This window comes from Rhipicephalus microplus, chromosome 5 (assembly GCF_043290135.1).
Source record: "Rhipicephalus microplus isolate Deutch F79 chromosome 5, USDA_Rmic, whole genome shotgun sequence".
Taxonomy (NCBI): domain Eukaryota; kingdom Metazoa; phylum Arthropoda; class Arachnida; order Ixodida; family Ixodidae; genus Rhipicephalus; species Rhipicephalus microplus.
The window spans coordinates 157,643,370-157,787,548 of record NC_134704.1 but is presented as its reverse complement, the minus strand read 5'-3'; the positions used below and the strand labels follow the sequence as shown (position 1 = coordinate 157,787,548).

At 45.5% G+C, this 144,179-nt stretch overlaps 3 protein-coding genes across 3 annotated transcripts; 1 reads left to right on the top strand and 2 right to left on the bottom strand.

The window, feature by feature from the left end:
• Nucleotides 1-14,248: 14,248 nt before the first annotated feature.
• On the top strand, nucleotides 14,249-15,124 carry LOC119173653 (arylamine N-acetyltransferase). Its single transcript, XM_037424449.2, has one exon. The coding sequence runs from the start codon at nucleotides 14,249-14,251 to the stop codon at nucleotides 15,122-15,124; it is 876 nt and encodes a 291-aa protein (XP_037280346.2).
• A 49,219-nt stretch (nucleotides 15,125-64,343) lies between these two features.
• Nucleotides 64,344-78,771, bottom strand: LOC142817988 (uncharacterized). Its single transcript, XM_075896112.1, has 4 exons — nucleotides 78,236-78,771; nucleotides 74,271-74,374; nucleotides 64,566-64,669; nucleotides 64,344-64,507 (listed from the first exon to the last, which is right to left on the bottom strand). The coding sequence occupies exons 1-4, from the start codon at nucleotides 78,430-78,432 to the stop codon at nucleotides 64,415-64,417; spliced, it is 498 nt and encodes a 165-aa protein (XP_075752227.1). The 5' UTR covers nucleotides 78,433-78,771; the 3' UTR covers nucleotides 64,344-64,414.
• Nucleotides 78,772-79,701: 930 nt separating this feature from the next.
• Nucleotides 79,702-138,083, bottom strand: LOC119174148 (sodium-coupled monocarboxylate transporter 2-like). Its single transcript, XM_075894644.1, has 11 exons — nucleotides 137,742-138,083; nucleotides 119,191-119,256; nucleotides 114,884-114,935; nucleotides 106,567-106,634; nucleotides 100,652-100,809; nucleotides 95,627-95,767; nucleotides 92,697-92,826; nucleotides 91,511-91,599; nucleotides 89,144-89,253; nucleotides 86,250-86,317; nucleotides 79,702-79,815 (listed from the first exon to the last, which is right to left on the bottom strand). Exons 1-11 carry the CDS (start codon nucleotides 138,081-138,083, stop codon nucleotides 79,702-79,704), a joined length of 1,338 nt encoding a protein of 445 aa, XP_075750759.1.
• Between the last annotated feature and the right edge of the window lie 6,096 nt (nucleotides 138,084-144,179).

The following is a 144,179-nucleotide window of genomic DNA, read 5'->3' as shown; positions in this document are numbered from 1 at the left end:
CAAGTGTTGAGGGACCCGGCGGCTGCTGGTGCGGCGAAAAAATGGTGAGTGAGCTCTTCTTGAATTACCGGTGGTATTCTTGTCAGGTAGTCCATAGATTCGATAACGTTAGGTTGATAAACCAAGCACGTGATCAATATTTGGCTAATTTCAGAAAACGTCAATGAAAAATCTGCGGAATTCCGATAGTGCGTTGTTTGGACTCCTTTTTTTTTCTTAATATATCTTCGGTAAAGCAAAATGGAGAGGTGAGTGAGTCGGTAATGATTCATTATGGCGTAAATGCAGCGCAAAAAAAAAAGCGAGAACCACAAGCGCTTGTGGTTGTTCACCTTCTTGTACTCGTTCTGTTTTGCGCAGCATTAACCGTAAATAATACGCTTAATGCTGCGCATTAACCGTATTAATATATCTGTAAATTGAATATCTTCCGTAAATTGAATCAAGTCGCTGTAATATTTGGAGGGCTTATTAGATATGCAACAACAAAAATATCACAATTTTAAGTTGATTCTATCAAACGTTAATAGTTGGTATAGGTATACCTAACTGGTTAAAAGATATTTTTCGTCTTGACAGTAAACATACACGGTAACATTTGTCCACTTTCAATATCAATAAATGCCAGGTCGAGGTATACCACTGAGTAAAAATTATTTTTGATAGAATATGTAAGCTGAACTAATAAAGCTTGACTAACTAAAATCAGTGTTATTTCTTTATAAATGTAGAGAATTGAGGTAGAACAATCTCAGTGGTACAGACTTTTAGAATGCATACACGCACTCGTACTTGTTAAAAAGTTATTTTGATTGGATATATGGTATTTGAAATGTTAATGTATAGGTATACTAGGCTATTCGCGGGACGTGGTGCTTTCAGCAAAAAAAGGGGGTGAAACAAACTGGTGGTGGTAGTGGTTAGAAGAGAAAGAAGCACCTAATTATGCAGCCCGGTGGGGAGCACAGCTCAGTGCCTGGCGATACTGACGATTCTAGAGACAAGGAATGAAAAAAAAAAGATGAGGAGTTGCTCGGCAGATAGAGTCGTAGGGCAATCGACGTTTGGGTGAAAGAGGGGAGGGGAGGGTAAAGTTAACCTATATGACAGCCCGGCTCAACATTTTTAAGATGGAAGGGACATTGTAGTAAAAGAAAAAGAGAACGGAGAAGGCTCCCTTTCAAAAAACTAGCTGTATTTTCTGTTTTTATAATGAGAGAGAGTACTATCCTGGCTACTGCTTTTTTTTCTATTTTCATTCGTGCTGCCGTGGCTGTGGCTGCAGTTTTTTTTTTTTTTGCGCAAGACGGCAGTGTGAACAGTGAGAACATGTCTTTAAGCCAGAGACACTCGTCGTGACACTTGCGCGTGCATCATCTTCTGTGGCTCCCGAACACATGCACAGACCATTCAGTTGAGTAACGTGGTCAGCCTCTCCTTATTTCTGTGAAAATGCAGTTGGCTTAGGTGGCGTAATGTTTGTGCCTTCTATTGCTTATTGATTGTTTTAAGTTGTAGTCAACATTTCCTTTTCTTGTGCTTTCAACTGTTCGTCTTGAAGAAATACATGCTCATACAATAACTACTTTGAAAATTTTTCACAACGACAAGTACCAAAACAGAGCAGGCAGTGCAAATTAAAAAATAAGGCAATGCCAACTTATCTCAAAAATTATTTTACAAAGGAAATGAAGCTAGGCTTTCCTTAAAGACAGGCCGCAACAATGCATACTGTAAAGGCCCACTTTGCCAGAAGTTTGACGATGAGCACGCACTGAAATGCGACTGTAATAATCACAATTATTATTTTGATAAAATTAGAAAATTATCACGAAGGGCATTGCTCATGGCGTCTACAAGAGTACTAAAGTAAGACCATTTTAAACAAAAATTGCTTTTGAATGTTTGAGCAAAGGTAGAGCTGTCTATTTAGAAATAAGTAGAAAACTTTGCCCAGTTTTGAACATGTTTCACGTCAGGGACGTGTGTTTTTATCATTTTGCGGCTGTCTCAGGGGACGCTGAGGGGGCGCCGACCAGTGCGGACGCGAGAAGATCGGCTCCCGTTTCTGTTAATGTTTTCGTTAGGATTTTTGTGGTGCCTGTGCTCGAGCTGCGTTTCATTCGACGCAGTTTCTCCTGAGGATCACGTCGACACCAGACTTTTTTCGGTGAGTGGTCCTTTTGCTGAATTATTGGAACTTTTCTTGTGGAACGCGCCGTGGCTCGGCTAACCCTACCGGGCTTAGCCTAGCGTCGACGGCGAGAGGCGGGAGAAAAGGGGCAACATGCCCGAAGTAGCGATGGTGGAAGGAGAGGAAATCTCTCACGAAGAAGCCAATCGCCCGGGTTGGACGACAGCACTGGGCAAGAACAAGAAAGCTCGTGCAGAAACGCCAGTTTCCGCGGGCAACGCATCACATGTGGGCTCGAAGGGAGGCCGCCGCACGGCAGCCCCGCAAGGTGCAATGAAGCGCCTCGCAGCTGCATCGAGGCTCCCCCGGCTGCCGAGGGACCACATACGAATTATCGTCAGGCCGAGGGACGGACTTGACGTCAGAAAAGTAAGCCAAATTAGGCTCGCACAGGCTATTGCCATGGCGGCTGCTCTTGCCCCGGCAGAGACGGAAGGGGACATCGTTTGCCCAAACATCGCCCAGAACATTCTCGTAGTCTCCACACCGGAGCAGAAGAACGCAAACGCCTACGCCGCGATCCAACAGATTCGGATAAGCGAAGGAATGTACCATGTGGCGGCATATGTTGCGGCCCCCGATAACACCTGTAAAGGAGTCATACGAGGAGTGGACACTGACATCAGCGAGGCCCAGCTCCAAACTATGATCGTCAACCAGCGAAATCCGAAGGCCCTAGAAGCCAAAAGGATCAAGAACACCACCACTGTGGTAGTGCTTTTCGGCGGCATGAAGGTACCAAACTATGTCATATGCGGCGTCAGCATGCTGCGCTGCACGCTCTACAAGCGCCAAACCGACGTGTGCTACGCGTGTGGACGACTTGGTCACAGGGCCGATGTTTGCCCCAACCACAACAAGAGGGTGTGCAGGGGCTGTGGGCTCGTGTCTCCACCCGACGATCACCAGTGCTCGCCGAAATGTGCCCTTGGAAGGCCCACATCCGACGGCGGACAGAACGTGCAAAGAACGCTTTCAAGTTCCTTACGTCGTGCGACGGAGAAGACGACGGCGCCGAAAGCGCGTCAAAAAGTCTCAGCAACAGCTGGTCGAAGAGGACCGGTCAAGGGATTCCAGCGTGGCAAGCGCTCCCAGGCAGGGGCGTTCCGTCACGCCGGCTGGCCGCCGGCGCTACCGCTCCAGGGGCCGCGCTCGCACCAAAGGGCGCTCTTGCTCCCGGGCACGAATCCGGGAAGTACCTACCTGGGCGGATCGAGCCAAGCCGAAGCCAGCGGCGCCGCCACCAGAGGCAACGCGGGTACCATTGCCAGAGCATAAGGAAGACCCCAGGGTAGCTAAGTTGATCCAAGAGAATGCTTGCCTTAAGGCAGAGATTCAACAGCTGAGGGCTGACCTTGAGTCGTTCCGCAAACATTACTCCTCGCAGGGTGAGAGACAACAGATTTTCCCACCAGGGGACGTGCAGGCGCGCTCGGGAAAACATAGGGCCTCACCCCCCCAAGGGGAGTGGGATGCTATGGAGACAGAATCCAACAGCAAGGCTCTCGAAAGCATGCAGCAATCGATTAAACAACTGGCTGATAGCATGACTACCCTACTGAAAAGGGTGTCGTCTCTTGAAGGTACACAGGCAGCGCTAGCTACGGGTAGCTCGCCTCCGATAGGCCCGAACAGGGCACAGTCGCCTGCAGGCGCGGTAACAGTCAACCCGACAGGAGATTGGCTGTCTCAGAACAGTAATTATGGCGGGCAACACTAATGAACTGGTCGTGTGGCAGTGGAACTGTGCCAGTTTCAAAAGGCGCAGGGCTCCACTGCTGCACTTTATTGCTTCTCAGGCGGTCAAACCGCACGTAATTATGTTACAGGAAACTCTCGGTGATGCGCTAACTTTCCCGGGCAATCGAGTCGTCTCGGTGCGCGAGCAAGGGAAGCGCGGTTTGGCAACCTTGGTCGCAAAAAAGTGCTCCTTTCAAGAACACAAACTACAGCTTGGTAACAGCAAGGCTGAGGTCATTATTCTCGAAATAATCCCCAACAGCTGGCTCAAGAACAGCGTATTCCTCCTGAATGTGTACAGCTCGCCGTCGGACAAGCGGCAGGGGTTCGCTTCGATCATGGCAAAAGCGGCGGCTCTGGCCAGGGGGGCCCCCATCGTGGTAGCGGGAGACTTTAATGCTCCGCACGACGCTTGGGGATACGCCAGGCAGTCCCCCAAAGGCAACAACCTCCTAAAGGCCGTATCTAGCTGTTTTCTTGAATTGATTACGGACCCGCAATACCCGACCAGAATTGGCACATCGGTGGTCCGAGACACAACTCCAGACTTGGCGTTCGTCAAGAACGTCGCCGGAGCAGGGTGGCAAAATTTGCAAGAGAATCTAGGTAGTGACCACTTCATAGTGGCTATTACCCTAGCAGTCAATGCAGCTCCCTCAAGGGAATATAAAGTAACGGACTGCGATGCCTTTCGTAAATTGCGGAAGGAGGACCGGGATGAATACGACAGCTTAGACAGCCTCTTTGCAAGGCTCAGGGCGGATGCTAATGCTGCGACCAAGGTTGTCAAAACAAACCTGAAGGTTGATCGGATGGATGCACACCTCGCGCATCTCTTAGAGGCTAAGAATTCCATCCTGTCCCGGTGGAGGACGCAAAGGCTCAATCGCCGACTTCGAAAGAAAATTGCGCAACTCAATCGCGAGATCGAAGCCTATTCTATTGAACTCTCCAAACAGCAGTGGAATGAAGTATGTTCTTCGGTTGACAGACAGATGAGAGGGGGGCCAAATGGAACCTCCTCAAACAATTACTTGATGAGTCACAGTCGAAGGGAAATCAGCGATTGGCTATTGACAGATTCGTTCACAACCAAAAAGCGAAGGGAGTGTCCGAAAAGGCCCTCCTGAAGAGGTTAGCGGACAGCTATCTTCCGCTGGGCCCTTCCGGCGATGCGGACTATCCGCATTACAGGGGTGGAATGGTGGCGGAGCTGGACGCACCTTTCACTGAACCAGAAATCTGTAAGGTCCTCCACGAGCTCAACGGACGCTCTGCACCGGGCCCGGATGGAATCTCAAATAAGCTCTTACGTAACTTGGATGGCAAATCCATCGAGAAGCTTACCGAGGAAGTCAACAAGATCTGGGAGACGGGGCACGTCCCCGAATCCTGGAAGACAGCTTCGGTAGCGCTTATCCCAAAGCCAGGCAAACCTCTGCCTTTGGAGAACATGCGACCCATCTCGCTTACGTCCTGCGTAGGCAAGGTGGCCGAACATGCGATTCACCATCGGGTATCCGAGTACATAGAAAGCAGAGAGCTATTTCCACACAATATGGTAGGATTCAGATCTGCACTATCCACACAGGACGTGATGCTCCTTATCAAAAGACAAATCATTGACAACAACACCAGGGATACTAGAGGCATACTAGCTCTAGACCTAGCTAAAGCTTTTGATAATATCTTGCACAAGTTTGTGCTTGAGGCAATTTCGGTTATGGGTCTAGGGCAACGGTTCCACGCATACGTTAGGTCTTTTCTCAGGGATCGCAGGGCTACCATTAGGATCGGTCAAATCCAATCCACGGAATTTACCTTGGGAGCGAGAGGGACCCCACAGGGGGCAGTTATCTCTCCTCTACTCTTCAATATTGCCATGAAGGGCCTCTCGGAGCGACTCGCTACGGTGCGCGGGGTTAACCATGCTCTCTACGCAGACGATATCACCGTGTGGTGCATGGGAGGGTCCGACGCCGGGGTAGAGCAGGCGCTCCAAGAGGCATTAGACATCACGGAGAACTTTCTAGTCGGTTCGGGCCTGAGCCTGTCATCGGCAAAGTCTGAGTTACTACTATACAGACCCACCCGACAAAGACTGAGGAACCTCACTCCTTTAGAACAGATTCCCATAGCTTTATACACACGGGATGGGCAGAGAATACCCAGGGTGGACTCCATCAGGGTCCTCGGACTCCTGCTAGAGTCCAAGGGGGGCAACTCACGAACTATAGCCCGCATCACCTCCAAGACGGAGAACATGCTTAGGCTCATACTCAGGGTCTCGAACCGCAGGGGTGGGCTGAGCGAGAGCAATCTCCTTCGGCTCTATCATGCATTTCTCATGAGCCACATTAATTATGTCGCTTTGGCATTGCGCTGGTCCAAAAGGGAAGAGGCAAGAATTGATACACTACTGCGCAAAAGCATAAAGCGAGTTCTAGGCTTGCCTATCCACACTAGCACCGAGAAGCTCCTACAATTGGCCATGCATAACTCCCTCTCGGAGGTGATAGAGGCCCAGCAGATGGCTCAGGTCGTGCGACTATCGTCCTCGAGGGCTGGTAGGCGCATCCTGGAATCCATAGGCTGTGGTCCTACGGTGACTAACCAGCGTAATGTAACACTACCACCCTTGATCAGAGGCACGTTTTCGGTAGCTCCACTTCCAAGAAATGTCCACCCACAATACAATGTAGGGCGCCGCATAGCTCGGGCCCGTTCCTTATTAAAATCAGTTGCAAACAGACCACATCTCGCGACCTTTGTCGATGCAGCCCAGTACGGGCGTTCGGATCGCTTCGCAGTGGTCTCGGTCGATCATAGTGGCACACTCCTATGCTCTGCCTCGGTTAGAAAGGTTTCGGCAATGGTGTCTGAGCAAATCGCCATCGCCATAGCAATGAAGGACCCATCGCGTCCTAATGTCTTTACAGATTCGCGTTCCGCAGCTAGGGCTTTCGCCTCGGCCTCGATCTCGCGTGAGGCGGCGGCCATCCTCGGCTGTGAGGGGGCTGCCGGGTTTCACACCATAACATGGTTCTCGGCCCACATGGGGGCCAACGTACATCCTGATGTCCCCAACGCCAATGAGTTTGCCCATGACCTTGCGCGAGGTATCGCTCACCGCGGTGGTCCCGGCGGATTCGCAGGCGGGGACGCCGGAAGATACAGGGACTCGCTACTCACTTTCCACGAGATCATGACTCATTATCATCTATCTCGGAGAACTTTTCCACTTCCTCATCCTAAACTTACGCGACCGCAATCATCGGCCTACAGGATGCTCCGAACGGGGTTTTTCCCTTCGCGTGGCAGGTTCAGCCATTTTTCGCCCAACATCGAGCCGCATTGTCCAGACTGCGGTGAAGCGCATTGCTCATTACCTCATATGCTCTGGCAATGTCCTGCGTTACGTGACGCAGAGTTCAACAAAGAAGAGGACTGGGAGGAAGCCCTTCACAGCGGCGACCTCCTGGTTCAACTTCGGGCTGTCCAGAGGGCCTGCGAGAGGGCGGAGGGCCACGGTCTTCCGGTCCCTACGTGGGAGCGGCCCGCGACTGCTACGGATACCCCCTGAACGGGGCCGTTACAACGCAGTTCCTCAGGACCTGAATAAAGTTCTTTGTCTGTCTGTCTGTCGGCTGTCTCACACCGGATTACACCGGATGTGCTTCTTGATATTGAACTCTCATCTTGTCTTTGACTGTGTGAGGGGGGGGGGGGGGTAAGTTTTAGAAGCTGCTTCTTCTCATAGACTCACAGGCTGTATAGTATCTGTGGCTCAGTTTCCGTGCCTCTCGCATAATTGGCAGTTCTCATGTATATTTCTATTTTTGCTAAATTATGCAGGAAGCAATCAGCTCAAACCTTGCGTCATCAATGAACCTGATGTATTGTTCTTCGGGGATGGGGAAAAGTTGTTCTCGGTGGCCACGCTTTCTTCGTATATCGTGCATGGTTTCGCAGCATTAAGGGGTTCATTTTAAAGCGCTGCTCTTCAAACTTTACGGCTCTTGATTTCATCTGATCTGTCTCATTGTGTTTTGTTTTCGGTGGCTTTTTGCATGTTTTATTTATGTCTTTTTTTGCCAAATGCTGGGTAATCATCTAGAATTGGTATATTATTTACCATAAATCAAAGAATAAAAACTCACGTGTTTCCTTGAATTTCATCTGCTACAGCTCTGCGGAAAAAAATACACAGTACCTCTGCAGTGCTTGCATGAGAATAGGAACTTCCTTCATCTAATCAATGCGTGAAACGATTAGCATACAATAAATGAAGAGCGGAAAAAACACACTAGAAAAGTATTGGTCCTCCTTACTGAAATTCTGTCCATACGAATTAAGTAAGTACAATTGTAAAATACTCCGCAGGTACCACACAAAATCTCCAGATAGCCGGAGTTAAAAACTCACGAAAAATGCTCCGGAGGTGCACGTAATCAGTCCGGCCAGCCGGAGGAAAACGCCAGTAAAAAGTACTGCAGCGGCGGCACGCAATCGCTCAGGTCGGTAGGAGTGAAATATCTTTTAAAAGAACCCCGGGTGCGCTTCACGATTCCTCCGGCGAGCCGGAGCAAACATTTTTCTCCGGACGTCCGGAGCGAATATTACTCCGAATCGGGGGACGCTAGAGGACAAGCGTTTTACTCCGACCTCGGATTAATTTTTTTACAGTGTAGATTCTCGGGCGGCGCATTCGCATCAAAAGACACTCGACTATCCAGTTCTCATCGTACAACATGCCTTTCACAGATTGTCGTTGGACAGCAAGAAAGCACATCTTTACAAGTTGCTGCTTTTGAGAGGGGTTGCTACTCTTTCTTGCACTGCTGGTTTATTCAGTACCTCATTCTGGACTTTCATGCAAGCCACTTGCTGCTGCACCAGGGCAAGTTTTTTTTCGCACAAGATACATTAACTGATTGCTTAGAGCATGTTGCAGACTAACAGCGTGTTGTGCGCTTTTTCCTGCGCAGTCTGTTTTGCACGAGTCCTCGTAAATATTTGCACTGTGCGCAGCTATCAACTCTAAGCTGACACTTCTCAAAAAAATACAGTTCCCCGAATGCGCAAACTTTCCAGACTCCTGTTTATGCCACATCCGACACACAACATCTGCGATGCAGATTTCTTGATAAATTCTTAAGCTTTATTGATATCCTAAGCGCTTGCTTGCCACTTTCCTTTCCACGAAAATATGCTGTTGCCAGTACTGAACCACATAGGCATCACAGCTCCAAACGTCACCATCATTTCAATAAATAGCGCAGCAACGTTGTTTTCTGTGCGATAACGTGCGCAGGCTTGGGCTTCAGTCAACATGGTTCATGTCACAGGAATTGAAAACCAAATGTTAACTAATTGTTTCGCTTCCTATTTGGTTATACTTACGTGAAACACCATGTATACTTATTCACTTCGGTTTGTTCTTTATTACGGAATTTCCTACAGATATTTTACTGAGATCTAATAAATGCGAAGCATTTCTTAGCGAACTTCAGTGACTTTGAACATATCTATCCTCTCTATCTATCTAACTATATATATATATATATATATATATATATATATATATATATATATATATATATATATATATATATATATATATATATATACATATATATATATCTTTCTATCTATCTATCTATATATCTATCTATCTAGCCGCCTGCGCCTTTTAGCTCTGTTGGCCGTTTCGATAAAGCTATTGATACCAAACATAGTATGACGTAACACGACTGTATAAAAAACATATTTGACTAGACATAACATCAAAATCGTGACATGTATGTCATGATTTACATTATATGGTCCTGCAGCTCTTGCGGCGGTTTTGTTCACATGGCTAGTTGCAAAACTGGTATGGTATGGCATGACTGCGTCGCTAACACAATCGACAGACCTTAACATGACAATTGTGACATGCGTGTTATGTAACAACATGACTACATGCCACGTTCATGATGCACTCGCGGCCGTTTCGCTATAGCGTCACATATACCAAATTGGGTATTACAGTACGTGAATGGATTACGAAGGTATGGGACTGGTGCAAACATGATAATCATGAGATGCGTGTCATGTAACAACATGACTACACGCCATGCTCACGATGCGCTGGCAGCCGTTTCGCTAACTTCACTTATACCAAATTTGGTATTACGAGGCGTGAATGGATGACGAAGGTATGCTACTGGGGCAAACATGATAAACCTGAGATGCGTGTCATGTAACCACGTGACTACATGCTACGCTCATGATGCTCTCGCGGCCGTTTCGCTAGCTTCACATGTACAGAACTCGGTATTACGCGACGCGAACGGACGACATAGGTAAATTACACATCCAAACATGATAATCACGACATGCGCGTGTCATGTAACAACATCACTACATGCCACACTGATAATGCGCTCGGGGCCGTTTCGCTATAGCTTCACATATGCCAAAATTGGTATTACGTGACGCCAATGCATGACGAAGGTACGTGACCGGTGCGAACATGATAATCGTGAGATGCGTATCTTGTGAGAAGATGGCTGCATGCCACAGTCAAGACCCCTATACATTTCCACGTTACGCGGTGCACGTGCTCGCCAGCGTTCATTTTGTTGCGTCACGCAGGCGTTGCCACGCCAGGCGCCGGTCCTGCCATATACGTGCAGGCGCGCGCCGCGCTGCGTTGCTTTGACGCATTAGCGTTTCAGCGCCTCCAGCGTCTCTCCGTCACAAAAAAATTGCCCGCAGCTTCCCTCGGGGGAACACTGAGGAGGATGCGGAGCATATAATTGGTTAACGGGGTGTTAAAGTGCGACTTACTTGGGTCGATGGCTAAATTGGTTAACGTGGTTGTGAAATGGGGTGTTAAATTGCGACTTAATTGGGTCTCTGGCTAAATTGGTTAACGTGGTTGTAGGGGCGGTGTTAAATGAGTGAACACGTACGACACGTATGCGAAAGGGTTGGACGACGACTTGGTTGCGGTTCCGCCAACACTTTGGCCGGCGCTGGTCGAAGGGACGTCGATCATTGCGACCTCGGACGTCGACGCGCCGTACAAACCAACCGACGAGCGGCAACTGAGCGAGCGAGCACCGACCTTGAGTATATATACAGCGCGACGGCGCATGCACTGCCAGCTGTCGAATGTTCGAGAAGGGGGAGAAGCGCAACGGCGCATGCGCGCGCGTCAGCTGCCGATGTTCTCGAAGCGCGACGGTGCATGCGCGCGCGTCAGCTGCCGATGTTCTCGAAGCGTGACGGCGCATGCGCGCTACATTATACAGCTAGCGAATGTTCGTGAAGAGGAGAAGCGCACGCGGTGTGTAGAGGAGGAAGGGTGCACAGATGGTGGAGGAGGGAAGCGCGCGCGGTGTGTAGAGGAGGAAGGGATGCACAGATGGTGGAAGAAGGAGGAGGAAGCTTGCGGACGGCGCCGCACTACAAGCCTCGAGTATTAGATGCTCCGCATCTAAAAAGGCAGATGCAGTGTTGCCTGGGTCATAGAGTACAGACAGGCCTAGTATACACTAGAGGCCTCATATACACTCGAGGGGTCAACGCAGGCCTGATATACACTAGAGAAACTCTAGCGCTAGTGTCTATGAAAGTTGCAACGCATGGCGCTTCAGCGAGCATGAGAATGATGGGTAGTGTACACATTTGTCTAATCTTCGTATTTCTGGCCTGCTTTTGGCTCCGTGTGTGTTCGTGTGGCTTGGAGCTGTTTTCTCACAAAACAAAAATCAGCAAATGTTCAGCGCTTGCGCTTCACCACCTTCTCCTTTTAGACTTACCTTTCCAAATCGGGTCACGAAGTTCAAAAGGGTTTATTCTTTCTTTCAAAACTAAACCGAAACACAGAAATAAACGAAGCCGCAAGTATGATTCGCCGCCCTCAAGTACGAAGACTAGGCAAATGTGTGTGCTGCCCATTATTCCCATGGTCGCTGAACAATCGCAGCGACAGAGTCCCCTCTAGGTAATTTTGGAAACTCTGTAGTCTGGGTAACGCATCGCCAAAAAATGCAGGATTTCGCTTTGGCGCCGGTTGCCGTCAGGTCGCGTCGACGGACGCTGGTCGTGCCGGTCGAGCCTGGAGTCAGGGTGCTCGCGTTTTGCTAACGTATATAGCGTCGCTGCGCCCACCGTGCGCGTGCGTCAATGCTACATTGGAGTATATTGGGCCGTTCATGATGCACTCAAGGCCGTTTTGCTAGCTCAAAATATAGCAAACTCGGTGTTACGTGACGTCAATACATGACGAAATATAAAACTGGTGCAAACATGATAATCCTCACATGCGTGTCATGCAAGAACATGACAGTATATCACGCTCATAGCGTGATCGCGGGCGTTTCATTAGCACGACGTATACTAAAATCGATATCACGCGACGTGAGTAGATGAAGGAGGTAAATGACACATCAAAACATAATAATCATGACACGAAAGTCATGTACGGCATAATTTACCTCAACCTCGTAACGTTGTTTATCTCCACCTCGTAACCTTCCTCATTCGTGCTTCGCATATCATCTATTCCCACTGTACGTGGGATCTGCCAATTTTTCTGCTTTTTTTTTGGTAACCGTAAACTATTCCTATTGCTAGGTAAGCACAGCTAGAAGGGGCAATAGTGAATAGCAGTGACATCCTGCCAGCGCTCCATGCCACTGCACCACGTCTGAGATGTTTCTGGGAGGCTCAAGTTTTCTCGGAGAAGCAATGATAATAGATTACACGTTAGCGAACACGTTGCTGCTGACGAACGCTTTACGCCAACAGGCAAATAAAAAATAAAAAAATCGCTGTAGTTTTACATCCTCTATGAATTGTGAGCGCTCACTCTGCATAGTTATCACATTCACGTGATCTTTCAAAAACAATATCGCTACAAACATTTATGATGCTTTACACCTGCCGGGTGGTGTGGTGTTACGAAAGCAGTAGTATGATTATGGACATATTATTACGATACAGCGGTATTTGCGCAAACCTTTGGAGGCATCTTAAACTCGTTATTGCAAGTAGATGGCAGCGCATTAGCTCTTGCGCATCAAATTCACCACAGCCAGTGAGTCATAAAATTTAGTCCTGCTAGGATGAAATCTCATGATTTTCGAGCGCGTACTTGGAGGAGAAGGTTGATTTGTAGAATATTTCAGCTAGTGCTTTTTGATAAACGGCAGTGTCCCTATCTAATATATAGGTGATCGCAAAGGATTTCTCGTCAGGATACCAATGACACATCGGCACCGGCCACAATTTGACCGAAACCTGTACACCAATTCCGAAATGTAGAGCTTTTATTTAACGGTCACATCTCGATACATGATGACCGCATACAGTTTCTCTCTCGAAAAAAAGGCCGAGACCTAGTCATTTCTGCATAGCTCAGGATTGCATTTACAAGGAAGATGAAAAAAAATATACTACGAATACAGTCATGCGGGGCCCGCTGGCTAAAGGTCAGGGAGCCGCGTATTTGAGACCCTTGCATTATCTGGTTGCCAAGTAGAGAGCGGCACCCTTCAATCACGAAAGTGGAAAGCAAAAACAACTAACAGAGCATTGGTTATAAACCTGTCATGTCAAGCAGATCCCAATAAGTTGTTTCAAAACATGCAGATCTCTTGAGTTGAACGCGAATGCTTTAGTGCCTCAAGATGCTCAGAATCAACATATTGATTTGCTCTGTATTCAATTGCTTCCCAGCGTCAAGCCTATGTAAAAAAAAATACTTTGAAAGGAAAGAAAAAAGCAGTTCATCTCGCAGCAGCGCGCTTCTATACAACGCGGCGTACGCCTTCAAGTGAAAATGAGGATGCAACATAGTAAAGTGACAGGCGGGCAGTATATTATTGAACGTTTGCAAAATGAACGCTGTTTCCTCTGGTGTTTCTTCGTAAACGTAACAAGTTACCTTTACACTTCTACCGCAGCTTCAAAAGGAACCCGGAACGCGGTTCCTCACAACGCAGTCCATGTTTCCGAGCTCAGCTCTCCGTTCGTTTACTTGAATCACAGGTGATGGCGCAGCCTGTCCGGCTGGTCGGCCGCGACCGCCTTCGCTGCTTCGCAGCGAGGGCACGCGCCGCTCGGCGGGTTGTCGTGCTTTCGCCCTATTTCACGGCCGTTCAGTAGAGGTCGACGGTCGGCCTTTCCGTTTGTGCAGCTGTGTTTGTTGCGCCTCGTATCGCTTACGCTGCCTTGAGGAAGTCGCCGCCTGAGCGTCGTTCCGAGAACTGTTTGGCATGTGTGAACTGCTACGTAAAATATAGTCACCGTTCTTTGGAAATGGATCCGTTGACGGCGCAGCAAACAGACGAGTACTTGGCACGTCTCGGTGTGCCTAAGAAGGAGCCTTTCACCGCCGACCTGGATTTGCTTCGAACCCTCATAGAGGCGCACCTGCAACGCGTTACCTTCGAAAATATTGACGTTTTGCTGGGCAGACCGATTGCGCTGGACGTCAACTCGCTGTTCGCCAAGGTGGTGGAGCGCGGGCGTGGTGGCTACTGCTTCGAGCTCAACTCCCTCTTCGCTCGTCTTCTGCAAGCTCTGGGCTACCAGCTGCGTTTGCGCATGGCCCGAGTTCGCTGGGGTCTTCCTCTAGAAGCACCGATAACGCTTCAGCAGCACGTGGTGCTCATTGTGGACCTCCCCGAGGGCGAGCACCTTGTGGACGTGGGATTCGGTGCGGCCAACCCATACCTTCCGCTGCCCCTAAACGAAACGCAGGTCAGCGTGAACCACCCGTACTGGCTGCGACAGATCGGTGCTGAAGCTGACTGCGAACCTGGTACGCTGGAACTTTGTATTCGAGGCCGTGATGAGTGGATAACGCTGTACCGCATAGAACCGCGCGATCAGCGCTGGCGGGACTGTGTCCCTCTCAACTGGTACACTTGTACGAATCCTGATTCTATAATGCGACGAGTGCTCATGATGGGGCGCACGGATGGAGAGGCGTGGCTCAGTTTGTTCAATGGTCGGTACAGGCGCCGCCTGCGCGTCTGTGGTGGCAACGCCGTGCAGAAGAGGCAGATCAAGGACGTGGACGACTTGCTTTCCCTGATCCAAACTGAGTTTTGCCTTCAGCTGTGCCCCGATGATTTGGAATCACTGCGTAGTCGCTTGTTAACATTTAACCTCGAGGAACTTCGCTTTTAACGGCGTACAACCTACGGCTGATCATGCCAGCCATACCGGCGCACAAGGAGCTACTCAAATGTAGAGCATCGCAGACGGACCCGCTTTTACGTACTGTTATGAGTTTTCGTTTGAATAGGTGCAAGTGTAGTAAGCTTTTGTTTTCAAGTAATCGCCAATTGAGTGCCATTTTCAGTGATGAGGTTCATGCATATACCATTACCGCTTCTCGTGATTGAAATTGAGTATATCTTCAGCTTCGAGGACAGCTTGAAACAAGACGAAGGTGTGGGAGGAGCCTGGGGTAAGTGGCAGAGCTAAATATTCGGCAAATTACAGCTGAAAAAGAAGAACATAACAGGATAATCACATTAATGTATTTTGAAGTTTATAAAATACACTGAAGGGAAGAGAGAGAGATCCCCAATCCCGGACTCTGCTCAGAAAAAAAAAACGTATTGCACTTGCAAAAGTAGACTCCTTTCCTGCACTAGACCAAGAACGTCCGTGTTATTGGTAATCAAGAAAATGTTTCAAAAGCTTAACTCAGGTGGCAAAGTTCTTTTATACATTTTGTATCAGCTCGCCACTACTTCGGTGATATTGAGACAATGTGCGACTGCCTATATAATTGTTTGTTTTTGAAAATAAAGTACTTCTTTTTCTTAAAAGACCTGAAATTGGCGCAAATTTTCAACACTGGTTTAGCCAAATAATATATATTCAAAACAGTGTGAGAAATACACTATGGTATTCATAATTTTCAACTGACGTACATCCTTTTAAGTTTGGCGTGGAACTGTACGTACTCATCTCCTCTCATTCTCCCTATTGTACCCCACGACTTGATCTTTTTTTATATGTAAAGTATACCTTAGTGAAGTAATGACACTTAGGCAGTTTCTACTTCTCTATCTATGTAGCCGTCGGCATCTGGGGTCTGTCGCTGTAGTTTCTCAAAGCATCTAAATTAGCATAGGAAAACAAGAACGTGCGATTCACGATTCAAACGATGAGAGAGAGAGAGAATAAAATGAGGGAAAGGCAGGGAGGTTAACCAAAAAATGGAGCATCCGGTTTGCTACCCTGCACTAGGGGAAGGGGGAATGGGGAAGAAAGATTGGAAAGAAAGCGAAGAGGGAAATAGACGCGCGCGAAAAGAAAAAAAAAAGGGGGGGGGGGTGCTACAGTCTATACAATAGGCCGCTGCCACGCAAAAAGTTCAGTAAGGCTTTCACTGATTTTCTGTGAGCACACAAATCATGTCGTCTTTCCAGCACTGATTGTTCAGACAAAGGTCTGTCGTCAAGGCGAGCTAACGCAGCAGCTAGTTGCCGTCTTTGCACGCTGTAACGAGGGCAGTGACAGAGAACGTGCTCTATAGTTTCATCGCTGCCGCAATGACCGCAAGCAGCACTGTCTTCCATTCAAACGATGAACTTTGCCTATCGCGCACCTCATGACACTCTTCCCACCAACCACACGTGATACTTTGCCGCATAAAACTGCGCGTTGTTTACGGGTATGCACAGCAGCTGATTCACAGTCTATAACAACCCGGGTGCTGTAACATTATATACGATGGCAATCTTTCCGAAAAAGCGTTAAAGGGCTGTATTCACAGAATAATCTGTGCTGGCACCAACGGCGTGTCGATGAGCGAATATTGTAGATAGAAGCAAATAATACAAGTCGTGGCGCAACTCGGAATCAAACCCCGAAATGACAGTCAAGTATCCCACCGCATTACGCCATTTGTAGAAACTGATTAGAAAAAAATGAACGCTTAAAACAACATTTTGGGGCAACGCCAACTGTAGTTGCAGTGTTGGCTACCCGCTTGCATTAATATGAACGAATGCTACTTGCGATATGCATATCGCACTATGGCTTGCACATCGTTGCGATGAAACTGAGATGACTCCACTAACGTGAAGGCCGAAGTGACATCAGACCAAACACTACCCTTAACATACCAGTGTAGTCGACGTGCCTATTCATATAAGCAGAACTCCCGAATTTACACAATAACGTTGTATAGCAATAGTTGCCTTTCTTGCTCAACTTGTATTAGTTTCATTCTGAAACATTACTGCGGTTTGTTTGGTTGCTAGACATGACAGCTTTGTAACAGCTGAGCTGTTTGTGGTTCTAGCTTAACACTTATGTGATTGTTGGGCGTCGCTGCTGTACTAGACCACCAGCAAATTCAGGGGTCTCAAAAACGCGGCCGGTTGACCTTTAACCAGCGGTCCCCGCATGACTATCTCCGTCCCATAATTTTTCACCGTCCTAATAAGTGTACTCGTAGACTACACAGACATGAGTGGGCTTGGACAATTTTTTCTTTGTTTTTTTTTATTTAGTGAGGTACCCCTATGCGGTTTTTATGTGCTCAAACATGACCGCGAAAGATGAGCTCCATATTTCAATAACGGCGTCCAGGTTTTAGTCAATATGTTGTCTGCAGCGATACTCTGTTCGAATTCTGACGTTAAACCCCCTTCGATCAATTATATAATAGATAGGGGCACTGCCGCCTTTCATGGGGAAACAATAGCCAAAATCCACAAATAAACCCCACGCCCACATACCCCCACTTCGCTATGGAGAGTCTCGCTAATAAAAGTGAGGAGATAATACTACAAAAATGAAGGCAGCATGAAGTCAATGACATAGAATTGCCTCTCATGTGAAGCTCGTTATGGTATTTCTCGTAATGAGTGAATCGGTTAAATAAATCACCCAATTATGTTACATTTCTATTATTCGCTTTAGGGCCAATTGCGCTTCGACACATCGCAAAACGCATTAAGGAACAACTGATTCTTTTTTTTTTCTTTGGGTCACGTTGACGCTGCATGACGAATATTTTTCGGCTATTAAGGAAAGCCCGTGAAGAATTAAACTAAACCACCTTTCCAGGCTGTTAAAAATTACAATAAAGCACAAACATATTTTTGGAGCACGTTTATAAAGACATCGCGATGAACAGACTGGCAAACATTATGCAGAGACAGACACATTACGTGAAAATATTTCCTGTTACGTAAATGCTTGTTTTATTGCATATAACATCGGCACCGATAGTGCAATGGTTGTTATAATCTAATTCGCATGCAAGTCAAACTCATCGTGTGTAAATTATGCTTACATTTACATGATCTTTGAAAGCGCTGATGTGCAGAAGTGACGAGATGCAAACCATTATTGTTGCATTTTTGAGACTTAGCAACAAAACACCACGCGAGACAAAATTCGATTACGCCCCATTGCGGCACCAGATTTTGAGTGAAGGATCCCGCATGCATTAGAGTACGCAGCACAGTATATCGTGGCACATTATACATATACACGTCACATTAGTCCTGAAATAGGGCATATCAAAAACGTTAACACGATACTATCGTTAGGGAAAATCTCATTGCCCAATAAACACAGACACACTGATATGTTTCTTAAACAGCATCACCACTCTACATTGCCCCGCCGCGGTGGTCAAGTGGCTAAAGTACTCGGCTGCTGACCCACATGTCACGGGATCGAATCCCGGCTGCGGCGGCTGCATTTCCGATGGAGGCGGAAATGTTGTAGACCCGTGTGCTCAGATTTGGGTGCACGTGAAAAAACCCCAGGTGGTCGAAATTTCCGGAGCCCTCCACTACGCCGTCTCTCTACGTTATTATAAAAGAGCTGCATTTTTTAAACTATACAAAAATTTATGAACCAGTTTTCCTGCGAAATTTCATGCGTTGCGTTTTGAAACTCTAAATGAAATTCAGAAGACATAAATGTTGCTTAAAATAGGCGTCATTGTGTGTGTGTTTTGTTAGAGTTATTGCCTATTATAGAGAATCAATGCATGACGAGCATCCCCATCATCGTCATCAGCCTGCCTATGCCCATTGCAGGAAAAAGGCCTTTCTTACGTTCCGCCAGTCAACTCAGTCTTATGCTGGCAGCTGCCAGTTTATACCCGCAAACTTCATTATCCCATCTGTCCACCTCACTTTCTGTCTCCCCCTAACCCGCTTGCCTTCTGTGAGAATCCAGTCAGTCGTCCCTAATTACCAGCGGTTATTCTGCCTACGTGCTACATGTCCGGCCCATGTCGATTTCTTCTTCTTGATTTCAACTATGATATCCTCAACCCCGGTTTGTTCCTTGACCCACCCATCTCTCTTCTTGTCTCTTAGAGTTGCGCCTATCATATTCCTTTCCATCCTTCACTGCGTCATCCTTATCATCATCATCATCAGCCTGACTACGTCCACTGCAGGACAAAGACCTCTCCCATGTTCCGCTAGTTAACCCGGTCCTGTGCTTGCTGCTTCCAATTTATACCCGCAAACTTCTTAAATCTCATCTGCCCACCTAACCTTCTGTCTTCCCCTAACTCGCTTGCCTTCTCTGGGAATCCAGTTAGTTACCCTTAATGACCAGCGGTTATCCTGTCTACGCGCTACATGCCCGGCCCATGTCATTTTCTCTTCTTGATTTCAACTATGATATCCCTAACCCCCGTTTGTTCCCTAATCCACTCTGCTCTCTTCTTATCTCTTAAGGTTACACCTACCAATTTCCTTTCCATTGCTCGCTGCGTCATCCTCAATTTAAGCTGAACTCTCTTTGTAAGTCTCCAGGTTTCTGCTCCGTAGCTAAGTACCGGCTAGATACAGCTATTATATACCTTCCGCTTAAGGGACAGTGGCAATCTACCTGTCATAATTTGAGAGTGCTTGCCAAATTTGCTCCACCCCATTCTTATTCTTCCAGTTACTTCAATCTCGTGGTTCGGCTCCGCGGTTATTACCTGCACTAAGTACACATAGTCTTTTACAATTTGAAGTGCACTATCACCTATCTCGAAGCACTGCTCTTTTCCGAGGTTGTTGTACATTACTTTGATTTTGATCGTCCTCAATTTAAGCTTAACCATTTTTGTAAGCGTCCAAGTTTCTGCTCTCTTGGTAGATACCGGCGAGATGCAGCTGTTATATACCTTTCTCATAATGTTTAGTGGCAGAATATTATCGAACATATAGTTACAATTTAACGTGTACTTTGTTGAATTGTATTTTTGAAGGTGCTGGACAGAATGGGTCAGGGAACAACCCGTGGTTATGGTGTGACGTCCCCGCAAACACGGACCAAACCCCGCTCCTTTCGAGATGTGTGCGCTCGTTTTCAAACCCACGCATAAAAGGCATTCCGGAGTTAAGTACCAGAACGGACTTTATGCCCCTTATTTAGAGTAACATTGCGGGAAGGGAGGTGGCGAATTGAGACATTGCGCGGTTTTGTTAATTTATGACTTTATCTTTTGTGTCGGGCTGTGTTTACTTTGTATCGTCGCACCATTGTATTGGCATCGTTATTTCCCTTATGTATCCGGCGTCGCATGTCGCAAATGTCCAAATCATGTGTTATAATTTATTGTAGTGGTTGATGTACGCGGTATACGATGTTTTAAGTTAGTATTAAATTTAATGAATCCGTAAACAGAAACAAGTCGTAGCATCTCTTACTTCCCAGCCCCAGCACGAATCCCTGTATGTGAGAAATGATTGAGACGCGTAGCCAAGAGGGAACCAGATAGAGAAGGGGTTGAGTGTTCTTCCCTCTCTTTGGCGATCGGTGGCGTAGCGGGGGACGTCTCAAGTGGTGGCAGCGGTGGGATTACTGTGGGGCCAGAGGGACTTTATGCCCCTTATTTAGAGTAACTTTGCGGGAAGGGAGGTGGCGAATTGAGACATTGGGCGGTTTTGTTAATTTATGACTTTATCATTTGTGTCGGGCTGTGTTTACTTTGTATCGTCGCACCATTGTATTGGCACCGTTATTTCCCTTATGTATCCGGCGTCGCATGTGGCAAATGTCCAAATCATGTGTTATAATTTATTGTAGTGGTTGATGTACGCGGTATACGATGTTTTAAGTTAGTATTACATTTAATGAATCTGTAAACAGAAACAAGTCGTAGCGTCTCTTACTTCCCGGCCCCAGCACGAATCCCTGTATGTGAGAAATGATTGAGACACGTAGCCAAGAGGGAACCAGATAGAAAAGTGGTTGAGTGTTCTTCCCTTTCTTTGGCGATCGGTGGCGTAGCGAGGGACGTCTCAAGTGGTGGCAGCGGTGGGATTACTGCTGGGGCAAGGGTGCGAGATTTCACCCTCATACTAGGGAAGGAGAGGCGGTAAATTGGACGAGCAGGCTGATAAGATGACTGACAGAGACGACCCACTAGAAATGAGCACGCTAATGTTAACGGACATGGTTCCATCGTTTACGGGAGGTGATACGGGTCCGGATATTGGGGTTTTCTTGAAAATTTTGGAGCAGGTTGGTTGCTTGGGTGGATGGCGGGATAATGAGCTGATCTGCATAGCACGATGCAAGATGGTAGGCGCGGCGCACGATTTTGCGTGGTAGGATGATGGCGTTGCTGCGACTTCAAAATTTTCTCAGTTCAAATATTTGGCCCTCAAGAGGTTCGATACGGAACCACTTATCTTTAAAACGGAACGGTTTTTAAACGCGAGGCAGAAGGCAGATGAGGAGGTGAGGTCATTTGCGAGTCGCTTGCGCATCCTCGGGACCGCCACCCTGGCAAGCCCCGATGGTCAGGATCCGGTGAAAGCTTCACTGTGCCGCGAAATTGTAGACGAACAATTGCTCTCGCAATTTTTATTAGGCCTGAGGGATCCGGTCCGCAGATTTGTTCTCTCTCGAGACCCAAAAACGTTTGACGAGGCCATTGCCATAGCGGTCAAGGAGGAACAGAATGAGAAAATGTCGAGCAGCCATTCTTTACCCATTCGATACGTAGAAGAGGAAACGGATGTTCATGAGATGCATAGCCGCCTTGACCGCCTCGAAAAACTTGTGGAGAGCTTGGCAGTACGCAATAAGGTGAAACAAAATTCGCAGGAATTCCCTAAGAAGCTCCCTTATCCCGGCGGGTGCTATAACTGTGGCAGGTTTGGTCACATTCGGCGAGAATGCCACCGGTACCGGCGACGAAATTGGAATCCGATGGGTGACAGCCGCATTCACAAAGACAAGGAGATGGTGACAAAATTCGAATCTGGAAACCTAGACGCGACCCCTCCTCATGACGTTCACGCGCAGAGGTCAATCGCAGTCGTAAATATCCGCGAGGAAACAAGTTCCATAAAAATTAGTCATGGTTCAGCGTGTGCGGAAGTGGTTAATGTAAATTTCATGATCGAGGAGGATGTTCCGCCATTGAGCGAGTGTGTGTTTGGGGGGAACGCTCCCACGCCGGTGCCACTGGATGAAACAAAAGCTGTTGAGGTTGCTGGAGCGTGTGCAGATGGTTTAGCTGCGGTTTCTACCTCGAAGGTCCCACGAGACGATGAGGCATTACCAGTAGGAGTAGCAGGTAAGGAGCTGAATGAGAATGGGTTTTCTGAGGATGCAGTTGTCGGAGTCTGGGTCGACACGGTGATAGACCGAACGTTAAAGAGAGTAAATAAGATTGAGGAATGCCTAGATCCCAACGGGGTGAATTTTGTGGGGCCAGAGGAGAACAGCAGCACACTCGATGTACACCGCACCAAACCCGGGACGCGCAGCGGTGGTCTTATAGGAAAGCTTCGCACATGCCCCAGTCCGCGACTGAGTTGAGTAGGTTGAAGTTGGGACCATCTAATGAGGGTCCAGGACTCGGAGTCGGGGAAGAGGTCTGCCTACGGGTAGACGCTGAGCGCTCGGGGATCGGCTGAGGCCATAAGAGTCCGCAATGTTATATGCCATTCTATGTTTCATAATTTCTACTTGGTCATTGTGCATGTTACTTTAGTAAAGACCTTCTGTCGAAGTTTAAGTTTTTTATATTGTTTTGCTTTGGCTTGTACACTTGTTTTATATTGTTGATTGTGTTTTGAAATGAGGCTAGGCGGGACATGGTACACAAGGGTAATTCAGTGTTGCTGCCTGTATTACCTATGTTCTCCCGCCATCCCACTTTTCGTTTGGTTTGATATATTCGATAAGATCTTAAAATTTTGTGCACGTGTGGAAAGAAAGCGTAATGAAATGTGTGTATACTCTGTTTGGTTGTGCCGAGAGTGGACAGTGCGGGCGAAGTGTGTGTTGTGCTCGCATGGTAGTGAACCTTCCGCACTCATGACTGAACGCTGCGCGCCAAACCATCCGACGAGCAACTGCGACCAGTGTGCGGTTTGTCCACGCGTCATCCACGAGTTTCTGCAGTGATTCTGAAGGTTTCAAGTGTGTTGTGCGCGGTAGAAATACGGAATCGAACTGCTTCGTGGTGGGTGATGATTCAGCGACAACCACACCTTGGTTCCTCTCAGCGACGCGCCACCGCCACGGCTGAATCACAAGTGTATCATATTCCTAAGACTGCCGCAATGTCTCAATTTCGCTGCGCAACCCGAAGGCGTTATGCGCCCGCATTTCTCGCGTTTGAATTTCCCCCCTGGGAAAATTCTTCTGCAAGATGAAGGGATTGTGACGTCCCCGCAAACACGGACCGAACCCCGCTCCTTTCGAGATGTGTGCGCTCGTTTTCAAACCCACGCATAAAGGGCATTCCGGAGTTAAGTACCAGAAGAGACTTTATGCCCCTTATTTAGAGTAACTTTGCGGGAAGGGAGGTGGCGAATTGAGACATTGCGCGGTTTTGTTAATTTATGACTTTATCATTTGTGTCGGGCTGTGTTTACTTTGTATCGTCGCACCATTGTATTGGCACCGTTATTTCCCTTATGCATCCGGCGTCGCATGTCGCAAATGTCCAAATCATGTGTTATAATTTATTGTAGTGGTTGATGTACGTGGTATACGATGTTTTAAGTTAGTATTAAATTTAATGAATCCGTAAACAGAAACAAGTCGTAGCGTCTCTTACTTCCCAGCCCCAGCACGAATCCCTGTATGTGAGAAATGATTGAGACACGTAGCCAAGAAAGAACCAGATAGAAAAGGGGTTGAGTGTTCTTCCCTCTCTTTGGCGATCGGTGGCGTAGCGGGGGACGTCTCACCCCAGACATGGCTCAGCCACGCACGGCTGGGCGTGGGAGAGAATCGAACCCTTCCCCCCCCCCCCCCCGTTAGTTGGGGTCCGCGGTGTCACTACACACCAAACGCCTGCTTGCACAGATGCCCCTGCGGTGAGCTAAATGTCGCAGGCGGCTAGGTAGGTAGGTAGGTAGGTAGGTAGGTAGGTAGGTAGGTAGGTAGGTAGGTAGGTAGGTAGGTAGGTAGGTAGGTAGGTAGGTAGGTAGGTAGGTTGGTTGGTAGGTAGGTAGGTAGGTAGATAGATAGATAGATAGATAGATAGATAGATAGATAGATAGATAGATAGATAGATAGATAGATAGATAGATAGATAGATAGATAGATAGATAGATAGATAGATAGATAGATAGATAGATAGATAGATAGATAGATAGATAGACAGACAGACAGACAGACAGACAGACAGACAGACAGACAGACAGACAGACAGACAGACAGACAGACAGACAGACAGACAGACAGATAGATAGATAGATAGATAGATAGATAGATAGATAGATAGATAGATAGATAGATAGATAGATAGATAGATAGATAGATAGATAGATAGATAGATAGATAGATAGATAGATAGATAGATAGATAGATACGATCAATGTCGCTGAAGTTCTATAAAAAATGCTTCACATTTAAAAAGACGCCTTCACGCACACAACTTACCGAAGGCGATTTTTGAGTGTTTTCGTGAGACGCCAGGCAGTTTTTTGTAAATCAACAGGATGCTGAAACGCGCTGCTTCAATTTGCCTTGTCTCTAATGAAAACATCGTGTTTCATAGCGGAGTGAACATGCCTTGCATCAGGTCCGCTGTTGCTGTCTGCTTTGAACGCCACAGCTGTTACCATATACTCTCGTTCTGGTTTCTTCGAGATCTCGCGAGGACGTAACGTAGTAAGCGTTGAGTTACGTATAGGCAGCTTCTTGTTTCGGGCATACAAGCTCATCTCTGGAATCGATACGTTACGTACTACACATGAGCAGTCCTCTCTCGTGGCAGAGCTGCGTACGTGGGCTCGTTACGTGCGCCCAACTAAAAGTGTCTTGTGTCTATTGCTGGCGGCAGTGATTCCCTGAGGCTATGCGGTTGATAAAGAGAAAAGAGAGAACACAACTTTATTGTGATAAAGAGAAAAAGACGGCTCGTGAGTGGTGCGTGCCAGAGTGACACACCGCCAGTGTGTTCGTACCTTCAAGGCGTTGACAAAATTGCGCTTTCCTTTGGAAACGTGCCGAATCGAATGGACGCCTAGTAACTCCGCCTTGTAGGAGCTAATTGCGGTGGCCATAATTACAATTTTTTCATCATCGCTGACCAAGAACACTTTGAGAGGAAACTGTGAGATATAAGAGGCCCGTTTGCACACTCTCCAGAGCAGACCTGCATGTGCGCCGGTACTAAAATTGCCGGCGGTGGCGCGCCGGTGTTTCCACCTTTAGCAGTGGCATTTCAATGGCGTGGCGCGTGTAGAGGGCGTGGGGGTGGTTTGTACGATCACAATTTAGGAGCTGTTGAGAATAACAACTTGTTCCTTGAATTAAAAAAATTCTGTGGGCTCGAAAGGCCGAAGCACTTGAAGTGTCATGGCAACAGCTTGTCTTAATGTTATTAATTTACAAATACTGCTCTTTCAGTTTTTAAGGCATAGGAGGTGTAAATTTCAACTATGATATCCATTGAGACGTCTCCCGCTACGCCACCGATCGCCAAAGAGAGGGAAGAACACTCAACCCCTTTTCTATCTGGTTCCCTCTTGGCTACGTGTCTCAATCATTTCTCACATACAGGGATTCGTGCTGGGGCCGGGAAGTAAGAGACGCTACGACTTGTTTCTGTTTACGGATTCATTAAATTTAATACTAACTTAAAACATTGTATACCGCGTACATCAACCACTACAATAAATTATAACACATGATTTGGACATTTGCGACATGCGACGCCGGATACATAAGGGAAATAACGGTGCCAATACAATGGTGCGACAATACAAAGTAAACACAGCCCGACACAAATGATAAAGTCATAAATTACAAAAACCGCGCAATGTCTCATTTCGCCACCTCCCTTCCCGCAAAGTTACTCTAAATAAGGGGCATAAATTCCGTCTCACGAAAGGTCCATGTTGACGGGGGCCTCGGAGCTGGTTGTGCAAATCGGGGTCGAAGGTTGGTTCTTTCCGTCGCGGTCTGATCTGTCTCCTTCCGTCGCCGTCTTCATCGTCTTCGTCATCGTCGCCTACGTCGTCCCTCTTAGTGGTTTCCATCTTAGCTTCTCTACCATTTCGAGTTCATCGCATCATCTCTCTGACTCCCTTCGACTCTTCACATCGTATCTCTCCGACCCCCAAGCTCGTCTCGTAGTCCCCTTTTTGTAGGACCCGACTCCGCCCTACCGGGGCACCAAACCAGTCCGCCACTCCACGCGGCATATCTTTTCTTCTCAGTTCGAGTGTATCCTCTTCGGCGGCCGCCCCCGCGGCCTACACCAGTAGAAAACCCTCTCCCAAACAAAGCCGAGCAAGTAACAAGGTACAAACTCAAGCCTCAGGGAGAGTGATGGGCGAGCCGTCCGATGACACTTTAATTACGGGCGAACAATGGTCCCGATGTTTTCGGTACTTGGCGAGCCGATGTCCAGACCGTTTCAACGTTTCTATGCAGCTCAGTGTCTCCCACGAAATTCTCCGTAGCCGCCGCTTCTTCGTCGTTCACCGTCGCGGGCGGCCATCCGCGCAGAACGCAGTAAGAGCCCTGGCGCCACGGAGACTGACGGGAAGGCATAATGGACCCGGCACAGGCGCTTGCCGCAAAGGTCGCTTTACCCGAACCAACAAAAGGTGTTCTGCTGCTCCCCCATGCCACAGATCTGAAGGGTGCGCGCCGATTATTGTACTCTGTCACACCATATGTAGACGACAAGGCGCCGCCAGGTCCACGACTTTGCGTGGGGGAGCCCGTGAGAATAGTAGACATAATCCTTCTGGTACTTAACTCCGGAATGCCCTTTATGCGTGGGTTTGAAAACGAGCGCACACATCTCGAAAGGAGCGGGGTTTGGTCCGTGTTTGCGGGAACGTCACAGGGGAAAAAGGGATCCTGGGGGTTGAGCCGACGTCGGGTGATAGGACTTTTAAGGCCCCCTGGCAGAGGCAAGACACCCTTTTGGCCCTGGCTTCACGCAGACGGCACCCCTGGGCTGACTCACCCAAGGGAAATCTGCGGTCGCCTTTTCATATCCACCCTCTCCTACCTTTTTCTTTCCTATCTTTTTTCCTTACTGTCCAGTATTCTAATCCTTTCAGTTGCTTCCTAGTTTTCGTAGGCGGCCTGGGTTAACCTTGTGTTCTATATCGAGCCTTGGATATTTTATATTTGGTTATAGCAGCTATGTATAGCTGGCGCCTACATGTGTTACCCGAGCATTGTAGCGTCCCCATGTTGGGCTGGATGGTGGGTGGCTACCATATCTGCTGAATCTTAAAACATTTCATGGGTGCTCCCTTCCCTCCAATTTCTAATCACTCTCTCAAAAGAGTGCGCACCGAAGTGACATCGAGCTTTTTTGCATCATACAAAGACAATTTCCCCCGGTATCATGAAATCCACTGCGAGCAAACCAACAAGCCAGCGAGGGGTGTCCCACCTTTCCTTGTTGCCAAATACCTCCAAGAAAAACTAGGACCAGGATATAAGTTCAGTAAAATGCCAAGCGGAAATCTTCTTCTTGAGATCTTTTGTAAGTCTCAACACGAGAAACTTGCCAGCCTTGAGAAATTGGGAGATAACTGTGACTCAACTGTGACAGCACACAAATCACTAAATACGGTTCGTGGTGTAGTGACAGACAATGACCTGATTCCACTCACTGAGGCAGAATTATAGGACGGATGGAAAGACCAAATGTGATTGATGTTAAGAGAATAAAGGTACGCAGAGATAACAAAGAAATACCAACCAAGCACCTTATCCTTACATTCGACTCGAAAAGGCTCCCAGAACACATTGAAACAGGGTATATGAAAGTTCGTGTCAGAGCGCACATACCTAATCCGAGACGACGTTTCTGGTGCCAGCGGTATGGCCACGGATCTTTGAGTTGCCGAGAACGGCCAACGTGTGCAAAATGCGGTGAGCATGAACAGTCCTCTGAAGATTGCATCAACACACCCGAGTGTGCGAACCGCGATGTTGAACACCCTTCTTACTCCCGATCATGCCCCGCATGCAAAAACAAAGAAGACATTATAACTTTCAAATTAAAAGAAAATGTATTGTTAAGGAAGCACGAAAGCGGTTCTCAATAGTACAGCACACTACATATGCTGAAGTGACGCGCGAGGGGGCAGTGTCACAACAGCCAGTGGCATCCGCTCAGACCTCGCACGCGGAATCAGCGGCTAAGCCACCTGCCCCCCAGGCGGATGCAGCACCTGTTGTTGCTCTGCCCTCAACTAAAAACGAACAGCCTAGCGGCTCAGTGGCCTCCACAGCCTCTTCTCGCGAGTCAAGGCTGAAACAACAGTCTGCGCACACTATGCGTTCATCCAGCGTCTCAGCGAGGCGATGGATACATCACCAGTCACTTCGACTCCGGTGGTGTCGAAGGAGTGGCACCGCTCCCTTGAGCGTGCTGCTTCAAACAAACAACGTATAACAGCTCCTCCAAAGAGGGTCTGTCATGAAACAAATCCTGATATTCAGAGTACTTTCCCCTCCTAGGTAATAACGGCTGCAGAGATCGTGCAGTGGAATGTTACAGACCTTTTACATAATCTAGATGACGTGCGAGAACTAATTAGCACCTTTAATCCTAAAGTACTCTGTATACAGAAAACACATCTACAGCCATAAAGCACAAGATTCCTAAATCAATAAGTCATTTTCGTAAGAACCGTACCGAACGCCTTGCCATGTCAGGTAAGGTAGCTATCGTTGCAGTAAGGTCCATTGCAAGCAAGCAGTTACAGCTTCAAACTTCTTTGGAGGCAGTCGCCATTCGTGCCATCTTGCTTAACAGAACCATAACTATCTGCTCTCTATATATCCCCCCGGATGAAGTGCTTAGCTGAGCTGATTTTGAAGGCCTAGTTAACCAGCTCCCAGAGCCATTTATTTTAACTGGCGGCTACAATGCACACAACTCCCTCTGGGGAGACTTTCGATGTGATGCACGGGACCGCTTAATAGAGCGGTATTTCTTGAACTCTGGCACATGCCTTAATTCTCAACAAAAAATGATCAACATATTGCAGCACCACACACAACACTTATTCTGCGATAGACCTAACACTCTGCTCAGCCACTCTTTTACCCTGCATAGATTGGGAGGTGGTTCAAAACCCCTACGGCAGTGACCACTTCCCTAACGGCCTCAAGACCACAGAGGAGCATTCTATACCACATAACCCTCAGTGGAAATTAGCATGCGCAGATTGGGAAAAGTTCTCTCGTATAACCTGTATACCTAGAAATGCTTTTAATGGATTTGACGTAAACGATGCTATTGCACATTTTACCGCTTTTATAGTTGATGCTGCGCTGGAGTCTATTCCTATGACAAATGGGGCCAAAGAAAAAGCGTGTTCCATGGTGGAATGACCAGTGCAGAAAGGCACGGAAAAAGCGAAACAAGGCATGGCGTTTGCTACGCCAGCATCCGACGGCAGAAAATCTTGAAAACTTCAAACCAGTAAAATCCGAGGGCAGGCACACTTATCGTAGTGCTAAAAGAGATAACTGGGTGAACTATCTCTCGAGTATAAACTTATGCACAAAAGAAGTAAAAATGTGGAATAGGCTAAGAAAACTATCAGATAGGCAGTTCAACGCTCTACCTTTTGTTGGCAACCAAGGCAACATCCTTGAAGACCAGGCAAATGCACTTGGTGAACATTTTGAGCACGTGTCTAGCTCTTCAAGCTACTCAGCAAGTTTTCGTAAATACAAGAAAATAGCAGAAAAGAAACCACTGAACCGTAAGTCTAATAGAAATGAACAGTACAATTGTCCCTTTGGCATGGCTGAGTTTATGGTTTCCTTGAACGCTTCTCACAACTCTTCTCCAGGAGCCGATAAAATCATGTACACAATGTTAAAACATCTACATCTCGATGCGCAAGTGGTGCTTTTGAGTCTCTACAACAAGATCCGGACCGCAGGGTGCATTCCTTTTGCATGGAAAGAGGCTATTGTAATCCCTGTCCTTAAACAGAGCAAATAACTATCTTCTGCAGCAACTTGCTGGCCCATAGCGCTGACAAGCTGTCTTTGTAAGCTATTCGAGAAGATGATAAACCACTTGTACTTTCACGAAGCTAATGGACATCTTGATATGTATCAATGCGGTTTCAGACAGGGCCGCTTCACAACCGACCATCTCGTGCATATTGAGGCCTACATTCGGGAGGCCTCCATTCACAAGAATTTTTTTTCTCTGTGTGTGTTTTTTGATATGGAGAAGGCATATGACACTACTTGGTGATTTTGAATCTTGCGAGACCTCTCAGAATTCGGTATTCGAGGCAACATGATAAGCGTAATAGAAAGCTACCTATGTGATCGCACCTTCCGCGTCAAAATAGGCAATGATCTGTCTAAACCATTTATCCAAGAGAATGATGTACCGCAGGGCGGAGTACTGAGCTGTACGCTTTTCATAGTAAATATTTACCTCTATGCGGTCATTTATTCCAAGAAACATGTTTTATTGAGTCTAGGTTGATGTTGTTTTGATAGGCTTTAGATCATGTAATATTTCAGTATGTGAGCGGCAGATACAGTTATAGGTCTCAATGAGCTGTCAACCTGGGTCAATGAGAATGGGTTTAAATTAATCTCTCAGAAAAGCTCTTGGGTTCTTTTCTCAAAAAAGAGGCCTAATCCGTCCCTTTAGTGTTCGTATACAATGGCACTACATTCCCCTAAACAAAGAACAAAAATTTTCAGGTGTGATCTTAGACTGAAAGCTGACATTTATATCCCACATGAAATACCTGAAAAACAAACTTCTTAAAACCATGAATATTCTTAAAATACTATCACACACGGCATGGTGCAGTGATATCGAATACCTCATAAAACTTTACACAAGCCTAATACGCACAACTCGGACTATGGCTCTGTGATTTACCATTCTGCCGCTCCAAGTGCTTTGAGAATGCTCGATCCAGTACATAATCATGGTATCCAACTGGCTACTGAAGCATTCAGGACAAATCCAGTAGAGAGCATTTATGTGGAATGTAACGAATGGTTGCTTCACTTGCAAAGGTCATGCTTAAGCTTTATGTACTTTCTTAATATACTATCTGATCCGCAGCATCCCACTTACACCACTCTAAACAATGTGGGCTCAGCCACGCTGTGTGCACACCGACCTGCAATGCGACAGCCGTTCTCATTACGGGTGAGGAATCTGAGTGAAGAAATGAATGCCCTACCCCTTTAGCATGTTTTACTGCCTCCTGCGAGGCTTTCGCCATCATGTCAGTGGCAGGTATTAGAGTGCGACACGTCTTTTGTGGAGGTAACTAAGCATGCCCCAGAAATACACATACAAATGAACTGCTGAGAACTGGATTCTAAGTACTCATGCTCTGAATTTTTCACAGACGCATGAAAATCCAACGTGGGCGTGTCCTATGCCGCTGTGGGTCCGTCGTTCTCGGAATGCGAAAGGTTGCACCCACAGACGACTATTTCTACAGCTGTGGCATATGCAGTCCTTTCTGCTGTTAGGTATATTTATAGTATGAAGCTTCAAAAGGCGGTTATCTATACAGACTCGCTTAGTGTTGTCACAGCTTTGAAATCACTAAAGATAGACAAAAATTCAATTCTTGTCGAATTCTTTTCAGCTCTGTGAGAGCGTATCTAGCAGAATAACATGTAATAATATGCTGGGTTCCTGGCCATAGGGGCATTGAAGGCAACGTGCTTGCTGAAAAAATGGCTACTACCATAGGAACGGAATCTAGAAACCTTTCTATAGGTCTTGCTGCCTTAGATCTTAAAACATTTGTACATAGAAAGGTGAGGCACTACTGGCAGCAATTGTGGGATACTAGGGCTTCGAACAAACTTTCCCTAATCAAACCACAGATAGGAAAATGGCCTCCGTGAAGTAAAGTGCGATGCACTGTTGTCACGCTCTGTGCCGACTAAGCATAGACCATACGTACGATACGCACACCCACCTGCTTCTTGGCAATGATCCTACTGTCTGTGGTGAGTGTGGCGAGGCACTGACAGTCCTCCACACATTATTGGCATGCCGGAGACTTGACACACTAAGAAAAAACACTTTCCCCTGGCGTATAAACAGATTATACTACTACACCCAGTGCTATTCCTTGGCTCAGATCCCTTATTAGGCTTGATCTTAGGCTTGATCTTAAGCTTTTTAAATGCAGCTCAAACATTCGGTGTCATTGCCCAAACAGTTCTGTAGCTCAGCCTCTCAGGAGAGGCTGCTGCTGCAGTAAATTTAAGCGGCGCATGTCTCGAAGCCCTTGAGGCTGAGCAAGGGCCCTGTTGAGGCATTAGTGCCATTTTTACGAAACACCATAAGAATTTTTAATCTTTTGTACACTACCTTTAATCTATTTTGGAAACGTAGCTCGTCGCCCTCTCCAGTACACGCACCAAACTAACCAATTGTTGTATATATCTCTTTAGGTATCTTTACTACAGCCCCGATATCATTGACATATTATTACTTATGATTCATCAACATGCCAACATAAGTTGGCATGGCGCTCTTTGGCCGGCCTTGGCCCTTGCGCCACAAACATCATTACATCATCATCATCAGCCTACGACTTCTAGCTCTCCTGGCCATTTCGATAATGGTATCGATACCAAACTTAGTATAGCATAACATGACTGTATGAAGAAAATATTTCACTAGTCATAACATGAAAATCACGACATGCATGTCTATAATGTCATGATATACATTTCGTGGTCCTGAAGCTCTTGCGGGGTTTTGTTCCCATGACATGTTGCAAAACTGGTATGGTATGAATGATTACGCGGCGAACACATGCGACAAAGCCTAACATGAACATCACGACATGCGTGTCATGTAACAACACTGAATGCCACGCTCATAATGCACTAGCGGCCGTTTCGCTAGCGTCATACCAAATTTGGTATAACAGTACGTTAATGAATGACGAAGGTATGTGACTGGTGCAAACATCATAATCATGAGATGCGTGTCATGCGACAACATCACTACATGCCGCCGTCAAGGCGCCAATACAATTTGACGTGACACAGCGCGTGTGCACGCCAGCGTTCGTTTCGTCGCGTCACGCCGGCGTTGCCACGCCAGTCGCCGGTCCTGCCATATACTTGCAGGAGCGCGCCACGCTGCGTTGCTTTCACGCATGCGCGTTGAAGCGCATCTGGCGTCCCTCCGTCGCGAAAAAGAGGAATACGCAGTGCTGTCTGGGTAACGTAGTGGGTGTGAAATGCAGCATGTGGCATTTCGTGCCGGTTAGCGTCGGGCCGCGCTGACGGACACTAGTGACGCCGATCGACCCTGGCGTCAGACTATAGAGTTCTGACGTTTTTCGAACGCATAGCGTCGCTGTGCCCAGCGTGGGCACGCGTCGACGTTACGTTAGAGTATATTGGGCTCTTTATGATGCACTCGCGGCCGTTTCGCTAGCTCCACATATACCAAATTTGGTGTTACATGACGTCGATGGATCACGAGTGTATAAGACTGGTGCAAACATGATAATCATGACACGCGCGTTATGTAAGAACATGACAGCATACCACATTCATGGAGTACTCGCGGCCATGTCACTAAGTTCACGTATACTAAATTTGGCATCACGTGACGTGAATAGATGACGAAGGTAAATGACACATTCAAATATAATAATCATGGCAGGGAAGTCGTGTACAGCCTAATTTACTTCCACCTCGTAACGTTGTGGTGATTTTAAATTGACATACCAACCTTCCTCACACTTGCTTCGCATAGCATCGATTCCCCTTGTACGTGGGATCTGCCATTTTTTTTTCATTCGTGCTTCGCATATCATCGATTCCCAAAGTATGTGGGATCTGCGATTTTTTAATCATGGTGCAACATACCACGCCATAGACGTTGTGCGAGCTTTCACTCCTTAAATGTGCCGATAGTAATCGTAAGGCCATGAATAACCGGAACGTGACCACTTCCTGCAGGGTACGCTAGAGCTTATCTGCAGCAGCGCTAGATGACATGCTGGGGTTGATATAGTGTGGCCGTGCCCGATAAGACACCTTGCGCAGCCAAGTTCAAAACAACAAAGGTGAATCTGCACACTCAGTGCATCTAGGAACGATGCTAAAATTCTACACAGCGAATGCCATGAGCTGACTTGTACGCTGGTGGCTCTTACCCTGACCGTCAGGTTGTTTTTCGCGCAAATCACAGAGGCCACCTTATTACTTGGAACTAGCATACTTCTAGTGTGGATGGCACTAATAATGATTCCAAACCCTTGCATTTTGAATACGGCAAAACGCATCAAAGTACGTTAAAGAAAAAGTGTCGTTGCACGGTTCACTTGCAGCGTACGCAACGTAGGTTTCACAGCGTACGCATCTTCCCCGCACACACAACTAAAGGTGTCGAATATCGTGCAACTTTAGAGGCCAATTTGCTTGATTTTTCGACCTTGTCAGGATAATGGCGCTTTTATGTTCCTTAGACGCTCTTCTCACGTGCCCGATAACTGAAATGCTCAAAAAAGTTCGAACATAATTTTTAAGTACCGAAAAATTCCAATACCAAAACCGGCCAAGTGCGCTTCTACGTATGACGTAAATATTTGGCTGATGCTGCCAGAACCTGTCTGATTGCACATAATACCAGCCAGATGGCACTACCTGTCCAGGCCGTCCACAGCGATTAGCTAAAACGCTTACGCTGTTATTGTGAATATATGGTGAATAATGTGTGGCTCGCAAGGCAACACCACTTAGCACCTATCGCACGCCCACCAACACGGCAAAGTAAATCACATGCTCAACCAAGGAAGTGCCGGCGAAACCCACACAGTTCATAGCAGACAAGCAGACGCTGCAGTGGCAGATCAGTTCGTCACTTCCGCCAGGCAAAACTCAACGTCACATACACAATGTTGCCATTAATTCTGGCAAGCGAGCTGAGCACTTCGAGGCAAGATATAAAATTCATTTTAAAAGAATCTGTAAAACTTTCAAGCAAGCCATTTGCATGAATGGCGCAAATGTGCAAGTGAACATACCCAGTGAATTTCATTGAGATCCACTGACCTAGAAAAATCACCGGCGTTGGCCTTTAAGCATTTCACTTTCGTTGTGAGCAGTCGCAGAATCGAATCCCGGCTGCATTTCAGATGGAGACAGAAATGTTGTAGGCCCATGTGCTCAGATTTGAGTGCATGTTAAAGAAACACAGGTGGTCGCAGTTTCGGAAGCCCTCCACTACGGCATATCTTATAATAATCTGGCCGTTTTGGGACGTTAAACCCCACATATCAATCAATCAATCAATCGTTTTCAACAAGACTCCCATTCTGGGGGCCGGAACGTGCTAGTACGTTTTTTTTTTCTTGTGGTCAGTGTCTTCGTCTTTTTAACCAATGATTCTTCCCGACCAGATTGGAATCCGCCAAAGCTTTGATCTCAATGAAAAATACATGTTCAAACAACACTAAGCCATTATTGGCTCCAGACAAAATCCGTCAGTGGAGCATTAAACAATCATGCATTCTGGATGCAGGTGGTTGACGTGAGGTAACAACCAATAACAACTGATCGTTTGCTAAAAGTACAAAACACAAAGGTTAACAACCCAGTATGGCAGCACTGAAACCCATCTAAAACAGTGCATAGATTCCAGGCTCCGCATGTTCACGTCACTTTCCCTTCTCCTCGCTACAGGACACTATACATAGCGTTCACGTGACTACACAGACATTTCTCGGTGCTGGGTACACGGACATGTCTGTCACCATGACTTATCTCTTTAGAGAAGGTCAGTGCAGGCAAGGACACGCTGTAGTTCAGTCCTTGCGTTCTTTTGTGATCTCCCCTTTTCTTCTCGTTGCCAGCCGTGCCAAGGGTGAACACAAAGAAACGCTCTGTACACTGCCACTAATCTGATGCGAAAATTTATTTGTGCGCGCCTATGAGTAAAAAAGCACGTGGCGTCTTAGCCGACTGACAGGTGGTTAAGACGCCACGTGCATCAACGGACACTATATACGTATACAAAGCTATGCTATGCTCAGTTAGCGTGCCCTGTGAGCCGAGTGCTTAAAACGCTCGCCTCGAGATTAAGGGTACGCGTGTTAGATTCCTGCCTAGTGAAAAATTTTTTTCGGCAATAACTTTCTCTTTATATTCTTCTACTTTTATTTTTCTTCCTCTCTCTCTCTGCTCTCGTTCTCTCCTATTAGTGTTATCTACAAACCGTGCCGTAGCGGGAACTAATGCGTCTAGTTCCGTGGCACCTACCCGATTATTGTAATGATAGTATCAGGTCGACACTTCACGGCCGGCTTGAAACAGTTTCCCTCACAAAAAAAAAAAAAGACTTTCTCCTGTCTTCTATAAAAATACACGTCCCTTTATCAACCGGCATGCTTTTTGAAGAACCACAACCTTGCCAATATCTGCATGACAATGCACTTCCCAGCGCGTGGACCAACGCCATTTGCGCGACTGAATAGATTTACGGAGAGAAAGCAACAAAGCGACAGTTCCAAGAAGCGCCTCAGATTCTGACAATGAGGAAACGAGAAAGGGTTGCGGGGGAGCTTCTTGAGAATTTTTCCTATGCTTTTGGACTACACAAGTGACTTTCTCGCGAGAAGTGTGATTGGTTCTCTGCTGGGCGAGAAGTGTGATTGGTTCTCTGCTGGCCTACCAAGCCTCCCCTTTTGTTTACCATGCTGCTTAAACGGTCACATCCACCCAAGCAGGCTAGTTTACGTCGACGCCTACAGCGGTGAATTTTAGGCTGTCGCGTCGTTCTTTCAACTTCATCGTAATGCCGATCTGCCCTCATTCTGCCCATGCCAGCATATTCATGAAAACAAAGAGGAAGCATGTCATCGACGAGGTTTTGGAAAAGTCCATTCTGCCCAAAGCAAATCAGCACATCGTGCGGGCACGTATTGCATCGCCACTTCACTGTTTTTCAAAACAAAAAGCAATGCTTTGAAAAGTGAAGGAGTGCAGGGTAGGGGAAGCCGTATATATATATATATATATATATATATATATATATATATATATATATATATATATATATATATATATATATATATATATATATATATATATATATATATATATATATATATATATATATATATATATATATATATGAGATTAGTTAATTTCCTCCTCCTCGACTAGCTTCAACACAAGCTAAGGAGAGATGTTTGAGGTTCAGAATGGGTCCCCTGGATCACTCGAGTGCACGGTGGCAGCCCGAACGAAGAGCCGTAGTCCGGTGAAGAGACGCTTTATTGCAGCCTCAGGCGACTGCCCGAGTCCGAACCCGAACCTCTGCGCTCTCATTTCAAGTTCAAACATTCTCTTTTCAACCCTTGGTCGAACAAAGAGTGTTCACAAAAACCAATCACGTGTTGGGACTCGCATCATCACAACCAATCACAGAAACACTTTCATAATAGATACTGCATTGGTGAAAACAACGTTACCAAATACAACACGCAAAGGGACAGGTCCTCCGCGCGTGACACTCTCTCCCATGCCAGGCCGTGCTGCCTCTGTCGGCCGACTTCCGTCGGTGGCCATTCTCACGCTCGAGCCCCGTCGGCTCTCTCATTAAATGTTGCTTCGTCGAAGCGTCCTTAAGAGCGGTGAGTAGACTGTTGGGCTCCATGGGCCTACCAGGTGTGCATGCGACAGCGAGGCGCCCCAACATCCTAACCATGAAATTTCATTCCGCATGCTCAGATGTCCTTATCGACACAATGCTGCGATTTATTCTTCACCAAGTAGTCAACCAACCAACACGTGTCCAGGGAGAAACTTCAAATATTCTTGACCTTATATTCTTGAGTAACCACTTCCCAGCCGATGAAACAAAGATTAAAGTTATGGATGGCATATCTGATCACAAGCTCACTTTGTGCACTGTCCCCTTTAGTGATAAAATAGAACCAACGAACATAAAAATTACTTACCCGGATTTTAAATATGCCGACGACACCAGCATACAAAATTATCTAATTTTAAAGTTTCCGTCCTTCGAAGAATTGTCGAATGATAGTTCCACGACCAATGAAACATTATGGTCTCAGTTAAAAGAAATTATGCACCACTGTATTAATACCTTTGTACCTCTTAGAGTGAAAGAAATTAAGAAACCCAACCCGTGGATAACACGTGAGGTAATACATGCGAAACGCAAAGTAAAGCGAATACGAAAGAGAATGAAACGAAAACCCGGAGCAGTAACAGTAAATAATTTGACTGCTGCTGTGAGTGACCTAAAAACAAAAATCAAAACAGCGAAGAGCAACCATTTCACTAAAACGTTGCCAAACTTTCTAAAAAATTCCCCCAGCAAGTTTTGGAGCTACCTAAAGCCTGCAAAAAACAACAAAAGCAACACACCCCCGGAAAAAGATAACCCGATCACTGCAGACAAAATGAACAGCTATTTCAAGTCTGTATTCACTGTCGATGACGGAAACATTCCAGACATCGACACTAGTGCGGAAGGTACCCTGGAATCGATTATTGTCAATGAGGCCGGTGTCATAAATCTCTTGTTAAACTTGGACACAAAAAAAGGAGCAGGGCCTGACAACATTCCTAACATCTTTTTTGTAAGATATGCAGAGGTGCTAGCTAAATATCTGTGCGTCATGTTTAACAAATCACTATCAACGTGCTCTTTACCTGTGGAGTGGAAAAAGGCCAAAGTTGTTCCTGTGCATAAAGGAGGATGCGGAAATGATATATCTAACTTTAGACCTATATCCCTGACATGTACAATCTGTAAAATCTTGGAGCACATAATTCTTAAACAAATAACTGTTTTCCTAGAAGAAAAACGTATATTATCTCCCTATCAGCATGGCTTTCGCCGAGGTCTTTCAACCATAACCCAATTAGTGGAATTAACACATGAGGTATCCCAGAGTATTGACAACCAAAAACAAACTGATCTAATCTTCCTCGATTTTGCCAAAGCATTCGACAAGGTATCACACAAGAAACTACTTCAAAAACTTGAGGCCACCTTAGGAAATTCTACTGTTCTTAACTGGATCAAAAATTATCTTACTGATCGTACACAGTATGTGGAATTTAACGATGAAACCTCTGCTACCACCTCCGTCACATCTGGAGTTCCGCAGGGCTGTGTGCTGGCGCCAATTTTGTTTCTTCTCTTTATTAATGATTTGCCTACAAATATTAAGGAAAAAATCAAATTATTCGCGGATGACTGCGTGCTATATCGAGAAATAAACTCAACGGAGGACCATGTAGCTTTAAATAGTGCTTTACAAGATGTTTCCTGCTGGTGCCGTAAATGGCAGATGTCACTTAATGTAAACAAATGTACAATTTTATCAGTAAGTCGAAAAAAAACTAGGTCAAATTTTCTCTACACCATTAATGACATTCCCATAACTAGAGTACGTCAGCATAAATATCTTGGAATTATTATAACTGAAGATCTAAGATGGGATGCACACATAAGTTACGTTACTTCAGCTGCACTACGCCGCTTGTTTACACTCAGATACCGGCTTCGCCAGGCCCCGCCTTCTCTAAAACTGCTTGCATACCCTTCCCTTGTGCGATCATTACTTGAATACGGTAATATTATTTGGTCACCATTCACAAAACAGCAAATCACGAAACTGGAAGGAATACAAAGGAAAGCTATGAGGTTCATTTACAACAAGTACAGACATACAGATTCTCCGACTAAACTAATGAAAAAAGCTGGATTACTTACTCCAATGAATAGAACAAGGTTAGCACGTGCAAAATTCATACATGAATTAATACATGGTCATTTAAACATTGATGTATCCGCCTATCTTACGTTTGTTCAAACTAGAACAACACGCCAAAAACACCCAATGAGACTTAACGAATACTCCTTCAACACAAACTGCTTTAAGTACTCATTCTTTCCGTTAGCCACTAATGAATGGAATAAACTGGATCCGAGTATCTCCAGCACTTCCGAATTAGCAAAATTTCTAACCCTTGTCGAAAATGAACTTTGTATTATGCAAACGGAATCACCTGGTTGATTTAAATATGTGTGTTCGTGTGAACATTGTACGAGCGAAGTATCATGTCATCATATTTTTTTCTTTAAGCAATTTTTAGTACTGAATCCAGGTGAAGAGAAATCGCTCTGTTGATTCTTGAACATGTTTCTGTTTTTCAGTGTGTATAAATTTGCCCTTCCTTGAAATACTTCGCCATATTGTAGGGTAGTTTCTTATTGCTGTGATTTCTTGTTGTGTTTCTTGATGCATATGCCAATATGTCAACCAATGTGTCAACCAAGTCGCTGCATTTATTTTCTTCTGACAACTTTTCTTACACTAATGTTTTATGCCTTCTTTGATCTGAAATTGTTAAATGATCCGATTCTGTTAGTTTTATTCTGTACTTTATCGCGATGTATGTGTTTATTGTGTACCTATTCGAATTTTAATGTTCACGCCCTTCCTGTTAAAATCCCTGATGGGATTGGCAGTATGTCGAAATAATATAAAAATAAAATAAAATAACAACAGCGGAGGAGATTATGGTCATTTCCCTGCGGCCACTATGTCTCGGTCAGCCAAGTGGTCGCGTCCCCATGTCATTCTCAATGACACGCGTGCCTGCCAACAATGGCTTAACTCAGACGATGGCGCCTGACCTGCCTCATGCCAGACGCTTTTCCGAGTAAGCTTTCCCCTTCTAATCCCGAACGGGGGCGACCTTGACTGCTCTGCTTGTGAGCCGTGAGAGTGAAGAAGACTCTTTTCTTCCTGCGCTCGGGTCTTCCGCGTTCACCTTCGCGGAACCGATCAGCTTCCTCAGTTGACGGGTCGGGAACTGGCTACGCGCTCTACATCAGCCGCATTAATTGTGCTGCACCCCACGTGCTCGTAATTGGTGCGTCATACTAACTAGATCTAACAGACAATATTTCCAAGGAATGCAGGAATGTATTGGGGAAGTTATTAGATCCAATGTAGTGTAAATACAAAAAAAGAAAAGTGGGTGAAAAAATAACTTGTAAGCAGGATCGAACCCACGACCTCCAAATAACACGTTCGAGCATCGAACGCGTTATTGGGAGGTATTATTTGGAGGCATTATTGTCTGTTAGATCTCATTAGTATTGTGTCAAAACACGGAAAAACGAGCCCTTAGATATACACGTCTTTCCCTTATATATATATATATATATATATATATATATATATATATATATATATATATATATATATATATATATATATATATATATATATATATATTATGAAGTCTTGGTAGTCTTGGCTGCGACAGCGTTTATTTGAGGAAAGACCTCGCAAAACGAACGGGCAGAGCCAGCACACAGACGATGACGATGATGATGAACCAGAGTGGCAATGAGGGCAAAGAGACTAGCGGATGATGGTGATTGTGATTATGCAGGGATGAGGACGATGTAAGTTACAAATGCCCACACTAATTCCCCCCCACTTGAAAGCGGACACCCTGGCCGCCGTAAGTCAAAGTGATGGGAAACGTCGCGTGAAAGGTTTCATGCGACAAACGTGTACAATCTCTGTGCTGCGGTAGCGGTGGTCTGTTGGGGCGACGAGTGGTGTCACACGATAATTAACCGGCGAAGTCTGTTCTAAAACAATGTATGGCCCGATGAAGCGTGGTTGGAATTTGTCACAGATACCAGGAGTGCGAATAGGTGTCAAAAGCAGCACCTCGTCACCAGGTTGGAAAGACACAACGCGGTGGGATTCGTCATAGATGATCTTCCGCTCGTGCTGTCTCGCTTCAGTATTGATGCGAGCCTGATGGCGAGACTGGGCCAGGCGGGAAATGTATTCTTCGCTAGAAGACTGACATGAATTCCCATGGCTGCTAAAGAAGCAGACGTCGAGAAAGGTAGTCGGGGTGCGTCCGTACACGAGGTAAAACGGTGAGTAGCAAGTTGTTCGCTGAACGGCGGTGTTGTAAGCGAATGTCAGGAATGGTAAAGGAGTGTCCCAGTTTTTGTGGTCGGGTTGGACGTAAACGGCTATCATGTCTGCGAGGGTTCGGTGAAATCTTTCTGTGAGACCATTTGTCTGAGGGTGGTAGCTTGAAGCTGTCTTGTGAGTAGTTCCAGATGCGCGGAGTACTTCATTTACAACTTGTGACAGGAACACTTTGCCGCGGTCACTAAGCAGTACACGAGGAGCCCCATGACGCAATATTATTGCGTGAAGAATAAAGTCTGCAACTTCCACAGCTGAGCCTGTAATAACAGAGGAAGTCTCAGCGTAGCGTGTCAGGTGGTCCACGGCAGTCACTATCCATCGTTTGCCAGCAGATGTGACGGGGAGAGGCCCGTAAAGGTCAACACCTACAACCTCGAACGGCATTGAGGGGCACGGAAGTGGCTGTAGAGGTCCAGAAGGTGCCGACGTGGGGAGTTTACGACGCTGGCATGGGTAGCAGGAACCGACGTACCGAGCTACACTAGAAGAAAGGCCAGGCCAGTAATAACGACATCGAATGCGGTCAAGAGTTTTTTTAAAACCAAGATGACCAGCAGTCAAGTCGTCGTGGAAGGCTTCGAGCACCTGAAGTCGGAGAGAGCGTGGCAGTACAGGAACCCAGCGCTGACCGTCAGGGTGGTAGACGTGGCGGTGGAGAACCCCATTGTCCAGCCTAAAGTGCAGGAGTTGACGACGGAGTCGCGCGTTTGGTGGATGAGAAACTCCCGAAAGGTGGTCCATGATGCGTCTGCAGTATGAATCGGACCGCTGGCGGGAGATAAATGTTGGCTCGTCATCCGAAAAGGGTTGCGTTATGGATGCGAGCGTATGAACTTTGGTAGATGTGGTGGTTGAGTTCTCACCAACGCTCATATGGGTAGTTGGAAGCGGGCAACGAGATAAAGCATCGGCGTCTTGATGTTTTCTGCCTGACTTGTAAGTTATATCAAAGTCGTACTCCTGCAAGCGTAGTATCCACCGACCCAAGCGTCCGGACAAGTTCTTCAGTGTAGAAAGCCAGCATAAGGCATGGTGGTCCGTAACGATTGTGAAGTGACGCCCGTGGAGATAGGGACGGAACTTCTGAACCGACCAAACCACAGCCAAACACTCTTGCTCAGTTATAGTGTAGTTCTTTTCAGCAGCGGTGAGTACGCGACTGGCATATGCAATAACTTTCTCTAGGGAAGACTTGTCGCGTTGTAGAAGTACGGCTCCTATACCAAGGCCGCTAGCGTCGGTATGGAGGATAGTTGGTGCGGCTTCGTCAAAGTGGCAGAGCAGAGGTTCAGACGTGAGTGCCCGCTTCAACAGGTCGAATGCTGTTTGGCATTCTTGAGACCACAGAAAGGGGACGTTGGAAGCAAGTAGTTGGTGTAATGGAGCAGCAATAGAAGCGAAGTTCTGGATAAACCGGCGAAAATAGGAGGCAAGGTCAAGAAAACTGCGAAGCTCCTTTGGTTTTTCGGGGAGCGGAAAGTGAAGGACTGCAGAAATCTTGTCAGGGTCGGGCCGGATGCCATCTTTGCTAACGACGTGTCCTAAGACCTTGATAGATTTGCTAGCGAAAGAGCATTTCTTCGTGTTTATTTGAAGCCCGGCGCCGGCAAGGCACGTCAAAACTTGATCCAATCGTTCTAGGTGCTCAGGAAACGTTGACGAAAAGATAATAATGTCGTCCAGGTAGCAAAGGCAACTTTTCCATTTCAGGCCACGCAGCACGGTATCTATCATGCGCTCAAAAGTCGCGGGTGCGTTGCAGAGCCCGAAAGGCATCACGTTGAATTCATATAGCCCGTCGGGGGTTGCGAATGCCGTTTTCTCTTTATCGTCTTCATGCATGGGTATCTGCCAGTACCCAGAACGCAAGTCGACGCTTGAAAAGAATTCCGCGCCTTGTAGGGAATCAAGGGCGTCGTCAATGCGTGGCATAGGGTACACGTCCTTGCGTGTGATCTTATTGAGCGCCCGGTAGTCCACGCAAAACCGCACAGAGCCATCCTTTTTATGGACCAAAACAATAGGAGATGACCAAGGGCTAGATGAGGGACGGATGACTTCCCGTTTAAGCATGTCCGCAACGTTTTCTTCTATAATTTTTCTTTCAGTTAGAGACACGCGGTAGGGTCGGCGGTGTACAATAGATGTCCCAACAGTTTGAATTCGATGTGCTGTAGTATTAGTGCGGCCCAGCTTAGACGAGCAAATATCGAAAGAATTTGCATGTTTCTGTAACAATGCGAGCAACTGCTGCCTCTGTGAATATGTCAATTCGCTGCTGATAGTGGTGGTAAAGGCGGAGGAAGAAACATGCTCACCGAGGCAAGGTTCTTTAGATGCGATGGCCTGAAGTGGCGTGACGAGTACAGGCTCGAAGTCAGCAACACGGGCCACAGTAGTGCCCTGTGGCAGTAAGATCTTCTCCGGTGTAGAGTTGACAGCGGTGACAAGTGCCGAGCCATTGCAAAAACGAACGACACCGGACGGAAGAACTATACCTTTGCGAACGCAAAGTGGTGACGGTGAGACCAATACATCCCCGTGATAGATGCCGTTGGACGTAATGGTGACAATTTGCTCTTGTAGTAGCAGGAGTTCGATGTCTTTCGCAGCGACCAGACGAAGTGGCTTCTGATTATCGTCGTCAAGCATGTAGTCGGTGTCAGCGAGGTGAACGACGCGTTGTCCACAACAAATCGCCGCGGAAGCAGATGATAGAAAATCCCACCCTAAAATTAGTTGGTGAGAGCAGCGGGACAGGACAGCAAACTGGACATGATGGCGGATGCCGTCGATGAAAACACGCACAGTACAAAGCGCGGAAGGGCGAATGATGTTCCCCTGGGCAGCAACTAACGTGGGACCATCGTAAGGCGTCATTACTTTCCTTAAATGTTCACACAAATCAGCACGTATCACAGACAATGTCGCACCTGTGTCCACCAAAGCATCGACTCGCACTCCTTCCACTTCCACAGAAACCATGTTACACGGGCCTAATGGAGGAATTTCAGTTCTAATTCCGAATGCAGTTTTTCCTCCACAAACTGCATCACTTAGTTTTCCGAACGAATATCAGAGGCGAATGAGGCGGGCCGAAGTGGAGAAGTGGAACGGCGGAAGGGCGAAGGCGAGCGGCGTCTCGTGTTTCGGCTGTTTCGTGGTGCAGTCGATGCAGGAGGAGATGGAGACCGGTGCGGGGGAGACGAATAACGCCGACCTTGATAAGACGCCCCGTTGTACAAATCCCGTTCACGCACATCGTTCCGACGCTCATCTTGCTGGCGCTTCCGGCAGAAACGGGATATGTGGCCGCGATAACCACAGTAGAAGCATACAGGGCGAGACGAGCGCCACGGTGGAGAATAGAAGGCATTCGGGGCACTTGGAGATAGCGCGGTCAGGTGGGCCGAAGGATCAGAAGGCACGGAATGGTAGTTCACAGGGGTAGCGGCAGCAACTGACGCGTAGGATGGACGTGGCAATGTCGCGTGGGCGTCGCTGGGAGGCACGGCAGCAACTTGAGGGTACGTGGCTAAAGGGTGAGAAGCAGGTGGCTGTACGGGTGCAGAGCCAGTCAGGGATGTAAGTTCCTCCCTGATGATGTCACGTAAGGGCATTCCCGAAGGCTGAGTAGGTCGCGGTGTAGGAGGTGTGAAGCCCATGGACCGCAATTCTTCGCGTATAATGTCCCGGATGAGGTCACGCAGATGGCCATCTGACGTGGAGTGGTGGTCGCCGATGTCTGGTTGAAGGCGGACGGAGTCCAGCGCATCAAGGCGCTGGCATGTCGCAACGACATCAGCGATGGTAGCTGGGTTTTGCACAGCGAGGGCATTAAAGGCAACAGGCCCAATGCCTTTCAATATGTGGCGCACTTTGTCCGATTCCGGCATGGATTTATTGACACGCCGGCAGAGTGCGAGGACATCCTCGATGTATGAAGTGTACGATTCACCGCGATGTTGTCGGCGAGTATCGAGTGTCCTCTTCGCGACGGCGGATCGAATGTCTGGTGTCCCAAAGACGTGCCGCAGCTGCTGATGGAAGGTAGCCCAGTCGGGTAAGTCAATGACGTGGTTAAAATACCATGTCTTTGCGACTCCGGTCAGATAAAATGGGACGTAACGCAGTTTGGCGGCCTCGTCCCACCGATTAGCGACACTTACGCGGTCGTAGTCGTCGATCCAGTCTTCTACGTCTTCTCCACGACTACCAGCGAAGAGCGGGGGTTCCCGCTGATGTCCGTGTATGTAAGTAGGAGGGGCAGCTTGCGGTGGTGCGTGGTTGATGACATCAGTGCCGGCAGGCTCGGTCTGGGACATGCTGCCTGACTGTGGGAGCAAGCGGCGGCCTGAACGAAGCTCCAGGGGGTATAGCGGGCTGCGGGAGGTCAGAGGACCGAAAATCCACCTCCACCACGTATGAAGTCTTGGTAGTCTTGGCTGCGACAGCGTTTATTTGAGGAAAGACCTCGCAAAACGAACGGGCAGAGCCAGCACACAGACGATGACGATGATGATGAACCAGAGTGGCAATGAGGGCAAAGAGACAAGCGGATGATGGTGATTGTGATTATGCAGGGATGAGGACGATGTAAGTTACAAATGCCCACAATATATATATATATATATATATATATATATATATATATATATATATATATATATATATATAAGGGAAAGAAGTGTATACCTAGGGGCTCGTTTTTCCGTGTTTTAACACAATATTAATGAGATCTAACAGACAGTAATGCCAAGGAATGTACAGGGGAAGTTATTAGAACCAATGGAATGTAAATAGAAAGAAAGAAAAGTGGATGAAAAAATAACCAGCCGTGAGCATAACGCGTTCGATGCTCTAACCACTGAGCTATCACAGCGGCCTTCCCTCCATCCACTTTTTTTGGGGGGGTTTATATGTGAATTTAGAAGTAGGAGTGACAGTCAGCGCGATCTATAAGCCAAGCGACGAGCGTGAAAACACTCTTATGCGCATGCTTGGCGTCACGTAGCACGTGAACTTACTATGAGCGGGCAGCTGATTAATTGTCCCTCTTATACAACCTAAACACACCAAGTCTGCCAGTACGAGACCCTCGTTCAATGAAATAAGGGAAAGAAGTGTATACCTAAGGGTTCGTTTTTCCGTGTTTTGACACAATATAATGAGATCTAACAGACAGTAATGCCAAGGATTGTATAGGGGAAGTTATTAGAACCAATGAAATGTAAATAGGAAGAAAGAAAAGCGGGTGAAAAATAGCCAGCCGTGAGCAGGAATCGAACCTACGACCTTCGAATAACGCGTTCGATGCTCTAACCACTGAGCTACCACAGCGGCCTTCCCTCCATCCACTTTTTTTGGGGGGTTTATATGTGAATTTAGAAGTAGGAGTGACAGTCAGCGCGATCTATAAGCCGAGCGACGAGTGTGAAAACACTCTTATGCGCATGCTTGGCGTCACGTAGCACGTGAACTTATTATGAGCAGGCAGCTGATTAATTGTCCCTCTTATACAACCTAAACACACCAAGTCTGCCAGTACGAAACCCTCGTTCAATGAAATAAGGGAAAGAAGTGTATACCTAAGGGTTCGTTTTTCCGTGTTTTGACACAATATTATTGAGATCTAACAGACAGTAATGCCAAGGATTGTATAGGGGAAGTTATTAGAACCAATGGAATGTAAATAAGAAGAAAGAAAAGCGGGTGAAAAATAGCCAGCCGTGAGCAGGAATCGAACCTACGACCTTCGAATAACGCGTTCGATGCTCTAACCACTGAGCTACCACAGCGGCCTTCCCTCCATCCACTTTTTTTGGGGGGTTTATATGTGAATTTAGAAGTAGGAGTGACAGTCAGCGCCATCTATAAGCCGAGCGACGAGTGTGAAAACACTCTTAGGCGCATGCTTGGCGTCACGTAGCACGTGAACTTATTATGAGCGGGCAGCTGATTAATTGTCCCTCTCATACAACCGAGTGAGAGCCCTTGGTAATTTCCGAGAAGCTGCATTGGAGATCTCTACTGCATTCATTACTTTTTTACTGTCTTGGTGACTCGCACCAGTTGCTATTTTTTCTATTTACAAAAACGTGTATATCAATGAATTTTCAAAGATCGTTACACCTTATGTATCTGAACAAATGCAGCCTCCTGAGTGTTTTAAGCTTTCATGGGAATAATGCGCACAAAATATTTTTCTCTCGGTTCCGGATGGAAACATCTTGGCGTAGCTATCTGGAATCAACGTTAGTGATTTCAAACTTAAGCTTTTAGTTGCTATATGAACGCCAGAGCTTGAGTTGCGAATGTGACAATGAACTATATTTCACGGCTCACAAATTTATCATACTGTATATTTCTTATGAAACCACAAAATTGCAATATGTTTTCGTGTATTACATTATAGCAGAAGTACCTATCTACATTCGTCTTCGCTCAAAAACACTGACAAGTGAAAAAAATTACGGCATATTCACGGGGTGAATGATGATGAATGGGCGAAGCTCCGGAGGGATTCATCGGTAAACTGTGAATCTTCCGTGTAATTCGACCCGTCGATCATCATGTAAAGACGTGAGAAACGCTGTGTGTGTATATACACAAATCAACCTTTATTTGTTCTTAGACGATGGATGGCTTGCGATGTCCCTTCATTATGACGGCTTTATGGTCTGTGAAATGAAGGGAGAGCGCTTCCTGTATAAGATCTCGCGTCTTTCATCAACTACAAGTACCGTTTTCTAGTTTATAACATCTTGCATCTTTTCATCATCAGCTACAAGTACCACCATCTAGTAAACACTACAAGAACTAAACGAGAGGTGGCTACATGGATGGATGGATGGATGCTATGAGCGTCCCCTTTATAACGGGGTGGTGACAAGTATGCCACCAGGCTCGACAAAAAAAAACCTTTTTTCTTTTTTTTTATGTTAACCTAATGCCTCTACTTCGATAAATTCTATCTTAATGGAAAAAAAGGTAAATTTTCAGCTTAAGTTCTCTGCCATTTACGGCACACTGTCCATATTTTATTTTTCCAATATTTATTTTTGTCCTTTCTTTCTAATTTTCTGCCACCAATACTCTAACCGTCTCTTACTTATTTCAATCGTGGGTGTGTTCAGCTTTCCATTGTTGTCCCTAAAACCCAAGGCTTCCTGTAGGCTCGTGCCCAAACGTACACCTGGGTGGATATCTCCACATTCAATCAGAACATGCTCCGCCGTTTCCTTATCTTTCCCGCAGCATGTGCATTGTTCTTCTTCTTTACTGAATCTTGCTTTATAACTACGCGTTCTAAGGCAACCCGATCTCGCTTCAAACAGTAAAGCGCTTCCCCTTGAATTATCGTAAAATGCCTCCCTCCTTATTTCATTTTTGCCCTTTCGGTAGTTACTCAAAGCCGGTTTTTTCTCCATAGCTGCCATCCAGTAAATCCTCTCCGCCTCCCTGACTTTTCCCTTAACGTTCTTTGTTGACATATGGCTCACAATACCAGCCGTATATTTACTAGTGAGTCTTCTAGTTCTTTTTCTCCACTGTGTGTCCACGCTCTTCCTATACAAATAACGGAACACCTTCTCTGCCCATCTACTCTCCTTCATATTTCTTAGCCTTTCTTCGAACCTTATTTTGCTCTGCGCTTCCCTCGCCTCAAAACCTGCCCACCCCATATCGCCCTTTACAGCCTCGTTTGTCGTCTTCCCGTGAGCACCCAACGCGAGGCGTCCCACAGTCCTTTGATTTACATCCATTCCCGATTGCACCTCTGCCCTCATGCACACCACTGAGTTCCCAAAAGTAAGCCCTGGAACCATTACACCCTTCCACAGACCTCGAAGCACCTCATACCTATTGTATCCCCACAACACTCTGTGCTTCATTATTGCCGCATTCCTCTTTCCTTTTGCTGCCGAGGCTTTTTCCTGTACCTCCATGTATCTATCACTCTCATTTACCCATACTCCAAGGTACTTGCATTCACTTACCCTCGGTATTTCTTGGCCTTGTATGGACACCGTCTGATCACAGGGATCATTGAATACCATCAAACCACACTTCGTTACACTGAATCCTAGTCCAAGAGCTTCACCTTCCCTTCCGCATATATTCGCCAGCTGCTGTATATCATCTCGACTGTCCGCAAATAACACGATATCGTCCGCATAAAATAAACCTGGAAGCTTCTGCTCAATCATCATGCCGCCCTGTTTGTGTGACAGATTAAAACCAATGTTGCTACCTTCTAGCGCTTTTTCCATACTCACTATGTACAGCATGAATAACAGTGGGGACAAAGGACATCCCTGTCTCAGACCCCTGCTAACCTCAACGTTCTCTTTGCTACGCATTCCTTCCCACTCTATGCAAACTGTATTTTCTCGGTATATCTCCCTCAAAAGCTGTATACAGTCGTCGCCCATGCCCATTCCTTTCAATATATCCCACAAAATTTCCTGATTAACGTTGTCGTATGCCCCAGTGATGTCTAGAAAAGCCACGTACAAGGGCCTATTCTCTATTTTAGATATTTCTATACACTGAGTGAGAACAAATAGGTTATCGTCCAACCACCTGTCGACCCGAAATCCGTTCTGAAGTTCTCCCAAAATATCGTTATGTTCGGCCCATGTTTCTATTTTCATTTTTACTGCTTGCATCGCCAACCTGTATAGTACCGATGTAATGGTTAGTGGTCTATACGAGCGAATCTTGTCCTTTTCTCCCTTGCCTCTATAGACTAAGTTCATTCTACTTTGTCGCCAACTGTCCGGTATTTGTCCGTCCTTTAAGCTTTTTTCTACTGCTTTTAACAATGCTTCTTACATACAGGAGACGGTACCGCCATCTAGTGAACACTGCAAGAACTAAACTAGAGGTGGCTACATACAGGGGACGGTACCGCCATCTAGTGAACACTGCAAGAACTAAACTAGAGGTGGCTGCATACAGGCTACAGGGGACGCACAGTCCACGCCCTAAGGAGCTTCGCCCCTAAAAGTGTGCCATCTCATTGATTGATTTGTGGGGTTTAACGTCCCAAAACCACCATTTGATTATGAGAAACGCCGTAGTGGAGAGCTCCGGAAATTTGGACCACCTGGGGTTCTTTAAAGTGCACCCAAATCTGAGCACACAGACCGAAAACATTTCCGCCTCCATCGGAAATGCAGCCGCCATAGCCGGGATTTGATCCCGCGACGTGCGGGTCAGCAGCCGAGTACCTTAGCCACTAGACCACCGTGGCGGGGCGAAGTGTGCCATTTCACAAACAACTCTTAATGTGTACCGCACTGTTTAAACACAGATGTTTTCATTCCTTGCAATTGATAATACCTCTGACGCTTTTTATATTTCGAATGAAGGAAAAGAGGTTTTCTTATTCTTCTTCAGCTGACTTTGTCGTCGCGGAGCGCATCGAGGACGAAATCAAGGTGACCGGTGAGGTGCAGGCAGTCTTGCACTACGAACAGACATTGTACTTAAAGAATATTGCATTTAGTAAGTCCTCAGAGATCCTGTATAGATTCAACGTTGTTTACTTTTATGAATCCGGAGCATTTCTTAGTCGCACAATGTCGTGGATGCGGCGGCGGCGGCGTCATTTGCACTCCCCACTGCGTAGGCTCGCGTGTCGTGCCAACTGTCGCTTCTCTCCCTCTCTCTCGCATCGCAAGGCCGACTTAGGCAGCGTAAGAAAGAGAAGAAGCGTTTATTGGTATATTTTTATGGTTAGGGTGAGTGGCTTCCCTCTTCCAGGGCCCCACTGGCTACAGCGGGCCTAGTCAAGGTCGCCAGTTGGCTTCCCAACTCCGCAAACCGCGCTTCCCGTGACCAATTTAGGGAATCGCTATTCAACAGTGACGAGATGGCAGCTTCTGGATAGTGTGTGCACTGATACGTAATGTGCTCTAATGTCGGTGTTCTTCCGAACCACGGACATGTGTCGCTGTATCTGTGAGGGTACACTCTGTGTAACCTGTGTAAATGTGGAAGAGTGGTTGTTTGCAGGCGACGCCAGTCCCGTGCTTGTCTCCTGTTTAGGTGAGAATGAGGGGGGGGGGGGCTTTGCTTAGCCTACCTAGTCTTTGAAATCCAACGATTCCTCTTGGCGCGCCGGGTGTCGCATTTTCCTCCCGGGAGATGTGGTCCCCGACTCGGCCTGTAATGCCTCGAGCAAAACGGTCCGCCCGTTCGTTCCTCTCGATCCCTTAGTGCACCGGGCACCAGATCACACCATTATCCATTGTGAGAGCCGTCCCTAGTATGCATATTACGCAGTCCGGTAAGACCCCGCCAAGGAAAATACGGCAGGCATCCCGTGAGTCCGTCAGAATGAATGCCGATTCACCCTTCGCCCCCTCAGCTTGTATAGCCAAACCTATGGCGGCGGCTTCGGTCGTTGCAATTGATCTCGTGCAAATTTACACTGCAGTGGTTGTTCGCCGTTGGTTAGTCACAACTGCAGCGAAGGCAGGGGCCATATTTGCGTTTCGATGGTAGGGACTCGCTCTTTCACTTCACTGCGTATGAGGATAGCCCCGCCGTTGGCGTAAGGTGGCCGCCCGGTCGTGACTTCGTGTCGTGTGATGTACTGGCACGGGGGATCGTGGCCACGTGCATCCTCTCTCAGATTGCTAATGACAGTAACGTTGTCGGATCGCCGCAGAACTGTAGCCAGAGTGGGTAATGCAGTTTCTTTAAGACTGAACGAACCTGAGCAGTCCTGTTAACTCGCTCACGCTGAGTCATTAGCGTAGCCGCTGCATGTTCCTCGTACGTCATCCCAAATTCATGCAGTCGGGCCGTACTTCTGTTCTCAGACAGGTCAAGTGCTGCTTTGCAGGTGATTTTGATTAGTTTGTCTACTTAACCAATTTAGTGGCGCCTCGTAGTCTGGAAAGGCAAGGCATGTGTACTGAGGCTAATGACAAAAGCGTGCGCAAATTGTATGGCGTCTGCTTCATTCATGGCCACTCAGCTACGGGCAACTCTGCGAATGAGTCCCGTAATGCTTGTGACCGGGCATCTGAGAGAAGGAGAAAGAGAGAGAGAGAAAAGACAATTATTTAGTCCGAAAGGAAGCGGATGAGATGCGTATACATGCAACTCCTGACTACACCCGTGTCGGGTCGGGGAGGCCGAGCCTCTCCACCCTCTCACGGGCCTTCCGGACAGCCAGGAGCTGGATGTCGTAGCTGGAGTCATTGATGAAACTGGTTCACCACGCTTCTTGACAGCAGTCCTGCAACGCAGGACATTGCCAGACCATATGTTTAATGAGCTTACTTCTCCGTAGTCTGGGCATGTTCGGTCCATCCTCGCATGTACCATACTCAAGCAGCTCTCCGTGGGGTAAGGAGCATTCTCAGCGTGATAGATTTAGCTCTTTTAAGTTTATGGTGGCGGAATGGGAACACTCGTCTAAGGCCCCTGTAGTGCGAGGTAATCTCGTGAAAAGTGATGAGCGGATCGCCGAACTCGAGCTGTTCTGAGCCACTAGAGTGCTCCTGATCACCAGTGTCTATGAATCCTTGCGCACCATCATGAGCGATCTCATTGGAGTTCTGGCGGCCTAGTATTACGTCCAAACCTAAGGGAGCTGGAAACGAGAAGATGTGATGCGGTTCTTCTCGCAGGAATCTGCATTTAAGGACTCTAGCAACCTCTTTTGAGACTAAACCCGACTGAAAGGCCCGTACAGCAGCTCGGGAGTCGGTGTAAATGGTGGTGCGTTTAGGATCTAGTAGCGCCATAGCCACCGCTACCTGTTCAGCTACTTCTGCCATTGAGGCATAAAGTGAGGCTGACGAGAGGAGGTCTCCTTTGTGGTTCACAATAGCGTCTGAAAATCTGCCAGCGTTTTTGTGATGGCCTGCTTCTACGAATGCCTCTGCACCCATCAGATTTTTTTAGGAATGCTCTTGCCCTTGCGAGCCTTCGACCCTTGTTAAATTGTGGATTCATGTTTCTTAGACATGGGTCAACAATCATCGATACCCTGACGTGGTTTTCGAGCTGACTTGCCTCACCATTGTGAATGCCAGGTTGCAGGCCTGCGGCGCTTAACAGGTCTTTTCCTGCTTTGGTGCAGGATAATCTGGTAATTTGTGCCATCTTCTGTGCTTCTTCTAGCTCATCCGTGGTATAATGGACATCTAAGTTAAAAAGAATCTCTGTACTGGTTGTTATTGAAATACTGAGAACTTTCTTGATACTTTTGCGCAAAAGTGTGTCTATCTTATACGTTTTTGATTGTGTTCAAGTGAGAGCGGATACTATGTAGTTCACGTGGGTCATAAGGAAAGCATGATTAACCCTAAGCAGCGTGTCTTCCCTTATTCCGCACTTCCTACCGGAAACTCTAATGATTAGCCTAATTACGTTTTCTGTTTTTGTGGTTAGATGAGCTATGGCCCTGGCATTAGCATTACATCCTTTGGGGTCTGTCAAAGACCCATCATCTCAGTGGAATATACTCTTGGAAAGTCACGTCTGTCTCTAGTGCAAATACTGATAGGTACTTCATTAGGGAGTGTTAATCCCCTAGCCCACCGCCGTGCTTGTCTATACAGCAGGAGCTCTGATTTCTCCGGAGAGAGCGCAAGTACTCTATCCACCAGGAAAGACTCAGTTGCATCGAGAGCTTCTTAGAGAGCTTGTTCCACAGTAGCCTCTGGACCTCCTGGACCATATTGCTATATCGTCCACGTATAATGCATGACCGGTGTGTGGTACTGCACCACGCTTACTTGATAATTTGCTCATGACAATAATAAATAAAAGGGGAGAAATAACTGCCCCTTGCGGAGTACCTCTGTTTCCAAGCATGTATACTTCTGATGTCAAACGCCCCATGCGTATGACTGCCGTTCTACTTTCCAGGACTGAGCGTACAAAATAAAAAATTGTTCCGCAAGTTCCAAGCAGATATTTCTTTAGGAATCCATTCATAAGTGATCCAGCCGAAGGCTTTGGGTAAATCCAGGGAAACAATTCTCTTGACATCTTAGCTCTACGAGTCTAAAATCTGTGTTTTGAGCAAAATTATAACATCTCGGGTGAAAAGAGCCGGTCGGAATCCTATCACATTTTACGGAAAGAGCCCCTTGTGCTCAACGCATCTAGATATTCTAGTGTGCACTGCATGTTCCATAACCTTACCGATGCATGAGGTTAAGGACCTGGGCCAGAGGTTCCTCAAACTGGGAGACTTGCCTGGTTTCTAGAATGGTTTACCGTGGCCATCTTCCAGTCTGAGGGAACCAGTCCATTCTCCCAAACTTTATTAATCTCTTTAACCATGATCTGGTTAGATTTATCATCTAGGTTTCTGACGTGTTTGTTACTAACTCCATCAGGTCCCGGTGCAGAGCTACCGTTCAGGTTTTGTCGTATCTTTCTAATTTATGCTTCCACAAAAGGGGCATCCAATTCTGGGGATGGAATGCCCCCACAGTGGAGCGAAGAGCGAGAGCTCAAATTCAGGCCTTGCTGCAGATATTCGTTGGCTTCAGTCTGGAGGAAGTCTATATCTCAGGTACCCTCTGCTTTAGCTTTGTTAATTATCCGGTTGACCGCAAGTCTTTGATTTCCCTTGGTTTGTTCGTCATCTAGTAGACACCTAAGGAGTGTTCATTTACCTCCCTTTCGTATTGTACCATCGGCTGCTCAACAAAAATCCCTCCACTGTTGTTTGTTTAACTCATTACTGTGCTCTTCAATAAGTTTGTTGATATTTGCAGCTTTCTTTCATAGTCTACGGTTTAACCTCTGTATTTTCCACTTCTCGATAAAGAGTGCTTTGCCTCCAGTAGATGGGCAAGTCGGGACTCCATGCTAGGTGCATTTCGCTCCGTTGTGATCACTTTAGAAGCTTTCGCAATATGCTTCTGGACTTGAGCGAAGAGGTCACCAAGATTGTCGTATACCTTTCTAGGAACGTATCGTACATCCACATGCGCCTGAGAGTATCGAGTGCTGTGCTTACGCTGCCCGTTTCCTGTATGTGCACTCCAAGTATGCGCACTAGGGATACCCGCTTGATGGGTTCTCCCTCCAAGTCGAGCTGCAGCTTCGGAGCCCTGGCTGCGCGGGTATGTGTGGGTCTGATGTGGATGTTCGCCGATTTGTCTGGAGCGCACTTTATACCTGCTTGCTTTATGTAACTTTCAATGGGCTTGATGGCTTGTCAAAGTGTATCTTCTCGGTGGCTCTATGTCAGGCAGCTAAAAAGCCGACTGCTCGCACTGCACAACCATTTACTGACCACCCCGCATATGTAGCACTAGATCGCGGGTTTGGAATTCAGTCGAGAGCGTCTTTATTTGGCTTTCGCTTGGCTAGACGCTTTCCTTGACTGGAGTATACATGCGACGGAAACAACAGTATCTTGAACCAGTAGTGGGGCACAACCCAACATCAGCGTCCCACCACTTGTTGAGGGCAACGCTTGTCCTTCATTCAATAAACGAGAAGGTAAAAAAACGAAATAACAAAAACATTGCTACCTAATTACGCAACTCTCACGTTATACACCCCCCCTCCATCTCAGCGACGTATTCACTTGAGTTCCCCCGTGGGAAGATGCGGGCGGCTTTTTAGGTGCGAACCTCCTTAAGCCGTGGGCCGTGCATCCTCGATATACGTAGTTGTAGTACTAGGTCGCCATCTCTAGTTTAGTCCTTGTAATGTCCGCTGAATGTCGGTACTTGTATATGATGAATATATGATTAAAAGATGCGAGATGGTGGTACTTGGAGTGTCCACTAGATGAACGGTTGGACATACAGACAGCCATACGGACAGATGGACAGACAAACGGACGAACGCATGAACGGACGCACGCGTGTATGAACGCACCAATGGACAGAAGCACGAACGGATGCTTTGTCCCACTAATCTTCATTTACAGCGTCGATATGCTGTAATATTTAGCACGTGTCCTACTACAGTTTTTTACAGGAGTTTTCACTGCTTTAGTTGGACCGGGTATAAGGCAAAAGTAGATTTCCTGTTATGAAGTCTACAGCATCTGTACTTATAATAACAAGTCTTAGATGTTCCACGACAGCTCATGTTAGGTGTCAGTGATAAGCGAGAAACAACGTAGCCAATTTGGGACCGAACAATAATAGGAAATGTGGGTTGTTTTATTACAATTGTACGGCCCCGCCAAGGTTTTCTAGTGGCTAAGGTACTCGGCTGCTGACCCGCAGGTCACGGGATCAAATCCCGGTTGTGGCGGCTGCATTTCCAATGGAGGCGGAAATGTTGTAGGCCCGTGTGCTCAGATTTGGGTGCACGTTAAAGAACCCCAGGTGGTCAAAATTTCCGGAACCCTCCACTACGGCGTCTCTCATAATCAAATGGTGGTTTTCGGATGTTAAACCCCACAAATCAATCAAATCAATTATTACTATTATACGGTGCTCTGTATTATAAGCAACGTTACGAGCATTAAAATTTTCGAATTTTCAAGTTCTGTAATCCAGTTCTCTTTTTGCACAATTTCACGCAGGGCAAAGGCTTTCGACGAACGGCACGGCGCAGGCGATGTTGACAACGGCAGACCTGAAGACAGCGAGCATGACAGCGACCTCTTCGTCACTTATGACGCATACAAAGAAGACGATCCCACAACAGAAAGTTATTGCTCATACACCGATTCTGAAGATGAATAGGGCCAAATAAAGCAGTTCTGGCATCTTAACCCAGTTTTTTTTTTGTTTCATTGAATGTACCACGTCTGCAGAAGTAGACGCGGTGCCATAAAAGATCAGAATCAGGGTATCATTCTCTATGTAGCCTTATCATCAACCAGGTGCAACTTCCAAAATTTCGCCTGCAACATTTTTTTTCTGCCGCCTACGCGATGTATGGTGCTAGTACTTGTAATTGTTTTTATATAAACACGTCGCAATTTCCGTTTTTCTTTATTGAAGCAGAGCTTTATGACGCTTGCTGACAGTATAAATAAAGCTGCGTCGACTGCAAAGAGCACGTTTCTTGCGTCATCGCAATTTTTTTTCTTGAGAAAATATCACGTGGTCAGGTGTAACCTAATCATCTCCGAGTGGGCCTATACCCAGGTGACGCTGAGAGTTAATAAAGTTTTTCACTCACTCCCTCATGTATAGGAGTGTGCGATGAGACCATTCTCAATAAAGAGTATTCAAATTCCGAAAACTATACCCAAGAAGACATTTAAACAGTTAGTGTACGAAATTATGTACTGGATATACATGCAATGGCTGTGATATTTTATGAAGCGTGCCACAGGAACCTAAATGCTACCCTTATCTCGATGTTTCCTACAATACCTTTCTACTAAATATATTCGCTCACAGAAAGTCTTCCCAGTATACGTGGATTGCAAGAATGTCACTTCTGGGGACGAGAGGACCGAAAGTCGTCATGTTTAAAAACATCTGGCGTCATGCATTCGAGAGCTTTGAAGAAGCGAGGGGCATTTTTTTGACGCACCACCGGCTTCGCCTTACCTATTTGTACTATTTTCAGATGCACAACAATATGTTGAACTTTGGCTTCGAAAGGCAAGGCTCCACTACCCGTTAAAATTTTTGGCTTGGCCGTGATTATACTAAAACGGCACGCGAACAAGGATGTCAAAAAAGCACCTTGCTCTTGACTGGCGCGCACTCATAAAACACATTCGGGTCTGTAGTCTTTCCTTTATTATACCAAAGGTATGTTCAGATATTCCCAGGTTTAAGACGCTTGATTACTGACGTGATTACGTCGCTTCCCCAGAATGCTGCTCAGATGTTCACATCGATGTACAGCCGAGCTCTTCCCCTTTAATAAACGCGTCTCAAGTTGCTCAGTTTAGCTAAACGGTGCAACCTATGTGAAGACATTCTCTCTTTAAGGAAAAACCTGTAAATTCAATGAACGACGCAAACCCAGACTAGGCATTAAGCCTACTGTTGGGCGCCACCTCGTAGAAGAAAACACGCACTGCATTCGTTTGCTGGGAAAGGCAAGGTTCTTCGAAAAATTCACAGCATATCCATGGAATGAATGATGATTAATGGGCCGAAGTGTTCGTCAATCCGTCCATGTTTCCGTCCGTGAGTTTGTCCATACGTGCGCCCGTTCGTGCGTCAGTACATCCGTACGTGTGCCCGTCCATGCGTCCGTGCTTCCGTTCGTCCATACGTCCGTCCGTGTTTCTGTCTGTCCGTCTATGCGTACGTCCGTCCATCTAGTGAACACTATAAGTACCACCATTTCGCTTGTTTTAATCATATATTCGTCATATACAAGTACCGCCATCCAGCGGACAATCCAAGGACTACACGAATGTATGTACCACATTTCTACTGTCAGCGCTTTGTTAACACCTAGAGTGTGATAACGATGCCGTGCTACGTTTTTCGTAACATGTGAACATGCGGATATGTGCCCGAGGGTGGATATGTGCCATAGTATACGTGCCACAACGGGACGCACAAGCGACGCCATAAGGAGCTTCGCCCCTAAATGAGTATGCCCATGCGTCACACGCACAGGGTGGCCCGCGTTCACAACTGTGATTTCAGAATCGGCTACTATATTTTAAAATTCATTTTCTAACAATACTAAATAACTCACGCTTGTATAATTTAGCACATATCACCCTAGTACCGAGGCGAATACATTTTCAAAGTTTTACTAAAATAGGTGAATATCGAAAAAAAGCCTGTGTTCCGCTTTAAGTGTGAAACGTAAGAGCGTTCTCCTACGCTTCGTCTCATAACGAAGTACCCTTTACGTGTTGCTACGGCAACACCCGCCGACGTACGGCAAGCTTTGTTGATGCTGTGGCTTATGCTCATGAATTAACTTTGATAGACGTGAATTTCTCCAGGTGAGTGGACAAATGACCAGGGCCAGTACCTCTTCCACCATTCAAAAAGACTGATGGATCTTTTGAACGACCTTCCCTCCTTCCCCATTTACTCCTTGAAGCTGTGAATCTTTATGCATTGCCTATATGGTTTTCGAAGAATCAACAGCTCCTACTGAAAAGTCGAAATAGGCATGACGAATATATTCAGGGACGAAAAGTAAAAATAGATAGTTTTCAATGAAGCCGCCATGGCTGCCATCTTGTAGTACCAGCTGGTTGATATGTTGCGTGAACTCTTACTCGAAAGCGTGGAGGAAGAAATGGTGACATGAGATTAGTGCCAGTCCCCTTTCGTGTTCTTTTGTGTGCGGGGAGAGCACAAAAGAACGCGGGGACAGAACAACTATTTTGTCCTCCCCAGCACCGACACTCTCTAATGCGATACGTTACGGTGGATGTCATGTTGAGGTACCCAGCGCAGAGAACCTGTCGGTGATGTCACTCGAAAACTGTTTATATTAGTGACACTGTGAATTTTACAGCGAAAAGAGCTTGGGCGAGGTATTCTTATCATTGTTGCCGACGTTTTCCACATCAAGCAACAAAGTGAGCATAGTGGGTCACACCCTGTGTGTGTGCGTGTGTGTGTGTGTGTGCGTGTGTGCGTGTGTGTGTGCGTGTGTGTGTGCGTGTGCGTGTGCGTGCGTGTGCGTGTGCGTGCGTGTGCGTGCGCGTGTGCGTGTGCGTGTGTGTACGTGTGTGTGCGTGTGTGTGCGTGTGTGTGCGTGCGTGTGCGTGCGTGTGGGTGTGCGTGTGTGTGTGTGCGTGTGTGTCCATCTTCGTCGGTCATTTTTTTTTGCGGCTGGTATTGCGAATCATGCATGTGCCACGTGAGTGGCAACAGCGGGTACCATTCAAAACGCCGAAAATCGAAAGGGCGAACTATCGGAATGCTGAAATTTAAAACACCGAAAATTCAGCACACCTAGAATCATAAAAAGCCGGAAATTTAAACTGCCGAAAATCAAAATACCGAAGCATTAAAACGCCGGAACATCAAAATTTTGACATCACCCAGCTAGAGTGTAAGATAATGCATCATAGCAAGATAAAAGTTCCGCCGCCTTTGTACAAAGTACGTGCGCTTTCGCCCCCGTTTTCAATAGTTATGTTCTCATCGCATATAGTTGAACTCTTCCGTTCAACCACATGCGTTGGGTCGCAGTGCCATGAATACAGTGAACTAGTACATACTATGAACTCTAGGTGGTTAAAGGTGGGAAGTAGACACGAAGCGCAAGCCGTAAGAAAGTGTGCATGTGCCAACTCTCGTTTAGTCCTTCGAATGTCCGCTCGATGGCGGTGCTTCTATATGCGGAATATATGATGAAAAGATGCGAGATGGCGGTACTTGGAGTGTTGACTAGATGGACGAACGGACACACAGAGAGATGCATGGAAGGACGCACGTATGGCTGCACGGACGGATGAATGCATGGACGGACGCAGGAGCGGATGCAAGGACGAACGCAGGGATGGACGTACGGACGCACGAACAGACGCACGCACGAACGGGTGGATGGACGTATGGACGGTCACACCGGCGGAAACATGGAGGCACGAAAGCAAGAACGAATGGACGTATGGATTCTTGGCCCCACTCTCCATCATTCACCCCGATAATATGCTGCCATTTTTTTTCATTCTGGGAGCATGTCACAACAGCATATTTTTGATTTGGAAATGACAACTCCCTCACATTGCTGGGGCTTTTGTATTTCGAACGCTTGACAGCACTGCTATTTTTTTCTGCTTACCCATAAGAGCCATCCTGTCTACCTGGTATGCTTACAGCTTCACAACAGATGAAAACTTTACATCGCTTTGCCGATATTGCTGAACCATCACTGTAGTTGAATGGTTTGGCACTACAACTGCCAGTCTAGTAAACTAGGGAAACCGTCTGGGCTTCTGGCATGGGGAGTGGTCGTCAAGACCAGACTATTTTGCGAACGTTAAGTGGGTGACAACACCTGTAAAGTACCTAAGGGGACCACTGGAAGATTATAAATATATTGAAAACTACTGGCAAGAACAAGCGAAATAAATCCGGACGAAACCGAATAAATGCAACAGTAATCATCTGTCAGTTTTTTCGAGGGCAACTGTGTGTAATCTTTTTTTTTTTACTCAAAACTTGGGTATGTGATTCAAGTATTGCACTTTTCAAGGGCAAACATACAAAAACTCCATCGCACCTTCGCAGTGTTCGTGTAGCCCTCGAACTGGAAACGATGCAGCCAAACTAATCTGTTTCGAAGATGGAAACACGGAGGGCTGGGTTTACCACATCTTTTCATACGCCAAGTCGTAAATAGGTTCTTTTTTTTTCGTTACACAAGGCATCCTTTCTTAAGTACAGTGTGCCAACTGAGACTGATGCGGGCTTTACCTAGATATGTGGTTACCACGAATGACATGACCGGTGCTGTCCGCGGGTATCTTAAGCAGGTTATTTTAGGTGTACGGTATCTATCTGTTAGATTTTCGAATTATTATTTGCTCTCAGTGACTCACAAAAAGTTGTACAAAGATATGTGTGATGTTGTTTTACCTGAAACCCTGTACCGCGTCATGTACACGGCAGGTCAAGGACAAGGTGTGCTTAAACGAGCCAAGATAATGCAAGTGGCTCCTGCCGCGAAGTTCTTCTTTTTCAAGCTGCACACAGGTACATTATCTGTCAGGACATTTGAAGCAGACCGTGGTTTTTACTCACCTTGGGAGACATTTTGTCTTATCTGTGAAAAACCGGAGACCATATTTTCTTAATTTATTGGGAGGAAGTATATTTTTGGGGTGAACTTCAAATGACGTTAAAGAAGGAATTACCTTTAAAATATTGTGGTTATAAGATTTCTGCCAATAGTGGACGAAGAGGGAATACCTTTTGATTTGATTATGCTATGTGGCCTTCACTCTTAATGGCGGGCCCGTATAGCGGGTTTTTATTGCGATCAGGATGCACGGCCTTCGAGAATGTGTTTTCGTGAATGTATGGCCAAGTTTGTTGAACTGCAGAAAACTCAGGAGATTGTATCTGAGTGGTTGTCGAGCGTAAAGCCCTTGGCAGCACCTAAGGAATTTCAGTTTGTGTCGGACTGCTACTGCTTGTTTCTGTTGTGCTCGTGGTTTGATGTACGTGCCTATGTGTGGCAGGGGGGGGGGGGCAGAACACTTACTTTCTAGGTAAACTACCCGGGTTCAACTTCTACTAAACTGCACAATTTTTATTTTTACAATGGTTGCATATTTCTTGGTCACACACAAAATGACAATTTTTCGCCCACAAACAATGACACCGATGCCGGAATTTCTGTGAAATGAGTCATTTAGCGCTCTCGCATTAAAACAGCTCGGCGCAGACTATTGCTCGCGTTTATTGTAGTGCCGACAGCACGTGTCATATTGCACGTCATATAACGTCTACAGGTAACGTAGTCTGGCATTCATTCGGCGCCAATAGCACGTCTACTATCACACGTCTGGTTATTTCTCACAGACATCGTAGTCTTGGGATTCCATCGGCGCAGATAGAACATGTCTTATCACACGTAGTGTAATCTCAACAGGCATTGCAGTTTTGGCATTCATTCGGCGCTAATAGCACGTGTCATATCACATGTCATGTAATTTTGACAGGCATCAGGAGACGGCTCATAAACTCACTGTGCTCGCAACGTCAGCGTTTGTCGAACTCACAGCACGAGCATCGCGTCGGTTCTAGAGTGACCGTATTCTCTCAAACTAGAGTTTTATAGAGTTACATGACATTTGGTTGAAAACGCTAGCTGCTGTAGCCTTACTTCGCACGACTGTAGACCTTGTTGCTATGGTGACTCCAAGTTAACGCGCGCCTATTGCCGTGAACCAAGTAAACTTCTTTCACGCACTCTCTTGTTGCTATCGCATTCATGCTGTGCCCTCAAGAGCTACTGATTTTTTTACTTGTTTGGTTTCTATCGCATTCATTGCTTTGACCTTGCGGAGAAACAACAGTTTTATATTTATTATTTTCTTTTCAAAGTTTATTTAGTTTAACTTCAGGCATCTTCAAATGCATGTTTCATCATTGCCTGCAAGGAGGTTGTCACCTTCTATTTTACTGCCATGCATTACTTTCATAGGCGTCGTGGTCTTGTCATTCTGAAACAATCATATTTAGGTCACATAACCAGTGAACACAACTCTTTTGCGTCCTCACCTCTACTTTTTTTCCCTCACTATCCAGCAACCTTGCGTAGCGCCATAAACGAACTGCTCCATCATTGCAGAGGTGTAACGGTGTATTCATTTTCCTTGTTTCCCCTGAAGAAAAAAGAAAAAAATACAATTTTGCTTAGCATGAGACGTGGGGAGTATCGTTTCTAGTGGATTTTATTGCAGTAATTAAGATAGAAACCAAAATGGCATATTTATACAGATAAACTTCACACGAGTAGTAAAAGAGTTTGTGGCCTATACTTTTTCTTTAAGCGTCGGCAGACACGTGCTGTACAGTTAAGTTATTCCATTGACGTCAATTGACTGGAGCCAACTTTCTTTTTCATTCAATTTTATAAACTATTTAGATAGCTATTTTGCGTAGTTACAATATCTATTCAACATTACTTACTAGAAATTTCGATGTCAAAACGTGGGACAATACGCGGGACATCATTTGCTTTGAATGATTGCGTAGTATTTCATAACATGGCCTTTTAGCCTTGAGTACATAGCATGATAATTTTATAATACATGTTGAGTAATATAACAGCCGTTTAGTTTACAGAAGGAGACAGACAGATATATATATAGATATATATAAATATATATATATATATAGATAGATATATAGATAGATAGATATATAGATAGATATATAGATAGATAGATAGATAGATAGATAGATAGATAGATAGATAGATAGATAGATAGATAGATAGATAGATAGATAGATAGATAGATAGATAGATAGATAGATAGATAGATAGATAGATAGATAGATAGATAGATAGATAGATAGATAGATAGATAGATAGATAGATAGATAGATAGATAGATAGATAGATAGATAGATAGATGTCATTTATAAAATAATATGGTGCACCACCCAAATCTCTGCATCTCCGTTAACTTCATTTCAACGGTACACACACCAGCACTCATTCGTGACAAACTTTACGTGTTTTACGTGAATGGCACTGCCGAAACCGGACGGGAGAAGAGGGGTCTGTTGGCACTCCCGCTTCGATAGCGTTGTGGGCCAATGGTAGATCATTGCTTGCAATCTGTCGCTAGTGACAATAACAAGAAAAATGCACAAAAAGCAAAGTAACCGAAACACGTGCACCAGAATGCGCACCCAACACCACCTTACGTATTATACAGGCATAGCATCATGGTAGCGTAGGTCACAGCTGATCTATCAGCAGCTACATGGGTGATTCGGTGTGACTGTGCGCGCTATGCGAGTTCATATCCCTGCTGGCATCCACTAACAGGCAATAAGCCACTATTTGGCAGCAGGGAGACCTAGGTGGTGGTGGTAGTGGTTAGGATGAAGAGGAAAAAGGCACCTAATTTCTGTCTGCCTTCAGGCGACATGGCGCAGTGCCTTATAGGGGTGGGGGGAAGGAGGGATGAAAAGAATAGAAGGAAAATAGACGGAGAAGAAGACAGGCAAGCAGCGGAAAAAAGAAGGAGATAGGAAAGTGGGGATCCGGTCGAAGCAGTCCAAGGGCGGGGCGCCACAATGCGAGAGCTGCACGGCGTCAGGAGACCGCGGAGGGCAAACCAGTCGGCGGGAGCTACGCTGATGCCGGAGATCGCGAGGGCACAACCGTCCAGCTTGAAATCCTGCGAGCGAATCCAGACCTAGGTGAGAGATTCAACAAGTACAAGACGCGCACCGCCCTTTCCACTTTGCTTCCAACAACGGCCGCAGCGAATCAGCCGATGTAGGGTGCGAGGCTATTCGCCACACGCTTGCGTGTTCAAACTCATATTGCCACGTTCTTTTCCTGATGTTTTTTTGTGTAACTCCGTTACACTACAATCAGCGCAAACCACGCCTACGATGTTTGAAAAGCTTGGAGTCTTTAGTAGATCGTTTTGTTAAGCTTACGCCCCCATCGGGAACGTCACAGATCATTCGGAAACCTGCGTCGCTGCTAGCGATAATGCTAGAATATTCGATGGCGAGGGTATAAATGTCGACACGTTTTGCCGCTTGTCAGTTGACCGACGGCTGACGCTCCGTTCACCGCTATCAGTGCAACACTGCTACTGGAATCCGACTTTCCGTTCACCGGGCACAGGTTCACCCAAATAAACAGTTTCATCTCGACATACAGTCTCCGGTCTTCAGCACGTCATGACCCCGTGGCATTTGGTGGAGGTGCTGGTTTCCTCATGTACCGCACGCCCCCGTCAAGCCGTGAACCCAGCCCACGCCGTGATGAAGACACCGACGCCAGCCACGAGCGTCCAACAAGCCGCAGGCAGCAGGGTTTACCACCGAAGTACAGCCATCTACAAGACAAGGCTTGGAAGACCAAGACCATGACATCGACTGCGGCTACAATGACAACTGCGGCGCCATAGCCCGAGATCGTGATGCAGCAGCCAAGGGAACCACCGATTTTCTGGGGGTCATCGTTTGAATATCCGGAGACCTGGGTGGAGACCTACGACCAGGTGGCCGCCCTCAACCACTGGGACACAGAAGAGAAGTTACGCCGCGTCGACTTTTATTAAGAAGACGCGGCTAGGACCTGATTCGAAAATCGGGAGCATGCCCTTCAAACACGAGATCTCTTCCGCGGCGCATTCCTGACTGCGTTCAGGAGCATCGCCCGCAAGAAAAGAGCTGCGACGCTGCTGGAAGCGAGAATGTTATTCCCGAATTAAAATGTAACAATCATCGTAAAAAAATGACGCTACATTTCCATTACTCGGACCCTGGCATGCTCAAGGAGAAAAAAGTCCGTTTTCACATGCGAAGGGTCAAGCAAGAACTTTTCACTGGACTGATCCAAAACCCCCCGAGGACCGTTCAGGAATTTCTGTCAGCAAGATCAATCGAGAAGACGCTGGAAATGTGAACCCGCTGGTACAATCGGCGAACGATCGAAGACAGCCCAGCTCTTCATGTTCTCGGCTCTGACGACCTTCTCGAAGCAATACGAGCAATCGTACGGAAAGAGCTGCGTAAAATGTTGCCGACTTCACAGCATTGCGTCGACCCGATCGCCGATGTTGTACGCCAGGAATTACGGCAATTTTTCCGGACACCCGAACCAGCGCAGCCCGAGCCACAGGCCATGAGCTATGCTGTTGCAGCCCGCCTTCACGCCCCTCCTTCACGCCCACGAGAAAACGCCACCCCGTCGTGATTCCGTCGCCAGACGCCACCACCGCCACCACCACCACTAACGTCCTACCGTTCGCCAGCGGGCCAGCGCAGCGCATCGAGAAAAACTGATGTTTTGCGGGCACCTGACAACCACCCGCTCTGCTACCACTGCAGTGAGGCCGGGCACACCTACCGCCGTTGCCAGTACTGACAGATTGGTATACGAGGCATCGACATGAACGCTCCGTGCCCACAGCGGAGTGAAGAGCCGCATGACATCGCCTACTACCTCGCGGGAGCGCAGTCGACATTCCAACATTCTTATCGTTCGCTGTCACCAGGCCGCTACGCCTCACCGCACCGCTGGCAGTACACCGGCTCTGTGTGGGGCCGATCTCAGAGCCCTTACTCGGAAAACTGAAGGCAGCAACTGATGGAGGTGTGGTTGCTGTACGATGAACTACTGAAGATCCTCCGCTGCCACCGATGACGAAGCCGCCGCAAAATCGAAACCACCCGCCGCAAGAGAAAAAGGGTCCTGGCGTTGAACCTTCGCAGCCTGCCGAAGACATCACGACGCAACGTGGAAGCAGCGGAGCAAATAGACGTAGCCATGAACCGACAACATGACCTAACCGCAACGAACGAAAGCGAACCAGCGACTGGAGCCGACTGGAGCCGACTCGGTCACACACAATACTGGAGCTGACTATTCCGTCATCGGTGGGTCTTTCGTGACGAAGCTGAAAAACGTGAAGACTGCATGGCAAGGCCCCTAAATCTGGACTGCTGGAGGTCACTGAAAGAGCTGACTCTAGTCTGCACAGCAAGAATCACCATCGATAACCAGACTTATCCTACGAGCTTTGTAATCTTGCAAAGCTAATCCAGGGATGTGATACTTGGAATGCACTTTCTAAGTCAACATGGTGCTATCGTCGACCTCAGGTCTGATTCAGCCACACTAACCTCAGAAAACACGCTGCCAACCCCTACACAATGCCACGGAATTGCGCATTGCATATGCTAAAAGAGCACGTCACCGTGCCGCCTTTCTGCATCGTCGTCGTTTCCATGGCCATGGCACCGAAAAAGCCGAAAGCTTTGAAGGCGCCGTCGAAGCCAATCAGCACCTTTTTCGAAACCGTCAAATTCGCGTCGCACGAGGCATAGCTGAGCTGCATGACGACAAAGGTGGTGCTGAGAGGCTTCAGTCAGGAGTATAGGCACTTCAACCATGATACGGCGGTCGCCTACATCGACGAATTCGTGGAGGCACAAAATTCATTCGCCCTCTTCGACGCTGCCGATGCTGCTTCGACAAATTGAGGTGCCGAATCAGATTTCGATATCAACCCAAACCTATTGAAGTGCAAGCAAGACCAACTCAAGTCCCTGCTCTTGCAATTCAAGGGCTGGTTCTCATCATAAACGCGAATTTGACAAACTTTAATCGCGAAACATCGCACCATAACAGAATAAACTGTCTGACCAGTTCGACAAAGCCCGCACCAAGTCTCGACGCGTCAAGGCTAGGCCATGAAGAAACAAGTCGATGAAATGCTATGCAATGACATCATTCAGCCATCCAATAGTCCGTGGGTGTCACCCATGGTATTAGGGAAGAAGAAGGACGGGACCTTACGTTTTTGCGCCAATTACTTCCGCCTGAACAGAATCACAAAGAAGAAGGTGTACCCGTTCCCACGTGTAGACGACGCACCAGATTGTCTACACAACGCAAAGTACGTTTCTTCGATGGACCTCAAAACGGGCTATTGGCAAACTGAGGTTAACGAGACAGGTCGAGAGAAGACAGCCCTCATTCCACTAGATGGCTTCTTCAAGTTTAAGGTCATGTCATTTGGTCTTTGCTCAGCGCCTGTGACGTTCCAGCGCGGCATGGACGCCGTGCTGGCTGGATTTAAATGACAGACTTGCCTCGTGTACTTTGACGACGTTGTCGTGTTTTCTCCAGCTTCGATGAGCATCTCCGGCGTCTTGAAGCGGTACTTCAAGCTATCAAGACCTCTGAATTAACCCTGAAGAAAGACAAGTGCCGCTTCACGTACGAAGAGCTGTTGTTCCTGGGACACGTGATAAGCAAGTTTGGAGTCCGTCCCGACCTGCGGAAAACATCCGCCATCGCTAATTTTCCGCAGCCCACTGACAAGAAGGCTGTACGCCGATTTCTCGGATTGTGCGCCTCTTAGAGGCGTTTCGTCAAACGTTTTTCACAGATCACCGAGCCGCTAACTCACCTCACGAAAAGCAATGTCAAATTCAGGTAGGAAGCGGCACAAGAGAAAGCCTTTTAGGCACTTAGACACCTGCAAACACTGCCGATATTTGCGCATTTCGACGATTACGCCAAAACAGAAATGCACACCGATGCAAGCAGCATAGGACTCAGCGCCGTCCTTGTGCAAAGGACTGGCGGCGTGGAAAACGTCATCAGTCATGCTAGCCGGTTGCTATCCAAGGTTGAGGCCAACAATTCCATAACAAAAAAGGAGTGCCTTGCCATCATCTGGGCAGCATGAAGGTTTCGCCCCTACCTCTACGGCAGGCCTTTCAAAGCAGTGAGCGACCACCACGCCTTGTGTTGGCTAGCTAACTTGAAAGACCCTTCAGATCACCTCACACGCTGGAGCCTCACACATCAATCATTCGACGTGACCATCGTTTACAAGTCTGGAAGAACTCTGACGTTGACTGCTTGTCTTGCTCTCCTGTCGAACCCCCGCTACCTGATTGTCTGGATGAGGAGAGCTTCTTAGGTTCAAGTGCTGACGACTTTGCCGAGCAACAGCGAGCTGACCCGGAACTGAGAAGTCTTGTGGAATACCTCAAGGGTAGCAGCACGACTGTACCTAATGTTTTCAAGAGAAGACTTGAGTCGTTTTTCTCGTGAAACGAAGTCATCTTAAAGAACAACTTCTCGCCCCTTCGAGCCGACGACCTTCTCGTGGTTCCTTCGGAAGTGAGAACAGAGATACTCGAGGCTCTACACGACAACTCGGTGGCTGGACACCTCGGTGTTTCCCGTACGCTCGCAAGAATACAAGAAAAGTACTACTGGCCACGACTTTCCGCAGACGTCACTCGCTACGCCACGACCTGCCGTGACTGTTAACGACGAAAGACACCGCTGACTCAGCCAGCCGGACTTCTCCAGCCCAAGAGCAATCCCGCCGGCCGTTCCAGCAAGTCGGCATGGACTAAATGGGGGCCGTTTCCAACGTCGAGTTTTGGGAACAAATGGATCATCGTAGCTACTGACTACCACACACGCTATGCCGAAACAATGGCCCTTCCCAAGGGCAGTGCTTCCAAGGTAGCAAGGTTCTTCGTAGAGAATATTGTACTCCGTCACGAAGCTCAACATATCCTCATTACTGATAGAGGTACAGCCTTTACGGCAGACCTAACTCCGGCGATCCTGAGGTACAGCCAGACAAGTCACCACCGCACCACCATCCACAGAACAACGGCCTCACTGAATGTCTTAATAAGATTATCGCTGATATGCTGGCTATGTACGTCGACGTCGAGCACAAGACGCAGGATGAAATACTTTCGTACGTGCCCTTCTAGCGCAATACGGCCATCCAAGAAACGACACAGATGACACCGTACAAGTTAGTTTATAGAAGGAGCCCGGCAACGACGCTCAACGCTACGCTTCCAAACGTCGCTGACGAAGATAACCTCGATGTCACCACTTACCTTCAATGCGTGAAAGAAGCTCCTCAACTCGCCCGCCTGCGCATCACGAATCAGCAGGCGACCGACAGCTGCCGTTACAATCTTCGACAAAAAAGGGAGAAAAATAGGAGCAAAAGAACGGCAGGGAGGTTAACCAGCCTATAGGCAGCCGGTGTGCTACCCTGCGCTCGAGAGGGGGATGGGGGTTATGAAAGATAGAGAGCAGAGAGGGAAGAGAGATGAACACAGCACAGTCAGCTTCACAGGCGCGCACACTCAGTCATAATCTAGTCTTATCTTTCGCGGTGTGTCACATTGCTGTTACAGCCGCTTGTTGAAGTCTGTGTCGCGTAGGAATTTCAACAGAGCTTGTGTCGCCTTCTGTTGACATGTCTTCTCTCGAACACTTGATAGAATAGTGTCCACAGACATTTGGCTGTTGTTGATACGAGCAAGAACGAACGCCAGTGACTGTCTCTGGATGTCATACAGCGGACAGTTGCACAGGATGTGGTGTAGCGTCTCTTCGCAATGTCAGGCATCGCAGAGAGCGTTTTCGGCCATTCCTATGACAAAGGAATAAGATTTTGTAAATGCCACTCCTAGCAATAGCGATGAAGAAAGGGGGCTTCTCTTCGGTTGAACCCAGTGGGCATGCGGAGAGCCATCAAAGAGGACAGGTGGTGTTGACGATTCGTCTCGTTGCTTGGTGGGAACCCCAGTGAAAACGTGATTTCACGCGCAAGCCGTCGAAGATTACCGGCTGCATCATTCCGCGAAAGTGGTATTGCTTCTTCTTGTGTTCTTTCAAAAGCTGGCCCAGCGGCAGTATCGGCATGTTCGTTCCCTATGACGCCACAGTGAATTGGCAGCTACTGAAAAGTCACATGATGCCCTTTCTCGTGTAAAGTATGGAGAAGGCATCGAATTTAAAAAACAAGCTGTTCGTACGACCCGCGACGCAGTGCTCAGAGCACAGATTGTAGGGCAGCCCTTGCGTCGCTGAAAATCAACCATTGTTGCGGTGGTTCTCGATTGACCACACAAAGTGCAGCGCACAAAGCAGCTACTTCCGCTCCTGTAAGTGCCGGGGAGTGGTCAGTCCTAAAGCTGATGTTAACACCTCTTGCTGGGACAACTACTGCACCTGACGAACACTGGGACTTCGTGGAGCCATCGGTATATATATGTACACTGTCTGAATATTTCTCGTGCAAAAGAAGAAGAGACAGTTGTTTCAGCGCGGGCGATGAAAGCTCAGATTTCCTCCGGATCCCTGGTACACTATCCCTGGTCCCTGGCACTATCCACTATCACTAGCACTATCCATTATACACTATCCCTGGATCCCTGGTTCCTGGCACTGTGGGTCGAATAAGACGCCAATGGGGTATCGATGATTTAGATGCAGGATTGAAGCCCAAGGGAAGTTTCTCGTTGTACTTCACAATCATTTTAGCGAACGATGCTTGGCGCCTCACTGAAGGCAACAGTGCATGCCGATGACAGGGAGCACGTGTAAAGTGTCTCATGTGCGTTGTTGGGACTTCTACAACAATGCGAGTTTGTATCGAATAGTCACCAGTAATTGCAATTGTTGCATCTGTTGACTTACATCTGGACAGACCAAGGCACAATCTCAGTGCTTGGGCTTGTACTGCCTGTAGAACATGAGCATTGGTCTTGCAGGTATTGCTAAGCATGGGCAAACTATATCTCAGGAAACCGAGAAACAGAGCTCTGTAGAGTTCCATCATTGCGTCTACTGATATCCTCCACGCCTTTCCAGACGGGAACTTGGACAATTGGGAAATAGCGTTCAGGCACTTCTTCGTTTATGCCACATGCGGACTCCAATAGAGGTCCCTATCAATGATGATGCCCAGAAACCGGTGGGTTCTGGCGTAAGAAATCGTTGAGTACTAGCCCAGTGATCGTGTATGGGTATGGACGAGTGCTCAGTGAAAAACTTCTGCGACGGTACTTCGGACTGTACAGAGTAGTTCGACGTCACGTCTCACTCGACTACGATATTGTTCTTGAAGGCATTACGAACTCTCAACGGTGCCGTGCTCGACCTGAAGTCGTCCATGTGGCGCACCTCAAGACATTTCATGCGAGAGCCGAAGGACTGCATTTTGTTGTTGTTGCTGTATTTATTGTTTATTTTCTTCATTACAATACCTTCGCCTTTTGTTAAACCATCAGCACGATGCCTTTTTAGAGGGGGCAATGCCACGTTCCGTTTCTTAAGTTTTCTTTCCCCATTACACTACGTTCAGCGCAAACCGCGCCTACAATGTTCGAGAAGATTCAAGGCTTTAGTACATCTCGAGAACAGAACGACGACACAGAGACAAGAAAGACAAGAAGGACACGAAGGTCTCCGTGTAGTCGTTCTGTTCTCACGCTATAACTATCGTCAAGTCATACCAACTTGCCCAAGCTGCCACACTATTAGTAGATAGTTTTGTGAAGATTACCCTCACTTCAGGAATGTCACAATTATTCGGGAACCTACGTTGCCGCTAGCGATAACGCTAGAATATTCGATGGCAAGGGCATAAATGCCGACACGCTTCGCCGCTTATCAGTTGATCGACGGCCAATGCTCCGTTCGCCACTATCAGTACAACACTGCTACTAAATTCCGACTTTCCTATCACGGAGCACCAGTTCGCCCAAATAAACGGTTTGATCTTAACATACAGTCTGCTGTCTTTGTCCACGTCACGACGCTGTGACAATATTGTACGTGAGCGTCTACGCATGCACGCCTGATTGTGTGCATGCGCATTGGCTTTATCTCCAACTACGAAACAAGAAAGTGATGATGAAAACAAAGAAAATTGTTGGCGGTCTCACCTGTAATGAAGCTGATAAATATACCGATGATGACAGTAGCGAAAACAGCAAAAAAGCTGGTCCACATATAGGAAACACGAAATAGTATAAAAGATTCTTCTATCCTGAACAAAAGAGAAATAGCAAAGAGAATTGACCTTATGAACTGTCACACAATAATACAATATTGCTTGCGGTCACATCGTCCCATACGCTCCAGTCACTTACTTTTACTCAAAATCACATTTTAAAGCACGTTTTAGCAACCTAAATATATAAACGTAGAGGCTCAGCGTCCAAAAACCACCATATCTATATGAGAGACGCCTTATTGGAGGGCTTCGGAAATTTCGTCCACCTGGGGTTTTTTAAAGTGCACCAAATATAAGCACACGAGCCTATAGCATTTTTGCCTTCATCTGAAATGCCGCCGCTGCAGCCGGGATTCAATCCCGCAACCTGTGGGTCAGCATCCGAGTGCCTTAGCCATTAGGCCACCGAAGCGGGCCAAAAAGACAGACGCACCAAAAGATCATGAATTACTTGTTAACGTTGCCTTGAAAGGGTGTCCCGAACCACTAATCTTTAAGTCAGTTGATCTGCTAACAAACGATGTGCAGACGCTCTCACGCCTTATACAATTTTTAATTGCGACCGTTATAAAGGTCAGTGTGCACCCTGCATGCGAGACCTAGATACGTTCTTGTAGGTTTATACGCAGACGTTCAAGAATACACAACTCTCCAACGCCATCGTTCTGGCCGGCTTTGCGTAGAGAATGTGTTGAGCCCTCTCAATCAATAGGCCTTTTTTGCGTGGGTATCCTGAGAATGTACACCCGGTGTACGCAAATCATGCGCCCAAAATTTTTAAAGGCGGAAGCACCACGACAGGTGTAGACCACGCGACATAGGGAGTCACAAACTTGCAAATGCCCCCCCCCCCTAAAAAGGTACGAATGCACGCCTCAGATATTGCATATCGTAGCATGGCGGGGAAGCCAAGGACCATCAGTTTCGATTTCGGCAATCTTTACTGAAAAAGCTGTTCAAACCTGGAAAAGGCCCATTCAGAACTGCGCTGCTATCACAATTGTAGAAATAAGAACACTCCATTTATACATACAAATAAAACAACTCGTACCAGAATGTATGCGAAGGAACCAGTACAGTATCAAAAACTCCCACAACAAAACGAGCGCTACACAGACATTAGGTACGTTCGAGGGAATGATGCTCATTTTTACATCTCTCGTTCGTCTCAGTGTTGAGATGCGCGTATTTGTTAGGGTATTTTCATCGGATCAAATTTTTGTAAACATGCTTAAATAGGCATAAATGGGAAACACTTGACAGCGAAAATACAAGGCGTAGAGGAGGCGGAGATGAGCGTGTAACTTTGGCATCACTGTTATATTCTTTATAAAAATCAAATTAGAAACCATTTTTGCTGCAGGCGATGTCCGGATCGGTTTCTTTCATATCGGAATCCATTGCCTAGCCGATGATAAGTCTTTATCTATCGGTTTAGTTCGTGCGTGACCATACTTAGTGTTCGGCTGCTTGCGAGAAAGTAAACGCGAGTTGATTTTTCTACGGCATTTCTATCTGTCAGGCTGGTGCTGTAAGATATACTCGTGAAAAGGTGGAATCATCTCGTGTTCTTCTGGCAGTATACCTCAGAGGCCATAACCATTTTATAGCGCAGTACGTTTTGCTCATAGTCTCAAATTACCGTCTCTTGACGGGGCAACATATCATTAGGAGTAGCGGTCAACCCGAACGATTAACCACTAAAGTGTCAGTCTTTCCTTATATTGATCACGCGCTTGCCGCAAGTGCTCACACGCAAACATCTGTGACGTAACCTGCTTTGTGGTCCCTGTGCTGGACACCCTAATATGCCCTAAACACGTGCCCTGCAATAGATTAGTTGTGCCTGTAGTTGCTCGTGGTCATTTGTTTACTGTGTGCGTGCTCTTTGAAATTCTACGACGCGTAAATACGATAGGACTACCTATCTGTAAATACATGAAACTGTTCACGCCTAGCTTGCTTGCACCTTCTTCTACTACAATAATTTTTCGCAAGGTCATGCCTCAGGCTATCCATTGATATATAGATTATAACCACGTGTTAGCAGATGAACTCAATTGAAAATCAACGACCCTGCTGTGTTGTTGTAGTTTTTTGTCATTCTAACGCGATCGCGTTGAAGAGCTTGTTTCGCATAAATTTCGGCGTCGGCATCGGTTTCGGCATCGGCGTTGCTGGTTGTGAGTGAAAAATAGTCATTCTATGCGTGACCTAAAAATCGAGATATATGCAAAGAAAATAAAAGAAACGATAAAAATCCTGAAGCACCGAGAGGACTGAGCCAAGGTTGTTCTGGTCTAAATGGGAATCGAGCATGAGTCATTAGCGCGGCAAGCGGATGTTCTAAAACACGGACACGCCTCTGCTTGTGAGAACAGTGAAAAGAACATCCTTTGCTTTGAAATGCAGTGAAAGTAGTTTTCATGCTTCACAAACACATGTGTCCTGTATAGATGCTTCACAATGCAACATGAAATATTGCAGTATAATTCTGTGATACAAGCGTTTAGTGCCAACAAGCGTCAAAATATGAGGCGTTTTTTTTTTCTATAAGAGCCAAATGAACTCTACATGAAACTGAGAAAAAAACGCACTTTTTTCTACTGACAACATGGTTGGGCCTGCTCAAACAACTTTTTGCCAGTATGTTTTTCCTCCTTAAATACCACAAATTCATATTGTAGCTTAAATCTACATTGCCAAATATTATAGGTATTCTGGAATAAAGTTTCTATTTGACATATATAGATTGAAACACTTCATTTGGACAGGTATTGGCTCGTAAAATAAGTGTAAGACGGTTTGCATGCACGTTATAGCTATGTTTTGAGACAGAATTGACATCATACTCGTGCTTCCGTCGGTGCCGTGCTTCGACGCGTGGCCGTAATGTCGATAACTTGACTTGAAGAGCGAGTCGTCTTTTGTGGCAAAAGGTGCACCATTCTAGACTGTCATCAGGGTTTTCTCATTCCTGGCATCCATTGAAGGTCTTGAAGAGTGTTCCAGTTAGTTGTATGCTTTGATATTTCAGATCACTTTTTTAAGAAATACATAATCGCCCAACATCCTCATTTATGCCTATTTCATTTCAATTAAACCGCGCTGAATTGAATGGAGGACAAGATACTGTTGCGCTAAGGTCAAAAAGAATCACTAAGATGCCAAAAGGAGTAGGCACGTCAGCCTCTTACTCTTTACCACCGAGTTTTGTCGTTGAACATCATGCCCTTCTGCAAGTGTCAACTCGCGCTAAAAAACCTAATTGTGGAACGTAAACACGATAACAAAGCAACTAAGACACAAACGAAACGCCTTAGGGGGAACCATGTTGGTTGTTTAAATTATGTCTGTCAGTGCAGTGCTGGTTTAATCAATGCGGCTCACTTTGATTGAATAAGTTGGAGTACTTAGCTCATTTTTATTAGAAACTGCCTTTTTGAGCTCATGTTAAAATAAAACATTGCCCTGTTCTGATTATAACTGTTCTAGAAATGAAGATACTTAGGCATGGTTTTATTCCAGGAAAATTTAGCCTGGACTTGGCAATTTTAGAAAAAAAATGCCTCATATGTTATTGTGAAAATGGCTCCATGGTTGAAAGCCGGTACCCTACTACAAAAGGTACACACGCTACTGCGCCTATTCCCTTAAAGCCATGTAGTGGGGGCATAGCAAATTCGAAAGTTTCGTGAATTATATGTTTGAAGTACGCACGAGTAAAAGGGTGCCGCTATCGCGTTGAAATCCTAAGGCCAAAGCTATAGGGTTCCCTAATTTTAAAATAGTAATCTTTTTTCATTTTGTGGATTTCAACTAGGCTATAGGTTTTTGTTATTAGGTAATAAATGCAAGAAAACACTCCAACCCACAATACGAAGCTACACTTACGCTTCAGGTGTCACCTCGCTTGAATTAAGCTTGACCACAAGAGTGCTTTGATTTCCAGGGCAAAAGTCAAGACTCGCATCCATTTTTGGAGGTTTACGTCCACTTCCAATTATTCGGCTGACATGCAGATTCTGATAGATAATCGTCGCTAGTGTCGCAACACCGGCTCCCTGCATAGAAAAAATAGAAGACGCCATGTGCACGAAATGATAATTAAGGAGCTTGCTCCGCAGTTGAAATGTGATAAACCACTGTGAATCCTCCGTACATGCGCTCGATCACCATACAAAGACATGCCCTATCAGGGCAGCGATATTTTTAGGACATTATTTTCCTACATTTTTTATTATTAATATTATTTATATTAATATTATTAGTTGCTGCATCTCTCCCCTCTCCCCTCCTACTCCACGAAAATCGGTTAATTCAAACGGAAGTCACAAGTTCCTTGTGTTTTGCAACGGTACAAACTTTGGGCGCGCCAACGTACGCCGGTCACGTCGGTTGCATCTCGCGTCGGATTTCGCGCTTTGCTAGCGCAGCGTGCCCAGCGCGCCCAGCCACGGCCGGGCTAGAGGAGCGGCACGCGAGAGTGCGCACGGGCCGCTCCTCTAACCCCGCCTTCGCCCAGCCTGCTCCCTCATGCAAGAAGAGAGCCGCGCACATAAGGTTTCATTCTGACCCTGTCTTTGCTCAAGAGGGGCGTGTGTGGTTACGGCGGGATGGATGGACAAGACTCGAACATAAGGAGCGAGCTCCTAAAATGTATTTGATCTATTGGACAAACACATGGCCAGAAATTGGGGCAAGGGCAGAACGGCATGGGCCATCATCTCTGTGTGGCAGCTTGTTTTTATTTCGAGCACTCGTCTTGTTTGATATCGTATAACACCATGCATTAAAGATTTATTTCCAGATGGATGCAAATAGTGGCTGATGTCGCTAGCTCACTAGCGTCGCACAAGTATTCCTAACCATGTACGACTACACCTACGGCATCCCTGTAGCAATGGCTTTTACGATCTAATGCTCGAACACGATCAAAATGGTCGAATTTCGATGCTGGTAATTTTACATGGTATATTACGTCTCACATCTGTCCCAACTGTACTTCAAATGTTTCAGTTGTGGCCAAGCCATTTCCGTGCTTTGTCAATAGAGTCTAGAAACGTTTTTACCTGTTTTGTGTGATGTTCTTAACCACGACAATATTTACGAAGTTTCCATTTAAATTATCTGCGCGACTAGATAACAAAAATAAAATTTATTTAACGTTAGACTCTCTTTATGACTAAATATTAATTGCTATAGCATGGCTATTTAGTCATTTAGAAGGGTTTTAAAAACGCTTCAAAAGTTTCTACGCTACACGCATTCAGAAAATACTAGCCATTTCATGTAACGTTTAAAAAGAAACACTTAAAAGTGATTTGTTCAAATCTCCCACTTAGCGTGCTACATGTACTTCACAAGATATGCATATAGATACCCGCCTTGGAGTGAACAAATGGGAACAGCATGGCTAGAAGGCAAAGTCCCACAAATGCTGATGCGATGCCGTTATACACCATAATAAACACCTGCAATGTGCGAGTAAAGTGGACAAAAAATTTCATTTGTTAGCGGGTTCACACGCTTACGCATAAATGTGATTCTAACAAAGCAACGGCAGCAAAAAAATACTGAATTTATAGGCTACATCAAGCAGATAAAGACATACACTCACTTTTCAAGACCCGCATCTATAGAGAAGGTGACAAGAGGAGGATCAAAACAAGAGAGAAGGCAGGGAGGTTAACCAGGCACATGTCTGGCTTGCTGCTCTACGCTGGGAGAATGGGACTGGGGGCATAAAGATGATAGAGAGAAAAGAGAAGAGAAAGAGAGAAAAAAAAGGATCTTCAGTCAATGGGCTCACGCGTATGCAGCGATGGCACTACACAAAAGTTTAAGGTGTTCACATACAATAATACGGAAAGACGGGCTAGTTGGTACTGCTGCATAATTGAAGTTTTTGCGCACACACACAAGGACACAGAATTGTGTTCACATAGGCATGTACTCCTCAAAAAGCACAAGACTGCTTGGACTGGTTTTTAAGCCGACGAAAGACGAGTACGGTGTTCCAGTGGCATCTGCATAGAGAGTGGCCAATCGTCCAATTGTCGCAATGAGTCCGAAAGCTTCTGTCTTTCAAAGGCAAATCGAGGGCAACGGCATATCAGATGGTCGATGTCTTCTTCGGTGCAGCAGACGTCGCATTCCGCATTGTCGGTCAAACCGATGAATGTTGTATATGCTTTTGTGAAGGCACCCCCCCCCCCAACCAAAGGCGACAAAGAAGCGAAACTCCACGTCGATGAAGTCCGTATGGAGGTCGAAGTTACAGTCGAGGGTTTATTTGGTAGAGTATCGCACGTCTTATGCTTGGGGTGTTCCACTCCAGCAGACATAGACTACGTGCCAGGTGACGAAGTTTTTTTGCAGCGTCTGTCCTTGACAAATGAATCAGAAGAGTAAGCTCTTCTTGGTGCGATGTGCGAGCAGCGTTGTCTGTGGAATCATTGCCACTTATCCCACAACGGCCAGGTAGCCACTGAAAATTGGCCTCATGGCCTGTTTCTGTGACGTGGTGGAGAAGCTTGACAACCTCGTAAGTTAACTGTTCATGAAAATCTCGTCGAAGGACCGACTGCATGCTCCGTAGCGCCGGTTTCGAGTCGGAAAAACAGCCCATTTACTCAGTCTTTGGGATTTGATGTACTTTAGTGCGCCACGCAAAGCCGCAAGTTCTGCCGCCGTAGACGTAGTGACGTGTGACAGCTTGATTCGCAGATTGATTCCTCTAGCTCAATCACAACCGCACTGCCAGAACCAGACGCTGTGGTTGAACCATAGGAGTATATGTGCACGTGGTTATTGTATATTTCGTGCAGAAGGTGCAAGCTCAAATATTTTACGGCTGACGAAGGCACATTTGGTTTTTTCTGTATTCCTGGAATTGAAAGACGTACTTGCGGAAGTGTCAGGCACCACTGAGGATACACCAGTTTCTCAGCAGGCGTAAAAACCTGACGTAAACGACGCACGATGTGCACAGACAATCGCACTAAATTTCGTGCGGGGCCTCTCAGTAGCGAGGGTTGCCATGTGGTGGGAAGGATTCCTAGCATGTTGCCTGAGGTACGTACGCATCTTTTCAATGATGATGTGCGTTATGATCAAGTAGTCCTGTGCAATGGCAATCGTTTCAGCTGTCGATGCGCAGCGGGGTAAACCAAGGCATATCCTAAGCGCCTGGGCTTGAATATTTTGGATTGTGTGCAGCTTCGTTTTGCACGTGTTAGATATAACAGGTAGGCTGTACCGCAGGAATCCAATAAATAATACCTTGTACAGCTGTAACATAGACTCGACAGACACTCCCCAAATTTTCCCGGCAAGAAACCTGAACAAGAGACAAACGGCGGTAAACCACTTTTTCACGTAGTTTACGTGTGGGGTCCAAGACAGGTTTTGGTCGATTATGACTCCCAAGAACTTGTGACTCCGGCTGCATGACGCACACTGCCCGTTAATTGATATGCCGTAAGCGGACATTGGCTTTCTGGTGAAAGCCACGACTGCACGCTTTCCACTTGCGATTGTGAGCGCTTGTATGCGTAGGTGGTGCGATGTCACTGATGCCTTCTGAAATCGAGCGTGAAGTTGAAGTCGAGTCACACCTGATGTCCACACACAGATGTCATCAGCATAAATGGAAAGTCGTACATTGTTTCGTTGCTTGCCAACTAGTCCAAGGAGTGTTAGGCTGAAGAACATCGGGCTCAGCACTTCATCTTGCGGGACTCCTCAGCTACAGTAACACTCGGGTGTCGGGCCATTCTCTGTCTGCACGTGAAATGATCTTTTCTGTGGGGAGCTCTGAACCCACATTTATATCTTGCCACCGAGTCCCACTTCTTCTAATGCGCTGAGAATGGCTTCGTGGGTGACATTGTCGTAGGTCCCTTTAACGTCAGGAAAACGGGCAGCATATAACCGTTTGCAGGCATTCTAGTGCTCTACATATGTCACCAACTCGACTACATTGTTGATTTATGAGCGGTCTTGTCGGAACCCGGACATGACATCTGGATAGATTGCGTAGAACTCTACCATTCCAGACGCGTTAAAATCATTCTTTCCATAGCTTTTCCCCCACAGCTTGTGGGGGCACTCGGACCGTAAGAGGAAATGTCTAAAGGTGACTTGCCGGCTTTGAGAAGTGCAATCAGGTGACTTGACTTTCATTCCTGTGGAACCATGCCAGTTTGCCAGGAGTCGTTGTATAGCAGCAAGAGTGCCTTCCAAGCTTGATCTCCTAGGTGACATAGAGCGCGGTAAGTGATGCCGTCAGGTCCTGGCACTGAAGAACGTCAACACAAAGCAAGCGCAGCCTTTAGTTCTTCCATTCAAAACGAACACTTCATTCGGGAATCACGTGAGGAAACAGAAAAGTCAGGCGTGTTCGCCCCAGTTAAATTTACCCCGCAGGCGATCCTTCGACAGAAAGAATCTGCGACATCAATCTCTTCGCAGCGTAAATGAAGTGCCAGAGATTTAAATGGGTAGCGCTGAGAAATGGTTGTACGAAGACCCCGGACGGTTCTTCAAATTAGTGACCGAGGCTTTCTGGGATCCAAAGACTCGCAAAAAGATACCCATTGTCTCTTACCCAATTTGTCCATGTGAAGCTGTATATTCTTTTGTATGCGTCTGGCTACTCCCAGATCATCAAACGACTTCGTGTGTCTATAACGTCGTTCTTCACGACGATGAATCCTTCAGAGTTTCTCGGGATGAATGTCAATATCACTGCTGGACGAGCGTACCGGAAGCGAGCGCCTAGTGGACTGTAGGGCACTCTTTATTGCGTTCTCTATGTTGAAGGGTGAGCCGCCAACATGGTCTTCCATGATTACCTTGTATTTCTGCCAATCGGTGCACTGGATGGCTCTGGAGGACTTGGGACTTGGAAATGCGTCAATCTTCAGGTATGTTGAGGTTTGGTCACTACCCCCTTGTTTCCACATCCGAAAGCCAGTGCGCTCTGCTGGCGAACGAGCGTGAGACGAAAGTGAGGTCCAGGCAACTACTATAGGCCGATCCACGCAGTCAGGTAGGGCCACCATCATTCATGAGGATAAGTTCACATTCAGAAGCGAAATACACTGTCTACCTCTGTTGTTGACCCTGGAGCTTCCCCATAAGTAGTGGTGGGCAATGAAGTCCCCAGTTATCGCCCACGACTGGAGAGTTGATTAAAAAATTCCGCGCAAACGCTCGCGGTCTAGACGACTTGATGGAGGTAGGTAGGCCCCGATGATTGTGAATGTGGTTTTCTTGTTTTTTACTGTTAGGCAAACGTACTGGCTTTCTTCGTCAGGGGGTACAGGGGGATGAACATAAGTTAAGTCGCGCCGAATGAAGACAACAACCTTGCTGCACTCTCCGTGGGTAGAAGACATAAAGCACTCATATCCCGACAGTCTCATTTGAGCTTACAGGTTCGGTTCACCAATCACAATTATGGAGAACTGGTTCGTGAATACATATTGCCGGAATTGGGTCATACGCGCCTTGAGCTATCTGGCGTTCCACTGAAGGACAAATGCATTCTTGACCTCCTCTCGAAAGGATAACTTGTCGCGGGCCATAGTTTTACCTTAGAGCTGCAAGCACCGGACTCAAAGTGTCGAGCACCTGGAGTGCGCTGTGTGCTGACGGGGCGTTAATGTTGCTTAGGAGCATGCGTATTACGCTCATAATGATCTGCAACATGTTAATGACCTGGCGATCGTCAGTTTTCTTTGCATCAGTGGTTGGTGACGGCACCGAGGTTGGCGAGACTCGATGCACCTCTCAATCAGGCTGTGTTCATGGAAGGGATGGCCGCTCTTCACGAGGTGGGAGTGTTGACCCTGCTTTTGTTTTCGGTGTATCCGTCTTCGCAGAGCTTGATGATGGGGGGCCAAAAGTTTTTGCTTGAGATGACGTGTCTCTATCAGCAGATGTCACGTTTCGGGATAATCTTCTGTGGTGACGCCGACGTCGCCTGACAATAGCAGATGCTTCTCTGTGCTTTGAATTGTCACGCACTTTGCGTTTCAGCACAGCGCGTTCATTTCGCACTCACAGGCAATCTTTAGACGGCGCTTTATGAGCGCCATGGCAGTTGGAGCACTTGAACGCAGTTGCGTGCCAGGTGTCTTCTGAATGATGTTTGGCACACCGCGGGCACACAACATTGCTAGTACATGCTCCTTTCACATGTCCCATCTAGAAACTTCTGTAGCATTGTAGGGGCTTCGGTATGTATGGACGGACCTGGTGGCGAACGTGGCCAACTTTGACGTGAGGGGGAAGACTGTTTCCCTCAAAAACAATCTTCAGGCAACGTGACTGACCGAGCCTTGCGATGTGCTTGATGAGGATGTCGTGTGTAGTTGGCTTTATCAAGATTGGAAAGTCGTCAGCGGGAATGGAAATGTCCACGTCATAAATGACGCCAACACTGCCCTTACAGTCAGTGGGGATCACTGATTTAACTGTGACTCTGTCGATTTCCGAGATGTTCTGTAGGCTTTGCAGCACACTACGGAGTAGAATATCAACTGCCTGAACATTCTTGCGTCAGTTGATCGTCACGTCTTTAATCTCATTTGGAGCGAGTCCTTCGAGGTATGCAGAGAGTACTTGCCTGTTAAGCCGCCGTAGGTTGGCTGAAGGGTCCACAGCCACGAAGAGTATAGTGTGCGGCCAACGCAGCGCGGTAGCCTGCACGGTAAATAAACTCGCCGTCGACTTTGTTCGTAGCAGTCTCCTTTTAGCATTGCGGCTCATGACGGCTGTGTAGTCGTCATCCGATGACTCAAAGCTGTCGGAGCAGAGCTCCGTTGCCTCGCTGTCTGTGCTGCTTGAGGTGGTCTCACGTTTTCTAGCCGCTGCCAAACGTAGCGATTGTCCACCTCGAAAATTCTGAGAGGCTTCTTCAGTCATTCTCGCAAGGAGGGAGCCGCAGATCCCAATATTTGCGGAAACAAATAGAAATTTTGAAACAAGGGAACAAGCGTTCTATCGAAAAGACATTTCGTCGTCGTGGTGACAAAGGTCGAATAGGTGGGCACTCACAAGTCCTGTTCTAAACTTAGCTTCAGCTGTCTGGGTTAACCAGCTTGTATAATTTTCGCAAGCACATGCCGCACTAGTGAACTGTTACTTCAGTAGTGGCACAAAGGTGAAATAGAGACTGGTCCAAGGCTTATTGCAAGAGAAATTTATCAAAACACACTGCCTTTGTGAGGCTAACTTGCAAAGTAGCCGTACTTAACAATGATTTACGGTGGCAGTAAATGTTAGGCACGCATAACTGTCAGTGTTTTCTCACTATTCAGAAAGGCAGCAACGTTTCGCGCTGATTTGCTGCACCCATAAACTACTTATTAGCTGTACTGTTCTTAGACGGCACCAACCTCCCCTTAGGCGTGTTTCGGTAAACAGAGTTGGACGAGAAGCACACCTGTCAGGAACTGCCTTGAACTCTGTATTAGGTTTTTGTGCTGACACCGCAAAAAGTAAATAGACACCATAAAACCTGCACCCTATTGCTTTCATTCTTACTAAATACCATATAATAACGTAGGAGTGTCCAAAAAATTATAGTCTGATTCGCTGCGCCAACCACAAAATATCGCTCGAGAGCCCCCCATCTTGCTAAATATCCGACTAAGATGCAGAAAGCTCTAATTGTGGAGGAGAGGGGCTCCTAATGTATCACGGTTCTGTGGCTATAGTGCATTTAAATTCTGTTAGCAACACACTGTGATGCGAAAGCTGCACGTGAACACATATGTGTTTACGCATTACCTGGTGTCACGATTACAGTAACATCAAAACATAGCCATTCTAGAGGACTATACATCCTTAATTAAACAATAATATTCATAAATCTCTGGAAAATGTTCGCACTTACCATGGTTACAGAGCCCATATGCGCACAAAGTGTGCTGTAAATTGTCATAGAAATGCCAAGAATGAAAGCTGAAACAAAATTTTAAAACTTATTCAAATATTTGAGACAATCTTTGTTGAATAATGCAAAATTGTTAGTGGCTTCTGTTCTGCTTCAACGCACTTGTACAACAGGTATATATATATATATATATATATATATATATAGAGAGAGAGAGAGAGAGAGAGAGAGACAGAGAAAGAGAGAGAGAGGCAGGCATGGTGGTTTGGTGCCGTAGCGTTGCATTATATATATATATATATGTATATATATATATATATATATATATATATATATATATATATATATATATATATTGACGCTATGATGAATGGGAGACGTGGCCTTGCTCATACGCCATGTTTATTCTATTCTCACTTCTTCCTTCTCAGCTTCTACTACCAACCGTCGCTACCTTCTTACGTCACCTGATTCCCCCTCTCCCCGGAAGAAGTCGCGTTAGACACCTAACAAAACAACAAAAAAGCAGACTGTTAAAGCGAAAAATTGCAAAATGCAGCGTAGTTTCATTTCAGAAGGGAGTTCCTTAACTCGCACAAAAATTCCACAGCAGAGGGAAGCAGTCCGGCCATATCTAAAAGAACCCGGGTGAACGAGGCTGGCTGTTGCTTCCTGGATGGCGTAACCACACCCTGGAGATCTCCACGGGTGATGACATCGGTGGAGATCTTGTGAGGAACGGACCAAGTTGGGAGTCCCTGTAACATTTCAGGTTCGGATATCGAAGGCGTCGAATTGTGTGTCGTGGCAGGAACAGACGGTGTGCTTCCAGTTTGCGAGTGCGATGGTCGCAGCTGACGGAATGGTGTCTTGATCTCTGCGTTTTACAGATGATGCCTTTTCGTCTCTTTCGTCGTTTTCTGTGGTTTCGGAGCTATAATCCTAGGCGCAGTCTGATCTCTTGTGCAAAACGCGTTTGTGGCGCCGATACCTTATGCGTATATGCCTCACGTCTTGAGTTTGCTTTAATAGGCTTGCTTTGCGTCGTCATCCTTGTCGCTGTATCTGTTGGAGTGTCTTGAATCCCTGGACTCGTTTATGCTGGCGTTGCTGCAGTTGTACTGGAACGTGCTGAGGTGGGAGCGCTTCTTGAACGTCATGCTGATTTTCTTTACAAATTGATGTAGTGTCCAGTCGGCAGCTGGTAGTCTGTGGGCTGTTGTAACGCTTTCCAGGCAGTGAAGTTGGTAGGACAGATCTGACTGGAGGAACTTCAGAGGCGCCTGCGACAGCATTCATTACGTAGGCTTCTGGCACCTGGCAACCTGTAAGAGTTGCTTCCGAGCCTCCTGTGTTTGGACTTTCAGATGGCTGTGCTCTCAAAGGCAACACCGCAGTAGGCGTGGTTGGGTCAGATTCTAGATGGGAATAACTGTCTTTCTGTGCACCGAATGATGCGAGCTCTTCTGACGCATGAAACTGAACTGTAAGTCCCGGGCTTGTCTGAGTATGCTCGGAGCTTCTCTGATCTATTCCGACCATAGTGAACGTGTGAGACGTGAGGTGTGCGTTATGAGCGACCGAAGTTCTACGTGATGGAAAAGCAGGAGGTTGGTCAATACGTGAAGGCTGCTTTTGACTGTGATGGTCGAGTGCGGTTGTCTGTGGATGGTGGGTTATAAACGAGTCTGTTGTAGTCGTCGTTGTATTCTTTGAACCAAACGATCATTTCTTTTTTTATCTTTTCCCATGACTTGTCGTTTTGAAATATGTAGGTGAGGTAAAATTTGAAGGGCTCACCAGAGACGTAGTCGGTAAAGTAGACGATCATCTCCCGCTCCGACCCTGATGCGGTGGTAGCGTGGAGCTCGAACAGGTTGAACCAGTCCTGCACGGGTCCGTCGTCCGCTGCTCCGGTGTACTTGGGGTTGTCAGGGTCGGCCAATGATTCTGTCATGGTGCTGGTCGTTGTCCTTCTAGGCGATGGTTCGGTAGTCGATGTACGGTCAGGGTGTCTTGTGGAGAACTGCTTCGATGATGCGTGACTGATGAAGGGGCAGGCAGGTCTCCATCCTGTCGACTCGTGTGACGCTATGATGAATGGGAGACGTGGCCTGGCTCATACGCCGTGTTTATTCTATTTTATTCTCACTTCTTCCTTCTCAGCTTCTACCAACCATACCAACCATCGCTACCTTCTTACGTCACACACACACACACACACGTAGATATATATATATATATATATATATATATATATATATATATATATATATACATATATATATATATGACTAATAGAGGAGCTAAATGAATCTCATCAGTTCATACATGACCATCTACAGCTGTGTTGACATTTTGCATACATTGATCGACAGTTGTTGAAATAAGGAGTGCTGGTACTAATCGCAGCTAGAGTGTTCGTTAAATTGCCTTTCACCTCATGCTTTCAACTTATTTTTGTACTTTTCTCACTCAACTACTTCTCAGAGCACATGCGCTGTGTTGTCATGTTTACACACTCCTGATTTCAGTTCTGCCTACTATCCCGAGAATTCATGTTTTTTAACCATTTTCGAGACCAGCACTGACGCGCCTTGTGGTTTTTTTCTCTCACAACTCATTTTCTTGTATGCTATAAAAAATTTGTCTACATTTCGAAGTTTGCTTTGAAGTCAACGAGGGATTACCACGCTGATATCGTAGCGAAATATGGTATGTTTAGTTCATGCTAGATCTATATAAAACATTGCTTTCTTGGATGAAATTAGCATAACTTTGAAGCTGCGGTGTACGTTACAACTGCTTGAGCAGTATGCCTTCGTACATACCTCATCCTAAACTGCATTGATTAGGAGCTCTTTCCCTCATCTAGAATTGTCCCACCCTCTCACCTGTTCCACGTGTAATCCACAGCACATGGCGTTCAGCATTCTTGTAGTGATGGGAAATTACATCCACAAACAGGATAGCAACTTGAGAATTGATTGTAGATGATACTGTACTGACAGAGGGTGAAACCAATGGCAAGCAACGAAAATGGTAAAAAGCTCATATAATAAACTGCAAGGTTTGTCATAAGGGGAAGGAATTAATGTGATTGCAACGATTCGAAATGTTACGAAGAAGAGTTATTTCGCTAGCAAAACACGGTCACTGCAGCAACAGGAGCACAACATGTGCTAAGTTATTAGCTATCTTTTGATGCCCTTCTGAGAATAAGTCCGCTACCACGCCCTATATGCGGAAGACTTTTACACGAAGGTGCCCAGCCTTTTCTCCGACTCGTATTTCTTATCGCCCCGATGAATGTCCGGTGGAAGAACACCTCTTCACCAAGCCTTGGGGCGCTTCGAGTCATCCCACAGGTCTATAAACAAGCGTCTGCGATGCTCAAGCAGCACCGAGGAGCGTGCACTACCAACTGCAAAGGATGTCTGCAGGGTGTCCCACGTAACTTTAGCCAGACTTCAAAAATATGCCGGAACACGTAATTACGACACGACCAAACGCACGTTGCTCACCGCTGCCTAGAGTTAGACCATTTCACGTGTTCTCAAATATTGTTTAATTAGATATGTTTATTTAACTAACTTTCAAAGTAACGAAGATGAATAACAAATTTTAATGGGAAAGTTGTGGATCTGTTCGCAAAATGTCCAAATAGATAGTGTTGAACTTTATATCTGTTAAGTGTTCATGTTTTTTTTTGTTAATTACAAATGCCCGCGAAATACAAAAATTACCACGGGACAAATCTACACGCGCGTCAGTGCGCACGATGATTCTAGTGCTCCCTAACGTTTCGCATACGAACAACACGCTTCCGTCGTGCCAGTTTATGACAGCGATAAGCAGTCACAGCGGTTAAAGTTATTGTGGCTGATAGCAAAACGTGTTCATCGTAAAGCCACCACCATCGTTGCGGTCCTGCTGAGACAGCACACTGGGGCAAATCTTATGGTTGTTCATACGGAACGTTATGGAGCACTAGAGTCATTGTGCACACTGGCGCACGAGCGGGTTTGTCACGTGGTATTTTTTGTATTTCGCGGGCATTTGTGATTAGCAGAAAACAATAATACCTAACAGGTATAAAGTTCCAAACTGTCTAATCGGACGTTTTGCGAACCGATTAACAGCTTTCTTATTGGAAATTCTTATCCATCTTTATTACTTCAAAAATTAGTTAATTAAACGTATCTAAATAAAGAATATTTGAGAATGCAAAATTATTCTGACTAAATCCAGGCAGTTGTGAGCAGCTTGCGTTTGATTGCGTCGTAATTACGTGTTCTGGTGTGTTTTTAAACGCTGGCTGAAATTACGTGGGACACCCTGTGTAACTGCAGTGAAAATGGCGCAAAAACGGGAGACAGTGTTTGCATAAAACAGCACAAGCGCTTGTCTTGTTTGGCCCATAAGTTTTGTCCAATTTCCCGGCTGTGTTTATTGCAGCGACATGTACGAACTGCCGTTTCAATATACCCTTGTGCGATGTCAATATATTGCGCTTGGCTAGCATGCAACCGTATCCATGCGTGTGGCCCTGCGCTCTGACACCTCGCACCGCTAAAGAAGGGTCGCGATTTAAGAACTTCTTTCAGACCCATATTTGTTTGTGAGATTTAATTGTAATTTACACATATCGACCCATCTAAATATCTCGACGACGACAGGAAAAACGCTATGAACATGTCTGCGTGATTGCTGTCGCAATATTATTGGAAACTTGATTGTTTTATGTGCTCTGCGCAAGCAAGACAACATTGAAATTGAAGTTATATACTCCTGTGTACAACTGGTAGTAACAAATTGGGATCAGCTGCCAGGCGGGTATGATGTCCCGCTGTTATAAAAGCTGACATTGCTTCGGTTCTTGAATGAGACAGCTTGCGGACATTTTCTCTAAAGATTCTTTGTACCAATTATATTTAATGTTTTGCTTCTGTTTCAAAGTGCGCTTCCTAATTCTCAAATGTCATGACGCTCGCGTTAACAGCCATCTGCTGAGTAGTGGTCGGTATCAGTTAATTCGTGGCACTAAAAAATATCAGCTTGAACGCAGCGAGACAGTTCTACATTGCATTTGTCGTTTATTAGCAACATTTCATCAGGGTTATGAACAAAAAAGATTGTGAAGCACAGCATTATAGCTCATATAAAGTCATCGACAAAGTAGAATCACGTAAATCACTTTTCACTTCAAATGCAACTTGGATATATCTATAGAAAGCCACGACAAAAGTAGTACGTGATACCTTGTTGCCGCACTCACGATGCCGGCAAGGAATAGTCCAAGAAACCCAGGTACGTGAACTAAATACGTGTTAACGTAGTAAGGAAGAATCTGAAATAGCATGAATGCCGTTTACGCCGAGATCTTGTAGGGAAAATGCCATAAATAGATATCGCAACTCGCTACGTGAGACTCTTACATGGAGCTAATCACGATTGCCACGACAGTGTTTCATTATTGCACAGCTCACCAAAAACACTTTGCGAAGAAAGCGAAAGATATAAAAGGTGCGTTTGTACAGTCTCCAGAGAATGTCACCGTGGCGCAGTGAATAGCGTGCCCGACTGATATACTGCCGCTGACCGAGTGGTCCTGGGCTCGTATCCCGGTCACAGGACTTCTTTTCGAGTTGAAGCTCCTTCACTCTAACCTTGTCCTGCGTCAGGCTTAACCGGCAGTATCAGGCAAACAGACAAACACACGGACGCACAGATAGACGATGGATGCAGAGACAGAAAGACAGACGGATAGGCGGACAGACAGACAGACAGACAGACAGACAGACAGACAGACAGACAGACAGACAGACGAACTGACACACAGAAAGATAGACAAATGGATGTACAGATAGAAAGACAAATGCATGGGCGGGTGGGCAGACAGACGAACATACCCGCATACAGACGAACGGAAGGACGCTTCACCCCACTCGTCATCATCAACTCTGTGGATATGCTGTCATTATTTTCTTTGCTATATCATCGTGTGTGTTTCCGTGACGGAACTGCGTTACTGATGACTTGGTGAACCCCGACAAGACATTTTTGTGTTCAAACATTTGATAAAAAACGTTTCACAGCGTTTTCTACGTTATCTTTCATGCAAAACTAGACACGGTGACCAGCAGTTTTTTCGAAGCAATAAAGAAATTCGCACTCTACTGTTTTACAAAAAAAAATATGCTGCAATAGAAGTGTAAGAGCCACACTGATTAGCTCATACGAATCGTAAAGCAACGATTTTAGCTATCTAGCGCTATAGATTATGTTAGATCGTATGCACCGATTGTGTTGATGGTAAGCGAATGTGCAGGTTGCGGATGTAAGATCCACAGTTCAACAATACTCCAAACTGGGTTGTAATACGCAAAGGCAAATAAATAAAGAAAAAAGTAAATATGAAGTATTTGCGCATTTGCGACTTCTCACTTGGTCCGCGCTGGCAATTTTTCCCTGCAGTCCAGGATCACAGCCACGAAACCAAATGGTCATTGCCACCCCCAGGGCAAATCCTGTCATGTACAGCAGAAGCAGGAGCAATGCACTTAGGACGGCAGTTCTGTGGAAGGAAATCAGTCAATAAGCACAAGACAGTGCGTATAATAAAAAACTCTGTATAGATTATTCCTACGTCGTAACACTGCGTCCACTTTTGAAAAGAAAGCCGTGCAGAGTGGAAATGGGCGAGAGAGAGCACGCATCTTGCCCTTTACTAAACCCCGCCATTATTGGTGGGACACTTTCTGTACACTTTTCAACGAAACGAAACACTTTCTATATAGGGCGCCAAATTTTTGTAGCACAATCTATCCACCTTCCCCAATGAATCTGATGCTAGCTGGTCCTCGCCAGTGGGTTTGCCTTCTTTCATTCACTTCAAGATTTCCTTACTTCCTAGCTCTGTTGTAAGTGGTGGAATGTTTTGTTTTTCTAGGCTTTCAGTACTTCTGGAATTATCGTTCTCACTTACTTGGCAAGTGTCGAAATCTCTATAGAACTCCTCGGCTACTTTTTTTTCTTATCAATATTGGTTATGTTCTTGTCTGTTATCGCGTACACCTGGTTTTTGGCTGCTCCCTATACTCTTTTCACCGGATTAAGGCTTCCTCCGTGTTTAGGGCATGTTCAATTATCTCCAAAATACACTATCGTACGTCAGCTACCTTATAAATATTCATTAACTTCGTAAGCTCTAACAGTTCTATTGTGCCTGTTTGAAATCACGCCTTCATGCTTTGATGGTTTTAATGAGGTTATAGGTTGTCAGCTAGGAGAGCTTACGAATGTTCTGTCTAACAGCAGTACTCTCTATCGCACATTCAGTAATCATACGCGGCACTCTCTATTGCAAACTCAGTAATCATACTTTACAAAGTATTCTTAAATACGACAATGATACAGTCAGATTTCTCGTTTAGAACTAAGTATTACTTTTGGAACAAGATCCTAAATCTCTGAACTTTCCGTCTCATAGCTGTTTCATTATTTGGCTTTTTCAGCCCTGCCACGGTGGTTTAGTGACTAAGGTACTCGGCTGCTGACCCGCAGGTCGCGGGTTCGATTCGCGGCTGCGGCGGCTGCATTTCCGATGGAGGCGGAAATGTTGTAGGCCCGTGTGCTCAGATTTGGGCGCACGTTAAAGAACCCCAGGTGCTCGAAATTTCCGGAGCCCTCCACTACGGCGTCTCTCATAATCATATGGTGGTTTTGGGACGTTAAACCCCACAAATCAATTGGATTTTTCATATTATTTTCTATCGTTCTTTTTCTAAACTTAAGCAAATTCACGGCCATACCGTCCTAAGGTCGTCACATCGTATTTTGCCAAGCACTTTCACATTCCGCACAACGCGTCGGTGTGTGCAAAACTACACCTAAATAAACGTATCCTGTCACAGAAGTTGTGGTGAAGGCTTCCCGGTGAAATAACCGCGCCGTCGACGAGCGGTGACGACTGCAAAGGGGTATTTTCTTTAATTTTGCATTACTGCATAAATCGCTGCTCTGCGTCTTGATTACATCTACATTTTCAAAATGTAGGGGTCCAAGTAAAATTAAGATTTACACGTAGTTGTATAGTGCACCTTGTTAGCTGCACGTACAGAAAGTCCTAAAAGAGAAATCTCCGTTTGAAGAAATAAAATAGTTTTTCTGTTCTAGCCTTTCATTGCTTCACTTTCAGTGTGTATCACAACACCTGCGTAAATAAATATTCGCACTAAGTTTGCAGATGAACTTACAGTCTATTATGTCTACTACGCGCACTTTACTGCCGGTCGTTAGTAAAAACTATTCCTCGCAAGATGTTTCACCTCTGCTCTAGTCACTTGGACGGTTAGAAAAACTCTCGCGCTTAAACCAGAGTTCTTTAGATAGCTTTGGAGTCAGCAACACATGGAAGGGCTGACGTCCGCAACAAATTAGAAAATGAGCAAAGTGGCTGACTGGGCTAATATGTCAGTTTTACTGACTATAAACAGGGCGTGAATACACGGGAACACATACGATAAGGCCTTGTAGCGTGATTAAATTTTTCGTCTGCGCGTTTTTTAGCACTGTTTACTGCCAGTGGAAAATCACACTTGCAGATTTTTCCCCGGAACCCCGCTTCGCTCGCTCGATGATTGGACGATCGAGTGGACTACATAACCACGATTGCCGTTCCTAATAAAAAATCTTTATTTCGATAGCTATTGTATGGACAATCCCGGCTGGTTTTTGCCGTCGTCGTCGTCGTCGCCGCTGGAGCCGTCGCCATTCACGTATATGTATATAAGTGTATATAAATACGGGAAATGATGCGCTAGCCCCCTCTTTTTGCGGAGAGAACATCGCCTTTCCAGCCGGGGTTGTCTGCACGCTCGCTAATCTCGTGAGCAAAGATGGGGTTGGGGAGGGGGTGCTTGTGATTGCCACGCTATTGCGGCAACGATCAGCGTGCGGCTTGTGCCCCCACCACAGGCGGGAGCTTCTATGGGCTGCGTTTTCAACACGAAAAAATAACGGTATCAAAAGTTAACCTGCAGGCGTCGTGTTCTTTTAGACCACAGTTTTCTAGAGCTACGTGAGATTAGATCTAAATGAGTTGACTGACAGCCTCACTGCACATAACATTGCAATTTGCCCACTATGAGTGCGAGAGCACGAGGCTGAGGCGAGGCGAAAGCGATGATAAGACCCTTCAGTTTGGCAGCACGAGGCGGACGAACGTCATGCCAGCATCTTATCTACAATTATTATTACTCCTAAAAATGCCAGCCTTGCTTCGTAAAACATTCGAATATGTTACTATCACGCTCATTGTTTCGCCTATGTGGCGAAACTGAATTTTTTTTGCATGTAAGAAAATGTGACCTTACCTTCTTGCGCTTTTGATCGTGCGACAAGCCAGCAGCCTCTGAGTCACGACTTGGTCCATGCAGCTCCGATACGCTGCCAGGCCTAATGTGCCGAAAAGGCAGGCCCATATGGTTTCGTCACTGGTCAAGTCGATGCTATAGCTGTGGAATAAGAGTAAATCATTCGGCCTATTTCTTTGAAGCTACAAAAAAAAAGAATTGAGCCCTCAAAGTGTTGCGTTCGACAGCGCACATATTGATCGACCATAAAAGGACTTTTACTGGATGGATGCCCTGTGTTTTATGAAGCTGGTATTGTTTTGAACATGCTATTCGTTAAAATAATTAGGAAGTGGAAAATGTGAAAAGTGGTAAAGACATAGTAGACGAAACTCCGCCATCATCAATTTATACTTCAAATAATTCTATCGAGAATATTGCAACTGTGTCGAAAAATTTAATCCTGTATATTAGTCAATATTTTTTTCTTTGCACTGCGCAGAAAAATACCAACGCACATCCAGTGGCGCAAAGGAGTAAAATCGGCAGGTCCCACGTACCTTGACAATCAATGTTATGCGAAGCATGTGAATGGGAGGTAACCGCGTTATAAATTTTGCTAATGAGCGACACGGTACGAAATAGCGCTATATATATGTATAGATGTACGCACAAACATTTGTTGAACAGTCGTACTTCTTTTATACAACCAGTAGGTTACGCTTGTGCCACCATACCAACAGCAACATGAACATGAGTATTATCAACACAGAACCGGTAAGCTGATATGTAACGCTTGTGCTGGAGAGAATAGTAGTCCTAGGCACTGCTATATAAAAGAACCTCAGTCGATGGCAATTCACTGCAAGTGACGGTCTCCCGATGAGACAGCTATATCATATGTAAGTTTATAAAACTGGATAGCCAGCATCGCTACCACAATAGACGTTTCACCAACATTGTACCTGAATGGTTCATTTTTCCTAAGCAGTACCGAGACGTAGCGTGTCTCTACATGAGATAGAATACTTGATCACACGCAGAATGCTTTGGTTGTATTTTTTCTGCTACCCTGATGCTCGTCAGGACAACGCTGCCGATGTGACTTTTTCTTCATGCTCTCGCAGTTAAATTACCTACTTCTGTTGTCGCCGTTCCTGAATACATATTAACTGTCAATCTGTGGCGTATACTCGTATACCAGTGCCGCCTGCAGATATGTGCCACTGTCTAGCGGAAAGTGTTTGGCAACGTACGCAATAGGATTAGGACATTATTCATGTCACGACTATAGCGAGCCACATTCGTCAAACTATTATTTTTCATAGTAATCTTGGTTCACCCTAATGGAAGGAGTGATCACGAGAGCACCCAGACTGCAGACGTAGGTGGTTATATAGATAAATAGATAGATAGATAGATAGATAGATAGATAGATAGATAGATAGATAGATAGATAGATAGATAGATAGATAGATAGATAGATAGATAGATAGATAGATAGATAGATAGATAGATAGATAGATAGATAGATAGATAGATAGATAGATAGATAAATAAATAGATAGATAGATAGATAGATAGATAGATAGATAGATAGATAGATAGATAGATAGATAGATAGATAGATAGATAGATAGATAGATAGATAGATAGATAGATAGATAGATAGATAGATAGATAGATAGATAGATAGATAGATAGATAGATAGATAGATAGATAGATAGATAGATAGATAGATAGATAGATAGATAGATAGATAGATAGATAGATAGATAGATAGATAGATAGATAGATAGAAAAAGTAAAGTGCCTGCAGTTCGCAAAGAAATTCTTCGAATTTAAAAGGCGTTTTTGTAGATTGGTCAAAACACTTTTTTGAGATTAAAAACAGCGCACACTTGCTGGAAAGCTTGGAAGCAACGTTCTTGTGGAGATTATTGCACTGCACCTGAAACAAAGAGTCGCCAACCACGTACTGCACACCCTTTCCCATTCAAAATGAACATGGAGTGAATGCATACTATACTCACGTGTTCGTTCCTCCAGAGCATATGAAAAACCTTAATGATGGTATGACAGTGCGGCATGCGATGTTTGCGGTATCGATGAAAATATCAAACACCTGCTGTGCCACTGTTCTTGATTGCGGCGACCTTTTTCTGTGAAGGTGCTATTACAGCACCATCCACATCCTTCGACCGCCCACAAGGCAGTGAAACCCTTTTATGACTTTTGAGGACGACGGATTTGAATTAACGCACCTCTGACTTACGGTGTAGTCCTACACGCTGCGATGACTTTACTGTCTGTTTCTTCCTTCTTTTTTCCCTTTCTCATCTTTATTGTCTACTTCCCAAGTCCCCAAGTGCAAGGTAGCCAACTGGATGTCTCTATGCTTAACCTCCCTGCCTTCTCCCTTTTGTTGCTTTCTTCCTTCCTACCTTCCCAATGTTGTTACATCGTGAACTTGTTAGCGTCCAATAGTCAAGAGAGAACTTCATTAAAAACATGATCTTAATGCATTACCTGTTGTGGTGGAATAGCAGGGTGGCAAAAACTTCCTTTAGTAGGACAACGACAGAGAATCAACACGTCGTTTCAAACCGAAAAGACGTGTTGATTATCTGTCGTCGTCTGAGTGCTAAGCGAGTGCTAAGGAAATTTTTTACCATTCTTAAATTATGACACAACAGTTTGCTCACGCACTGCTACTCGCATTACTCCAGCAGGAGAGAGTGAGCAAACTAGCCTTTTTTGGTGCCGAAACATGGGAGTCGTTCATTATCAAAAATAATAATGGTCTCTTTCTAACATTGGAGCACTTGGTGTTCGCCTAATCTTCATATAGCATCCATGAAAAATATCATCATCATGCAGGCGCTATCTCTCTCTCTTCGTCATTCATTCAACACTGTCTGCTTCATTCCCCGAGGATGCCCCCGGTGCGCGCTCACTCGCGAGCCAATTTCCCGGACGTGGAATGGAATAGCTTTGACGGGCGAGAAAACGCCTACCAAAAGAGATATAGAGGGAAATAAATAGATAGCAAGACAAGAAAGAAAGATAGAAATCTGAAAGAAATATGACTGCACATATATAAAGGCATAGAAAGAAATAGTCACAAAAGATAGGAAAGAGAGAGATAGGACAGAAAGAGATTAAAGTAGAAAAAGAAAGAGAAAGAAAAATTAGAGAGAGAAATGAAGAGATAGCAAGAGGAAGAGAGAAATAAAAAGGGTGAAATGAAAATGGAAAGAGAAAGAGGAGGGGAACCTGTTGTAAAATCACGTAAGCTGGTCCTGTCACATGTTCCCGGAAAATTTTAACCCAAACCACGTGATGCGAAATCTAGTGCTTCTTGTCACGTTACACGCTCCTGTCACAATTAGACAACAAGCGTCAATACCTCAATGAGAACTTCCAGAACCAATTAAAAAAAAGTGTGAGGGATGAACTTTGTAGTACCTGCGATGAAAACATGAACAAATTAAAGTCGACAAAAATACAACTTGCCACAAGCAGGGACGACACTTGCAACCTTCGAACAACGCGTCTGACGCACTGACAATTTAGCTATGGCGCCGCTAAACCTGTCTTCCGAATTATCTCTTATAGTATGTGTACACTATAATAGGTAAAAGAGCGCTCCATCTTCGCCTTCATGGCTACGATCGGAGCTGAATAATGTTCCCAGGTTCAAATACACAGGTGTTCACGAGGAACACTCGTGAAAGCGAGCATCGCTGACGGGCAGGCGAATCACTGCACCGCACTTCCTACAGCGTTAGCATGGCACCCGTGTAGGAACGCTCGCGCTGGTGAAGAGGGGAAGGGGGTGGAAAGATGACAGGGAAATCACTGTTCCAGCCCTAGTAAAGGTTCCGCGAGTCGGTCCATTATCCTTGAGGAAACGTAACAGAGTTTCGGTATAGCCTTCTGAAACTGTGATCGGTAACTCCAGATATATTCATGACAGTGAAGGCACTCTCACTTAGTTGATCTGAAGCAGTACGGAGGTGCAGCTTCTCTTTCGAATGAATCGGGCACAAACACGTAAATGTGCTCGGTAGTTTCATCGAAAGCACAGTCGTAGCACTCAGCATTGTCAGCCAATCTCAATAGCCTGATGAACGACGGGCATAAGCTTTCCTGTTTCGACAATATTCACGAAGTGAAAGTTGGGTGAATTTGTGTGTGTGTGTGTGTGTGTGTGTGTGTGTGTGTGTGTGTGTGTGTGTGTGTGTGTGTGTGTGTGTGTGTGTGTGTGTGTGCGTGTGTTTCTTGACGGCGGCATGGCAACAATTCCAGAGCTATACAGCAACGTTGCAGTGCTCGTACTATTGTTAGAGCTTGTTTCGTTGTAAACTTGAACACGTTGGTGCTATTTTCAGGCCTGTCCGCTAAAGGGTGACTGCTACAGAAGATTCGCGAATATAGTTACGCGAACACATAGTCTTTCAAGCTTAGCGATGGTCAGTAGAAAGCGGAGGAGGTGAGGAAATTGTATAGTACTAATGCACGCATAGACAACTCGCAGAAAGTTTCAAGGGTGATGTTTATTGCTGTGTGACCATGAGACCAGATCGTTATAAGTGACTCTGCGAAGAACAGTAATCACACAAGTGTTCGTCAAGTTGGAAAGCTCGTTTCTGATTTCAAAAGAATAAGACAATATTGTTATTAATCATTATTATTATTCTCATTATGGCATTTGTATAATTTACATGAATTTTTATATACAATTTTCGCTTTTTATTTTCGAAGACTACAACCGACTTACATGGGTCAAGTCGGTCGTAGTCACATATTTTTGGGGGGCTCAAACTGTATGGGGTGAAAAATGTCATTGCGGACGGACACGCAAGTTAGAAAACACGACAGGAAAGGACCGATGTGTTTCCATAAACTGTAAGCCATTCTTAAGAGGAGCGGCTTACTGGCGGGGCCACACTGGCCTTAGCCACCTGTTCATTCTTCATTACTTGTCGGTGGGGCAGGTTCGAGCTGGATAGAAGGTATGACAGGAGTCACCATTCACTTACTTTCCTATGTATCTCTGCCAGTCCAGACTGGTGAACGGCTGGACCATTGACTCAGGCCGGAAAGAATCAATGATTATCTTCAACACAACTGTAGTTGGCGCAACTAAAATGAAGAGGAACTGCATGCAGTCCGTCCAAACGACGCCTCGAAGCCCACCCTGTTGTGGAGAAAGCAAGCATTGCCTTTAATAGAGTGCGTCAAATCTAGAAAGCAGGAGCTGTACTTAAGACAATTGATGGGGGTGTTTCGGCCACATAACAATAATCGTCTTCTGAATTCCTTGCGTTTTTTATAAAGCTGGGCGCACGTCCCTTTTCTGTAAATAGATGTTAAAATTTGACAGCTACGTTAATAGCTACTCAATGGTATAAAGTTCCCATAAACATTGGTGTGTTTCTTTTTCGGGTACGAAGGCTACGTGATGATCCAGTTTAAGTTGAACTGCACCTCTAACCATCTCACAATTGTTGTTATATTCAGAGCATGCAAATAGTTGACTACGGAACAAAATGCATTGAAGCCCAAAAAGTTTGTACGAAATTGCTACATGCCTTTTATTGCCCATTTACCTGATATGAGTTCTTTTGATGTTATTTCTTGCCGAACTCCATGTAAAGTTTATTCACGAAATTGGAGGCCGATTTAGACAAAAACAGTTATCTCTGAAGTATATTATTATTAATATTATTATTATTATTATTATTATTATTATTATTATTATTATTATTATTATTATTATTATTATTATTATTATTATTATTATTATTATTATTATTATTATTATAATTATTATTTTATTTATTATTATTATTAAGTAACCTAAACAGCATTAATATTTTCACTAATGCTCATTTCAGCTTATAAGTGCTTTGGAGCATAAAGATTGCGCATACACGAAGTCTCAATCTAAAATCTCTTCATCCAAGAGTTCAAATTATATCGAACTCTCTCAGAACGCCCATATAAGCGGGACCACAGTTCACGTATTGAATTGTTTGAAAAAAAGCGCCTCTGACAGGCCAGCTGAGCTTTAGAAGTATGTACACGATCGGCCCAACAAAAACTAGAGAGTACTTGACGCTTCTGAACTGAAAGGGTGTAGGAGAGCATGCCTTCACTAACTGTTGTGCCGCTTGTTTCTCGTCTGTTTATAAGACTTGATACTCTCGCACTGAGACTTAACAAAAGCCAAAGACAGTTATCATACCTAATATTATGTCGCTAGATCAAAATCTCTTTTTGTGCCCTTGAAACAATCCTCATCATGGTGCCCAGATCACATACGCCACCCCATATTAGATGGTAGCATGTGTGTCCGAGTACTGACTACGATAACTGACAACATTATGAACACTTTCGCACTCCCTAGCTTGTATAGAAAGACTGATCACATTTTTCCAGTATTTTAGATCGAGCACTAAAGCTTATATTTACGATTAATATTCGTTTTTATAATGTGGTACATAAAAGATATTCGAGCATTCTCTTCACACTATATTGTTTCTAGTGTGAAAAACTCTTCGATTGCTAATGAACATCGGTTTCTCGCTGGCGGATCAACTACCACAAACTTTTCTAGTGTTAGGACGCAAACATCCCCAATTGTTTCTCAAAGACACAGGTTGAGATGGTCTACTGTGACCTGAGCAAGGCTTTTGACATAGTTAGCCGATCACTTATTATGCGTAAATTTAAGCACTTTGATGTTGACAGGTCGGTTGTGAATTTCCTCATCATCTAGCTATCTGTGTAACAGATCTGTTAAGTTGCCGTGAATGGCCAAACGTATTTTTTGTACAAAATTACTAGTGAGTCTCTCAAGAGTCCTTATTAAGTCCACTCCTATTTGCAATTTACGTTATTGATTTTTTTCGTTTGTAATTCTTTTCTCTTGTATGCACATGAGATTACAATGCTTGAGGGCATTTGTTCAGACAACGGCTGCCGCTTGCTGCAGTCAGATTAGCGTTCTTTTTCCGAAGGATGCAACAGCAGCAACCTTTTTCTGAATACCTATAAATCTAAATGCGTGAGTGCCGCTCGCAAAACATCCAGATGGTCATTGCCACACCCGATCAATTCTTTCTCATTGTGAAAAGTTTATGAGATCAATGATCTTTCTTTTTTTCCTTTTGTTTTTCACAGAACGTTACAACTTTCTTTTCACACCAAGCATGCTGCTGCGCGTGGCCTCCGCTATCTCGGCTGTATTTTGAAGAATATTTCAAGAATTCAGACAGCTTCAGAGAACTCTCGAATTCTAAGGACATTCAAAACATTAGTACCCCCGCAGAACACCCGCAGTCTGCTGAGGTTACTAAGGGTTCCGGGACACTGTGGATTAAGATTAAATGGACTGGCCGATTCCTTAGCACGAACTGCACTTGATGGCCCAGTTTTATCCATACTGACAGATGTTGAAAATATTACAGCAATAAGATATCGAAAATCAGCAATCTCCACTGATATGATAGAAAAAGTAACTACATGGACAGAATATAATTACATCAAGTTTCCATAGCCACCCCACTGGAGCCAGTCCAGAAAGCTCGAAGTTTTAGTTACTAAATTTCTTTGGGACGTTAAACCCCACATATCATAATTACTAAATTTTGATGTTGTGTCCCCACCCTAAACCTGTATCTACACAGAGCTGGTCAGACAACATCACCCCTCTGCGCATTCTGCGGAAAAATGGAATCACTAGAGCATTATTTTTTGTATTGTCACCACTACGCTATACTTCGAAAAAAGTTACTAGTTACTCCATTTCTGAAAACACGCGTTAGATTGACGGCGTAAACTGCGCTAAGCTTTGGTGCCTCAGTTTTGGGACATTGCCACGGGGATGCTTTCAATGCCCTTTGCGATTATATTCAGGCAATCAAGCGTATACCTTTGTGATCTTCAATCAAATAATTATTATTTATTACTCCCCATGGCAAAGTGAACTAAACGCAGCTGAGTGGTAATCACAACACCTGAAATCTCAAAATTGCTCAACCTCACTTTTCTATTTTTTTTCTCGTTTGCACTCTTTTTATGTGGTTTACCTTACATTAGTCATATTATAATACAAATTCATTACACATAATTAAAATGATCACAGAAAAACTGCACTACATTTTCTAGGCCAATCTCCCTGAGTGGGTATGAGCCATCATCTCAGGGAAACAAACAAACAAACAAACAAACAAACAAAAAGGCTGCGTTGCCGGGTACCAAATCTAAATTTCTATAAACACAGGTCTGCTCAGACACCTTCGCCACTGTGTGCATTCTGTGATGAACTGGAAACAATAGACCATTTCGTTTTGACCTGCAGGCGGTTTAACACGTTACGAAAAACCCTATTAGAAATACCTTTGCGTGGCATTGGTATGAACTTATCTCTGTCTGTCATTTTGTCTTTTGGAGCTTCCATTTCTGGTTTCTGTAATGGCACAGTATGCGCGGCCGTCCGGGACTATATTGATGAAACTAATAGGTTGACTAATTAACCAGTTTCATTATCTTAACATGTACACATTATTATATACGTATAAAATCAGATTATTGCTCTATTCTAAGAATAAATTTGTTTATGTAAATATTTGTATGCATTACATTAAGCACCACACTTGCCTATAGGCTATCGGTAATCTTTCTGTTATACCTCCATCATTCTAAATCTGAACAGTAAATTTTAAAGCCACTCGATTCTTGGCCACTCCCCCACAGTGGGTATGCGCCACTAACAATAGGAGAACAACAACAACAACAACAACAACAACAACAACAAACACCTCTCATGTCGCCATCCAGAAAATTTTACACGCATACATGCCTTTCTCAACTTCAGTACGCCTTCTTGATTTCAAATGGAGCTGCATAATACAGCAGCAGCATTACTAAACGTGTCCAGCAAAACTTTCGAGGCGCACACATTCATCGCTTCGCAATAGAAATTAGCCAGTATGTCGTTCTAATACTCAAGCATTATTATCACTGTCATCAGTTTACTGTCGACAAAATAGTGCTCATATTCTACATATTAGTTATTTACAAGCTAAATCACGATATTATATCCTGCCCGTACTTCTCCGTCGTGTTAGTTTTCGAATTCCGCGTAAGTTACCCAGAGAGACTAGAACGTTTCATGCACCCGACCATACCTTTTTTTTATATATATCGCTGTGTCCTAACGAAGCACAAAGTCTCTATATTGCTTATTTTTTTATCTTGATATTTTTATTATTACAATGCCATTGTTTTTGTCCAAGCTTTGCATGGTCTCAATATAGTTTTGTACAATTTACCAATTCTGCCCATCTTCGTCTTATATCCAGTCTTCCACCTAGATGTATATATGCAATGTCGATTTTTTTTTCCAGTCGCCTTCACTATTTATAGTGTTGCCTCATTTCATTTTTCTTTTTCTGTGTTGATTTCCTTTTGTCTTTGAATTTGTGCTGGTTTATTTGTATTTTCTTCTGAAGACTGTTTGTATTTACTTGTTTTTTGCGTGCACCTTCACGAATATCTTACGGTTGTTCTTGGGCGCATTTATAGATTCATTGGTTCATTGATTGATGCATTAATCGATCAATCGATCGATCGATTTAATTATTTATTTATTTATTATTTATTTATTTATTCATTGACATACCCGGCTCACTCAGTGGTACCTCATTCTAGTTCAAAATATGGTTATGCTTGCATTTTTCGTAGCACAAGTCTACTGGTGCTACCCACTAAGGGTTAATTTCCTGCTATTCGACCAGCCGACCTGCCATAACTTCACTTTTTTTTCAGTAGGTCGCACAAAACAGTACATCGATCATTCATACAACACCTGCTGCTCGGCAACAGTGTCCACCGGAAGCTTCAGGAAATGATGCATTATATGCTGTGATTATGGTTCACCTGATGTATAAGGGCAGCTGTATAAAAGCTTAAAGCTCGTCAACTGTTGGCGAATGAATGAATTAATAGGTGTGGGGGTACATCCGTATGCCAATAACAATATTCTCGTCTATAGAAATAGAAGCAGAGACTAGGTGGCAAATACAATCAGCCGCTGAGCATTATCACATATCTCATGTCACCTTATGAGCGTTATCGTTCATTTAGGAAGGTAGTTAGGTTGCACAAGCTCTGTCTATCATAATGTAGTTCAAGGGGTCTAAAGTACCGAAATCGTTTCAGCTAGCGTCACCAAATTTACTCCCGCTTGGTCTGGGACAGGGAAGAAAGTTGAAACGCGAATCATAGGGGTTGGGGAAGGCATGTATGACAAAACGCCACCTAGACCTGTCACTGAGACAGCGCTTCACCACATGTTACGTACGATTCTTTCCTGAAGCATTTGTGGCGTCTAGAATAGAGAAACATGTCAATACTTCTCACCAGAATCACACAAACCTGGATGATGATTATGATATATCGAGAAGTTTTTCCCTCGGATATGTTTAAACACATGGTGTTCACTAGGGTAGCTTGTTGGGCAAGTTTGTACATATTTTTGGTGGGAATACCAGCAGTATACATCTTCCCTGTCTTTGTCTCGTTTTCTTGTCTCAATTGATTTTACTTCATTTGGTACTGTTAGCATTCCCACTAAGACATTGCGACCACAAAGGGGTGGCTCACGAAAAAAAAAAACATGCTCGAGACCAGTCCTGTTCAGCAGCTTACCCACTATTGGTATGCTGCATGGGTGCATTATTTATTACATACTTTTTAATTATATTTCGCCAATCACGATTGACGAATAAAAATTGCTTCTACAAATTAACAAAATCCCAAATATTTTATACAATCTGAAGCCACGGTCTGCTAGCAGAACATACACGGGTCGCATGTTTGAGACCCCTTACGTGGTTGCTTAGCACGGACAGCAGAGCGGCTGCTAGTTCTATTGATTCACGCTTACCAGTGCCGTGTAGAGAGTCCCTGTTATTCCAATGATGACGTTACACCAAAATAGCGGTGCGTTCAGTGCTGCAAAATAATGAGGTACTTTAGATGTTCAAAAACAAAGGTGACAAAAATCTCGAGGTGGTATGAATAGTTCCCGAGAAAGTCATTTTTCTGCAAATGCAAAGAAGGAGCTCCGTGCACATCTTGTTGGCATGTCCTAGATTCTGCTTCTGCCAAGCAAAAATGCGTGCAATAAATGCTCACGTACGCATAGTATATGCAACTCTCAAAACAGTCGCTTAAGAACAATAACGAATGTATATGTTAGTATACTTTCTTATAACGTATAGTTTCTTTCCAATGGATATAATGAATTATTCTTACCAACCTCGTAAACGCAAGAGAGATTCAATATTACCTTACATATTGTTACGGAGATATATGAATGGGTGCGCAAAGAAAGTGTGGCCGTGTTTTTTTTTTGCTATTTTGTACTCTGCCTTTATTCAATATGCCTTGCTGATTTTACATCTGTACTTTAAGCAGAGTTAGTACTTGGTTTACCTTTTAGAAGGGGGTTAGTTATTTTTCACAATCATCTTCATTTATTCAATGAACCTTACTTAGAAGTCCTACTAGATTGTGGTACGGGCAAAAGGCCCCACCTAGGTGATGGCCACGAGTTTTTCAGTCCTGGCGGCTTCGTCGGCCAGCTGGATAGCCCAAAGTTGGCCTTCCAGGGCATATAAGTGCAACACAGTATTCCAGCGCACGCGGTGGCGATCGCTAGAGGATGCGTCCCCAGTCTTGTTCGTTATCCTTCGATATTCTTGGAGCATGTGCTCTCGAGTGGCTCTGCAAACACTGCTCTTCCATTCTTATGTCTTGCGTATGTCTGAGTAAATAATGTCTAAAATCGCTAGGTTCCTATATCTTCTGGTCTGTGCCACCAGTCGAAACACTGCGTTTTATTTATACGAGCAAGTGATTTGATATGTGTGGTTTAACGTTCCAACACCGTCATATGACTATGAGAGACATCGTAGGGGAGGGCTCCGGAAATTTCGACCACCTGGGGTTCTTTAACGTGCACCCAAATCTGAGCACACGGGCCTACAACAATTTCGCATCCATCGGAAATGCAGCCATTGCAGTCGGGATTCGATCCCGCGACCTGTGGGTTAGCAGCCAAGTAGCTAAGCCACTAGACCACCACGGTGGGGTGATATATATACAAGCAAGTCTCGGTGAGGTGAAGGTAGAAGGTATGTTTGCAATTCGTAGTGTTGTATGATATTGACACAAGCATGTAGTTGGTTTCTGGCTGTTGCGTGGCAAGTATCATCATTACTTGGGCGTGTCGAATGATTTGGTCGGCAGAATTACGACGAAAAGCTCGCGCTGCTCAGCCGAAGCTGTTCTGCTGTTTCCTACACTGTTACTTGCACTGATTTCATTATCGTGACAAACTGGTGGAGGTGCTGGGCACAATTCCTATTCGCTAGTTTTAACTCAAGCCGCTTCAAGCTTCTGCCACTATTTCAACAATTCCGGAGAAATACCTGGCACTTTGCGTCAGGCGCCACTTGCTGGGACTACCTCCTGAATTCGGTTCCTTAAACTCGGCAAGGATGACCACCACAACGGCAAGTCAGACACAAGAGAGCAACGTAGACCAACTCCCATACACCCCAAGCGTCGTCTACAAAGCACGCATCATGAAGCCGTTTCACGGTGATGTGCTTGAGGACGTAGATGACTGGCTAGACCACTTCAATCGGGTCACAGCCGCCAACGAATGGAATGACACCAATAAGCTTCGCTATGCCTATTTCGCACTTGAAGACTATGCTTGCATCTGGTATGAGAACCATGAGTCATCAATCACCAACTGGCAAAAATTTCTGCGACAGCTATGCCAGACATTCAGAAATATCGAAAGGAAAGAAAAAGCCGAGCAGGCGCTGCAGAGCCCGGTTCAGAAGCGAAAAGAAAACGTGGCTATGTCTGTCTAAGACATGTCATGCTTGTTCAAGCGCGCTGACCCAGTGATAGACGAAACAAAAAAGTTCGACTCCTCCTGCGGGTTGTCAAGGAGCAACTTTTTGCTGGACTCATATGCAAGCCTTGTACCACTGTCGATGAGTACATCACGGAAGCTACTGCCACGGAACGGGCACTTCAGCAACGCTATCTACAGTACGACCGTTAAGCTTCTGTCGCCGCGGTATCACCTTTCACCTGTGGACAGGACTTATCAGCACTCCCCTAGATTGTGCGGAGCGTGGTCCGCGAGGAGATCGAAAAAGTTCGTCCCACTTCTACTCACCCAAGTGCGACTATCCTGGGAGACATTATTCGCGATGAACTGAGGAATTAGTCCCAACCATTGCTCCCAATGCGTGCGGAAGCTCCTGCTCTGTCTTACGCCGAAGAATTGAGGAGTCCTCAATCTTCTACCGGACGCCAGCCGCTCTCTACTTTCTCACTATCGCCCCGTCTTTTCGCACCTGCAAATAACTACGAGAACACTTTCCAATATGACGTTCCGCGTGAAGTCACCCGTAAATTGGACGTATGGCGCACATCTGACGACAGGCCCCCTTGCCACCACTGCGGTGAAGCAGGCCATCTGTATCGCTAATGTGCGGATCGCAGGATGGGCCTTCAGGGGTTTCACCTTAACGCGCGTAGACCCAGCAACGGGGAGCGTCCTCGCGAGATTCAGCAATACCTAGCAGCGCAGCAGCCGTTTCCTCCTGCACAAAGCCACCGGCCACGCTCACCTTCTCCTCGGCGCCTCGGCTCACCTAGTCGTTACGCCACGTTCTGTGGAGTATGAAACATGTCTCCAAGTCCTGGCCCACGCTAGGAAAACTAAGGCCAGCGGCCTATGGGGGGTGCTGTTGACCGAACTGACAAACATCCTCCTCCACGGCACGTGTACGACACCGATACCTCTGTCACAAAATTTTCTGAACGTAACGCAGCATTTTTCGGCGATATTTCTATAACCGTCGACAATCACTCGGCCACCGCACTCGTGGATACCGGAGCCGATTACTTCGTTATGAGTGGTGACTTCGCGGCTGCTCTCCGAAAAGTGGTAACGCCATGGAACGGTCCGCAGCTCCGTTCCACGGGTAGTCATCTAGTGACGCTGGTTGGGAAGTGCACTGCCCGAGTACTTATTGGCGCTTCGACCTTTATCGGGACTTTCGTAGTACTGCGGGAATGCTCCAGGCAGGTCATCTTGAGATTGGACTTCCTTCGAGAATATGGAGCTATTATAAATCTCCGAGAATCGCTGGTGACGTTTTCACGTAACGAACATTTTTCAAGATTGTGAATCGCGTATGATGGCGTTGCGTGTATCCGACGATTCAGTGACAGTACCGCCCCGTCACAGTGTTCTGGTCAACGTGCTGAGTGACATCAACCGAACGACTCTCGGAGTTGTGGAAGGCAATGTGTCCGCGCTCTTGTCTCGTCAAGTATGCATCGCCCGTGGTCTCATAGAACTAACACAAGAGCCTGCGAAAAATCTATTAACTAATTTCAGTCATCAATACCAGCACTTCATGAGGCAGTGTGCCATCACTTACTTCGAAAAAATCAGACACTCAAAAGCCAGCTTATCACTCGCGCAACTCTCTTCGGGTCCTCACGACGACAAACAGTCCCCGGTTAAGCTTGACGTGAATTGTGCACTGTCGATTTCAGAGCAAGACTATCTTCGCTCCCTCCTGCTTTCGTTCAATGATTACTTTGCCACGACGTCTAAAATCAAACACCCATCGCGAAGCACGGAATCATAACAGAGCCCAACGTAAGGCCTATTCAACAACATACTTATCGAGTTTCTCGCAGAGAACAAGACGCCATCCACGACCAAGTGCAACAAATGCTTGCTGACGACATCATTCAGCCATCTACAAGCCCATGGGCATAACCGGCTGTGTTGGTTTAAAAAAGACGGCACATTGCGTTTCTGTGTTGATTATCGCAAACTGAACACCATGACAAAGAAAGACGTTTATCCGCTTCCTCGCATCGACGACTCACTCGACCGCCTTAGAAACACCCGATAATTTTCATCCATAAATGTACGCAGTGGATATTCGCAAATTGAGGTGAATGAGCGTGACCGGGAAAAGACTGTCTTCATTACCCCTGCCATGCTCTTCGAATTCAAGGTGCTTCCTTTTGAACTGTGCTCTGCTCCCGCAACTTTTCAACGAATGATGGACACAATTTTGTCCAGTCTCAAGTGGCAATCGTGTCTTGTCTATTTAGATGACGTCGTCGTTTTTTCATTGACTTTCGAGCAGCCCATTCAGCGTCTTTGTGCAGTACTTGAGGCGCTACGAACAGCTGGCCTGTCGCTCAAGCACGAAAAATGCCACTTCTCCTACGAGGAGCTCAAGTTTCTCGGCCATGTGGTCAGCAGTGACGGAATTCGCCCAGACCCCAAGAAAACACTGGCTGTCGCTGCCTTCCCGACACCGACGAACAAACACGACGTACGCCGTTTTCTGGGTCATTGTGCGTACTATTGTCGCTTCGTTCCAAACTTTTCAAAAATAGCAGAACCCTTAAACCAACTCACGAGAGACAACATTGCTTTTGTGTGGGCCGCAAAACAACACGAAGCTTTTTGCGAGCTATGACGACACTTCGAGACTTCGCCAATCGTGGGTCTTTTCGACGAAAATGCTGACACTGAAGTGCATACAGATGCAAATAATGTCAGCCTCGGAGCCGTCCTTGTGCAATGGCAGGAAGGTATTGTATGAGTGATTGCTTACGCTAGTCGTACGTTATCATCGGCTGAAACGAACTATTCCGCCACAGAAAAGGAGTGCCTGGCTGTCGTGTGGGCCATAGGCAAGTTTCAACTATATTTGTACGGGCGACCATTCAAAGTAGTCACCGACCACCATTCGTTGTGCTGGCTTGCAGGCTTCAAAGACCCCTCAGGCCGCCTAGCTCGATGGAGTCTTCGCTTACGAGAATTTTACGTTACGGTGGTTTACAAGTCAGGACGAAAGCACACCGATGCTGACTGCCTATCACGTGCCCCAGTCGAGTCGATTCCTCCTGACCACACTGACGATGAAAATTTTCTCATGGCTGCCACAGCGTCCAACTTGGCTCAGAAACAGCGCAATACCACAGAACTTCGCCCGATCATCGACTTTCTCGAGGAAAAGCTTGAACAGCCGCCACGAACATTCAGGCGCACGATTTCATAAATTTTCCTTCGTGACAACGTCCTGTACAAGCGGTGCTTTAATTCCAACGCTCGAACCAGCCTACTGCCGTACCATCTTTAAGGCGTGCATCCTTAAGGCGTGCCATGACGAACCATCTTACGGGTATTTAGGGTTCACGCGTACTCGGGCACGTATCCGCCACACGTACTACTGGCCCAAACTGTCCCGTACGGCCAAGCACTACGTCAAAACCTGCCGAGACTGTCAGCGTCGCAAAACTCCGCCCATGAAATTTGCTGGTCTTTTACACCCTGTGGAGCCACCCCGAGAACCGTTTCAAGAAGTTGGCATGAACCTGCTAGGTCCATTTCAAAATCTTCAGCGGGCATTCGCTGGATAATAATTGCGACTGACTATTTAACCCATTACTGTGAAACACGAGCACTCCCACGCGGTACGGCAAGTGATGTCGTGTATTTCTTCATTCATGCTGTCGTCTTTCGCCATGGTGCACCGGCCGTGGTTCTAACCGACAGAGGCACGGCCTGCATTGCACAACTGCTAGAAGAAGTGATGACACTCAGCGGCACCGTACATCACCGAACGACAGCTTACCATCCACAAGCTAACAGATTAACAAAACGGCTCAATAAGACCATCACAGACATGGTTTCCATGTATGTCGACGTGGACCATAGTAACTGGGACAGTGTCCTCGCTTTCGTAACTTTCGCATATAACACCACTATGCAAGAAACTACAGGCTTTACACTTTTCGCCTGCTTCACTGCCGCGAAGTTACTACGATGTTAGACGCCATGCTTTTACCTGATGCCTTTACGATCACCTCTAAAAATGCTTACCAATATGCACAGCGCGCGAAAGAAGCTCGACAACTAGCTCACTTCCGCATTCGCTCTCAGCAACAACACGATGCTCATAGGTGCAACCTTCGCCACAGAGAATGAACCTACCATCCCGGAGATAAAGTGTGGCTTTGTAGTACCGTACGTCAACGCGGCCGCTCTGAGAAACTCTTACGTCGTTATTTTGGCCCTTACCGGGTTCTTCAGCGCCTCAGTTATGTACACTACGAAGCTATCGCAGAGCCCAGCGTGTGGTCCTCCCGTCATGGAGGGCAGCCAGACATCATCCACGTGGCTATAGGATGAAGCCATATTACTCACGCCGAAGACTTGCTCTTGCCTTCATACATCTGAAAGCGTCGAGTCGGTTCTTTTCGAGAGAGGGAGTAATGACACGAGCATATAGTGGGTTTCTGGCTGTTGCGTGGCTAGTATCATATTTCCAAGAGCGTGTCGAAGGATTTAGTCGGCAGAAAGACGACGATAAGCTCACGCTGCTCAATCGAAGCTGTTCAGCTGTTAGCTACACTGTTACTTGCACTGATTTTATTCACGTGACAATATCATGAAATCTCTTCCTGCGATCAATCTGTACGGTCCTCTCGTACGCATCTATCCTCGTTCTGGAAAGACGCTAAAATAGTACGTTTACGTCTTCTGTCTGTGATGCTGCTAAGGAAATCGCTGTATTTTCCACAGTCTTGACTTTTGCGGTGCTTGCGGCAAATCCCCTTTTGAATTCCTTTCCTCATCAATTACAACTGCTGTAAAGCGTTGGCCGTGCTTCCACCTGGTCATGTCACCAAAAACTTCACAGAGTGCTTTTGCATTCAATGATCTGCTTTATTGTCTACCTTTATGATATACGGAGCGAAACAATCATTCTATACTGAAATACTAAAAGGCTCGTGCCATCAAGGAAGAAAAATCGGGTCAGAACAGAGAAGGCGTACCAACAAGCCCAAAAAGAGTTTTTTTAGTTATTATCATTTTACACCTGATACTATTAACGTGCCAGATTACCTTCTCAAAATCCCGATTTCAATTCACAAGTATATTCACTATCTTGTGACTCACGATTTTGCACTTGACGTGGGTACCAGGTAACTCTGGTCTGTTTAAAAAGAAAAAAAAATATTTTCACATGCCGTATAAAAAAAGCACTTATTTATAGCCTCAGACTTTTTCTTCTCGAGGATCCATACTCGCTTGAATAATATTCTGTTAAATGTCAACATGCGCATCTGTACTGTTCGCATCTGTATAATAAGAATGGGATATTTGCTGAAGTAATAAGTAATTTTTCAATTTACAAACCTTACATACTGTTTTAGCCATAGTATAGTAGCCGGTAGAATTAGTATTTACCATACAACAAAGTAAGTTAGTTAGCCCTCTCTTGCCTTTCAAAAGAGAAAGCGCATACTATCTTTGGAGGGCTACATGTTAGACAGCAGAGTAGCACCCTGTCCGATCTCACGCACAAGTAAAACACCTCCGAATTACACAGTTAGCTCTGAAACTATCGAAAGCTATAACGACGCGCTAAGTTCGAAAATTTCAACTGTGTCATCAGATGCCACTGCTTGTGTGAGCAAGAAGGCATGCTACTCAAGCCACGTTTACTTCACATCGTAGTAAGGTTTTACACTAGAGACAGGCAAAAGCCCGTCGGCTTGTGCAGGAGCAAACACAATCACTGTACGATACTACACATTTCGGTGTCGAAGAAACTGATTTTATAGCCACATCGCTTATGATGTCATTCCGCTTCAACACCAAGTGTTGAATTTGCACAGAGCTTCTCTATGCGAGCGACCATATTGTGCTAACTACTCAGCACAAGCAAGCCTAAGCCGTAAACTCGAGAAGTTTTATTGCGAAAGCCTCAGATGACTCATCACGCATACGGGTTTATAATAAAAACAGGAAATAAAATACTCTTATTACAGGTTTTCTTCGTCATTTGCTTTCTGTTAATCCAAGTGAACCTCTTCAATTACTGTGCGCCATGTGCTGCTAACAGCACCAACGACAAAACCCGGCTATTTTGAAAGGCTGTCATTTTAAAGATGTCTGTCAGGCCTTCGTAATCTATCCTTCAAATAGTTTAAAATTATTTACTTACTAATATGAACGACAAAAATCTTGCCTATATATGCCCCTAACACGCAGTTTCGCAGAAAAATACCAGTTTGATAAGGCACGGGCGTCTTTAAAAAAAAATCATCTTTTGGAACAGATTTACCTGTGACCAGAGTGAGCGAGGCTGCGAAAATTGAGACAGCGCCCACAGTTTGCTGCAAAAGAAGCATATCCAAGAGTTAGCTACAAAGAAACTAAATGTCTAAGCCATTATAAACGCTTATTTGCACTCGTTCAGAAAAAAAATGTGAGCTACACAGTCATAAAAGAGAAGTTCACTGTACAGTTCTTGTTGTTTTTGTTTGTTTTTTTTTAATTGTGCACAAAGTATTGATTTGGGGAAGCTTAGCTGTTCGAAGATCTTACACATAAAAAAAACATATACGGGAGCATGCGAAAACTGAGCAACGCTAACCAGGCTGTTTCAAACATGAAAAAAAACGCAGTAAGACCTATTCCTATGAACGTCATTCATTCCAGTCTGCTTGGTTAATGACTATTGAAGTGCTGCCAGATAACTAAACTAGCAGTTCACTTTCATGTGAATGCTATTGAATTACGTGTGCTACAGAAACAGTTGTAAGCAATGATTTCCTACTATGTTGAAAAAAAATGGCATAATATCCACTGGTTCAATGATGGAGAGTGGGACGAAACATCCGTCCGTCTATTTGTTCTTGCTTCCGTCCGTCCATGCGTCTGTCTGTGTGACCGTCCGCACGTCCATCCGTGTGTTCGTCCCTGCGTGCGTCCATGCGTCCATCCGTTCGTGCTGCCATACGTGCGTCTGTCCATGCATCTGTCTGTGAGTCCGTTCGTTCATCTAGTCAACACCAAGTACCACCATCTCGCATCTTTTCATCATATATTACGCATATAGAAGCACCACCATCGAGCGGACATTCCAAGGACTAAACGAAAGGTGGCACACGCACACTTTCTTACGGCTTGAGCTTCGTGTCTACTTCCCAACTTTAACCACCTCAATTTCATGGCATATACTCATTCACAGTATTCATGGCACTGTGGTCCAACGCTCGCTAAACATTTCTAAAACAAAGGAGGTTATACCCAGCGAGTATAACCTAGAAGCCCTTTCTTGTCAGATAATGCTCAATGTGCATGCCAATGACTGCTAATTGGGAATGAGAGACAGGAGAAGTCGGCTTTTAGTTCACGCGCACGCAAATTTTTTATTGTTCAGCAACGCACAGGAGAAATCTCCCACCGGCACCACCTTGCAGGTCAAAGCGTAAGACAAGTTACGTACTACGATGAGGGACGAACGGGTGTCGCTCTAAAGAGCTTCGCGTCTAATATAGCAGTGGTTTATCCCGACCTTACCAGGATATAGGTTGGCTACGGATGGACAGACAGACGGCCAGATGAATGGATGGGCAGACGGGCTGACAGATGTACGGACGAACCAACGGACTAGCGAGCGAGCTCACGTGACCACTTTAAAAGCTTCTAGGCCTTATGCGGCACGCCAGCTGTGCACTGAATGACGTCACTGCTCCTCCGGCATGAGTACCATCATATGGCTTCATAAAATTAAATAGAGGTGACTCTGGCGCAGCGACCATTCAGCGACCATGAGAATGATGGGTAGTACGTGGATTTGCCTAGTCTTTGTACTTGTGGATGGCGAATTGCACTTGTGGCTTAGTTTATCGCTGTGTTTCGGTTTTGTTTCGAAAGAAAGAGTGAGCCTTTTTGAACTTCGTGACCCGATTTCAAATGGTAAGTCAAAAATTATAATGTGGTGATATGCAACCACTGAACATTTGCTCAATTTTGTTTCGTGGGATAACAGTTTCAAGCCTAAAGAACACACATGGAACCAGAAGTACGAAGATTAGACGAATCCATGTACATCATTCCCATGTTCACTGTAGCGCCGTGCGTAGCAGCTCCCATAGACACTAGCGCCAGGGTCCTCTCGAGTGTATATTTAGGAAACTATGAGTACCACAGCTCTCAATAAGCATCGCGAATCTTCTAAACTTCGGACAGTGTACATTGATCTACAATTTTTTTTTTAAATCAGTTTGATTTCGCTCCGTCGTCCAGCCTACACACCGTCACCACAATGCGCCTCGCTGGTCAACTATCCATTTCAGTTCTACATTTTAATTCATAGGCTTGGGGAATTAACCTTAACTGCATAACCAATTGAAGTCACCTGTCATAACGAAAGTCTTCGCAATAAAATGTCAGCGTTTGTACCTCCAAGAAAAAAAGAAATCACAGTTTTTTCACTAATTGATGATTTATATGTGGAGCTTAACATCCCAAAACCGCAATATGATTATGAGAGACGCCGCAGTGGAGGGCTCCGGAAATTTTGACCACCTGTGGTTCTTTAACCTGCACCCAAATCTGAGAACACGGGCGCTTTAAACTGCGGCAGGTGGAATGACCGCTGTTCTTAACGTCATCATTATTGAAGTTCTTTCGGCGTTTGTGAGCTGGATGATAATATTTTGACACAGTTCAAGCAAGGATGTGTAGTCAAGAAGGGCTTATTCCTTCTCAGCAAAACGTGAACAAGGGTCCCTGGACCGATTCGACGCTTATATAACGCACGAGCTAGGAAAGGTCATTGTGAACTCGACTCCATTCAAAGCTTTCCAGGCAAACAAAGGAGGCAACTGGGCCGCTTTCGAGGTCACTGTGGGTTTGGAGAGACCGAAACGAGCGCAATATTTGCAGTTGGGGCTGAAAGCTAAAACCCAAACCGGTTGTAGCAAAGGACGATGGATTCGTCGACCACTCCTGTTTTCCCCTCTCTTCATAGCATCGGCTAAATGGAGAGGCAAGTTTGGTACGTGTAACGGCAGCCGGTCTTTCGAACCTCACCCTACTTGTCAGAAGAGTTCTTGGAAACTAAGATCATCTAGGATCATTGGACGTGCGCATTATCTCGGTGACGTGGGCAAAACATTGGTGCAGTGAGCTTGTGACCGTATGTGGGCATCATTTAGACTGTTCCCTCTCCACGTGCATTGTGTGGTGTCCTTCCTGTCCTTCGTGGGTGGAGCACCTAGACCATGAAGCGCCGTATTGGCTGAAGCAGCGGACAATGCACCCAGGGTTGGCAACGCGGCGCCACATAAGCGGAAGACCTTTGTGTACCTTCAGCTCTTGAGTTCTAGTTCCTGTTCAGTTCTATAGCGAGCTCTTACTTGATCACTTGATCACCTCCTTTCGAATTCTCAGTTACTGACCATGTGAATAAATTGTTGTCGTCCTATGCGAGCACCTCATCTGACTTGTTGGATGATGGGTCCCACGACGGGGGCCCGCTACCCGAATGAGACCCGCGGGACCCGGAGTCGCAACACCCCTCTGCGTCTCCTGCCACGCGGTGGCGTCTGACGCCTAGTGTGCCACATGTTCTCTTTTTTTGCTTCTCCATATTGAGGGGTGCAAAGGAAGCCACTTTTTCTTGTGCGTTTAAAGGGCAGTTTTCAATTTGAAAGAAAAATGTAAAAATGTTGGCGATAAAAATATACTCAATCTGAAATCTCCGTTTCGCGAGTGGTACACGGTATACATAAATAACTTGTCGTTGTAATAACCACGTACATAGCATGCGTTATCTTGTACTACCCAAATGCAATGATATGCCATTTGCCATGCTCTTGTTAATGAATAATTATACTTTATGGAAAGCTTGCATGTTAGACAGGCATGCGCAACTAATGGTGTCTTCACGATCACATTTTGTACAAACGACTGTGCAGCTAAAAAACTTTTATTAACAACTGCACTTTCAGCCGGACTGGTACACAGGGTTCAAGAAGTGTGCTGCTCAAACATTGTTTTAAACACAGTGTTGTATGGAATTAGTTTTGTAATGCCCATTGTACATTTCTCTAAGCGGCCTTGAGTATGCTGTGTGCATACGTAAACCAAATTTGTATTTGATGCAATCTAACAGAAAAATAAAAGCGTGGCGAGTGTCTGTGTAGGTTATTGCAGCGAGCTGTGGAACGGGGGTTCGCTGGTTTGAATTCCCGATATGCCCTGCTTCGAAATGGTTTCTACTAATTTATTTTTCGTTATTCCTTTCTTACATATATAAGTGCATATACATATCGGGGACATGATGGTGACGGCAGAAATCAGCCGAGATTGTCCACATAATGGCTATCCCAATAAAAAAAAACATGCCCGCTGCCCCGCGATATCAATGAGCAGCGTCCTAGAGCATGGCTATGACAATTTTTACACATCTTCATGCAACCAAAATAAAACTTTTTCCTAGCGAGTGTAGAGGTTTAGAGTTGTATTTTTACACGAGCACTGTCAAGTCCCTTTTGAAATTTATTATCCGGCCATGTTTTATTTGCTACGTACAAACGAAGATGATTTCAGTCGTTTTTTATGTTAAAAAATTCTTACCGTGAGAAAAATGTAGACGCAGCACGCTGTCAGGGAAATGTGGCCGTTGAAGCGCATGCGAATGTACTGCGGAATCGAGAAAAAGATCCGTATTTCAATGTCCTTTCATCTTTATCACGAAGTCTATATACCAAAAAAAGAACAATCAAACACTCTTAAAGGTTTGCAGCATATTCAAAGCGATTGGTGTTGTTTCTTTGGAACTCCGCTCACACTCGACGGATTCTAATGAAAAATTTGCGGCTGTCCATTTGTGAAGCAATAAGCTTCTTTGGCAAATTCTTCTAAAAGAAGTTCTCGTAATATTTCAAGTATACACGCGCATCGTGTGCAGAATGCCGTATAAAGATCAACGATTCCACACGTGCCAGCGCTAGAGCCGCCGGCACGCCACTAATTCCAAGAAACAATCCTTCCTCCTCTACGGGTATTTTTAGCCTCCATATGACCTAGAGGAGTTGAATCCATGACGCGTAGCAGAAATAGGCTGTGAGTGGCCGAGCGAAAACTTGCGACTTTCGGTTAGCCTGCAAGCAGCTGTCCGCACTGCTTGTTGTTGTTTATAGTGTTCCCTACGTGCGCTTGCTTTAGTATTACCACCATGATACGTATGAGCACGGACTGGCATGGCAGCAGTGGTTAGCCAACAAGCACGCAGTTTACGGAGTCGACGGAGTCGTGGCAGCCATTAATTCATTAGAGCAGAATAATCATTAGAGCAGCGCGTTAGCGATGACATATGCCACGTGAAGGTGGGATAGGCGCGGGGCGAGAAGGCAAAGCTGCTTTCGGATATGATACCGACATAAGGTAGAGAAGGAAAGAGCAAAAGGACCAATCACCGCGTTTCTATATTTAAGCGTGCCAAACTCCGCTATTTCAGCACCGTTTCGAAAACTTTCACGCCTTCATGTTCGCTGTACGTTCGTGCACAACTTGCCCACCACAACTGAATTTCGGCCTCTTGGTTGTTTAGAGGGCTTTTAAACGAAGATGCGATTCGAAACAAAAAAATTAATGAATGCATATTCTAGAACAACGAAAATTTTGCTGTGTGTGTAGGCTTGTATTATTAGTTTTGTAGTAAGTCACACAGTCTTCGTTTTGTTCCATGATAAAGTGTACATTTCGGACTAACTTTATGCCCCTAAGTTTTTATGGTACTGAGCCGTCAGGGCCTCACATTGCTCCACATTAACTGTTAAACACAAACAACTACAATAAATCGTGTATAAGACGTTTTACTGGACAAGAAAAATTGTAATGAGAAAGTTCTTAGAATCCCCAGCCCATACTAATTTCTTAGGCTTGTAATATATACTGTAAATATCACGTTTTAGGCAATACTTGCACCCTTTACACGATAAAGAATATGTGGGCGAAATTTCATCCTGATCAAGCACTGAGAGGTACCAAAAACATGATGTCCAAACTCAAGAAGTTTCCCTAAAATGGAACTTGAAAAAACGCAGTTTTAAGGTGTAAGTCAAATCTCATCTATGCTGGAAATACATTGTTACGGAGATGAAGTAAAGGAAGACGAAGAGCAGAAGCAGCTGACAGGCACACGAGTGTGCCAATCAGACATGGTGACTCTTGCCTGTGGTTTTCCTCTGTAAATGCATCTTGTACTCAAATCACCAACCCCGTAACATATTGGTGGAGGTGCTGGGTAACCATCAGAAAACGGAGCTCAGCAGCGGACGTCGCATCGCTTTTCCAGTTATGGCCAATGCTGAGCCCTCCGCATCAGCGTCGGCTTCTCCGACGAACTCGGCGTCGCAACCATACGTTTTCACGCATCTTAAGGGTCCCGGTACTTTCTACGGGACTGATGACGTTGCCGTTGACGATTGGTTGGCCATGTTCGAACGAGTGAGTGTGCCGAACAGATGGGATCCCGCACTTCCGTTGAATAATGTGCTGTTTTACTTGAGAGGCACGGTCAATGTGTGGCGTGAAAACAACGAAGAACTCACAAGCTTAGACCAATGCAAAGAAAAGATGCGAGGGGTGTTTGGCAAAACCACCAGTCGTAAGATCGCCGTCAAAGAGGCATTGGCCTGCCGTGCCCGATCCCCCACGGAATCGTATACCTCGCATACATTCAAGACGTGCTGGCCTTCTGCCGAAAGCGATATGACAGAAAGTGACAAGGTCGGGCATGATGTCCTGATAGGGATTGCCGACAACGCGTTCAATTTCCTGATGTTCAAGGGCTGTTCCATCGTGGACGCGATCATCGAAGAGTGTTATCAGTTCGATCAAGTGAAAAGTCGCCGCATTCTTCAAGCATTCACCCGACTTCCAAACACCGCTGCAACATCGGCTTGCGAGGACCAGTCCGCACCACAACGTCCATCGCCGCCGGGAGACCTGACACGCAATGTTCGTCGCGAACTGGAAGCAATGGCACCCTCAGCGTTCTATTCGCGTAGCATCGATGCCACTCCTGTTACTGTTTCTCTTGTTCCAGCCATCATGCGCCAGGAGCTTGAAAACATCGGCGTGCATTCCGCGTGCCATGTCACCGCGCCCAGAGTCAGCGAACGCCCTTTCGCTATGTCCTCCTTTGTCCGACGGTTTTCTCCGCGTACTCGACACACGGCTGAGTGCCGAACTGCAGATGGCCGCCCTATATATTTCAACTGCCACCGCATTGGGCATATTGCTCGTTAGTGCCGCAACATTTGGTCCTCGGCACCTCGTTCAACGACCAATATGACCCGTTTCGACGGTACCATTCACACTATTTTCGCCTGCCCGTGAGTTCAATGCCGTTGAGCATTTTGGGAACACTTGGTACAGCCGCTTGCCTTCACCACGGGGACACCATGTCTCATTCGCCGCAAACACGTCGCTCATCGTCTCATTCGTCGCAGCCACAGCGCTTCTGATCCCCCATGGCTTCCGGCCGCAGTGTCTCGGAAAACTGAGAAATGCAGCCCCCGGAGATGGTGCTGCATTGACGACTTCCGCAGCAAATCCTCTCTCCGTTCCCACAAGACGAAGTATAATAGACGTTGAAGTAGACGGCGTACCTGTAAAAGCACTTGTCGACACCGGCTGAACATTTCGGTTATGAGTTCTAGCCTACGCTTACGTTTAAATAAAGTTCTGACACCAGCGGCTGCACAAGTGCTCCATGTGGCCGATGGCGGCACGCCGACGGTTCTCGGTCTGTGCACTGTCAAACGACCACACTACTTCTGTCATTTTAGCCGGGATTGACCGGTGACCTTATGACGTTATCCTAGGCTGAACTTCTTGTCGAATTATTCTGCTCTTATCGATTGTGCTACCGGTGTCCTCCAGCTAGAGCTTCCTCAGATTGTCGCTGAACCCCACACTGCCCCACCACGCCGGTTCTCTCTTTAGGATGTGCGGCTGTCACCTCAGGCAGCCACTTACGCCGTTTCGACCGCACAGCCACAGGTTCCGATGGTCAATATGTCCTCCTTTCTCTCGCCGACCTCCTTTTGAGCCGCAACATCGTCATTCCCCATACGCTTGTGACTGTCACTGACAATGGCACTTCGCTCCCACTTCTCAATTCCAGCTTGTGTCCTCAAGTGATTCCTCGGGGCATGTGTTTAGAAAAAGTTGTTAACGATTGAGAGTACTTGGTACTCTACAATGGCAGTTTCTAGGTCAATATATCTAATGATAACGAATTCGAAATAGCGGCTCTTACCATCGAGATTGATTTACTTCAGTCTGCTGTAGCTAACAGCACTTGTTCTCAGCCGGACCGTTTCTCGAAAATGAAATCACTCGACCACAACCCTGCGCAAGCCAACGCCATCCGTCACCTTCTCGCGTCATATACCGACATTTTTTTTTGACAACAGACCTCTAGGGTAAACATCCACCCTTAAGTACCGTATAAACACTGGTGACACCAGTCCTATTCGCCGAAGCCCCTATCGTGTCTCCCACACTGAACGCAGTTATCCAAACGGAAGTTCACAAAATGCTCAACAAAGGTGTCATAAAACCATCAAATAGTCCTTGGGCCTCCCCTGTCATCATTGTGAAGAAGAAAGATGGTACCTGGCGCTTCTGCGTTGACTATAGCCACCTCAACAAGATCACGCCAAAAGACGTATACTACGCATCGATGACACGTTGGACTGCCTGCACGGCGCTACATACTTCTCGTCTATTGATTTTCGGTCCGGCTACTGGCAGAATTCTGTCGATGAAATGGACCGCGAGAAGACGGCCTTCATTACATCGGATGGTTACACCAATTTAAGGCCATGCCTTTTGGACTATGTAACGCCCCTGCGACATTCTCCTCCTGCGCGACTCTCTCCTGCGCGGCTATCGTGGTCTACTTGTCTCTGTTACCAAGACGATGTTATAGTCTTTTCATCTACTTTTGATAGTCACCTGACCCGTCTCACTGCAATTCTCGCAGTTTTCAGAACACCTCGGCTACAAGTGAATTCCAAGAATTGTCAATTTGGCCGCCTTCAGATTGCCGTTCTGGGCCATCGTGTAAACGCCGATGGCATCCGATCAGATCCCGAAAAGATCCGTGCTGTCTGTAGCTTTCTGGTGCCCCGTTCTACATCTGACGTCCGGAGCTTCATCGACTTAAGTTTGCACTGTCGTCGTTTTGTGAAAAACTTCGCCGACGTTACCACGCCACTCACAGATTTGAGAAGGATACTACATTCTCACGGGGCCCCGAGCAGGCTCAAACCTTCACCGCTCTCATCGGCAACTTACCAACGCCCCTCATACTTGCCCGCTTTAATCCTGCTGCCACGGATGTTCGCACTGACGCCAATGGCCACGGTATCGGCGCAGTTCTCGCTCAACGGCACCACGGTAGACAGTGCGTGATAGCTTACGCCAGTCGTTTGCTTTCTCCCCCAGAGAGGAATTATTCCATCACCGGGAGATAGTGTTTGGCTTTAGTCTGGGCTGTCGCCAAGGTCCGCCCATATTTATATTGTTGCATATTCTCCGTCGTTACAGACCATCACACTCTCTGATAGCTGACATCTTTGAAGGACTTGACTGGACATCTGGGTCACTGGGCTCTGAGGCTCTAGGAAGTTTCGTTTAGCGTAAGCTACAAGTCTGGCCGTTTGCACAATGACGCAAACTGTCTTTCTCGCAGGGTTGGGCAGAGATGACCAAAAAAGTAATCTTGAATACAGATATCAAAATACCCGGTTCGGAAGCCTCAAATGCAGGTACTGAGATACATTTGTAATTGACGTAACGGGATATTTCAGGGATACATTTGGAAAAAGATGAAAAAAGTATTCCGGAATACAGATATAGCAATACAGATACTGAAATACTTTTTTCTAGGTGGGGATGAATATACTCCGTACACATATTAGCTATGTACAGCATAATATTTAAAGTCCGGAGTGCAATGAAACCTGCAAATAAATTTATTCATTATTTATCACCGTACTCTGAGTGCCACTAAGGTATTACAAAAGAGGCTTATACGGTACATAATTGTTGATAACGGCATGTTTACAGATATCAGTTGCCATAAAGAACTATGTTGTGTGAGAGCAAGAGTCACACTCATTGTGCACCGAAATCGGGATACTTGGCGGCAACAGTATTAGCTATGCTAGAAGTAGCCGATTTCAAGCGAAGCACTCGATCCATAAACAAACGATTCGAAAAAATGGTATGCTTTCATTTAACACAAATCTGTTTTGTGCAAACGTTTGGCGCGTCAATTGCACATAAGCAGCAGTAGCTTATCAAATACGCAGTCATCTAGACATCTTCGGTTTGGCCTAAACAAAAAACTCGTGAACCGGAAACGTCACTTTGTCACTCTACCGCTGCACAGGAGCAGAAATTTGTGTTAAAACGGATACAGTTCACATCGATAGGGTGAGCGCAGTAAGCATAGTGCATCAGCAAACAATGACTAAAATGCGGAGTGGGTGCCACCGGAGTGGGACCGCCACCTTACCGTAAGTACGTTACGTGTTACAGCTTCGAAATTGTTACCAGTGCGCTTCTGAGTTGCTCAAAAAAGCAATGTACTACCGCTAACGCCGTTACTTGTAACACGCTACGGCCAACACTGGACGAACACAACGGTCACCATGTGTGTCAGACTAAAAAAAAGGAAGGATCCTAAATTCTTTGCTGCTGCTGTAATGACACCACTTACTTCAACGACATTCTACAAAGTAGACTAGCAGTTCAGGCTAGCTGGTTTCCAGTTTTGCTAAAGTGGCCTAGCGCGAAGCAGGAGTGGAACATAAACAATGAAGACGAGCGCTTGCTTCCATTCAAGTTGAAGGTTTAGTGTTTCTTAGAAGCAGAAAAAGCAGAAAGCAGAATGAACGAAACAAAGATTGCAAATGGAAACGCCAAAAGACTTCCCTCCAATTGCCGTGTGGCCACGCTGGCATCTTCCATACATGTTTTGAAAAAGGAAGTGTTGTTGATGGTGCATAGCACCACTCACCGAGTTGTTTAGGTGGTTTGTAGCTTGCACAATAAGCTCCGATTTTTTTAATGGGTGCCCGGAAAAAACTGAGGAAAAAGCAAGACAAATAAAAAGCACTGCTCGCTAAATTTGCATGAGGGAATACATTTTAAAAACGGCGCTGTTGCTTGGCGCCCATTCTGCAGTATACAATCCTGCTCACAATGAAAATATCACAGCTGGATTTCAAAATGGCGGTATAACAACTGTTGGCAAGCTCAAACAGGCAATCAATCAAACATATTCTAGTTCTGCCTGAAGGTGCACAATGGGATATGCGTAGAAAGCGACTAGCTCGCTTTCAAGAAGGTAAGAGTCAGTTTCACCCTAACCAGACATGTAGAAATGGTGGGTGCATATCTCGCCTTAGACTGACAAGGTCAGAGTAGAATTTTTTTTTTACCATTGCAAGAACATCTCAGTTCATTTCCGACAAAAAAAAGTAACGAGATATCCATGTTCTGGATAGTATAGCGATACCGGCAATACATCGTAAAAGTATTTCATTACTAAGATAGAAACACAATTTTGAAAAGTATCTCGATACAGCAATACAGATACTGAAAAGTATGTCTGAAATACTATCGCGATACTCTTGTATCGCGATACTGTTTAGCCCTCCTTTCCCGTCATCTGGTGGATCCTCCTTATCCCGTTGCGCCTGACCTGGAGAGCAGCGTAATGGCGTTTACTGACATCAGCGATATGCACTCCAACAACGACAGGATTAGTCAGTGTGCACTATCATCGACACCATCCAGTCTGATAGCTGTTTCGCTGAATCCCGTATGTTCGTTCTGCATCACGGCATCCTCCACTGCCGCGACGTCAGCATTGAAGACCCTGAGCTTCTGCTTGTCATTTCTCGTCATCTACGACATGCCATACTTGAACAACTTCACGCCGCACCAAAGGCGAGACACCTTGGCCTTTCCCGCACATACGACTGCGTGCGACGTTGGTTCTTCTGGCGTGGACTGTACCGTAGCGTGCGTCGATATGTTGTCACTTGCAACCTCTGCCCGTGCCGGAAAAGACATTCTTTGCTGCCAGCTGGATATCTTCACCCAATTGAAGTTCTCTCTGAACCATTTCATCGCGTGGGACTCCACCTTTTTGGCCTTTTTTCGACGACGACACTAGGAAATAAACGGATCGTCGTCGCCACAGATTATGTGACTCACTACGCACTAACAAAAGCCATGTGCCATTTGTGCCACTGACGTAGCGGATTTTCTTCTTCATGACGCCATCTTACACCACGGTGCACCGCGACAGCTGCTTACGGACCACGGCCGCTCTTTCGTGTCCAGAGTTGTCGACGACCTCCTTCGATCATGTGCCACAGCTCACAAGCTATCTACCGGCAACCATCCAAAAACTAATGGCCTAACTGAACGTCTCAAACACACGCTCACAGAGATGCTTTCAATGTACGTCTTCCAAGATCACCGAGACTGGGACAACATGTTGGCCTATGCAACTTTCGCATATAATTTTCCTTGGCATGACACCACGGGATTTTCACCTTTTAATCGTTTGTGTGGTCGCGACCCTATGTTGCCATTTGAAACCACCTTCCCTGTGATGCCATCTACTTCCGTGTATGCTCTCGAACCCATTGACCGGCCTCACATGGCTCGCCGAGTTGTCTCGCCAGGTCACAGGATATGCAAACAGCCCGCTACGACCGACGGCATTGTAATATAACGTTTTCCCCAGGTGACGACGTGCTCCTCTGGACACCGTGTCACCATGTAGGTCTCACCGAAAAACTCTTCTCTTGATACGCAGGACCCTACTTAGTCTTACGTCAAGTTAGCCACGTGAACTACGAGATAGCGCCACTGCACTCCAATACGTCACCAAGTTCATCACTTGTTGACATTGTCCATGTTCAGTGCATCAAAGCATACTTCTCTAGCACTTCTCCTGACTCGTACCAAGACGGTGCTACAACGTAGCCCGGGGATCCTCTTACAGAGATGAAGTAACGGAAGACGAAAGGCAGAAGCAGCTGACAGGCGCGCGAGTGTGGCAATCAGCCATTGCGACTCCTGTCTGTGGTTTCCCTTACGGAAACGCCATACATGGCCCATATATAAGTTATATCTGGCCATATATAAGCATATATGGCCGCATATGTGGCCACATATAAGCATATATGGATGTATATCTGGCGGAGTCGGTTCATGTATGGGGTTATATACGGCCATATATGACGCGGTTGGCCCATATAAGGAGTCAAATCTGGCCAAATAAGGCACGGCCACACCATATATAACATATCAAGTGGATCCTTATATGTGGAAGTGCTCTCTTATTTAAGATGAACCACGTATATATTTAGCAACGTGATCACACTATGCGAATTGTAATATATAACATTTTGTACACAAAGCTGACCTGCTTGTTTTTCATAACAATAGGAGTATTAAATATATATGTTGTTTCCGCCATGCAAAAAAACCGAAATTTCAGGTCAGCTTTGTGTACGTGATAGTTGCAACTCAGTTGAATGCATATATGCATGCATTCGTGTAATTTAACTCGTACATTTTTCATAGCATTTAGGTTTGAAACAATAAGTTGCAATTAATACGACGTAAATAATGTATACAAGAGCAGGCATGTTTTACGAGGAAGTAATCGTGTCAAGTCACAAAACGTATTGAAGCTTCCGAGCCTCGCTATTATTATAGAGCAATCCTATATAGTATTATGTAAAGACAAAATGCATGCAACTTATATTGTTCACATTAATGCATTGTTTAAAGTGGCAGCAAGAAATAGTAATTTCAATGCACTTTCAGCTTCCACATCGGTGGACAAAATTTCTGATTATTTGAAAGTTTTGATGGCTATATGCTCCCTTCATATAACAAGATTTCTCTTAATCCTGTTGACCCCTCATCTGCGATTGCTTTCAGCAGCCATTTACTATAATTGCATGCGCAGTGCAATGTTTAAGGGAGCATTTTCAAAAACAAAAAGAACTTACGTGAATGCAACTTGCAGGCACTATTATGAGAACATTCAAGATGGAAGTTGTACTAATTTATTGCAAAAATACATCTTGCGTTTCCTTTGGCTACGTATAATGTTCCTGGCTGTGCACATAGTAAATTTATCGAAAATTTTATGATTGCACAAGTGAACAAATAATATAGTGTAATGTTTGCAAGCGTCAAATAAATCTCACGTTATAGACATGTACGTTAAGAAAGGTGCAACTGACTCACACGTGATACATATTTAATGGACCATGTAATGAAATGCTGAAGCTTTATAGCAGCATTTAACGTAGGCTGCCGAATTCACAAAACTTCTATTTTGTGTCGGTGTGTCATTACTTAGTCTAGGTCACTAAAGCGCACGTGCCATCATCAGGATTAGCCTAAACATTGCCTTGTCAATACCATTAGTATGACACATTTTTTGCGGGCTGGCGTGATACCTAAGCCAAACTCTACATTATGTAAACAGCCCCTTGTTGTGCAGGCGCGTAACGATTCAAACTGCTTGCGAACATATCCTTTCAACACCAACACGGTAGTGCACTTACTTATAAGATATGTATGCCGGTACATACCCACCAAACTGCGCAAGTGCACACTCACGTATAGAGATTCATGGGCACCCGGACACTGGCATTTCATTCAATGTGGCTAGATATTTTCGGCCATGTCAGAATGATATGAGTGTATTATTATTATTATTATTATTATTATTATTATTATTATTATTATTATTATTATTATTATTATTATTATTATTATTATTATTATTATTAATATTATTATTATTGTTGTTGTTGTTGTTGTTGTTGCTGTATTTTTCAAAACGCCCAACAGCAAATCCATATGCTGTCATACTGCGTCGTTATGTAAGTTTTTTGAGATCAGTTATCTTGGTGTTCTTTTTGATAGCATGCTGAATTGTTTCTACTTGCATTAAATGTGCTGCCATGCGAGGCCTTCATTCTCTTCCTGTTGGCTCAACATCTCGCGAGAATCCGGTTCTTTTACAGCCTTCTACAAATTGTACACCGCGATATGTCGTGGTCAACTTGAGTACATATGCATATTTGATTTGGAATGGCCTTGCTAAATCCAGCAGTAGCGCCATTGAGTGAGTCCAGAAAAATTTCATAAGTATTTACCCCCATCGTTTCACTAGAATCCTTTCAACACTGCTAGAATATTATATTTGCCATCAGTTAACGGCCGGCAAAATCGCGCTGAGCTGTTATTTCTTTACAAGCTAGTTCAGGGTGAGATATTCTGCCCTTTTCGGTTGTAATAATTTTGAAACTCCGCGTAAGTTATCGAGAGAGAATCGACCGTTGCATGTACCTGCCAGCTTCTTTCAATACTCTATCCTTTACAGAATACTGAGTCTATCTAACGTCAACTTTCTCAGTTCGTTATGTTTTTCATAATCTACAGTCATTTTTTTTGTCAGTGAGGGCTGCCCTGTCCTAACGTAGCTTTGCACATGCACAGATTCTTCCCTTTTCCGTCTTTCAGGAAGCCTTCGCCACGGTTATGTATATTCTACATTATTTTTCAGTCCCATTCCATGAATATCTACTCTTTTATTTGTTGTTTCCATTGTGCGTTGATTTATTTTCGACTGCTCGTTTTTGCTATTTTTTGCATTTCTGTGGACAGTCTGTAATGTATTGTTTCTTTTTGTTTTCTTTTCGCGCGCGCCAGCATGAAAGACCCTATGGTTGTTCTTGGGTAGGTTAAAAAATGATTGATTCATTATTGGTTGATTGAATATTATTATTATTATTTAAATGCTTGCGAAATAAGATGAAAATTCCGCTGAAACGCGTCTTCGTAGCCAGCGTACACGAAGCAGCGATTTCAGCTCACCGGAATGCCTGTCTCAAAGGTCTTGCACGTGCAGCTTTCTGGGCCCGCGGGAGGAAGTTGAAGTCCATTGTTCGAAAAAACTCGCCTGACTGCATTGGTTGCAAGGGGTGCGCACAGTAAAAAAAATACAAAAAAGGGCGCCCGTCGGATGAGTGGACACTTCGGAGAAAGTTGGTCGAAGAAGCGTGGCGCGTAGGCACCATGTAGCCCTGCCGTACGTGGCATACAACAGTCTGTCGACAGTCGACACAGCAGGAAAGAGAGTGCCGCGGCCCATTTCAAGTAACGACGAAGAAAATAGTTTGCACAAACATTGAGTCGTATGGTAATAACATTGCGTCAATAATAGTTAAAAAATGAAACGTCGTTCACCAATAAGCTCAGGAAAATTTAGTTCTAGTGAAAAGTGCGTAAATCATTGATCTCAAGGAGTAATGTAGTATCCATTGCAATATTCATTGTCAAGCCTGCGTGCACTGTATCCGTCCGCGTCATTGTTGTTTTTTTTATTTTTGCTCGCCGGAGTCATGGGTGCCGTGCTGATCGAGTTTGTTAATTTTCATTCCTTTTGCTCTTATTTCGTGTTCAACTGCTGCTCCAATTTACACAAGATAATCGCGCAACTCTCAGGAATCTACTTCGCTGTACGTGGCGAAATTGTGGACGGACGTGGAAGTGTTTTTGTGTGCGTGTGCGTCTGTACGCTGCTGGATTGGCGATCGTCAACTTTTCGTGCCAGAAGAAAATGGATACCCACGCTTGCGGGCAAGCGTTGCTTCAAAACTTCTTCCTAAAGCAGTACGAATGCACGTGGTGGCTTTAAGGTGTGAATAGGTTATCAGGATTAACAGGCTCCTTGAAAGACAAGTCTCGGTTAAATGTTAAGGTAAGTTCATCATTTTCATTACCTTCGCACGTTGTTCATAAATATTATGATAACTCGAAAACATACCACATTGCATGCTTGCTGAGTAAATAACTTTATGCTAATTGTGGTTACGTCATTAGGCTGTTTTGTTTAAGCGATACGACAACACTTTCTTTTTTTTTCACTTGATCCAGACAGTGCACTATTTAATCAAAAAATCTACGCCAGGAAAGTGTTGGTTTTGTGCCATTGTACTTTTTATAGATATATTGATGTAAATATACTTGTGTCTTATTTTTCTCATTTTAACGCTTGAGGAAAAACCAAGGATAAATTACAACTTGCGCAATTAAAAATAAAAAAGAGTTGCATATCTCAAACTCCAAGGGTGTCATGAGATTTATGAGCCCACGTTTGAATTATTCTTGCGTTTGAATTTATCTTTCTTCGTCTACGTTCTACTTGTTTTTATAGTTACGTGTGTTTTGATAAGGACACGCAGTTAAAATTTTGTTGCTAGTTTGATTCTTCAAAGCAGGGTGCTATGTCACGGATCCAAATGGAAAAACTTAAGAATAGCCCGTAATTTAGTTTGCGCCATCTACAACCAGGGTGATATAAGTGTAAATTTGACTGCAATGCGTATATCACAGGCGACATTATCGTTACTGATGTCGCAAAATCGCGTGGTTACCTTGAGGAACTGCGCATACCCGCATACATAGTTACACAAAATAATGTGGTGTCGCGTTTTAATCCGTGAGCACTGTAGATAGTTTTACGCAAGCCGACAAATAAACTGGTATGATGCATTAGGGCTTGCAATCTGTGAAAAAACTGGGGGACCGTTAAGCTCCGTTTTTCACAGTTGAACGTGACAGCAGTATCGATCCTGTTTCTTGTGCGTAATTCAATCACTTAGTGTGTACTCTTTATTGCATGATGCTACTTGAACAAATTTAATTGTGGAATAGTACTGTGTAATTGAGAAGGTTGAAAGTGTCTCAATGAAGGTTTCGCACATGGCTGCATTTTGTGTAAAAAAGGGGTAACATAGTTTAAAGAACAAGAAATATTATGTAATTACTGAGTTGCGCCAAAAAATTGAAATACAAAAGGAGGACACCTAGACGCAGCACCCACTGACAACTGAAACATTGCTGGAGAAAACAGACATACGTATATATGCGGTTACGAGAACACGTGCGGTGAAAGAAAAGGATTAGATGAGCAGACAGATTGTATAAATGATGCGCTTCCAGGAAAGCTACCTCAGTAGCAAGCAACATAAGTGAGAGTTACGTGACACATGAATCCCCAGCTTTGTTTATGAAATACGCCTCTCCAATTTCCCGCGCCATACCGTGCCACTGAATTTAGCTTTAACTAACGTATTCCAAACAAGGGCGCGCAGCCACACTCTACAATATGATGATTGGTTAAAGAATGGTTGTTAATTCCTTGAAAGAAGCTTTGTGATCTACAATTATATAAATAAATTCTAAATAATACTTCCCACACTACAGCGCAGTGCCGTCCACCACACGATGTCCACACTGTGAAAGAAAATGATCAGATGTCTGCTCATCTAATCATTTTTTTCCACCTCACGTGTTGTCGTAACCGCATACATATGTCTGTTTTCTTCAATAAAGTTTCAGTTGTTAGTGTGCGCTGTGTCCAGGTGTCTTCCTCTCGCACTTCAAATTTTTTCGCGCAACTATAGTTAAGATGAAGTACCAACTCGCCCAGCAGAACGTGCTTCTCAATATAATGTGTGTAAAATGTTTTAGAACTTTATGCACCCACTACGCAGTCGTGAAGAAATACGTGCAGTAACCAGTGTGCCTTTTGTAATGGTTGGCTGTCTTTAGACCGCGAAGTCACGTTGGTAATAACGTGTTGTGATGCTTGATGACAATGCACGCTTGTATCATGCAATATAGCTGCGATATTAAAGGTGTTGTGAAACCTGCATGCAGGATACATGTATTTATTAAGCATGACGGTTATTTTCCTTGCATTTACAACAAGAGGAAGTTATTCATGCTTTATTTTCAAGCAGATGCATAGCTGTGTTGTAGAGCACTTGCATGCCATGCAAATTGCCTGCATGATTTCGATCATCACTCAAACCCGAAAATTTATAATATTTGTTTTATTTGCATTCTCTCAATTTTCGATCATTGACAAGACGATTTTTCATGGAGAGCCACCGATGCCTACACCGGAATTTCTGCAGAATGAGCTCATTACAACTGTTACGTTAATGATGCATTATTGGCAAAATGGAAAGCGGATTACGTTTACAAAGTACATTTTTAGTGTCCCGTTGGAAAGAAATATTGTTAAATGCCTCCGTTCCCACGCGCACAGAGACCTATAGACACCAGTTTTAGCAGTCGTTCTATAGGTCATTAGTCACAATACTTGTACATAACAAGCTTGCATACCAATCACTTTCGACCGAACTTCTTAAAAGTTGATTATCAACTCATTTAAGTTATTCAATGCACACGCAGTTCATACGGTCAATAGCAAGTCATATTTCGTTTTGACTGACTATGGACGCTCCATTGACACACGAGAAAAGTTTTAAACATAACACACTGTGAAAGATATCTTTACGAAACTCAAATTGGGTTCTTTTATGCTATTTATTTTTGTCAAGTCGGAATCGATAAAGCGGAATATTTACTTGCACCGTACTATGTCTCAGACCGTGATGACCATAGGTTCAAGATTAGAATAATCGCATGCAAGACTGACGTGTTTCAAAATGATTTGTTACCAAAAAAAAATTACAAGATGGAACCAGCTGCCTTCTAGCATTGCCTCTACACTCCCAAATATTTGTTTTATTTCATGTTAGAATTGTTCCGATTTATATGTTAGAACATGTTCCGATTTATATATGAATTTCTCTTGCAGATTGTGATTCAGGTGACTTTGATTATTTGTTTGGCTGACTATGTATTTTTTGTATTCTACTTTTCGTAAATGCTCCCCCAATGTAATGCCAATTGGTGCTGTGGGTAATTAAATAAATAGATAAATAAAAAAGTGTCAATAAGTAAGCAATAAATTTAAGCACAAAGAATGTATCTCTTCAGGAAAAGTGGACTAACAGTGACATGTGCCCACCACAAACTTTAAATATGATGCCAAGTTACATTTTAGCAAATTGTTGTTGAGAATAACTTGAGATATATTGAGGATAACTTAATTGAACAAGAATGTTCTGGGGTATGTACTGCCTTTGTTTTGGAGATGACAGTGACTGCATGCAGACCTTTCAACAAACAGGTATATTTCTAGCTGAAGAATGATTTGAGCAGCTATATTTTTTGCCGGTGACACAGGCTGAACTAATATAGATGAATCATTTGAATGGCTTTATATAAAGGTATCCATATAAGGCCATATATGAAAGCATCCATATAAGACTTTATATGGATGCCTCTATATATAGCAACATATGGCCATATACAGCAGCACCCATATATCGGGATATAAGGCCTATATATGGCTATATCAGGATTTGAACATATCAGTTTATATACGGCCCATATATGGGGATTCCGTATATGGGCCAGATATGCCCAATTCCTGATGTAGCCATATATGGGGATTTTTATATAAGTCCATATATAGGATTTTTGTAAGGGTTACCTCTGTAAATGCATCTTGTACGGAAGTCACTAACCCCGTAACAATATCTTTGCTTCTATAGTAAGCAATTTGGGTTTATTAGTAGAAGGCTAAGACGCCTACGTTGAAGGAACACTTTTTTTAAAGATCATTTCTTCTATTGTGCTTATTTCGAGCATACGGCTTTAGTGCACTCCTCCAGCGAAATGGAATGGCGTCCCCGAAATGGAGTTGCCGATATTCGCTAAGAAATCTTTCGCTTAAAAAAAACGGTATCACTTTTAAATGCGAAGCATGTTTTAGCGAACTTCGGCAATTTTGAGCGTATCTATCTATCTATCTATCTATCTATCTATCTATCTATCTATCTATCTATCTGTCTGTCTATCTATATATCTAGTTATCTAGCCGCCTACGACTTTTGGCTCTCCTGGCCGTTTCGATAATGTTATCGATACCAAACTTGGTATGGCATAACATGACTATATGAAGAACATATTTGACAAGTCAGAATACGAAAATCATGACATGTATGTCATGATTCACATTTCACGCTCATGCAGCTCTTGCAGTGGTTTCGTTGACATGGCATGTTGCAAAACTGGTATGGTATGGCATGATTGCTTGGCGAACACAAGCGACCAACTCTAACATCAAAATTATGACATGTGTGTCATGTAACAATATTACTACATGCCACGCTCATGATGCGGTACCGGCCGTTTCGCTAGCGTCATAAATACCATATTTGGTACTACGGTACGTGCATGGATGACGAAGGTGACTGGTGCAAACATGATAATCATAAGATGCGTGTCATGTACCAACATGACTACATTCCACGCTCATGATGCGCTGGAGGCCGTTTCGCTAGCTTCACTTATACCACATTTCGTATTACGGGACGTCAATGGAAGACGAAGGTATGATATTGGTGCAAACATGATAAACATGAAATGCGTGTCATGTAACAACATGCTTACATGCTACGCTCATGATGCGTTTGCGGTCGTTTCGCTAGCTCCACGTGTTCCAAACTTGGTATTACGCGACGCAAACGGACGACATAGGTAAATGAAACATCCAAATAAAATAATCATGACATGCATGTCACGTAACAACATGAGTACATGCCACACTGATGATGCGCTCGCGGCCGTTTCGCTAGCTTTACACACGCCAAATTTTGTATTACCTGACGTCAATAGATGACGTAGAAGCGTGACCGGTGCAAACAAAATAATTATGAGATGCGTGCCATATGAGAACATGACTACATACCACAGTCAAGGCGCCAATACATTTCGACGTGACACGGTGCACGTGCTCGCCAGCGTTCACTTGGTCGCATCACGCCGGCAGTGCCACGCCCGGCACCGGTCCGTGCTGCATTGTGTGACGCATGCGCGTTTCTGTGCGTCCGGCGTACCACCGTCACGAAAAGAGAGAGGCACTGCAGTGTTGTCTGGGTAAGGAATTGGCGCAAAACGCAGGATGTCGTATCCCGCGCTGGTTGCCGTCGGGCCGCGCCGACGGACGCTGGTCGCGTTTAGCGTCAGACTATAGAGTGCACGCGTTTTGCTAACGTAGGGTCGCTGTGCCCAGTTTGCACGCGCGTCAACGTTACATAGTATAATGGGCCCTTCATGATGCGCTCGCAGCCGTTTTGCAAACTACACATATAGCAACTTTGGTGTTACGTGGCGTCTATGGATGACGAAAGTATATGACTGGTCAACGCCTCCTAGAAAAACTATGCCTGGAACGTCGCTCTCGTTCCAACGAGGAGCTTCATGCCAGCGCAAAATCTTGGAGGTCATGCCTCCTGCCGCGAGTTGCGCCCGTCCGCCGCGTGGAACCACTCACCTCCATACCGCTCAGTCACGTGACATAAGCTCACTGCTCTGTCACTTGACATCACAGCTGCTCGAAGGCACCTGTGAGAGCATTGCTGCGTTCGCAAGGGGTGGCCGCCAAAGGCGTTCACCTCCGTTCACCACCGTAAAAATTCGAGGGTAGGGCGGCGCCTTTGCGGCTCACGTTCCAGGCATAATTTTTCTAGGAGGCATTGGACTGGTGCAAACTTGATAATGCTGACAAGCGTGTCATTTAAGAAAATGACAACATACCACGCTTATAGCGTGCTCACGGCCGTTTCGCTAGCTCCGCATATACTAAATTTGGTATCACGTGACGTGAATGGATGACGAAGGCAAAGGACGCACCAAAACAAGATAATCATGACACGTAAATCATGTACGGCATCATTTACCTCCACGTCGTAACATTGTTCTGATTTCAAAGGGACATATCAACCTTCCTTTCATGCTTTACATATCATCAACTCCTACTGTACGTGGGATCTGCCAATTTTTTGTGCTAGCGCATAAACGTATCGCCCATTGTGCGTACTGCCTTGGTTTCTGTTCAATGAAAGTGCTTCAGATTTGAAAGTTAGTTTTACGGAAAGTGTGTTGTTCTTGACGGCCAAGAAATTCAAATGGGACATTGGAAATATGTATCTCGAGGGTGAACAACACTTGCACAGGGTGTCCCCCCCCGGCCGGAACACAGGAAGTTCTTGCACACCTCCTTCCCCCGACCCCTCACATCTCATGATTTACACCACTGGTTGCACAAGAGATCTTTTTTCAGTACTCGCCTCAAATATAGATGTGATGCGCAGATTGTACAGAACTGGCACAAAGACGTGTGTAGCCAGAGGGATCATCACCAGAGTCATCAGGTATGCCCAGAGAAGGTGCCAGCCGTAGGCGTAGAAGTGGGCAGGAAAGCCCACGAGTCCCGTTGAAGAGAAGAGTGACGCCACAGAAGACGCAGCGAGAGGCAGTGTCTTCAGCATTCGACTCGCAAGAAACACCTCGCTTCTCACCGCGGAACTGTCCGTAGCGTTGTCCCTTTTTCGGAAGGAGAAGTATAGACCGAGGAAGAGATTGGAGAGCACCAGGAACCCGAACAGGGCACCTTCCAGAGCTCGAACCATTTCGGTGGACTTCTAAAAAGGCGTGGCTTCGTCCCTGTCTCTTGCACAATGAACGTTTGCTCTGAAAGAACGGAATCGAAGACATTCAAATGTCATCCCCGTTTTAAACACAGTACCTGTGATGCAAAAGTTATGAATGCTAAATAAGATTAACTGTGCACCCTTTTTATGTTATTTCAGGAGCTCTGAGCACGCTAGAATCTATTTGATAATAACGTTGAGCAACGCATACTACGACATCGTATTTAAAACCCACCATGGCACTCGACTTCTGACCCGGACGTCACGGGATCAATTCGCAGCTGCGGCGGACGCATCTTTCAAAAAGTGTTTGAAAAACACCAGGTTGTCGAACTTTCCGGAGCCCTGGACTAATGCATCCTACGATAAAATTGTGGACTAGGCACGTTAAACCAAAATATTATTATTATACACCACACTTCACCATTCGAACATCGCGCCCTGAATATGTGGAAGAGGGAGAGTGATGGGGGCGGTTATGTAAAAAATAGCATGTTCATTCTTGGTCTCTACTTCTCCCTTCGAAATAGAAACACTGCACTCTTTCTCTTTCGCCAGAAAATAGTGAGTGATGGGGGCTGTAATGTGAAAATAGTATGTGCTCACTCACACCCTCTGTCACAAGAGAATAATGAGTGATGAGGGCTGTCATGTTAAAAATAGCATGTGTTCACGCTGTCTTTCTCCAGAGGGAGTAATGGGGGATGGGAGATGTAATGTGAAAAGTAGCATGTGCTCACGCTCTTTCTCTCTCTCTTCCCCAATATAAGAGTACAATGCTCGAATGGTAACATAAGATGTTTAATAGTATTTTTTGTTTGTTTACCGTGCCAAATCCACGAATTGATTGAGGGATGCTGTATGGAGAGCTAAGGAAAAGTTTGACCACCTGGAGCTCTTTAATGGGTAAAACTTTTTTTTAGTGCGGCCGCCACGGCTTGGTTTTGATCCCGCAATCTTCGGGTCAGAAGTCGAGTGCTGTAGCCACTTGTCCGCCAGGGTGGCTTTGAAATACGATGTCGTGGTATGCGATGCTCAATGTGATTATCAAGTGAATTCTACCTGTTTTGTTTCTCACATAAAGAAGGGTCTGGCAGGCCACCCACCACGAAATATGTGGTTGCAAACCTGAATTTCAATGTTCCGCTGTAAATTCAAAAAACAGAAGCGAAACAAACCTAATGGTTCAATCTCACAATATCTGAGCTTTAAAAAAACAAATGCATCAGCATGCCATCTATTTATTTTTTATCAGCCAAAAACTTGCAAATCCCTTTGCGAGAACACGTTCGTTTCGTGTTTGAATTGCTTCAAAATACGAAACTAGTGTTTGCCGTTGGTGTAAATAAGGTCACATTTTTTGCTAATAAACTGTTGCGCGTTGGCGCTTCATCTGTATTTCGTTGTTCCTTTTTGTGTCCCGTCTTTTGTGCGTTTCACTCTTCCTCTAAATGCTTCTCCATTAAGCCCAATTTGAAAACCTCTTGGTGTAGTCGTTTTTAAATGCGAATGCATTTCTTACTCGGGCTATGTCGGGCATCCGTCGGAATCTTTCCACCGCCCTCTCCCATAGCAACAGCTGTGGGCGCGCGCGTCCCTAGCAACCGGAGCTTCCACCACGTCATGCTTCGGCGTCGGCAGCTGTCAGCAACAGCTGCAGGCGTGCGCGCTTATCCTCGGCCCAAGCAACCGGAGCCCCCATCTCCTTGCTTGAACGTGACTTGCCACCGTCTTAATGCAGTGCGTTTGAAACGTGTTTGTAGAGTTTGTACTGCCTTTTCACAGCCTGAAACCATCGAGTTATCAACGCGTTATTCTTCTAACGTTGGGTTCCCACGTGCGATGTGCTATTACGGACGCTACCCAACGCATTCGCATTTCCTCACAATTCTCTCGGGGAGGTGGGGGCATTTTTTATTATTCATATAGATTTCTTTCCTAAACTTACGCGATCACCTGTTGCATGAGTGACGCACGCACATGTATAGAAAGGGGAATGACGCTCTCTCAGGCATTCCTGCGTATTTGTCAGCTGAGACAGGATAAATGAATGTTTCGTTATTTTCATTGTCTGTATTAAACAATATGAAATACGAAAATGACAGCTGCCACAAAAGATGTCAGACTTCACATCTCATTGGTTAGAGTGTTTTTTTTTTGTTTTCATAAGCGACCTTTCACAATCATTCCTGCTTACGTACACTTGTTTTGCGCTAGTTCCAAAGCGAATACAATGTGCTGCGTTTGCCTATCCGTGAGAGAACCCACGAATTTTTAAGGTTACCTGCATGACCAAGCTCCACAGTAAAAAATTCGGATGGCTATTTATCATGAGAACTCCTATATTTTCGTTAATACGCAAAGGAGAGGAGAGGAGAACAAATGGTTCGCCAGTGTCGCAATTGGGTGAGACGGGGGGCACATAGAATTAACCACTGACCCATACCGCCATACTTGGAAAAGGATCCATGGCCGCGGTAGTGAAAAAATAAATGTCAGCAGCCAAGAGTCTCAATACTAATGACGCCAGTTCTATTTGAAAAAAAACACACAGAAACAGTTATACTTATTATACATCACTTGGTTCAAACCACGCCTTAATATAACAAGACATTTAGGCATATCTTAGTTTCTTCTGCTCAATGTTCACGTCAACACGCGTATTATATAGGGCATTTTAGCACGAGAGACGGTGTTTTGCCAACTGTGGCTTGGTGTCTCTTTCAGAAACGATGTACCCCGAACGCTGCTCAAGCCCGGATTGCCCCTTGTATGGTAGTTATGTGGATCTGGAGCATGTCCTGTGGGGCTGTGCTTTTACCGGTCTCCCTTTCCACCATCAAGAAACGAAGAAGCTGATTAAGGCTCAGGACCTCACCTTTCAAATCCTAGCCGTCCAGAGAACCCGTGCGAGGGTGGTCAGGTTTAGGGAGCCTGTACGACTACTTTATTATATGGTGGAGACATCTCAAAAAGTGCCCTAAAAAACTCAGCCGAAATTAGCGGGCAATCGCGCACGCTGTTGCCAGCTTCTGCCAAATTTAGCCTAAATTTTTGTGCACCGCCATTTTAGGGCCAGTAGTACAATTTCCACCCCCGCCCCCAAACTATTCGTAATATGTAAGATTATCAGTGACTTGGAGTGTATTTTCAAAGGCCCCTTTTCAGGCTAACTTCTTTGTAATTAAAATCCTTCGATTCATCAGGCGTGATATGTTCATGGCGTCACGCGTCGGCGTCAACATGAAGTATTACATGCATGTAGCGTGAAATGTAATTGTCGGTGGCGTCGTCCAGCGTCGGCGTCAACACTACTGTTTTGGCATCAAGTGCAAAATCTAACCATCGGGGACGTCCAGCATCAGCGTCTACACGTTGCCTGCAAAGCTCGAAACGTATCTATTGGTGGCGTCGTCCAGCGTCGGCGTCAACACTTTACATACATCAAGTTTTAAACGTAACCGCCTGTGCATTCATCCGTAAGTCCATCCGCTTCGCCCCACTCATGGTCACTCACCTCGCGGATATGCTGTAATTTTTTAGGGGCGAAGCTCCTTATAGCGACACCCGTTCGTCCCTCGAAGCCGTTGTAGTGTGTAACAAGTATAACATTTTGACTTCCAAGGTGGTGCTGGTGAGAGATTTCTTCTGTGCGTTGTTGAACAATAAAAAATAGTGCTCAATATGCGTGCCAGTGGCTGCTAATGGGGAATGAGAGACATGAGCATTGGCTTTTAGTTAACGCGCACACTGCGATCCACATTAGCAGCCATTGGCATGTACATTGAGCACTATCTGACAAGAAACGGTTGCTACGTTATACTCGCTGGGTGTAACCTCCTGAGTTTTAGAAAGGTTTAGCGAGCGTTGAGCCGCAGTGCCATGAATACAATGAACTAGTATATACCACGAACTCGAGATGGTTAAAGGTAGGAAGTAGACCCGAAGCGTAAGCCATAAGAAAGTGTGCGTGTGCCACCTCTCGTTTAGTCCTTGGAATGTCCGCTGGATGGCGGTGCTTCTATATGGGGAATATATGATGAAAAGATGCGAGATGGTGGTACGTACTTGGAGTATTGGACGAACGGACACACAGACAGATGCATGGATGGACGTATGAACAGACGCAGGGGCGGATGCATGGACGTCCGCAGGGACGGACGCACGAACAGACGCACGCGCGGACGGGTGGATGGACGCATGGATGGTCACACAGACGGACGCATGGACGGACGGAAGCAAGAACGAATGAACGGACGAATGCTTCACCTCACTCTCCATCATTCACTCCGTGGATATGCTGCCAATTTTTTGTGTGCTACCTGAGACTGACGTGTGTAATGCTTCGTGTTGACGCTGACGTTGGACGACACCGACGTTTACATTTCACGCTTGACGCCTCTACTTCTTCCTGTTGACGCCGAGACTGGACGACACCGACTGTTGCATTTCACGCTTGACGCACCTTCTTTTTCGTGTTGACGCCATCGCTGGACGCCACCGACGGACACAGTTCACGCTTGACACATCTAGTGTTTCGTTATAGTGCCTATAATATATTCTAGGCGCCATAGTTTCGTGTTGACACCCACGCTGGAAGCCATCGATGGACACATTTTACACTTGACGCATCTACTGCTTTGTGTTGACGCCGACGCCGGGCCGTGTTCTCTAGGATGAAGTGGAGCCAGGCGTACACGCAGTTCGGGCCACAATGTTGCACTATTGCACGCTATTGTAGTCTGGAACATTGTGTTCTGGCGGGCACAGGAGCGTTGGCGGCATGCAGTAGGTCAAAGGCTGGCACCATCCTAAGACAGGCGGTCATGTAAACCTAACCTAACCGCCCCCCAGTGGGCCTAGCCAGGTGGTGCAGAGTTAACTTGCGTCTATAGTAGATTCAATAAAGTTGTTTCACTCACTCACTCATTCCGAATCGGCATAGAGGTTGGTGCTGTTTTCGAACATTGCGGCCGAGATAAAACAATAGAGCATGTTTTTTGTCACAGCCCTCGCCACAGCGCTCACAGATTGACGCTAGCTACTGCATAAGCCCGCCTTGACGCAGACCCTTGTCAGAACAGTCAGTGCTCCAATGTCAACACCATCTGTCTTCACACAGAAGATCAGTCAAGGCCTTACTGAACTTTTTGCGTCGTAGAAGCCTTTAATAAGCTACAGCATCCCCGCTTTTTTTTACGCACGTGTAATTCTCCCTTCGCTTTTCTTCTCATCTTTCTTCTCCGTTCCCCCTCCCTTTAGTGTAGGGAGCAAACACGGTGGTACAATTTTGCATGGTTGACCTCCCTGCCCGTATCTCAATTTCTTCTCTTTCTAATGCAAGAGTGTTAAAGCTCTCGTTTCACAGAAATGCCGGTGTCGGAATCGGGTTGCGAACTAAAAATGAACATATGGTTTAGGGTTTATACATCGAGAAAGATAAAAACAAAATAATAAAAAATCGGTCTGAGTGGGAATCGAACACAGGCCGCAATAGTGGCAAGCAGGTATTCTGCCACAATGCAACATCACTGCTTGCAGCTGCTTCGAAAACAAACTATTCATGAGTGTCATAAGTGAAAGTAGCATCCTTATTGTATGTAATATTGTGTGGCAAAAGCCTAGAATCTCGCCAAACATTAGATATGAATTGCGCAACGAGTGAATGCTTTATTTCTTTATGGGGCATAATGGTATGAACAACGCACGCCAACTATAGACAAATTCCACCGGACTTGCGTCACGAAAATGCGGTGGCGCTGTTTTGGTAGGCAAAAGACGCTCTGCCTACTGTCGTTTCTGCTGCGTTTTCATTGGTGCATGTGGTGTTTGTTTTCAGTCAAGCAACGAGAAAAAATGGCCGAAGTTTCCCGAGCGGGAACACTGGTTAGCATGCGGAGCATATATGTTGAACTGCGATAAATGTGGTTTGTAATTTGCGGCATGCGTGTGTGTTATGAGTGAACACGAGTGAACACGCACGCACGTATGCTGCGAAAGACTATGTTTATTGATGAGACGCTTTGGGTGCCTTGAGCAAGATGGCCTTATGGTCCGTAAAGTGAAGGGTGAGTG

Bases quoted from the DNA above. Each gene is read 5' to 3' on its own strand.
- LOC119173653 (XM_037424449.2), top strand. From the start codon at position 14,249: ATGGATCCGTTGACGGCGCAGCAAACAGACGAGTACTTGGCACGTCTC.
- LOC142817988 (XM_075896112.1), bottom strand. From the start codon at position 78,432: ATGGCGTCTTCTATTTTTTCTATGCAGGGAGCCGGTGTTGCGACACTA. The intron at 74,375-78,235 runs GTAAGTGTAGCT...TCTTTTGTTCAG, and splicing joins AGCGAGGTGACACCTGAAGC to GATAGAAGAATCTTTTATAC. The intron at 64,670-74,270 runs GTGAGACCGCCA...TTTTTTCTTCAG, and splicing joins ATTTATCAGCTTCATTACAG to GGGAAACAAGGAAAATGAAT.
- LOC119174148 (XM_075894644.1), bottom strand. From the start codon at position 138,083: ATGGTTCGAGCTCTGGAAGGTGCCCTGTTCGGGTTCCTGGTGCTCTCC. The intron at 86,318-89,143 runs GTGAGAGGGTGG...ATTTTGTTTCAG, and splicing joins GTGGATTACACGTGGAACAG to CTTTCATTCTTGGCATTTCT. The intron at 79,816-86,249 runs GTAAGTGCGAAC...CGCACATTGCAG, and splicing joins ATATGGGCTCTGTAACCATG to GTGTTTATTATGGTGTATAA.